Source organism: Conger conger, chromosome 8, assembly GCF_963514075.1.
Source record: "Conger conger chromosome 8, fConCon1.1, whole genome shotgun sequence".
Classification (NCBI taxonomy): Eukaryota; Metazoa; Chordata; class Actinopteri; order Anguilliformes; family Congridae; genus Conger; species Conger conger.
Window position 1 is genome coordinate 55,462,313 of NC_083767.1, and position 144,179 is coordinate 55,606,491.

The 144,179-nt window shown below is 44.7% G+C and overlaps 1 protein-coding gene across 6 annotated transcripts; it reads right to left on the reverse strand.

The window, feature by feature from the left end:
- Nucleotides 1-45,870: 45,870 nt before the first annotated feature.
- Nucleotides 45,871-109,518, reverse strand: ppargc1a (peroxisome proliferator-activated receptor gamma, coactivator 1 alpha). 6 transcript variants are annotated; one of them, XM_061251483.1, is made up of 14 exons: nucleotides 109,394-109,518; nucleotides 105,513-105,692; nucleotides 91,697-91,891; nucleotides 90,265-90,387; nucleotides 87,453-88,767; nucleotides 86,543-86,588; nucleotides 86,275-86,348; nucleotides 81,438-82,482; nucleotides 78,816-78,920; nucleotides 77,932-78,052; nucleotides 75,881-76,002; nucleotides 75,399-75,550; nucleotides 72,764-72,863; nucleotides 45,871-46,343 (listed from the first exon to the last, which is right to left on the reverse strand). In XM_061251483.1, exons 1-14 carry the CDS (start codon nucleotides 109,439-109,441, stop codon nucleotides 46,340-46,342), a joined length of 3,630 nt encoding a protein of 1,209 aa, XP_061107467.1. In that variant the 5' UTR covers nucleotides 109,442-109,518; the 3' UTR covers nucleotides 45,871-46,339. The 6 variants fall into 6 exon arrangements, with proteins under 6 accessions (XP_061107467.1, XP_061107470.1, XP_061107468.1 ...); XM_061251486.1 differs by lacking the exon at nucleotides 45,871-46,343 and having other exon boundaries at nucleotides 70,069-72,863; nucleotides 88,389-88,767; nucleotides 91,697-91,888; XM_061251484.1 differs by lacking the exon at nucleotides 45,871-46,343 and having other exon boundaries at nucleotides 70,069-72,863; nucleotides 91,697-91,888.
- Between the last annotated feature and the right edge of the window lie 34,661 nt (nucleotides 109,519-144,179).

Below are 144,179 nucleotides of genomic sequence, written 5' to 3' on the forward strand. Positions count from 1 at the left end.
GCGTTTCCACTCTTAAAGACATTTGCATGAACCTGTTGACCTTTGTGTGATTATTTGCCACAACTGAACATTGAGAATGGGGAAAAGAACCTTACCCAGAGACTGAAGGTGAGCGCTCCAATCAGACTCTGGACGGGACATTGGGAGGGGCCTTGCCCCGCACCTGTGTGCTAATGTCTCTCGCTCGATAGACGAAGAAATCACTGTCACTAAACTTCTCAAAGCTACTGAAGGGACGTGTGAGACGCCCATCCCCCGCACGTCCTAACGTTACGGTTTAGCGGGAAGAGCACCGAGGTATCTGGCCACGAGCGTGCGGCCCCATTAAAAGTGACTGGAAAGCGCTAATCCCAGAGACGCCACAGAGAATCCTGACCTTTGATTTGGCTTTTTATAGCATTGATCCGCAGTCACTTAGAGGCGCTGGGGCCGGGTCACCGTTCACGCCGAGCGCTGTAAACCCGGCTGCCCCTCGCTCGAGGCATGCCCTCCCGGACAATTAACAGATTTCCACAACCGAGGAGGCGTCAGCGTATCTGATTTTTCTTCCTGTTATTTCATATCGCGGTAATGGAAGCGCGGACAGAGGCGGTTGCACGCCGACCCTGTGATTTTTCTCCCCTTCTGGACGAAAGCGCATCGAAGCTCTGCCCGCTCTCCCGTCAGCTGTGCCGTCCTGACAACTTCTTGGCACCGTCTGGCCCCCCCGTCGGGAGAGCTGACGGTTGGCATTAAAGATTGACACAGCCTGGCACGTTCCAGGGCGCCTCTCGCACACCCCGAGCACAAAGCATGCTGGGCCATCTCATTACTGAGAGGGGAGGATTGAGTCCCGGAAAAATGCGGGGAAACTAGGCTACTTACCGGTTAAGGTTGTTGTCGTTGGCCGGTTGTTTTATTGCTTATTATTGGTGATGTACACCTTGTAGTGGTAATGGCATTATATTCTTAATGGTTTTAATTGCAAACGGCAGACGGCCTATTCACCAGAAAACTGGTACTCTGGATTAAAAACTAAAAAAACAACAACATTGTTTATTCAAATGAAACATGATATAGCCGTTACAGTAAATCTAAGGAAGTGGTCCTAATAATGTTAAACAAATTCATGAAAGGACTAAAGACAACTGTGGCTGAGATGGTGAGGAGAGCTGGAAAGTGGTCTGCATTTTTGACATATACAGTAGGTCTATGTGAAGGAAAACACTAACAGAGAGAATTAAGAACAAATGTCAACTCGGCCTTCTCCATCAGGGAGCTGTTTTAATATTCAGTACTTGTTATTTCACATAAATAAATAAATGAATAAATTCAAATCAGATTTTCCGAAAAATGAATTATTTCCTTTTTTTTTGCTGTAGTGAACCTTGGTGCCACTGAAATAATCACCTTATATTGCTTTGCCATAGCAGCTAACATGCTAGCTAGGTACCCTGAGAGATAAGCCATTCACTGTGTCGATGAATCATTCACAAGGACAGAAATGGATTCCATATGCATTTTCATTTGAAATGTGGTTCATTTCTGTGCAACAGTAAAGTTTGGCATGAATGCAAACATGAGGTTAAAGATAAAATGGATCTCTCAGTGCATCCAGACGAGGCTAGGAAAATAATTTTTTAAAATTTCATAATACAAAGTGTGCTCATTTCAGAGAGTCCTTGGCCACGAACCGTGCTTTAAAAAAGTGCATCAGTGACGACCCCGCTGTGCTGCCTATGCAAGAATCTGCGTTCTGTGAATCCTTCAAACAATGAAGGAAAACAAATCTATACCAAATAACATACTCTATATCTATAGTATATCAGCCCACCTTTTACTAGAATAGGAAACAACCTTGAAGGTTGCTATAGGACCATGTTTTGAACCAAGTAGTACAAACATAGATACAACAGATATATGATTTATAACTCTAAAGGTAGGATCGCAAAAATGCCTTAAAGATGCAACAAGGTCTCTGAGCTGAGAGAGCACTGCAGTGTATAATTCATTCTGTGTTTCTGTTAGACAACAGACACTGATATCGGGTAACCGATTCTACTTTCTTATTGTTTTTCTTTTCCAATAACTTTAAATGTAACTATTTAATGAGTTGGCCAGTTGCACTGTGCATTACATGTGCAGCTTCTTTTCCAGTTGATGAGATAAAATATACTCTTGAGCTTTACAATGCCTACAGTATGAAAAATAACTGAAGCCTGCAGATAGAACCTAAATGACAGCAATCCATCAAGCAATTACACCAATTAGATAACCGGATTTGGATGAACAAAGTCTTAAACAACCGCTTTTTGTATGTTTTATTTCTCATTTGATGGAGTACATCCTCTATCTTTAGGGTCAGAGTTGACACGCAGAATACATTGTCTGCTTTGAATCATAACTTGACTGAGCTGGCAGGTATGTGTGATGTGACAGTAAGCCTTTTTTATTATGCTACTGATTTTAAACACTTATAATGCCCTATAAATATTTAGTAGATATTTAATATGGTTTGTGACAGAGCGTCAGTGAAGCAATTTGGGTGTAATTTAATCATGTGGCATAAATATCAAGTCATTGTTTTTTAGTATGATGGAAATGTATCGTCATTGCAAATTGCATTCAATCTCTTCAAGATATGTCTTTAAACAACCCAGTGCCTAACCATCTCCCACACAGTCGTCTGACGTTTCCAGAGTTTATATGCAGAATGGCAATCCAAGTTTGACAAAGCATGTATACCCGCCATGCATTTATTTCTCCGTTTGGAATGTTTTGTACTGAAGGTTAGAGTTTTATGGACTAATGCGATGTTGAAATGGGGCGGGTACCCTTGAGAATCTCCATTTGATGGGGAATTAGACCTTGGTTGAAGCACCGTTTTTATTTCCCGGCTTCTTACGCTTGGCGAGGCACGGGATGAACGCCGGCGTGCGTCCCCTCCGCGATCCCAGGGCCTGGGCGCACGTGGCCACGCAGGGGCGGGTGCCCGCTTTTTATTCAATTAAAAAAGTCGTTTGATCCAAGTCATTAAATCTAAAAAAAAAAACACAACCGCACTGTGTCTCAGGTGACCAGAGCGCGGGGAAGTTACTCCTGAGTCATGTGCACAGACCTATTACTGAGTACACAAAGGGGAAACCCTTGGCACGAGAGAACCCTTCAACAACTTTGGACGGAGAGAGAAAAATGCTAAACGAAAACAAGCTGCTGTGAATATCCTCCCCCCTCTCTGCATTACAGTAGCCCTGTCTGTTTTATGTGTGTGCAGTGGTGGCGTGCTAGACGGGTGTTGGGAGCCCAATATAAAAACAGGCGGCGTCTTCCCTGCACCTCCTCTCACTTTTGTTCAGTATAATGTGAGGAGACAGAGTGGGGATGGATTGGTAGCCTTAGGTGTACATTTCTACTATGAATGACCTGACTATTCCCCAAGAGATGGATTAAGAGAAGAAGAGAAAATGAATGATCAGGGCTTTAATGGCTTTTTGGCTTCCTTTGCCTTTCTCATTCTTGGGAGCGAATTTAGTGGGAAGACATCTGGCATTATACTGCCTCTCCTTTCCGCCAGGCTCTGTGCCGCGCTGTCCGCCCGGCCACTCTCCTTAGCGGCCCGGCCCGGTGGAGCTGGTCACCGTCACATCTGGGTACGGTCCGCAGGTTCTGCCACGGCCCCCCTTAACCTACTGTTTGTGTACCCCGCCCGCCCCTGTTTTTTTTTTTCCGGAAAGAATTTCAGCACGGGTGTACTTTCTATGGCGGAGGAAAAAAGAAAGGGGGTGGAGGGGTGGTGGTGGTGGTTTGATGGGAACCGTAAATATCATACGACTCCATGTTATCTCAAAATATGACGCGCTATAAATCTTTCAACCTTTTATACGGAAGAGAAATGGACGCCGGTAATCGCTGAATAATGCACCGTTCCATTACCATATATGGGAATTGAAGTGTTCGCCTCAGGTCTGGGTAAAATAATAAATGCGGCCATTTTAATTTATGTTATGATAAGTTTCATTATAATCACTTATACGGGGTGATAGATATATCTTCATAAGAAAAATAATGACTACTATAATCCCCGGTAATCCATTTGTTTGATATATTTCTATCAGAATTCATGGGCTGCATTTTAATATTTAAGACAAAGAAATGTGAGAAATCTACAATGTGAGCAGTGCAGGAAGCAGCCTGTATGAGTCAGTCAGAAGCTTTTCCACCCAGGCAAACACTACAGAACTGAGCGTGGCTCTGGCAGACAAGGTCTGCGGGGCAAACGGCGCGTTTACCAGCCCTGTGAATTGCGCAGCTGCATCCAAAACTGGAGTTAAGTCCCTGCTCTCCAGTGCTGCAAGAGCGAGCAGTCCATCTGAGGCTCCTTCAAATGACGTTCACATTACATCAAATGAAACTCTCCCCATTGGAACTAATCTAATCACACTAACATTACAGTCCGGGTCTGATCATGTTAATTGAAAAGTCAATTCTGTCTCTCCGCAGGGTGTTGAGTGCGTGCTCCTGTCTCCAAAGGGCTCCCACTCCACCACACATCCGGGCTCTCCCACTCTCCCTCTCTCCCTCTCTCTCTCTCTCCCCCTCTCCTTCTCTCACTCATTCTCCCTCTCTCCCTCCCCCTCTCTCTCCTTCTCTCACTCATTCTCCCTCTCTCTCTTTCTCTCCCTCACTCTCTCTCCCCCTCTCTCCCTCTCTATCTCATCCTCTCACTCTCTCTCCCTCTCTCACTCTCTCCCCCTCTCTCTCCCACTCTCTCTCTCCCACTCTCTCTCCCCCTCTCCTTCCCTCTCTCACTCTCTCCCCCTCTCTCTCCCACTCTCTCTCTCCCACTCTCTCTCCCCCTCCCTCTCTCTCCCTCTCTCACTCATTCTCCCTCTCTCCCTCTCTCTCCCTCTCTATCTCTCTCCCTCTCTATCTCACCCTCTCACTCTCTCCCTCTCTTTCTCTCTCCCTCTCTCCCTCTCCCTCTCTCCCCCTCTCTTTCTCTCTCCCTCTCTCTCCCTCTCTCTCCCTCTCAGTGGGGGAGGGGGTCGGGGGGGGGAGGGGGGTGGGCATGGTCACCGTGGCAGCCGGCAGGCGGGGAGAGTTAATTCATCAAGCCTTTCACACCTTTAACTGGTGCAGGCCTGGGATTAACACCCAGTTTAGGCCACCAATGAAATGAGTTTGGGGGGCTCCGGCCTGGGCCACCGCCGGCATCCGTCACCGTCACCTCAACAGCACACAATTTGGCACCTGGGAGCCGGCGATGGGGGGAGAAGATAAAGACTGATGGGCACGGGGACCCGGCCGCTCTATAATCATTTCAGGGGCCATCCCTTCAGAGTGGCCCTCTCGCACATTAGGAGGAGGAGGAGGAGGAGGAGGAGGTGGGGAAGGAGCCAGAGATAAAAGATCGCAGGGTCTTGCTCCCCATTGCTGCCTCTCCCCCCTCCCCCCCCCCCCCTCGTGAGACAACCTCTTTATTCGCCGTTCCTCTGGCGGCGGGCGTCTGCGCCTCCGGTCCGGAGCGGGGGGCCGCAGACAGCCGGGGGGTCTCTGCGGGCCCCCGGCGCGGGACCCCGCCGGCTGGCTGCTCTCCCCTTATTTATGAAGGCCTGTCACATCACCGGTCCCCCCTCAGCCGGCTACATCTTCACTGCGCGCATAGGGGGCTTGGGGGGGGGGGGGGGGCTGTGGGCATTGGCAGTGGCCAGGCCTGTTTTGGCCAGCGTATTTAGGCAGCAGTATGTGGCATCTCTACATGGCAGGGTATAACAGGAGCTCTGCGTTTCATAAGGAACCCAGCCCACAGCACTGGTCCGCTGCTTCCTCAGCTCCAAAAAACAGGATCTACCGCTCACACAGGCCACTTCAATTCTTCTTATTAAAGCCACAATATTTATTTAAATACGCTAGCTGTTTTTTTTTTTTTTTTTTTACTTTGGCTAGATTTATATATGCTGCCATTTTATGATGAATAAACGCGTACATAGAGGAACAGCGACCGAACATGAAGAAAACAAATGTAATGGAGTAGCATTGTGTTGTTCTTTCCCTGTCCTCTGCTGGCTGACCCCCATCCACAGCTGAGTGGCGGGAAAAATCGCTTTAGAGAGCGCGGGACCGCGGGACCGCGGTACCGGTTCCTCCGCGCCGAGCCTGTCGATAACTAATCCTGACCTTTCACCGTCCACAAATTGAAAATAAGAATAAAATAAAATAGATGGCGGATGCTATCGAGGACGGCTGGCGTTATGGTGAGGAAAATGTTAGCGCTAATGGATTCAGCGGCGGAAAATATGATAGCTATTCTTGCCTGCCCCTATCACCTTCCGGGAGCTCCCTCCACAAAGGAAGAGGATTAATTCCTGCCTTGGTGGGACTTTGGACCCGGTCCCAGCCCAGGGAGGGGGGCTTCTGGGTGATCAGTGGGAACGGCGCGGCGGGTTACAGGGGCAGCGGTTGGGGAATGAGCGCCGGGCGACCCCCCCGGGGGGGCGGGGCGAGGCGTTAGCGCTGCCGGCGGCGGACGGGCGATCGCTATCCGGCCCGTGGGCTCGGGTGACCCGCGCGGAAACGATGTTTACGAAAGCGTCCCCCCCGTCCCCGTCCCCGTCCCCCGCCTCCCTCGCTCACGCGTTACCGGGGGCCCCCCGAATCGCACGACGAGCCCCGCCTCACCTGTGGCCTTTCCCCGCCGCGCGCATCTCTGTCACACCTGTTAGAGCTCAAAATTACCTGCGCAGCGTTCCCGCGAGCCGCCCGGTGCATTTCATGGGCACGCATACATTTGGTTACATTACCGAGGAGCCAGCTGTGGTGCAATATTACACTGGACCTAAGTGAGGCGAGCTGGAAATGAGTCACCGTTCAACCGCTTGTACCTTTGGACTACTTGTACGCGTGAACCCGGTTAACGGGAAGATTGCAGTTGTTTCGAAGGCGTTCTCTGGTGCACGCGTAAACCTTTTTTTTTTTTCTCCATCGCACCTCGAAGATCATTTATTGGACCATGTGAAATTAGATTTACCCTAATCGTATTCGCTCAATTCAAGAAATATTAAAATGCGAAATGATTTCAGGCGCGCGGAAACGTCCGACGTTTCATTAATCCGTCGATGTGGCCCGGTGCGTTTTTCTCGACGGTGCGATCGACGAGGATTGCAAACTGTCCGCATCATTAACTGCAGTGTTAGCTATCTTTGCTTTGTTGCGTAAGATCAGAAAATTCTGATTGCTTTCTAAACACTCCAAAATCCAACCGGAAAAACCTCATTTTAAACTACAAACAGCAATTATATCCACCACATCCATTTTTATCTTCCCGCTGCCTCTAGGGCACGCGTTCATTGAGAAAATCTTGGCAGAAAAAGACGGACTTGCTCACTTAAACCAAAGCCTGCACTAACTGAGGTATCACGGACGCTGAACTTCTGCCAGGAGCCACTAGAGGGTGTCTTTGCACACGGGCGATAAGGCAACGGCCAACGCTGTCCTAATCTCTCTGCCAGGCTGCTGTGCAGTGGCTCATATCCCCAGGTCACTGGAGGGATTTCAGGTCAGTAGTTTCCAGCTCTAATTCCCTGCTGTTGGAGGGTTTTGATAATAAGGTGTGAGTATCGCAGCCAGGTTATTAGTCAACCCTAATCCGCGCTGAACAACAGAGATGGATGGAGGAAAAAAAAAGAGTTTTGCAGGGCGTTGGACATGAAGCAGCAGAACCCGGGGAATCTCAATCTTCTCTCCGCTGATAAGTCGGCAGCCGTGGCCGCACCTGGAACAGCTCACTCGGAGGCTGCCTGTCCTGCTCTTGAAATATGCCTTGCCTTTTGATGCAAACAACACACATTCGCACGACTCATTAGTTGCTTTGGCGGATAATGGTGGCAGAGTTTCACACGAAACCAGGGGCCTTCTGGGATAGAATTTTCTGCACACAACCCCTCCCACTCACCCACCCACACACACACGCGCACACACACACACACACACACACACACACGCACACACACACACTCGTGTATCCAGAGAGGACCACTGCGGTCCGTGCGGTTATTCCCATCAGGGATGATTATTCGGCTCGCATAGGAAGGTCATCTGAAAGATGCCCTCTAGTGGGGAGGTGTCCTTGTTGCAGTGTTTTAATGGAGCTTGTGCCTCCAGTCACCCACAGCTTGCTTAATTAATTGAAGTAATTATTTGCTTAGCCAGACAAATTGAACATTTTATCCGCATTCTGCAGTTTAAAGATACAGTCGGAACAAGGTGCAGCGGATAGGAAGAGATAGAGGGAGAGAGGTGTGATTCGGTCATCGCTTGCTAAACGCCAGGGCTCATGTATCCATAGTGGTCAGTGGTTTACAAATCATTTAAGGGCTTCTGGGTATCGATTAATGAATGACCCTTTTAAGGCTTCGATGAATCCAACGGCTATAGCGCATTATTGGATCGGATCCCCTTCTTCTTCCTCTTATTCATAGTGCTAGGTTCTACATTAAACAGCAGTATGCCCTTGTGTAAAATCAGCTATCACCAGTTTGAAATACCAGCTACCAAAAATACAAGCTGTTTCAAAACATAGCTTGAGCTGCTTAAACCATGCTGAGTATGGAACTGGTCTGAACTGGTCGACCGGCTGCCAGCTGTTTCAAAACATAGCTTGAGCTGCTCAAACCATATTGAGTATGGAGTTGGTTTGAACTGGTTGACCCGGCTACCAGCCGTTTCAAAACCAAGCTTGAGCAGTTTCTTTCGCCAGTGCATATGGACGGAGATCAGCAGACGTGTCCCAAGGTACACAATGTGAAACTCTTTACCCTTTCAGTGTGCTGGGTGGACGTTTATCACCCGCCTCTCCCCACTATTCTTAGAGGCATTATAAAAGGCCCGTGCACTTAAACGCTCTTAAAGGGTTGGCATCCGAGATCACAAATGTCTCTAGCGCGGGATGGGTGGGGGTGGGGGGTTGGCTGGGAGCGTTGGGGGGGGGGGGGGGAGCGTTCGGGAATGCTGCGACCGGGACTGCCAGCGATCGCCCCAGGTCCTCTCTGATTGGCCAGCCGCTCATTCAAAATTCACCAGGAACACAGAGTGCACTTCCGCAGCATACGGAGCGCGCATATGTCGTCGGTACTCTCGGCGTGCGGAAAAAACGTCTGTCTTTAAAGCGCGGAATCTCTTCATCCCCCTCTCCCCAGCCGAGAGCGAGAGCGATGCAGGGGAAAGTGAATCGAGGCGCGGAGAAGACGTTCAAAGGCTCCGCCGCTCTGTCTGGGCTGGGGCTCTGCGCTCAAACGGCCGGCGTTAGCGTTCCCGGCGGGGTGCGGATCGCCCCCCCCGATACGCAGTGACGGTGTCGGGCGGGACCAGTGCGTGAGTGGCACCTGAACGTCACGCTCTGGTTAATTGATCGACGCGGCGCTCAACCTCCACACTGGACTCGCGTGCGATCGGTTTTAGACTGACAGGCATGTCCCTGTCCCCGCCTTTCATTATGAGCGCACGTGTGTGTGTGTGTGGGGCACACGCTGATATACCCGTCGCACTGCAGCCGGAGGTTATCAACTCTATTTGCTGTTTCGCGAAGGCTAAATTTTAGTCTTCTGTATTGATCCAGTGTAATCATGTGGTGAACCTATTTTACACAATACTGTTGGGCCGGAGCCACACTCATTATGTATGGTCATACTACAGTGGTCATGCATACAACGCTTTCTGCGTTGCACCAAAATATCTGTCCCTTGTGTTGCCCCCCTGGGGCTAACACTGGCTCAGGAGGTAAGAGCAGTCGTCTGGCAGTCGGAGGGTTGCCGGTTTGATTCCCCCGCCCAGGGTGTGTCGAAGTGTCCCTGAGCAAGACACCTTACCCCCTAAATGCTCCTGACGAGCTGGTTGGTGCCTTGCATGGCGTGAGTGTGTGTACGAATGGGTGATTGAGAAGCATCAATTGTACAGCGTTTTGGGTAAAGACGCTATATAAAAGCCAACCAGTTACCATTTGTTGTTGAACCAAATCTTTAGCAATTCAAGGACACTACCCAGTGTGTCACACTATGCAAACTGCTATGTCATCATGAGACGTGGGCATTCTCTTCATCGTGACCAAGAAGGCCTCTGATACAGAGGCTGTGGGAGCATATGGAAAAGAGAGCATCCTGCCTACCGCTGCTCCCCCACTGCAGAGCCCCGTGGGCGCACAGAGGGCGGTCGGAGTGACGCCTCGCTCTGCGGTTCAGTGTTGGGACGAGGCCCGGGCGGTTCTGGGGAGAGGATCGGCAGGAGGGCAGGGCTGCTCTTCACAGGCGAGCGGCCGATTAGCATGCGGCGGTCAGCCCCGCTCTCATTTCGGCACATCGCCTCTCCAGACTTTACAAGTTCTCCAACTTTCCTAAAAGTACTCTCTCTCCCCCCACACATCTGATAATGACACTCTGGGACAGAGCTGCCACTTATACTTACAGTGATTCTTCAGCGAGTCACTCCGATTTAGCGGAGTACTGTGGTTGTATCGTAATTATCTATTGGGAAATAACCCAATTTTACCCTTTTGAGCTGTGTGAATGGGAAAATGTCTTCAGTAGTTTGCCTAAGAGCCTCAATGATACTTAAAGGTCTTTTCCTGGTGGTTGCGTACAAGCTCTTGTTTCAAAGCTTGCCGGTTTCGTCTCCACTAGTTACCACTGTGTTAAGACCCAGCTGAATTCCTTTCATTCCGCAGCTCATTTGTTAAAGGATATAAATCAAACAATGTTTCTTGTCTCAGCCCGGCACTGAGTCCCCGATCCTCAGAAGCAACCAGATTACTCCTCTAGTCTCTACTATAATAATGAAGCCTTCCTACCCGCCACGCCACCCCACCCCACCCCACCCCAAAAAAACCCCCACACAATATCCATCGGTTTTTTAAGAGAAATACATTGTGACGTTTAAAAAGTATTCCAAATGTATTCAATATGTATTGATTCGTAAATCAAGAAGCTAGACAAACTATTTGATATTCCGGCGTGGTAATGCTAGAGTGCACAATGCAATTGACATAAAATAGCCTGAAATGAATTGACATATTAGAAGTCCCCCTCCCTGAAGCAAGTGAATCGGTAGCAGGCTGTGCCCAGGCCGTAGCTGGCATCTCCAGGTAATACAAATATAAATACATTGCAGGCATTAGCAGAAGGAAGAATCTTCTGCCCTCCTTTGTGTGGGTTACAGAGGCTGCATTGATATTTTGGTTTCTTAAACCACCCATCAGTAGACCTTTAACACAGGGAATGTCACACAGTAGCTCCATAAAATAATAATAATAAAAGAATGTGAATCTTAAACAGTGACCTTGAGGCAAAGTGCTTGATCATAGCAGTTCACTCGACTAAGCGCTTGGCTTTGGAAGACAAGACAGTGGCCGCGTTTCACGATATCGCTAAATCACGAAGCAACAGCGTTTTATTCTTTCATACATCAAAATAAGAGAGGAGTATGTCTTTCGTCTGTAAGTATATATTTACAAATGAGCATTTTTAATTTAAAAGAATGACCCAATTCTTCTCAAGTGTCAAAGACATGATGACTAATGCTTTGCCTGGAGTGGAGCTGCAGGTGATTGGTTTTCTATTGCATCAAAATCAGGGATTCATAGATCATGATAAAGAAACATGGCCCCAGCATTGCTTCATTAATGACTCCTATCTTTGGCTGCAATTGCTCTGAAAGCTGATATTTTTCTAATACAAGGGGCTTGGCATTTATGGAGATTTTAAGGGGATTTCTTTCAATAGCTGAAACCAAACACAAAGAAAAATATCAGCGCTGATTTGAGGCGGGGGAAGTGCATTGAACGGCGTTAGAGTCTGAGATTTTTGAAGAGGAGTTTGGTTCTGACAGGGATGTGATATGCGAGGTATGTGAAGGGTAAACACAGATGAAAGTAAGACGTTATTTATCTTCTCCGGCACGTGCGGGTAATCATTGACAGCCCAGCGAGCGGATGACACGTCTCGGCGCGTCGGCACCCTGAGCGCGTCTCCGGGACGCCGCGGCGTCGGCCGGCAGACGTTCACGGGGACGGCGGCACGTCGCTCGCCCGCTTCCCTGGGATTTTTATTTATTATTTTAACCAGATTTCATCCACGTGGCGAGCAGCACGTCTGACATCAATCAACACCGGGGAGGAGAGAGAGAGTGCGCTGCCTCCGCTCCTGCTGCTGTGAATTTGCACACGCCCCCTTACCGCTAACCAGCTCTGCCTTTTAACATATTGCCAGCTAAGTGATCAAACAGAGGTGAAATCCACACAGAGCGAGTGGAGCAGGGGGGGGGGGGGGGGGTCATGTGAAGGACTCGCAGTTGTTACCACATTCGCGTTAACTGGGGACTTGGGGACCCGGCTGGCACTGCAGGACTCCCACTGTCCAACAGATACAGGTGCCTCGCATTGTGTCCCCCCCCACCCCCCCTCGCAATCTACTCTGTGTGCTTTATTAGCCAGCCAGCGCTCAGGGCTCTGCATTATATTTACAGTTCCTGAATGACTCCTCCAGCACCAAGCGGCTCAAATTGGGTTGTTAAGGCCTGAAAAGAGGAGGTCGCGCTTCCACCGCGAGATATGCTGAGAAATCAATGCGGCCCTCAAATGAGGCTTTTTATGGACAGGGAGGGAGATGCCGAGGGTGGCGTGAGGTGCTCTTCATTTGTATTTCCCCTAATGGAGGACGCATTACCACGGTAACAGCCCCCCCCCACCCTCCCCGTCTAACAGGTCTCAGTCAGGGGTGCGTCCGACCTGCCGGTCGAACGTACGGATAAAAAAAAAAAAAAAGAGCGGATGACAGCTACACAGCGTCAGACTTTCATGCGGAAAAGCGAGTGGCCACTGGAGGGGGAAAAAAACAACCTGAAGCAGCAGTTAAAGGCCCTATTATAATCATAATACGCTTCATCTGAATGAAAAGTGGGTAATTAAAACTACTTGTTGTGCGGCGCGGCGGCGGTCCTCGCACGCGGTCTATGTTTAGACGGCCGCGGTCTGATTTACGTTCAAGGTCATTACATCATCGGCGGTCTCCGGGTCGGGAGCGCTTCAGCTGCTAGGAATAATGCGGAGCGAGTGCCAGCCGACCGCAGTAAAAATAGCGGCTCGGGGAGTCAATCAGCCGGTATTTACAGACAACGCCGGGAATTAAAGTGGGCAAAGTGGGGTCCAGATTGGCGCTCCATAAAAAAACAGCGCCGGCGTTCCGGTGCAGGCCCGCGTCCCGCCGAGCCCCCGTCGGCCCCACACGCGTTTCTGAGGAGGGTCGGGCGGAGGCGGAATGGGCTTAATAACCGTGGCCTGCTGCCTAATGAGTTATTTAACTAAACGCTTTTTCAAGGTTCATTTTCATTGATTAAATCCCGTTTCACATTGGAATGTGGACGCCGTTTTAATGAGCGGGTGAAAAAGTCAACCCTATATATAGAGAATGGGCTCTGGCACTTGTTTAATGCACTCTGAGCAGTTTAGCATGATGTCAGGCCTCCCCCCCCCCCCCCCACCGCCCCCACTATTTTTGGGAATTCTCGATTATTGAGCCCGGTGGAGACAGAGCAGGGTCGGCCCGGTCCAGAACATTTTAGCTGCTCCTGGCCTGTTGCACTTATCGGCCGGCGGCCTGTCAGTTCTCTACATGACACTCGAGCTCTGCCGTTTGCATTCGGGAGCGCTGAAGAGTACCGAAGAGCCCAAAGTGGACTTGGATCCCTGACAGCATTTCTGGGAGGGCACGGGCGCACGTGTGGGGCCCGCCGCCGAGGCGTCCGTCCCAGCGAGAGCCAAGTGCGGGGCAAAGGTCGGCCGGCGACTTCGCGTCCGGGGAAAGGAGAGCACGAACGGCAGGTCACGCCGTTAATGGCCGAACGCGGAGGGCGGAGGCGTCTGGTTTGTGGTAACATTAACAAGCCTGGTTAGTCTTTGGCCCAGAAAACGAGGGGAGCTCTGTAAACCATTCAGCCCCGTTTCAAGCGCCCGGTCCACGTTCCTCAAATATTTTCCAGGAACGCTGTTACCTTACACCTCGCCGCAACCTGAGTAATGTTCAAACGTTCAGCCCTGCCCTCTTCCTTCCACACGGCGGATCCTCCTCAGGGCTGCCCACGGCTTCGGCAACACTGTCTGTAAACGTCAGCCACAGGTTTCGGTCCTTCACATGGATGTACCCTGAGTACCGACAAGTGGAACACAGAGGCCGCGGCGCTCTCCCGGGACCCCGATGAGGGGGGGCGGGCGCTCAGATTGCTTGTTTTACGAGGGAGGGCCAGCCCCCCCATCGCCCTGTAGCCCAATCGATACGCCAGCACTGCAGAGGTCAGGGGTCAGCGGTGCTCTCATCACACGGGGGGGGGCACGCAAACAAACACGCTGCCGGAGTCACCGCGGTTACCGGGGTCACCCCCCCGGCTGAGCGCTCCCCTTTAACGCACGATTTATGTGTAACAACTGATAGCCCTGGGCAGGTGGGGCGGCCGCACTGCTAGCACGCTAGCGTGTCAAAGGCTGAGGCCAGAGCGTCAAATATTGCAAAGTCATTAGTCATACAATGCGTGCTATTGATCAAGTGTCAACATCGACATAACTTCAGCTGCCACCCTAAACAAGCTAAAATTAGGTATTCGTATGGTAATAGGATACCGAGGGTCATGTCTTAACCCTTCTATTATGTTCGGGGTCAATTTGACCCCATTCTGTGTTTGACATCTCTTAGAAAGCAGTTAACCTTCTTCTCATCTTGATACTGTATGCATTTTTAAATGTTCTATTTTGGTGGGATTAAATAGTAAACATGCAATGAACATAATGCTATGTTTTCAGAAGTCCTGTACCAACTTTGCATGCGTTGTATGGGCTTATTTTGACCCTCTGTAAGTGAATAAAATGGAAATATATAACGTTTTTTTAATTTTATCTCAGATTTCTTTGTGGATGATTCTGGCAGCACTTTCCCATACAGGGAAACTTTCACTTCCTGTACAGCAGGCCCTAAAATTAGATGTTTCTCACAGATTTTTCATATTTATGGATGAAAGTTAGTAATTTGGAAGACAATAAGAAGGCAACACACAAAGTGCCAAAATGTTTCTTTTGCAATAACTTTGCGTTTATTTAAACTGCTGGGGTCAAACTGTCAATTTGGCCCCAAACATAAAAGCCGTCATAAACTCTTAACATAACAGGAGGGTTAAGGTTTAGATACATTTTGGCTGACAAAAATACATCGTAAACAAGATATAGCCCATTAAATGTGAAAGTATAGAGAAAAGTATTAGAGCTCTATATTCATTTTGACATATTTTTTTGACAAATTCACTTGACAAAATAAGCATTGCATTTGTAATTTACTCTGAGCTGTGGTTTCCATTGGAGTGGCAGACCAGTCAGATCCTCCATGTAAAACTTGCTTATAAAGTGCGCTGTACTGCGCAGAGACTTCACGTATGTGAAGGGCCTCTTTAAAGCAATTATTGCGATGTGACCTTACTGTGTTCAGTACACATGTTCACATGCGCCGCGCTCTGTACACAACGGCCGTCTGTCGGCTCCGAACAGCGCTGACATATATAGGAGCAACGCAAGTGGCGATTAGTTTGCCACGAGTGGTGCCAGCCCTCTGAATAGCAATGGGGTCAGAATGCTTAAAGAGCCGGAAGAGTACTAAGTACGAAGCACATGAAATTGGACGGAATAATTTGTGGATTTTTCATTAGGCAATGTGATATTTACAGTGTGATGTATAACGCGACGGTGGAAAACAATGCGCGTTTCGCATTGCCGTCGCCAGGCGGGCGAAATGAATGATTCGACGCAGATGAGGAACAGTGCAATCTACTGTACGTGGGGAGACTCATGCCTAATTCAGCAGGCTGCTTTAAAAGCATTGCGTTTAAGCGCGTGGGGAGTGGCATTAGAAGACAAGATGAAATCAAACGTTCAGTCCAACCTGGAACGTCCTATTGTGTATCAAATTTCAATCATATTATACAGTATATGTCTTATAATGTCACAACCCATGACAAAAAAAAAAAATTTGCAGAAGGCAAGTCTACCGCAATACTCAATAACGACACTGAAGTGATCTGTTAAAGCTTGCCATTCCTGTTATGAATTGGGAATATTCCATATTTGTCACAACAGTTTTATGAGGCAGAGTTTTTACACCATACAAATGAGCATGGCTATAAAAACAAACAGCTTAATATATCATAATATTTACCTAGTATATTACTGTCAAACATTTGCCCACAATAAAATCCTAGTCTATATGATATTACCTTGATATGCCTGACTACTATTTGAAGTGATTGATTTTATACGGTTCATTTTTATGTTACAGGTGGTTAAGTGCCTCAGCCCGTACGTACATTTATTAACGTGAATTGAACACACCTTCAGCTGTGTGACTTCCCAGTAAATGTACTTGCTTATTTGAGTTATTTCCGTGCATATATCTCCCTGGAACATTCGCAAGCATTCAGACACACGGTCATCAGCAAGAGAAAGCTTCTGCCATTTGATACGCATAATCTTCTGAAATTTAATGTGGCATTAAAACAGTGATTAGCTGCATTACCGAAAGCGCAGTGTAAGACCAACATTCACCGCAGAGCTCAAACACATTTTTCCTCCATGTTATGATTTTTTTATGTTGAAAATTACGAGAACAATATAATAAATTTGTCATAAAAAATAATAGTATTGTTGTGAGTCACACTCCAAGCAGGGCCATAGCTGTCCTCGATTAGCAGTCCTCTGCAGTAGAACACAGAGCTGCACAGAGCTGTTGTTTGGCTTATTATTGCTCAATGAGAGAGCACTTTAGCACAGCTGCTGTCCATCTCTGCTCAAATCGGCCTGCTTCACAGGGATCTGTCTGCTGCCATTTCCAGGTTCAGATTGAAGTTTATCTGTTCCTTTCATCCAATTAGGCTATAAGTTCACTTTGGAAAAGAAACAATATTGACCTGTAAGATTTGACCCAACACGAGCCCTGTCTCCAATTTTAGATTACTGCACGGATAACCGGTCTGAACGCACACACACACACACACGCACACACACAAACACACATGCACACACAGACACATGCATGCACACGGACACATACAGATGTGTCCACGCACATGCACAAACACTCGTACACACATACACACACACAATTGTTCATGCACAAGTACAAACACTCGTACACGAATACACACACACACACACACACACACACACACACACACACACCCACACTCAGATCTGTCCATGCACATGCACAAACACTTGAATACAAATACACACATACACACACACGCAAACAGACGACATACGCACATGCACACACACACACACAAACACTTGTGCACAAACACACAACACACACACAAACACACACACTCACAGAGGGACACTCACACACACTCACACACACACACACACACTCACACACAAGCACACACACACTCACTCACAAACACACGCACACACACACACTTGCACTCACACACACACACTCACACACACACACACATGCACACACTCACACACTCACACACACACACACACACACACACACTCACACTCACAGAGGGACACACCCAACCCTGGGTGGCTTGTTATGGGAGTGGACAGACCTCTGTGTGATAGCCAGCAAACGCAGGGTGACAGGCCTGGCTGATCCATTATTGAATTGCAGTGAAGACTATATTACTTTGGAGGGAGATAAAAGACTACATACAAGACGAATGGGAGGGGGACATCAAACAAGACTGCGTCCGTATTGTGCCAAAAGTAATCCTGTTGAAGAGAGTGTTGATTTCCCCCAGGCCAGGGGCATTTCTCCTTGAATAATTCTTATGAAGAATTGGACAGGTCTGCTTTTGGCCTTTATTCCTGTTGCTTTTTTTTTTTTTTTTTTTTTTTTTTTTGAGCTATCTCATTCTTCGAATTGCAATCACACAAAAGTGGGTCTCTGATGTTATGATTGGAATTCCTCAAAATAATTTAATTTCACAATGTGTTCTCCGGCCTGTGGAGGCTGGGGGTATAAAAGAAGGAGTGGCCCGTGGGAAATCCATAATGCTGTCCGCACCCAATAGCCTTAAACTACGCCGGCGGTTACGAACGCACTTTAACGCTTAAAATTCATTACATCAACGCTCTCCGCCTTTTCCAGTTCCACCCTGTGCGGTAAAAAAAATAAAATAAAAAAATCTGTCTCAATCACACAGGACGTTGGCGAGAATGTACGTGACCGTTATATTATTGAACTGAAACGGGGTCACAGTCATGAGAGGAAAATCTCAGTCACCGCGCGCTCGCTGTCTGTTTCGCCGATGCCCTAAGAGCGGCTGGCGCAGGAGAGTTTGTTTGTAACAGAAAGTACGGAGCGGGGCGGGGGGTGTGGGGGTGTGGGGGTGTGGTGGGGGTGTGGAGGGGGGGGGGGGGGAGCCGACGGTGGGGGCATTGGACCTCAAGTGAAAGGACACCGTATCATTAATCAAACGCAAAGACCAATAACCTCATTGGGGAAATAGAGTCTATTTTTAAACCCTGCCACAGCCCTGCGCGAGCCAAAAACCCCTCAGCGTGAGCGGCGCGGAGTGAAGGGTATTACGGCGCGGGCCCCCGCCGTAGGAGACGCCCGTTCGCCGGGATTTCTGTCCAAATTAAAACGGGACGGCGGGAGCAGAGTGGCACACGCCGGCGCGCCGTACGCCGCGGAGGCCCGACGTTCTGCGGGGAGAGAGCAGAGGTTTTCTGGCCGCGAGCGGAGTTATTGTGGCGCGGCCGCGTGGAGGGGAGGGGAGAGGAGAGGAGAGGAGCCCGGGGAGGGGGTTGAATTCCCCCCTGTGCGTCGCTCTCTGGGCCCCTGGTGCCGACTCCGCTCCTCGGGCGAAGTTTGGCCCAGAACCGGGAGAACAGGACCCCCAGTCCCGGCCCCCTGTCTGACAGCTCCGGAACACCCTCTAACTCGGGATAGGATGGAGAGTTTGAAATTGTGAAATGTAGAAACTCTTAAATGGGATATAGTCCAGCAGCACCATCCAGGGTTACACGGCTGCTCCCCTCACCTTGTTTTGATGTGGAACGCATCCTTGGGGAACGCAGCTATGGATTACACTCATGGCTCATTTTTTAATCATTAAAAAAGCTGGCGTCATTGATCAAGAAATCTATTTATTAGGGTGGAGGTATTTTTCAAACAAATAAATATTGCTCTATGCTTTTTTAATGGCGTGGGTGAAGTGTGAAATTAAATTGAATATATATTTTAATCACCATCAACAATTGCCGAGATCCACTTAATCATCTTATTTATTCCACAATGCGATTCACAACACGATAATAATAATAATCCAGTTACATTATTAATTTTTAATGAGAACTTAAATGGTGTCCCCATAGGCCTTTAACCTCCTTATTTTAATTAATATGCAGTTGGTGCACATTAAGGCTTTCAATTAGAATGGGAGGAATGGTCTGGCAATCACCAAGTGCTTTTAATCCACATGCTCATCAATGGATGGAGCTATGGCTCTTTAATCAACCATTTGAAACCCAGGAGTTAAGGAACAGAATTCAGGGAGTAGTCATCTATCAGTAATTTGGTTAAGACTATGAAGTGTGATGGAAATGTAGGATTTACACTTCAAATGTGCAATTTAATGAGGTTGGATTAAGGCTGTAATGTGGATTTAAAGGAAAGGCGAATTAAAACAAAGGTGGAATCTCTCAAGAGCAGGGGGTGAAAAATGAATACAATGCCATTAGACTACAATTGCTGAAATGCTGACAGCCTAAAAACATTGCTTTGACAAAAACACTGGCACCTTGATGGGACAGAAAATGGCTTCCATAAATGGCTATTTGTAAACAAATATCCATACCCTGCTACCAGAGGTGGAAAGGGGTCACAAAGTAAAAGTCCTGCCATGTGTTTTGTCCACCCACGGTTTTAGCCAACGGATTTCTCTAATTAGTTCCACATCACGGCTGAAGACTTGTGATTGGAACAAAATACTGGGGAGGATTTGACTTTGTGAACCTGGATCCCCCCCCCTTCTCTGCCTCCTACATATGAATGCCCAGGATGAGATGCCTTCCCACCAGCGGCGAGGGACCTTCTGGAGAGCAAACATTTGAGGGGCTCAGATCACAAAGCTCCAAAGCGCTCCTTCCTGTGTCTCCCAGCTGTGAGCCTCTGCATCAGGTGACCTCAGAGCGTAATCGATTCCCAGGATTCAGAGAACATTCCTCCCTCTCCGGGGGAGCCAGCCAATGGTCTGGGCCTTGGAACATCATGGCGTTCAAAGCCTTCAACGGGATAAAGAGGCTCCTTTGACTTCCGTGCGGCCATCTTTCCGGCAGGGGGAGACATTCAGCGACAGCGCCAAGGCCTCTGTAATCTCCCGCCTTCGCCCCTACCCCCCCCCCCCCAACCCCACGCCTCCTAAGACCCTTGGTGGACATTTTGGCAAGAAGTAAGCAGGGCCTGTTGGAAGCGATTGGGTTTAGATCTGCGTGACGCAAGCTGCTCTGTGCGCTGGTCTATCTCCACAGCCGCTGCTGCAGGGAAGCGTAATTCACTCCGAGTGTCGGGTCATCGAGAAGACTGTGATTCAGGAGCTGGTTAATTACCGATGTTTATACCGGCTTCCTTCGAGACGTTTACACAGCGAATCCCCCCCTTTTTTAACTGTTCTTCGCGTCTTTCAAGTTCTGGATTTACGCGACGCCGTGCTCCATAGATCTGGGCGCGCCCGTCAAAGTACTGGCAGTTTTTTGGAGGCGAGCTTTCCTTTGTAGCTCCTGGCCTACTTTCCGCCTGTTTGCTGAAGGTAACGACAGCGGAGGAGACAAGAGAAGTGAAATCGCGCAGTCCATCTGCGTGTCAGAATTGCTGCTTCGGAGCATGCTTAGGTAGAGGGAATACAGAGAAAATATTTAAACAGCTTCAAATACATTCTGCTCTGCTTTTGTCAGAGAGCTCCTCGTAGAACGTCTTGCTGGTGTAACATGCCCGGTTTTGGCAGGCTGATTAAGCGTACGAGGGGTAGCCCTTCTGCAATATATGCAGCTCGTAGATGACTGCGATTTGATAGATGATGAACAGAGGTTTGTGTTTGTGAAGAAAAGGCAAACAAACAAAACAAGATGTTCTGGAAAACTCCATCGGGCTTCACAATATCAATCACTGCTTTGTCACGCAAAATGTATTATTCTCAGTTAAGTAATGGAGTCTCTTGGTCTGCAGCCTTATGGGAAAGAACCTTTTGGTTCTCCATTTCTCGATTTTGCCAGCCACTCAAGAGGGCAAGGTAAGCTTAGATTCCAGACGGTGTGATCAGGAAAACGATTGGCTCTTTACATTATACTGCACACATTGGAAAAGAGGGCAGTATAAGGTTTCATTGTGATATGGACCACAAGATATAGAACGGGCAGTGATATGGTCGACACCATCTGGAATGTGCAGTGAACAGCGTAATTCGAAAACAGCAGTCCTTTCTTTTATAACACAACCCAGTATTAGTAGCTGGTAAGTCTTACTCCAGTTACTGGGAAATAGAAACAATCTGCTTCGCCTATTTTCACTTGGGCATGCGAGACAGTAGTGACTAATGCACACCTGTAATTACACACAATCATAATCACAGCGTCCATTGACAAGATAATCGTAGCGCAATCAGGTTATGATTCAGTGGCAATTTCCAAAGTGCCCTTGCATTTTTGAAGCTAAGCCAAAACATTGTATTGCATAAGAGGAGCTTCAGAGAACTAATTGATCTAATTAGAGGGTTTTAGTGAGGTGCATCGAGATCCCTGTCGAGTTGTGCTGACCTGAAACTTAGAACGTTCATTTGAGCTCACACAAAATCCTCAATGTAAGTTCTCTACATAGTCAAGAAATTGTATTGTGAATAACATTAGTCCGAATGACGTAAATCACATGACTATGTTTTATTAAAAAAGAAATGTAGTAAGGGCAAAGAATACAGTAGGTATTTAATCTGTTGCACGGCAAATATCCTTTGGTATGTTTGTTTTTTTAAACACACACAAAAATAATATCCTTTTCATGGGTGTTGATTAGACAAACAAAAGTGAAAAGCAAATTGGCTGCTTTCCATGATACCCAGACATTGATAAGCAGGGTTTCTGAGTTTCATCACTTATCCTTGAGCTGTATTTTATTTACAGATCAAGCTTTAAGAATTTCAGAGATAAAAATGTAACTGCTACTGGAATTATTAACAATTCTTACTTGTCAACATTTTCATTCTCCAAATTAAAAGATTCATAGAATCGAAGTTATAAATGTAAAACAAGTAAGGAAATCAAATAATAAAATAAATCGGAAGGAAATACTTCTAGTTCAATAAACTGAAATTGAGTATATAATATATGTTTATATGTTTTGTATATCTAATATAAATTAAAATATTTAATTGTTTTCCTTAGTTGCTGAAATATACAGATAACGACAAACAGTTGCACATTCACATTCTGTGTAACAAAATAATTTCATAGAAATTCACCATCTTAGAGAAAAGCATTGTAATTCTGTGAGTCTGTAATTTGAATTTCTTACTTTACTGGAATTTAGCAGACCATCCAGAGTGACTTACAATACGAGCTGAAGTGCAAAGATCAGGGATCAAAGTGCGGAGGGAAAGTACAGTCTCGGGAGAGACAGAAAGTGCAAGAAGTGCTGACTCGATTGACAACTTGTCAACTACCCTATTGAACATTAGACTAAGTTACACAAACAAGAACAAAGCTGCCCTAATGAACATTCACTCCACTAAACAAGCTACAGCAGAGAAGCACAGCCTCTGAAAAAAACAACAGCAAAAAAAAAGTTAGGTTAGGCCGCTTGAGCTTTTCAATAGAAACAATAACAAAATAATTACGAATTATTAGGGAAAACATGCATTTCAAATGGCACCCTAGCAAGCCTGTGATTTTTTAACATGGAACAGGGTAACGCTATGATAATTTGTCTTGCGTATCACGCTGTTTAAAAAAATGACTAATGCCCCCTCGGGACTGCACTGAACTGAAACCTACTTTTTATATGGTGTTTTGACTAATTAGGATACTGGAATTGTAAATATGGGCATGACAGAAGACCTGGAACAAGTATGATAACACGGCCAAAAAAAGAGAAAAGATCCAGAAGACGAGATCTACTGAGCGATGAGTCCCTGTGGCCCTTATTAAATAGCTGACTATCGTCAACATTGTGTGAATGTTCTTCTCTGTCTGAGATTTCCTGTTTTGGATTGTCGGTTAGTCAGTTAGTTGCTGGCCATGTTCTCCTTCCTTCTCTGCCTGAGATTTCCTGTTTTGGACTGTCAGTTAGTCAGTTAGTTGCTGGCCATGTTCTCCTTCCTTCTCTGCCTGAGATTTCCTGTTTTGGATTGTCGGTTAGTCAGTTAGTTGCTGGTCGTGTTCCCATTCCTTCTCTGCCTGAGATTCCCTGTTTTGGATTGTCGGTTAGTCAGTTAGTTGCTGGTCGTGTTCCCATTCCTTCTCTGCCTGAGATTCCCTGTTTTGGATTGTCGGTTGGTCAGTTAGTTGCTGGTCGTGTTCCCATACCTTCTCTGCCTGAGATTTCCTGTTTTGGATTGTCGGTTAGTCAGTTAGTTGCTGGTCATGTTCTCCTTCCTTCTCTGCCTGAGATTTCCTGTTTTGGATTGTCGGTTAGTCAGTTAGTTGCTGGTCGTGTTCCCATTCCTTCTCTGCCTGAGATTTCCTGTTTTGGATTGTCGGTTAGTCAGTTAGTTGCTGGTCGTGTTCCCATTCCTTCTCTGCCTGAGATTTCCTGTTTTGGATTGTCGGTTAGTCAATTAGTTGCTGGCCGTGTTCTCATTCCTTCTCCGCCTGAGATTTCCTGTTTTGGATTGTCGGTTAGTCAGTTAGTTGCTGGTCGTGTTCCCATTCCTTCTCTGTCTGAGATTTCCTGTTTTGGATTGTCGGTTAGTCAGTTAGTTGCTGGCCGTGTTCTCCTTCCTTCTCTGCCTGAGATTTCCTGTTTTGGATTGTCGGTTAGTCAGTTAGTTGCTGGTCGTGTTCCCATTTCTTCCCTGCCTGGTTAATGGTACAGAGGGCCCGCTACCTTGAACAAAGGACACACTGGAGTAGTGCAGGATTTTTAAACGGTTACCTATCACTGGAAATCATACATGTGTGATAAGAGGCGCTCTGCGCTGGCAGAATAATTCAGGCATATACAGTAAGCTCTTTGTGTAGTAATGTAAGCAAACAGAAGCTAAGTTTCCAGCAAGGTGGACTTGTCTGACAGGGCCCACGATGAGTATCTGAAGCACACGCTTTCATTCTGTTCACCTGCTCGCTTTTGTATGCTTGTATTTTTCTGTCCAAGCATGGCACCCGAAAACACAACCACAGGCAAAGGCCCAGTTCTTACCCAGTGGTAGTAAAAGCAACAGCTCAAAGAGCCAGACTACATACTAGCTCAAAGAGCATCGTCATGCTCTCTCTGTCTCTCTCTCTCTCTCCCTCTCTCTCTCTCCCTCTCCCTCTCCCTGTCTCTCTGTGTCTCTCTCTCTCACATGCACTCTGAAGTGTCTGTTCAGAAGTGCCTGGAAAGGGGCTCCAGCAGGATGGAGGGTGCACAGTGGAGTGAACACCAGGAAAGAATCCCCACGATCTCACAGCACATTAGCGCAGGACTCCCCGGGACCGGGGCAGGGCGGAGGGGACCCTTCAGTTCCACCGCGCTCTGCGGCCTAACGACAGCGCCGCGAAACCCAGTTTACTCCGCGCCGCACCCCCAGAACCCGGGCGCTTCTGTGTCTGTATCGCCGCAGACTGATGTGTGTTAAAATCACACCAGAGAACGAATCTGGCAGATCTATTATGCCCTTCATCAATCTTGGGTTCTGGCATTTCGCTCGCCGAACAAATTGTCAGTTATCAAAACTCAATTTTAGAAATGACATATCAGACTTCTCTGCATAGCGCCGCGCTCGTGAAAACCGGCGTGGGTCAGAATAATGAAACTCTCCTCGAGGACAAATGAAGTTCAGCCCTCGCGCTATCGCCAAACAGCTTAACAGGAGGAGCTTTTGCGAACGCAAAGAGTTAATCGCTTTGCAGCAGCCCCGTCCCCCAGTTGATAAGACTGTTTATAAATTGATTCGGCTATGCTTCATTGATAATAAAAGGAGCCAGACTTTATTTACGTAACACACAAAGCCAATCCATTACTGACTGGAAGTCACGTGGCTTTCACTGTTTAGGCCCTCCAGGGTCAACCTTGGAGAGAAAAAAAAAATCATTAAAGGAAAGTACAGACAAGACTATGAGAAGCCAACACCTAATCCTTTTTTCCTTTCCCATAAATCAAAGTCATCAGTCACATTTATGTGCTCACCAAACAGACTCTTTCTACTAATTCCAAAGCTAACAGTTTCATTTTGGCCTGCGTCATTTACATGCCGTAGTTGTTTTTCCACTTTCCACAGACTTGTGTCCTAGGTGGCAGAAATGCAAAAAGCCATTTTATTTGGTTCCATCAACGATGGCAATGAAGGTGTGCCCACTCTTCTGACCTGAAGATGGTGAATTGCAAAAGAAGATTTGATTTTAGAATTGCCACAATATCTAGGTATTACAGAGCAGGGACCTGTGAGAGCTCTTATAAAGTGTTTACTGTAACATTTGACCAGTTTACCATCGGGTTCTGTATCAGCTTGGTCCTGAAAAGGCCTAGAAAATTGCTAAAAAAACCCCAACAACAACAAAAACATCTTCCTTCATGTAGGTAACAGATAATACTGCTTGAACACATACAGGTAGGGCAAACCTCAAACTCAACACGATTCCTGTGATAATAGCAGTACAAAATTGAATTTACATCACCATATAACCTTGACAACACGACTTGAATGATTAGATTATTCTTCCCCTAAAACTGATCTATCGGTTTGATAGGATTACGATCCATTTTTGATTTTGCCCTGTAAGCAGCCCCTGGGTTACATGTGCAGAGTCACCGGGGATGGGGGGGGGGGGGGGGGGGGGGCTGGACGGAATCTCCTAGACTAACTGCTGCTTGGCCTTTGCGCTCCGAGTACTTGGTCTCCAGGATTCTTCCCCATGAGCCACTGGGAAAAACAGTGAGGCGTGGGATGTGTCTTTGACCGGAGGGGGATTTACTCCGAGGGCAGGTGTGAGGGAAGCCCACTGACCCAAGCCCGTCAAAAACCTTCAATAACAGCAAAAGACCGTCCCCGCCGGCCAGCGGTAAATTTTGCTGAGCTCATTCACATCAGAGCGCCGGATTATTAAGTGGCTCTCGGTAATTAGCGATAAAAATAAAGACAGTAATGCGGTAACAAAACGTAAAAACTAATCCGCGAAGACGCAAATAAGGACGTGGCTGTTAAGGCTGTAAATTTTAGACGGCGGAGAGTGCCTGAAATGAGCCGTCCATTCGCTGTTTTATTCCCCCCCGTCGCTTTTCGTGTTTTGGACAGTGAATCAATCCGCGTTTACGGTAATGACACCTCCCTGCTCGGCATCATTGCATTTAAAACTGATTGCGTTTGTTTTTCAAATATTTCAAATGCGTCAACGTTCTCTTCGGAAACGGCCGAGCCAGCGGCTAGCTCTGGTGAGCTGGGCGTGAGAAGAGGGTCTCATTAACACACTTCTTTGGCTTTCGCCCGTGTTTTTGATGTATGGGCTCTCTCACTCGGCAGCCCGGAACAACTAAAATAATATGGAAGATCGCTAGTATTCTCACCACGTAACTGACATGCACCATAGCCTACTAAGGTCCATGTAGAAATCAAGCTACCTCTTTAAATCCGGCATTTTCAACAGGGGGTCTGCAGAGCCCTGAGGGTCCATGAAGGTACTGTAGGGGGTCCCTGGCCAGCCAATGCTATACAGATTTGGGAAATATTTAAAAATATGAAACCTTTTTTTAATAAAAATAAATAAATAAATAAATAAAATTCAACATGATGGGGGCCCCTGGATGCTTTTGAGTCTGGATGGGGGTCTCTGGATCAGAGGAGGCTGAAATCCCTGCTTTAAACGAACACCACAGGACTGGTGTGCTTTGCCGCATGGCTTTGCTCACTGGCCGGGTGCTGGAACCATCAACGCGACCGTGTTCGACTACTAAGCTGGCTCACAGGTGGAGAATTGTGCGGTCAGGGACCAAGCCCTTGTGCTGCATCTCTGTCTCTGCTTGACAAAACCGTTTTATTTATATAAAAATATATTCCATTTGACAAACTTACGTTTGAATACACATTTTCCAGAGTGAATAAACAAGAACATACACAGAAAACCTATTGGTGCTGATATGTGGAAATTGTAATTGAATGCTATGCCTGTGTAATGTCCCATAGCTATCTATTTCTTCAATGGAGGCATTTGTTCCTCATGATAAATAATAATTGTTACAATTAATACAATAGTTACAATAATATGACAGTATATATTTTAAAGTTGTTTAAAATATAGCTAATTTTGGTGTGCAAGCAGTGCAATTTATGTAGTCAAAGTATGGTTCAAATGTGTTAATAACGGTTATTAGACTAAACTGACTAAACTGTTTTGTATTCTCTGATAGAAAAGAGTACTTCTCAAGAGGGACAAAACACAAGCAATTGCATGGCTGTGCAAACATGAGTCCAAGTGGCCTCTGAAACAGATCCCAGTTGTTTTTCATTTCCTCGTTTAATGACACTGCTGAACATTTTTTTCTGCAGTTTTCATCAGTTCTTAAAGAGTCTGATTTCACTTTCCTGTTCATTCCCCCGCCGGCCAAAGTATAACAATTACCTTATTTCAAACTCTACAAGGTTATGTGTATTGAACAGGCAGCAAAATATACCAGCCGCTTGTGTTGTGGGTTTTTTTAAATACTGCCCATCCTTGAAAAGTGCTGAGATTTATAGCCAAATAACCGAAATAGCTCAGAGAACTCCTTTTGTATGTTACTGTCTGACGACAGTGTGGCTGAAAGAAAATTAATAGCTTGCTTCTTGAAGTTTGTGAGCTACGGTTAGTTGTGCGTACTGTAGTTAGCGTTGCTGGGTGCGTAATTCGAGACAGCAGGCAAGAATGCTATTTACTGTTTAAACCCGCTGCTCATACAGAGTGTAAATTATGAAAATTAGTTCCATCATTTTCATATAGCGCTGTTCACATCATGGTGTCGCAGCTGAACAATGAGAACAATGAAAACAATGAGTGAAAAATACAAAGCAAGGCACAGTTCAATCAGTTAGCAGAGCGTAGGAAACAGTTAGCAGTATTATTGGTTAAACCGTAGGTGTTATTGCCACAGCTGGCCATTTTACACTTCAATATGACACATAAGGTTTGAAAGACCACATTCACTTGGTGTGAGAAGAAAACAGAATGTTTAATTGCTTGAATGGTGTGTGTGAAATGCGATGGATTGGCAGGATGTCTGGGCTGTATTCCTGTCTCTCGCCAAAAGCATGCTGGGATAGGCTCCAATACCCCTGACCCAGAGCAGGAATATTGATGGGTGGAAAATGCAAGATAGGAAACATTGGATAACACTTTGTTTTGTGTGAGAAACTGTGGGCAAAAAATGTTTATAACCTTAATTTTTATAACGATAACTGAAGGTGCCTTTTCTATGTTTTATGCTCAATGAGCTACAAAGAGCATTTTGTACACATGGCACTTGTTCCTTATGCAACTAAGATAAAGTTGTTGAAATGTAATTCTAGTTACACTGTCTACCCGTTTTATAAACCAATAAATATCAATTCACAATATTTTTATGGATACTTTTTCCAATTCAGCACAGATAAAAGGTATGGCTGGAGACAAAGAGCTAAAATAATCAATAATCATGTCGGCACCGACCTAAACAATACAATTTCTGTATCAACAGATTGCTACTCCCCCTGACGTGGCTTGTAATAATTTCTTGGCCCTGCGTTTGCTGAGAGGGGGAAGGGGCTTACAGTAAGTGAAGCACATGCAAAATTTCATAATTCCTTTTAAGTTATATTGCCGTTATTGCCTCTATATATCCATTACCACTTCTTTGCTGGTTACACATCAATACAGCAAACTAAAATGGGGAGAGAGCAATCCTGGGTACCCAGCCCATTGACACAATAACAAACAATGTCTCCGGGAATCAATAGCTTATTAATATAAGACAATCCTCCTTCCCTCTCATGCTGTGGTTCGCTGGCCAGAGCACACCCCGTAGCTGTGTGAATGGGTTCGGCCGCTTCCTTTGGAAAGGGATGTTTTTCTCGATGGCTCCCGTGTCCCAGAGGTCCAGAGTCCGACCGCCGAATGAAAGAGCAGCGGACGCCCGCCGTCTCCGGCTCAACCCCGGCGGTCCTGTTTAAGAGAACGTAAAAAGCAACGCTGTCCACGCTCAATCTCTCATTCACCTGTAGCGTGTGTGTCTCAAGATAATCGTATTGTTTTGATGCAGATGCGCACGTGCCTATTTATAAGTGGCGGTGCTAAACAAGCAAAAATCTGATAAATTCACCTACTGTGAAATTGCAACAGAAACAACAAGCTATATTGCGAGATTGGTTGGTAATTCTGACTTTGTTCAAAAATATGGTGGGCTCATTGCGACATTGATATCTCCAAGCTCTGTCCTTATGAAAGATACTCAGGCAAATCGGCTAAATGACTTAGGTGTATTGATAGTACCAGCCTCTTTATTGCCATAACGGTATTAACAAAACATAGTCACCCTGGACGGAAGCAACAAAATAAATGACTCAAGCACTTCCTGCTCTGACAAAGGGTCCATTTTTAATAATAAGTCATGCAGTACATTCAATTAAAATAACATTTGAAAAAGAGTCACATTTTGTTTATCTCAGCAAACTGTTGGGCATGGCATGTATATATTCCTCCCTTCATAGCATCGCAAATGATCATATTACTATATTAATTCATCAAAGGACGTCTTTTCTTTTAAATGGGCGTAGTCACCACAATTTATTTTGCCTGTGCACGATGCCATGCGTGCACTATATCAAGGTACACCCTTATGTCACTTCCCCCTCTGGCTAATTTTGTTAAAAGGAGGGAGTAAATCAATTTTAAAGAAAGCTCAGAAAATATCCTGTAAACACAGAGGATATGTACACAAAGAGATGTAGGGCACACGTCCCATCTCGCAAAAGGAAGACAGCAATTTTCATACACAAAAGGACGCACATAGAAACCCGTTCCAAAAGCCCTTCGGACTCATTCTTTCAGCAAGGACCTTTACCTTTTAGTTGTTCCCCTGCGGGGCCAAGACCTGTGAAGAGAACAAGCTGGATAAATAAATCACCCCCCCCCCCTCTTCTGTGTAAGAGCAGGGACTGTGGACACCTCACCTGCTTTCTGCTGAGCTCCATTTGTTCTTCAACTGCCTCCTATTGCTGAGAACCACACTGTCCAAGGCCTTCTAGATAAGGCTGTGTTTATTTACTAAACACTCAGGGTTGCAAGTGACGTTTTCGGTGCAGCACAAGATTGACCGTCTGTTCCATTAGCCACGTTTTGCGCTCAGATGCGTTGTTAAGCTTCTCTGCAGTCACATTTTATTTTGATGCTACCTGAGCTACGCGTACGCCGCTGACATTTATTGACATAAATCAAACGGCTCCACAGATCGCTGAAAATATTTCCTTCACTTACTGTAGAAAAGACAGATGGGTGCATGAAGTGAATGATATGCATGAACATGGGGGAATACTTTTTTTTTTTTTTTTTTACGACACCAATGTTGCTACCTGTATTATAACCACAGTAATACCTTTACCGGTGCGCGTACAGTTCTAAATTCCGCAGTTTGTTTCGATAGCAGTTACATAAATGGTCTCTGAATCATTCTATGTCACGTGGCATGGTAGAATTGATTTAGGAGCCTGGGGACTCTGTCAGTTTCTTATCAAAGTTCATGCATTGTGTTTATCACACAGTGATTATCTTCCCAAAGAACATATATCCCATAATGAATACCATTGATTACCATCAAAAATCCATAGTCCAGTAACATGTTTCCTTGGTCTATTCATTATATTCTCCAGATACAACTCCTCCAATTAGGTCAAAGATCCTGAAAACAAACATGCTGTTTACTAACTCCCTTACTCTTGCCACGGCTGTTGTCTACCATAGCACACTGAAGGCTAATAGCCTGACATAGTATATAGAGTATTCTCATGAAAGAGAGGTTGAGAGAGAGCTTCACCACTTTACACATTTTCAGGTTTTTTTAAAAACATTTCAGCAGGGCTGAAATTTATATTTTAAAAACAGAAATATCAATCACAGATGGTGCCAATCCATCCATCTATCTGTCTATCTGTCTATCTGTCTATCTGTCTATCTGTCTATCTGTCTATCTGTCTATCTGTCTATCTGTCTGTCTGTCTGTCTGTCTGTCTGTATTTGTACCCCAACGGAATGAGAAGGCGATGATGGCTCGCAGTGTTTAAAACTTTTTTTTTTTTAATGAAATGTTTTCTTTGATAGCATAGGAGATAATGTTTAGGTATAAACTATTTGGTTAAGGGAATAAAAGTTAAATGCTAAAATAGAAAAGAACGATAACTGCATTGTTTACATTCAGTAAATGTTCCAATAATATTACTCACAAATTTATGTGCCCATTCAAAGTGGCAATACGTACTGACAGAGATATTCTATGTGGAAAAACAAATGTGCCCATTCAGTTGGTGTTAGGAAACTTGTGCCAGCACAATTGCTCTCTGAAGTGCTAAAATGACAGAGAGTGACACGGAATCTTTCCGCGTGCTTAGTTTCCCGCTGCGCCAAACGGCCGGTAATGTATTTTAAATGTGAAAAACACAAACATGATTTCACCGCTTTGCTTGATGATTTTTTTTCTCCTTCGGGAAACAGGAATTTAAAAAAATAAATAAATCAAATTTTAAAAGGAGAATTCCCACGATCGCTGTTCCTAGTCTTAAAATCCACAAAGCACTAAAAATGCTATTATTTTAGTCTAATGGCAAGTACCAGCTACCAGCTAAGCAGAAGCCAATTTGAACGATAATGAAACTTTTACAACTCCGTGTACACAGGACCTGCTTGGCACAGTGAAACACAGCAAATGTTCCATTAAGGTTCACTTACAAATGATTTACATCCTACATGAGTTACCTTCTATAGTTTACTCATATACTTTGCTTTGTTTCCAACCAGGAAAAAAATTTGTAGTTGAATTAATTCGCTAACAAATTGTGAGCCCACTTACTGAAGTGCTATTCAGGGGGCAAGTGAGTGTACATCCAGAGTTTGCGGCCCCCATCCCAGTACTTTGTTTCAAATTGAACGTGAACGCCTTTGCTTTCCTACTGCATGCTGCGGCAACGTTTAGTGTATCAAAATTGCGAACACACACTGATTCCGGCTCCAAATGGTCCGAGACCGCTTCTCTCTCTAGGCTAATTGTTTTAATTTGCATCCTGGTGTGATTATGTCACTGCTAAAGGTTTCACATAAAGCTCCAAACAGGGCCGACCACTTCCATTAAAATCAAACCATCAAGCAAACTAGGTGTGAAAGTGGCTTAAAATGGTTATTTGTGTTTATTAATAACACATTTTATACACCAAGGAGACCTGACACAGAACTAGCCTTACAGTCATAGAGGTACAGAGTAGCCGGGAAACATGTAACCAGGGAAAATGATGAAAGCTACAAATTCTCCTGCACTTGGCTTAACAAAACCCACGCTGGGGTCTAAAGTGTTTCTTTCTGTCTTTTTTCAATAATTTGAATAGTTTTAACGTTGAACTGTAACTGAATGTATAAAGCATTTACTGTCACCATCCATTTGCCTTACATTAAGTAATGTGTGTCACAATTCAGTGTTCAATTTCTTATCATTCTGTATTGTTTGTCATATTGTAGTTTAACTGTTCTAGGTTTTGGTGCACATTAGCTACGGTAGATCCATTCTGTATTCACAATATCTACAGATATTTACAGATAGACAAACAATTCACCTATTTTGATTATTTAAAAAAATAAAAAATAAAATCTTTCCAATTTATTTTCTGGCTTCATGTTGTCATGTTTGCGAATGCAAAATTACAAAGACGTTTTTATTGCATTTCCCATGACTCCTTCTCTAGGCACTATCGTTTCGACAGCGCGCTGTTTTTCCAATCTGTGCCCAGAGGGGCAATGTGAAGAAAGAGGAGCTCGTCGATAGGTTATGACCAGGAGCGGAGACACGAGGAGGAGCAGAGGAGGGGATAAAAAAAGGATTTCATTTTCCATGATGCAGCTTGTGCGGCTAATGCTAACGCTAACCTCTTTCCTGATGCTTCCTTTCGACTCTCCCTCCCTCTTTGCCTTTCAAAGCCAGACGTGCCATTTTCTTTTCCTTCCCCTCCTCATAAAAAAGGGAGTCACAAGTCTATTTTTTGACGCGCAAAGATTTCAAGTGATGTGTTACAGGCAGGGCCGGGGCGTAGAACATTGCTTTTTTCTCTGTCTTGGCCTGAAAGGCGTAAGTAAGTGTTCTCATATTCATTAGGATCCTGTGTTTGATGCGGACGCCGCTCTCTCCCGGGCTGATGGTGATGGATGGGCCCCACGGTCGACTGAGCGCTGAGCAGCCGCCACGAACGGTGGCCTTGAGACAGAGCTGTAAAGCAGAGAGGCCTGAATAATGTAACCTCTTGCGTTGGGGTTTGCCTTGACATGCCCTGGATCCAGTGGCTACTGGCTCGTCAAAAACGCTTCAATTCAAACTGAAGGCCCAGGGTGGGGGAGCGGTGGAGAACACCCCCCCCCCCCCCCCCCCCCACCCCCTACCCCTCTGGCCGAGTCTAATCCGGGCTTTCTCCACTCAGCCACTGCACTGTTTTGGGCCGTCTCTGCTCCCGTTGCTGGAGGTTGGATTCCTCTGTTGTTGGTACCCCTCCTCTCATTATAAATTTATGATCAAATGCATTTAAAAAAATCATGATGCAATTACAGATAAAAACCAACTTGTTAATCAGTTAGTCCCTTGGCTGTGAAAGACACGGTGTGTTGGGGCTCACTGCGTTGGAAAACAAATCTTGCATAAAATTAGGATCGTTGCTCCTGGACATCTTAGTCTTTAAAGGTGCTTGCCGCAAAATGCAAGCTAGCACAAAAACAGCTCAAGCTGGCTTTTGAAACAGCTGGTAGCTGGTTGACCAGTTAGACCTGCTCTGTACTGAACATGGTTTGACCAGCTCATTACTATTTTACACCAGGGTGGTCCTTCAGCCGGGACGAGAACATTGCAGGACAGATTACAGGCTATATCAGTAGCTGGCTATGATTGTGAGTCTGCGGTATTGAGATACATTTGGGTTCATACTGCCAGAGTTGTTGTGGGTATAAGTTAGCTTCCCACAGCCCCTACAGGCTACAAGGCGCCCACAGGCTACGAGGCACATTCCAAAGAAACTGTATGCTACTTTGTGGTATTATACTGCCATGTGTGTATTAACATAATTACAGCTTGGGGAAACTGAACTGAATTGAGTTTTCTCTCAGTTCACATCAACTTCTACATACAGATTTGTAGAGGAAAGAACAGTGTTCTGCATATCATTGTCATGAAAAAAAACAAAAAAACAACCCAGAAACTGAATAAATCCTTAAATGGTGAATTTGTTTCGAAGACATGTATTTATTTAAGAGTCATTTGCATGACATCATCAGTTTATCACTGTGCTTGGAGGATGGAGTGATGCCCAGTAAATTTCACCCAGTTGGCTCTCTGCCATTTTTATCAGAGGGATGATGTAGGTTTGCTCAAACTTCAGCTTTGATACCGTGACTTATTGCACCAAACTTTGGCTTAAGTAGGCATCTGAATGACGCTGTTGATATTTGGGGAAACTATGTTTCATCCAATAATGTATTAAGCTATTATAATAGTTCTATTCATATTTGTTTATATTACATTTATGTTTGTATATTTGGTATGGTAAATTCAGTTTGTCCTCAGTATTAGCTGAAACATTTGCTAAATGTGGGAATACAGTAATGGAAGTCTTTACAATTTGTTGCTATAATATATAGTTTTCATAACATCTATTTGGCTTAATTTCATTATTAAGTCTCACGAACATGACGAAAGACAGTCAACATTTGACTTGGAAAAGTAACGCTCTCCGTTTTCACCCAGCCTTGCGCTGCGGTCCTGTTTCCTGTTGGGCTGCCGCAGCGCAGGGTCTGTGCAGTTAAGTGGAAACGGACCTCCATGCAGAGGAAAGGTTGCCATGAAGTCACGCGCCCGTCACTTCAGCACGCGGACTGTGGGATTGGCAGGGGGCCAGTGGCCTGTGCGAGAGAACTGTGGAGGGGCTGGTATTGAGGTGGGTGGTGGAGAGGGGGGGTCGGGGGCCATGGCGTGGGGGCAGGGCCGGGGTTGGAGGTAGCGGCGTGGGCGTTGACTGACGGCTCCCTTACTGAGTGGGCACCTCCGTCGCCTTGCTGGAGCCTTCAGAGACATCTATCACGGGAGACAGCTCTTCCGGTGGCCATCTCCCGGGAGCAGGGAGGTGAAACGCGGGCCGTATCTCTGCCGTCCGGGGTCCCACTCAAAGTTTACCCTCTACGCCCGGTGCATCTCCGTCTCATGTGTCCACATCAATCAGCCCACTACCTTTTACTCTCGTCCATTTGCACTGGAGTGGAAAAGGTGGCTGTGGGTATGCCTCTCCTATGCTGGGTAAACCGTTCTTCCATCTTGGATCATTTGGCTGGGTATAATTTTCTTTATACAGTACGTAATTGAAAGGAAATTACTTTCAACACTTTTGCCAAGTACCATCATGTATTTCATGATATGTTAAAGGGACAATAGGTAAGATTTCTGTGTTAAAACATTGTTTCCAGACCATTGTAAATCTGTTCCTATCGTTGAAAATGGCTCACTGACATGTTGACTCACCCAACATGTCCAGTGACTCACCCAACATGTCAGTAATAGTGTAGTTGCCCAAATTCCACTCCAGGCAAGCTATCACTGAAACTCTGTATACTACTGCTTATTATCCAAGCAAAAAATACATATCTAGTCATAAAACAATACCAGTTCGCTATCGGTAGCAACAAGAAAAGGAACTATAATTTGGAAAGCGTAGCTATAATTATAATTAACTTTATTTTTGTATTATTAAATAGTTATTACATTTTATTATTGTAATATGAAATTAATGCACAATTATGGATTCACACATTTTTCAGTGTTTAAATGGGGTAAAGAGAGGTCGAAGTGGGATGTTTATAAAAACTCTTGACGTAAGTTAAAACTATTATGATCCACCACAACAGAAATTCCCTGAACAGCCAGTGAAATAAAAACGAATCTCACGTTTAAAAGGATACCATCCTGGGGATACAATTGAAAAAAAGGAGACATCACTTTCGACAGTGAAAACTTTGCAAGGGTGCCAGCCATGAATCAAAGGACAGGTAGAGTATCAAAATAAAAGCGCCAAAGTGGAAGCTTAAAATGGCTGAAACTACAGTGCAATCAATATGCTGAAACAGAGCAGTGAGCAAACAATCCATCAACGGCCAGTCATATAAGTCTCCCGTTAAAACGCCTTGATTTCGTGACCATTAAATGTTTCATTAGATGAGATTGCGGCCATTTAGAGGCACTTGGCCTGTGGCAATCATTTTGGAAATGCCGCGCCTTGAAAAGGTGTGCACTTGCTGTCTAAGTAAGGGCTAAATAAAATGGTTTTGACACGGTAATTATTTTAAACTTGCGCAGAAAAGGCTTTGAAATGCCATTGCCCCTCTGTTTTCCGCTTTCGCATGGAGATGTACCCAGCCCCATGGTTCCCTGGCGCTCCGCTCCGCTAACTGAGACTGAGTACCGGTGGCAGCACGGTGACTATCTGTCCATTGACTCCGAGAGCTCGACGTTCTCGATGAGCCTGGCCTTTCCAAGTCCTAACATCCGCCTGTTCCCACATGATATAGAACAGGTGAAGCCATCAGAATTTAAAAAGGTCATTTTTGAAAATGTAAAGGCAAATATGTGACTTGAAGGCCATTAGGCCCAATAGGCTATAAGTATTCATCTGCAGGAAATAAATGCAGGAAGTGAATCGCAAAAAAAAAAAAAAAGGTACAATATTAAACACGATGAAGTGATCTCTCTTGTCCTGGTGCTTCATTTTCGACATCCCTCTCTCTTTCTTCCTTCATTTATATTAATGGTCACGTTATGTATTTGGCTTCAAAAACAGCGGCTGTCAGAATGAAGTCATGGCGCTGCCATTACTGTCAGCCGCTTCACAAACGAATGGCTGCAGACATAAAGGAAAGTAAAGCTCAGTGTGTATAGGCCGCCTTTGTGCGAGACTTAAAAAAGCACACCTGTGCGCTTCTTTGGAGAGCGTAACGCGTTGTGAAGACGGTGGCAGGTCTCGGCGTTGTGGGACCGCGGGCGGAGGGCGGAGGGCGACGAGGGGGACTGGCTCTGGATAGACGCGCGCGGCTGACTCATTGAGCACTAACTGAACTGCAGCCACCTTTCGGGGGCCACGCCAGCAGCCGCTTCTGGCAGCCTCGTCCCACCCGTCCCCCCGTCCCGGCCATCTGTCGGCCAATAACCCGCTGGATCCCGCCATACCGCTAACGCACCTGTGCCTGCCACCTCAAATAGAGCTGTCCTGCGCGCACGCACACACACAAAAAAAAGCAAAAAAAAGCACTATGCCGAGACGTGCGATTACAGGGTGCGTCTCGCCGTCTCCGCGGCGACACTCGCGGTGGCAGGTTGAAGGATCCGCAGCGAGCGTGCTGATTTGTTGTGATGGCGAGCCTGAGACGCGATCGTTCGTGGGCTCTGCCGCCCCTGTACTTCGGCAGCAGTTGGCGTTCGGCGATGCGGGCGGGACGGCCCAGCATGCCGTTCTCCTCCGAGCTTCACTTCCTCCTCCGCGCTGTCGAGCTAAAAACGGGCCTCGGGCCGCGGCCTCGGCTCCGTCACCTGAGCTGGAACATTTTTGGCTCGCGGGCCGAAGCCGCATAATTAAAAGGTTAACCAAAGGGCACTTGAACCAGATCGCTTCCCAGACCTCCCCAGCATTGCTGGACTCCACATTGGCCTTCCTCTCTCTTTTATATAGAGTCCTGCAGACTCCCCCACCACCCCACTGCACTTCTGACAGCATGTCATTCCAGTGCACCCTGAGCCACCTGTTTATCAATAGGCCCTGCGACATTGGCTTCCTGTTCCCGCTCGCCTCCTACCCTTTCTTCCCTCCGTACAGTTTAAGCCACGGCGTGGACAGCAGCTTCATATCAGCATGAGAAGGGTGACAGTGTTATTAATGGGAATAATGAGGTTGGCATGATTAGCTTTGTGAGGTGAGGCTCTCTCAGCCAATCAGCACGCACGGTAATGTACTGCTCAGTGACCTGGGAGTTTGCAGAGAGAAATGGCTTTTTTTTCCCCCAGAAGCTTGAAAGAGAGGCATATTGATCAACCATTTATCATCTGCCCTGTATATTACAGGTTCCACCTCTCTCTGTGGGAAATAAAATGTGCTCTGTACTTTCGCTTCTTGTGTGCTTGTGAAAACACATCCGGGGAATTAAAATGATTGTTTGACACTGCAGGTACGTTTATAGTAAAATAGATACTGTATACGAACTTAGTCTCAGCAGGAAATTGCAACTGCCATTGCATTTGCATATACAAGAGATGCTCCTCATTTGTAATTAGGAATTTTAAGTAATCACATACAGCAGTACTCCCCATACCACATCAGTTTATAAAGACATATATTAGTATACAAAAGTATACATTACCAATCCTTCTATTTCTTTGCCACCTGAATGTAATAAGCACCTCATACAGTATTTATAGTATTTTAATACTTAAAATGAGGATGCTTTCTGTCAGGACAAAAATTTTACCATTACAGATTTCATAACCATTCCATTATTGTGCTAACAATGCTAGAACAGTCTTTAGATTTTTTTTCAAGGGGAGACACTACTTAAGTATAATTTATTTCTACGTCCATAATTTTGCATCTCCGTATTGTTACTGTAAGCAAAATGTACCACAACTGAATGACATTACAGTCCCTTCGAAACATAATGATTTAACTGCGGAGTAATAATCAGTTATGAAGCACGTGCGTTTCCTGTTAATCTGAAACTGTGACAATGTACATTATGTGGTGTAGCAGCTAACGATTTCTGACTTTAACAAACCCGCAATGAAGCAAGCTGACAGAGAAATAGTATGTGTTCCCTGGAAGTCACAAAGAACACCCCTGTACTTTAGAAAAGAGAAAAAATATTTTCATATCCTGTCTTCTTCAAACTCTGAGAAAGAGGCGCAATTAGTTAGCATTAGTCGTGAATGAATAATTGATTCCTATTTGAAATTTAGATGAGGCTATTCTCAATTCCCCCAACGCACCATAAAGGCCTCAACACAACAAAAAGCCTGTCGGTTGGAAGATATGTGTTAAAGTAATGATACTTGAAGCAGAACACAGCAGCGTCGAGTGATAATACAAGTTCTTGTAACCGTTTAATACACACTGCGCCAAATGCTGCATTCATTTTTAAGCTATCAAAGGGAGATGGTCTGTCCCATCTGGTGGCCTTTGTTTATCGAATCCCTTAAAATAATACCCAGCGCAGTAATACATAAGGAACGCAGGAAGCACTCCCCTAATTGGAGGTTTTACAACATGGCGGGTAGTCTGACAGAAACACCAGCTGAGGGGAAGTTCCAGTGTCCTTGGTGAGAGGAGATGGCTACCAGGGCAATTCGTGTCCTGAAGCCGTTTTATATAGAAAACAGTCTGTCTCAAGGCAGATCTCTTCAATCTGAATGAATGGGAGGCTTTAATGGCTGACAATTTAAAGTATAAATGTAGAACCACAGAGACCTGACTCTGCCCCTCAAAAGCCTAGCAATTACGTCGACCGGCATTCATAAGGTGGGGTTTGGGGCAACCAAGCTCACTCAGCACAAGGTTATATGAAATCTTCTAACACCTTACACGGCTGGATCACATTTCCCCGGGTTATGCTGATGAGGTATTTTGTTACTTTCCTAAAAAGTTAAAAAAAATAAATAAATAAATAAACAAGACCACTGCCTGTGTCTCGTGTGTCCTTTCAGAAGGCGAGCTTTTTCCAGTGCATTGCGTTTTGCGATTTAATAACTGCCTCCATTTCATATCCAGAAGGGATTTTTGGTGCTTGTCAGATAAAGGCCGGGGTTGTCACTGAACTTCTCTCGCTGCTGCAGACAAAGTCTATTTACTCTCACAGTCAAATGCAGTCATCTCTCTGCTCAATCTGTCAGTGGCAGGGGAAGAGTTTCTAAATAATTCTCCACGGGTTGTTTGCCCCCTCCTCGTCCGCATAGCGTAGTTTAGGCGCTGATTGATATTCTTCGGTTCAGTGTTATGGGCAATTGACCTTTTCCAATAAAGAAAGCACAAGCAAGTGGCAACTCTTGCATTATTTCAGAGTTTGCCTGACAATAATTCAGCAAACCGTGGCCCGGTCGTCAAACGTTGAGCTCAGGATCAATTCCTCTCATCGTGTTCTTTTTTAGCCTCTAATTATTTTTGACACTTGAACTGTTTAGCATGTGCAAATCATAGCCTTCGCGAGAATCCCTTTAAGTCAGAAGCTGAGCCGCTGAGGAAACCTACAATTTGATTGACGCGCATGACACAAACATGTCTAAATACAGCTACATCCGACGACAAAACGGTCACGCTTTAGCGATTTTCATTTCCTCATTTCATTAGTTTTTTTTTTTTGCTTTAAATTTAAACCCCTACGGGGGACACATTTGATTCAGGACTAAAGCAGTTTTCATGGGGTTTTAACACCCCACCCACTGGATTATGAAGCAACTTTGGTCACATAAACTTTCAAATTTCCTGAAATGTTGGGGTAATGCAGCCAGTAAAACTGTGTTCACACACTTAGAAAAAAGCGTTCTAAGGGTTCTTTGGCTTGATTCCATAGAGGAACCATTTTTTGTTGTTTATGGAACCCTCTGTCATAGGTGTGAAGCGTGTGCTTCAAAGAACCCTTTTATTAGATGGGGCTCCTCCATGGCATCACAGGGTTCCTACTTGGAACCTTTTTTTGGCGTAGAGGCTTGTCTGCCCACATTTCGAGTTGGGTATTTGTGTTGACAGACAGTGCTACTGGGGGTGCTTAGAACCAGTCTTGGTTGGTGTAATATTCCTTCACCTCTGTCAATCAATACCCTTTTTCCTGCGAGATGTTGAGCTGCTATTAATAACCTCTGACATGTCCTCTCTGGTGATAAGACAGGGGCCTCATGCAGGGACTTTGCTGCAGTGACACTATTGCCGTATATTGCAAAGAGGACAGCTCTTGATGAATAAGGGGGGTTAAATGGATTTGGCCCCCATACAGTAACCGTGTAGCCGTGGATTTGGATAGGCTTCTTTGAGGTACGGGATGAACATGGAAACAGCACGGTGGATTCGTGAAAACAGCCGGACACAGCTGTTATACACCGTATTGATGTGTGAACACAAAGCAGGTAAGACCTGCATCGGATGCGGCAGCGGAGTCAAAGGGCCATAAAGTGGACATTCAGCTCGACTAAACATTTATTTGGTACGGTATTTGGCATAGTGCTCTTGGCAATCAAATTAGCTTTTTTTTCCAGCGGGAAACTAAAAACCCCATTACAGTCTAAATGGGAAACACTGACAGCATATTCCCCTGACCCAAGGCAAAGGATGATCAATATAAACTGCTAGAAATATGTGGGAGAAGGTATATAGTTATGACTCACTATGTCATATGACAGTGGCTGTCACTGCTCAGTGGTGGAGCGAGAGGCAGTTCCTGGTGCATTTCTCAGCTTCATGACCATAGAAATCAGCAGAGAGCACCAGCCTCTCATGAGCCCTATATAATATATGCATAGGCCTGGAGAGGCTTCCTGCATACGTGGGTGGTGTACTGCAAGCGTCTATGGTGTCCTTCAGGGTAATTTGTAAGTATAATAGGCAATTAGTTTGCCTCAGTTAAAACGCCTATCCCTGCCAAAAAAGCCAAGTAAAAATGTTCGTATGGAAAGTATTCTCAAAATAAAAAGTGGTATATCCTTATAGCATACAAAATAAAAGTACACAACTGATTCCTAAAAACGATAAGCTGTCATTTCAGACTTAGAAAAGGGCTGGCTAAGCGCAGAGATTTTTTTTACCCCATCTGACAAGCCTGAAATATAGTCTATATTGGTTAACCAAAAGGAACACATACATTTTCTACATTAGAAAAATTCCCATTATTTTTCTCTCAGCCATGAAAATCAATTCTGAAATGATTGCATTCAAGGAAAAAAGTTGATGCGCCTTTGGCTGGTCAAATGGATAGAAATAGAAGTTCTTTTTTTTTTTTTTTCTCTTTTCAAATCCTCAGAGAAGAGGCTGTAATGGGAAGGCATAACTTCTCCTTTTCCGTCTCCTTCCAACACATGCTTACACTGTGCCTTTTCAAACCCCGCCACTGTTCCCCTACTGCACACACGTCCCTTCCTTCCTGTAAACCGGCAGAGTGAGGCGGCTGCAGGAGTCTGCACGCCTTTTAATTTGCATTTTAAGAGCTCAGATAATGATGCTAGCGAGTGGAATATTTAATTGTGCTGCCAGGATTAAGTTAAGCTCTCATGTCTTCTCTTACAACCGGTCTGGGCCAATGAGACGTTTCATTATTGCACAGTCTCTGCCCGCCAGTGCTGAATCAGGATATATGTGCAGATTTGAAAATGGATTCGCCAGAGACCGGATTCGGGGGCCCCGCCTGCGTTTTAACCCGGGGTTCCCGAGCTGCCGTGGCAACCCCCCCTGTGGCACAAGCCTCCGGGAGCTCTGCCCCGCTCCGAGGGCCTGTCGGTCGGTCTGCCTTTCAGGAAGGGCCCGGAGACGGCCGATTTCGTGCACTTAACCCCATTCTTTTTTTATGAGTGGCGGCTCCGGTTTCACGGATGCGCCGGTAACTTGACCCCCGCGCGAACGCGGCGTTCTAAAATAAGACGACGCGCACTCCGCTCTGAGAGCGAGCGGAGCACTCTGCCCTTTCGGCCGCTCTGCTCTCGAGGAAAAACGCTCATCGCTCGCCATCCGCGGACCGCCTTTCGACCGCTAAGCGGAGAGCACACGAGGAGTAGCGCGGTGTTATGAACACCGCACGGACGCCACCGGGGCTTGTGTGGAGTGGGAGGAAACTGAGAATTCCTGTAGGCATGTATTTGGAGTGCTACAGGGTACAGCTCATCCAAGACTTGCATATCCGCTCATATAGCTTAATGGACTGACATCCTCAATGACAATTTCCCTCTCTCAAAAAGTCATGCGTATATATGGAAAAAGACAAAAAGGGATTCTCCATTTATGAAAGATTTACAAAAATCGTATGTATTTATTATATTTGCACACTGATGCGCTTTCAAATGATACAAATGTAAGCATCTCCTGTCCATCTACAGAGAATTCTATAATATTGTCAAAGAGGAAAGAACTCTTATGATAAATGTAGTCAAGAAATAATGAAATAAAGCAAGTCAGGCCTGTCTACAATTTCATGCACCCTGCCAAGCTCTGTGACCTGTCTAAATTGACCCTGAATTTCTGATGTTCCCTCTTCTTTATGTTTATTAAAGATGTATGAGATGAACTCAATATTGTTCATTGCTACTGTGACATACAGCATGTTTGCCATATAGACACCAAGCCACATTTCTAGCCTGCTTTTTTCATTTTCAGATTATTCATGGTTATTACCCCTTCCAAAGGCCACTTCGGATGCACATGGCCAATATGCCGACAATCTGCAATTCTGAAGCGTCCGTATGCTGAAAATATATTTCTAATCCACCACCGGGATGGCTCGGTAACATATGAAAGTGAACTGTGGCTCTTAGTAAGCCCTGGGGAACCGTGTCTATAAAAGTGCATTCCAAACAATTTGAACCACTGTGCAATGAACAAACATTTTTTTCTCCCAAGAAGAACCGGAATTATTTGATAATTTCTTTGCATTCGTGTTCTGGTGTGTTTGAAAAGGGCAGGCAAACAAGGCCAACAACAGTAAGCGATGAGCAGTGAATACACGGTAGGAGGCACTTGGCAGGACTCTAATACAGGACCCCTGAGGACGAACATTACAGGGGTGGCCATTTTGTTTCAAACATACTTTGGCAAATGCACCCTGATCCAACAGAAGACCAGCCAGATTTTTTTTCCAGTTCCATTGTCAGTCTAATTCTCAAAGTTTCACAGCTTGGCGGGATTAAGGGAGGGAGGTAGGTCATAAAAGCGTGAAAGACAGCTTCTCCATCTTTGCTTGTCCAGCAGGTTATTGATTTATGTACATCATCAAATCAGTTTTTGAGGGAATATTAAAATCAATCTTCAGAAGTCTGCCATGTTCTTTCAAATACCTGGATATCAAAAAAGTTTAATCATCATCTTGCCGTCTCATGATTCCTAATAAATATATATTTGAATTTCTTGATTGATTTCTTGATTGATTTCTTGAATGGAGAATAGTAGTTTGTGGCAGGGGTAGCCCTGAAGGCTGCAAATAATGATGATTCATCCCTGTTAGAAAATCCAGTAATAATAATCGAACATATATTTGAAAGAAAAGCACACTCATCATCACACTCAAGTGTAGGGCAGGAGAAGTGCTGGAGGCACTGGGGAACAGGGCAACACGCATGTGTGGTATGAACAGCTCACGTAAGAAGTCTTACCTGACACAATAATAATTTAATAGCAATCATTTAACTAACTTCATTTAATTAATGTTTTGTTGTTGTTTTACCTTGGGAGAAAAATTTACAAATGACCTGTCATAGTCTTTTGCTATGACTGATTTTTTTTATTATATAAGTATAATGCTATATACCTTTTTTATTATGGTCCCACTGTTTAATATATAGGAAATAAAATCGAGATATATTAAAATGTGGCTCTATTGGGGAGCACAGCATGTACTGATGGAATGATATAGTATATAGAAGCAAATTAATCATGCCTGACTGTCTTCTCATTATTGGGAGGTTCTTTAATCAAATGACCTTGTAAAGCAGGTAACTGTCATTTGGGACTCAAAACTCCCATCTAATGACTAATTAGCCCTCATCACCCGCTCCTCAAAATTTTCATTATGCCTGTAACTATCTTTAAAGTAAAAGAATGAACAAACACCAGAAAAAAAAAATACAATAAATAAATAAATAAATAAATAAATAAATAAATAAAACGGTGACATCACTTACAACAGAGTCGTCCGTAATGGGTTTAAAAAAAAAAAAAGAAAAGATAAAAAAAAGTCTGTTCTACCTGAAAAGCTGTCCCTCTGGCCCTGGTGGATGAGGAGAGGCAGCAGGAGAGACAGACTCTGGGGCTGATGCGCTTCCTGGGGAGATCGATCCTTTGGCGGGCACTCTCTAAGCCGCGCTTCGCTCTCTGGCTCTTACCCTCTCCGCTTTCTACCTGTCTGAATAAAGCCAGCGCACAAAAGGAGGGTAGACTGGCCCTCTCTCCTTTATTAAAAAAAAGAACATTCAAGGATAACAATGAAGCTCTGATTGAGCTCCACTCACCCAACATCGGAAATGACCGGCGTACTGAAAGAGTACTGGAGGGAGAAAATCCTATTCTGTACATTGTATTTTAATGATATTTCATATTGTATTTAATGATATTTTAATGATATTTGAGCACCAAGTTTGTTATCCATAGTACATTTCAATACCTGAATTGTGGAGTGGAACATTAGTTGCCTGATGTTTCTCAAAGGGGGAATTGGGTTTTTATCCCTATCATTTGTATACAATTCTTAGTGAGATCATCTGGCCTACTATAAGCTGGACTTGAAAATACCAGTCGGTGCGACACGTACACATCAGAATAGCTTGGCGTGGTGAAATTGAACATGCGCTGGCTGTGGTTTTGCGCATTAATCTGCTGGGCCGTCATCTTCCTTTTTCTCCTTGAGGCATGGTTTAAGTTACACTGCACACTGTGCACTTACACTGCACACTGTGCACTTACTCCGACTAATGGACCATAAATGGGACATGCAATTCATTAAGCTCTTCTAAGGGAGAGGACCCTGTTCTTAGTCCCGTGACATCTCCTTCCTGGCTACTCTCAATCCCCTTCACCTTTCGGTCGCCCGGCAGTTCAGGGACAGACGCTGCTGACAGCAAGCGTGAAGTCACGTGACCCGCTCGACCAATCGCCAGCTTGCTGCCAAATGGCCGTCCCTCTGCTACCTGCAGGGGAAGAACACACACAATGGCTAAGTGATGTTCTTTATGCTGTCGTGCAAAAGCCCTACCCCCGCTGGATAGGCTGCAGCGAGAAATGTTGAAGGTTAAAAATATACCACTCAAATGAAGATACTGCGGCAACTTCTGACAACTGAATTCTGTAATTTCAAGTCTGATAAGTTATTGTGCCATTTATGGCACTGCTCTTTTCCAACTTCAAGTCTGGTCTAATAGAAATGTTAATGAAACAATTAAAATGCATATATTTGAAAAGGAAGACCTTTACTTAGTCCTCTCATTTATTCCCTAATCTACAAACTAACATGGCGTGCTAGTTTCTGCAATGCATGAGTATGCATAGACAAAATGCAAAGAACAGCAGATATTCAAACAAGACATATTATGCACATCTATTTATGCAGAAAAATCCTCTTAAGAGCTAGTTTAGTACCAAATTGTGCGAGGAAGGAGATGTGCAGTGACATTAAATACAAATCTAAATGTAAACAAACCGCAAGTTCTTGTACAGTCTTTGCCATGGTTTTATTCCCGTTCTTTTTCTGTGATGAATGAGGTTTACAGCAGCCGCAAATGAAGACATCCAGCCCACTGACACAGTAATCAAGCACTAAAATGGCCACCCCAAAGCATGTTGCATTAAATTTGATCTCATTCAATTTCTTTAAACTATCTGCCAACCATGCAAGGACAATCGCTGTCTTTTATAAATTGCACACTTAAAGGGCACCTGGGGGTTGTCCCTGGGAAGAAAAAAACAACAACAACATAACCTTACCATGATCTTTAAACATATCCAATTTATTTAAAGATAATTTTTAATCCTGGTGCAAAAGGTTGTAGAAAATTGAATTTGAGCAGATATGGTATATGAGCAACAGTAAGTCTGCGTTATGGTACGGATGGCACAGTGGCGTATGGAGGATTGAGAATAATAGAGTCGCTGATCCCTGGTGCGGACCAGAATTCAGGTTTGAAAGGAGGAATGCAGACCGCTATGGAATCTGAATGGGCTATCAGATGAATTATTGCAGCGATCACTTTGAATTAACTTTCATAATTAACCTTTATTTGTCATGGCCGGCCCACTCCTGGCCAGGCCGTGAAACACATTTCCATGGTATTTCACACAAAGCACATTAGAATACAAAATGCCAGGCTGAGAGGCGTACTCATTCCGGCCAGAAATGCTATTCTCTGCTCAAATACAGCGGTCACGGGGACCACAAGCTCTGATTAGGTACCAAAAAACATTCGATGTAGTCCAGATTCAGCAAAAGTAAAGAAATAAAAAAAGACTTGTTATAGAGCAAGCAAAATCATTACACATTTTAGACCAATTTCTGAGTCCTGCGGTGGTAATCATTTTGTCGATAGCCTTCCAGTGTGCAGCTGTGGTGATACAGATGGTTTTATAAAGATCCATTAAAAATAATTTGGCTCATTGGGGGCTCGGGGGGGAGGCTCATCAGGTAGAAGGCAGCACTTGGAGAGCAGCTTGGAGCCGGGGATAGACAGGAGGCGACGGGCTCTCCTTCCCCCCCGAGTGCCAGGTATCTCCATGGGAACACAAGCCCGGCGCTGGCGTCGGCGGAGCTGAAAGGGCTATGGCTGCTAGCCTCGGCTAAGAGGATACGGGAAGCTCTGGGAAGGTGGTCGCTGCGTCGCCTCGCAGGTGACGTGCGACCTTTACGCTCTCGGGGAATTCGCCGTTGATAAGCTGTACAGTTGGGAAACCCTGGTGTGAGCAAATATATCTGTGGAGCTCTGAGAGCAAAGTACTAGCTAGTTATGCAAGGCAAGCAATATTACATTTCCTCTAGCACTGGGGTGTCCAATCTGATCTGAAAAGGGTCGGTGTAGGTGCAGGTTCTGACCCCAGCACTAAGACACCTCGTTCTACTAATACAGACCTTGACTGAAGACTAGTTAAAACAGGTCTCGGAGTGCTGGGATGAAGAACAAACCTGCTCACGCACCGGCCTTTTTGGATACGTTTGGACAATCCTGCTCTAACATAACGCAACCTGTAGAGCACTGACCACATGCTCATTGCGAGACGCGACGTCGGTGGTTCGAATCCGACCGTCTGACATTTGTCGCATGTCTTCCCCTCTCTCTCGCTCCCATTCTTCCTGTCTCTCTATACTGTATACTGTCCAATAAAGCTGAAAAAGGCCTAAAAAATATATGAAAAAATATATATATATATATTTGTATGTTCTCACTTCATTATCAGGGCAGCCTTCACATTTATTCCTTATAACTATTGAATTCAATTAATTATAAGTGTAAAAAATTAACACCACAATATTCTTGGACGGATTTCAAGAATAGTACTAAGGTTTACTACTCTGGGTAAGGAATTAAGGAGATCTCAACATGAAAAAAGTGAGTATGATAAGAAATTTGGGAAGAATGTGCCAAATTTGCTGATATATTTCACTGTTCCACAGACAAAGATACATATCAAGAGCTAAACTCTTTAAACACTTTGGTAAAAACTTTCATCCTAAAATCACGCGGAAAGGAAACGTCACCCAGTGGCACTGTCTGGCATCTTATCTCACACCGCTCCGATCCATAGCGGCAAGTATTCTAACTGTAAACACTGCCGATCAGATTCCTCCTGCCTTCCTGTCAGCTTTTTTCCCAGCCAAAGTCATATTTCCCGTATAGTGTGGCTGAGATTATATGAAAGGCAATGACATTTAGCATGCTGAAAACTATTACTTTGTTGCGCGACGTATATTGCATGATTCATGTACTCCCTCCGTACACGTTGTACACTCGAGGCAAACATATACCGGTATACAAGCCTGCATCTAAATCATGTTGGGTGCAGATGAGACATACCGCCATTAATTTTCAGTTGGATCACAAATCACAACCGCAGCATCCCTCTAAATGTAATTTTGCATTCCAGGCTGGCTGTGCTATCGCTGGACACTGAGAAACTAAGCTAATGATGAGCACTGACCAAAAAAGCTCCCACTGAAGCTCCCACTGCATTAAAAAGAAAGCGCTGGTCACATTGTCATTGCAATTAATAGTAATTGTGTAAACATACTTGAAATAGTCATTGCCTGGAGGCTGATTATGTTTAGGATGTGGGATCATTCCAGAGGGACTGAAACTGGTGTGTCAGCACAGTGGTACAACTACACAAGCTATACGTCCCTCTCATTACATTACATTACATTATTGGCAGACGCTCTTATCCAGAGCGACGTACAGTTGATTAGACTGCGCAGGAGACAATCCTCCCCTGGAGCAATGCAGGGTTAAGGGCCTTGCTCAAGGGCCCAACGGCTGTGCGGATCTTATTGTGGCTACACCGGGATTAGAACCACCGACCCCAGTCATTTACCTTAACCACTACGCTACAGGCCGCCCTCAAACAACAACCATCATAACACCACCTCCAAACTGTCCCTCCTCTCATCAATCTGAGCATAACTAGGGGCACGATGGAGATCTTCGTCTTTAGCAACATGTGCTGTTGTTGGGAATATGTATTTGATGTAAATATATATTTAGTTTTTTGAGATATCAGCATTGTATTTCACTGTATTTACCTTAATTTCCTTTAGGGAATAAAGTTTCACATTTTTTATGGTTTACCAATCTCACAACTCTTCATTTGTGATCACTTATCTTTCCCATCATCATTTCTGTTATAGATGTTTCCATCATTTCTATTATTATAGGTTCCTGTTTAAACTTCCGAGAAAAGAGGAGGTGCTAAATTTAAAAGGCTCATTCTTGCGCAATTATTTTCCCATACCCTTATTCTTAGAAATATCTTAATATCTATAAATATCAATAGTATAGTAATACTATTAATACTGTAAGCACACTATACAAAGTATTTTAGGGGCCAATGAAAAAGCAAAGACATTTTAATTAACATAGTTATAGTATACTTGAATGTGTTTTAATAAACTAAATATAAAAACACAGCAAGCCTCAAAAGGGCACCTGAACTGCATGCCACTTACTTGATATAAAAATGATACAATATGTCATTTTTATGTTTGCTTTTCTTTCTGTGATGTATTAAACTGTAAACATTGTTTATTAAATTTACTTTAAATGTTATTTTCAAGAATGCTGATGCAATCAAATATCTCTAGGTGTCTTTCTGCTCAAGCCATTGATTAATATAAAAATATGCATGTTCCTCCTGCATTCGACTTCTATTTTGAATGCACTGCAGATAAAGGCAAGAGCCTCCATATTATTCCACAGAGGCAATTAAATCGGATAAGAAGTGTACCGTGTCGACAAGATGTATTATAAAATGTACAACCATAAGGAAAGAGGCATATTTCTAAAAACAAAAAAGTAATTGCACAAGAATGCTCCTAATTGCCAGTATTTCATGTAACCTTTGGAGCTCAGTTATTTTTATCTATCGCATCTAAATATAATAAACAAACTACATAATACATAAAAGCAGTTACAATTAAAATGCGAAATTCCTTTGATGTTCTGCGGTTTGTTTATTCGCAGGGAAACCGCAACACCCATAGCTCGCTGGGAGGGCACGGGGGTCTGTTTACTTCTGATTAGGCTCTGCTCATTTCTGACTGATTATTTTACACAACTCTGTAATGTATCGGATTTAGTCTGTGTTAGTTACTATGAAAGCCTGCAGGCCTGTGCAGCTAATTTGGACTGTTGCAGTATGTCACAACAGTTGAAGTTCAGCGGCTCTGTTGTCACTGAGTTCCATCACTTTCAGATGACGCCAGTAACTGGTCCTTGAAATAAGTTGATAATTTAGTCACAACAGCTGAATTTAAAGGATTATTAAGCCATAAACACTAGAACATGTAGAATTCGCATTCCGAAATGAATGAAATTATCATAGAGAACGGAGCAAGAGAATGCGAAATGGCACTCTGTTTACTTAAAAGTCTTTGAGAAACACACAATAACATGAAAGCCCATTTGAAACCGCAAATGATAATTGCAAGTCGAAAGTGAGCGTCTGAAAGAAAATATGCTGAATGGGTACTCCAGGACTTGATATGTTGGGCCGGTTAAAATAATCCTTTTTTTAACACTGCGAGAGGAGGGAAGCATGAATCAATTACGTTTCAAGCTCCAATTGAAGATTTAGTAATGGTACGAAATGAAAGGCTTCCCGCCGAGAGCTTAATATGATAATTGTCTTGCGTACTTTGTTCACACTCCACAAGGCCATTCTCCTTTGTTGATGATTTTGTTTACCGTAATTGGCTAAGAGTAAAGTTTGATTGAGTTGTGCGGACTGTGTAATTTCAGGGGTGCCAGGGGGCCCGTGCAGTAGACCTGTCATCCGCGCCTCTCGTGTTTGCACAGTTCTGAGGTGATTATCCATAAATGACTGAGCAAGGCGTCTCCACACCGGCTCCTTCTCCCTCCTCCTCCATTTTACCTGTCTTCCCATGTCCTCACGAGCAACGCGCTGATGATAAACACGCGCTAACTCACATCCCGTGATTGGAATTGCGGAGTGTGAAATGTGTTTCTCCTCGAGAGCGGCCTTGTTGCTGCCGTTCCTCAGAGCATCCATGATGGAGGCTTTGCTTGATATGGAAGGAGGGAGGGAGGGAGGGAGGGGTAACCCCAACCTGGGATATCTGCAGTTCGGTTTCGAGGGTTTTTTTGTCTGTTTTGTTTTTACTATGCTATAACATTTTCTCGGATGACTGACACCTCATACTTTATGTGAACATCAGTGGTGCAACAACAATGGCCGTTCTGGATAGCTGTCACCCTTCCAGGTTCAAGGCCCCTTCCTTTAACTCAATGCCATACTATCTTTGTTTCCACGATGGATTCATTTCAAAATACATGACACTGTGGGGGAAGGATATCCCGAGAAAGCCAATAGCTGACAAAACAGGAGCTTGACATGTGCTGTACGGTAACATTGTTTCACAAGGATTTGTTGTTGTTGTTGTTGTTGTTGTTGTTGTTTGGATTTAAGTCAGAAAAAGTAGCTGAATTTACGATACTGACATCTGCTCTTTGAGAGACGAATGCAGACCAACGTGCAACGGTAGAACCACCTCATATTTTAGGGTTGACTTATGTGTTGACTTGGGAATTTTATATCAAATATAAACCTTACAGCTCCCCCAATCATGACACTCTATAACAACTAGAGACACTAAATGTTATGGTCTCCTAGCAACAGCAGCACTCACCGTTAAAGACTACAAGGTCAGAGTAAAAAAAAATATATAGTTTTTTAGAGCGTAACATTCAGAGAACGTTCTGGAATAGGAAGTGTTAAACGATGGTACTATACAGGAGTATGAATCTTAATATGTCATCCAGCTATGGTGGAATAAGAATCTTTCAAATTTCTAGCTATCCCGGAGCACTGTATCAATCGTTAAATCATGAAGAGGGAAGGTTACTTGCACAAATGTTCTTGATATTATTAATCCTCAGCTTAATCCTCTCCCATCCCCTGTGAACTGTTAATCAGCTATTAAAAGGGCACTTTCGGTTAATGTTCCCGCACATGTGCACCGCTGCCCAGGGCGTGGGTCTGCATCCGTATCAGGGCTGGGCCGCGATTGGCCGCTGGACGCGGGTTATTGATGGCACCGCTAGTGAGGAAATCAAAAGGCACATCCGGGGCCTGCACCGTGTACATAACCGTACGGGGGCCCAGGCAGACAAACACCGGCCTCGCTGTTTGACCGTGTGCGCGTGAGCGACGGTGTAGTCCGTTCCTCCAGTCCGTCTTTACGTTTGCCCGCTATCACTCTCAAAACTAACCACAGCTCAATTCCCTCAAAACCGATTAGGATTCACAGACCATTTAAGCCAGTTCAGAGGACTGCACTAACCTTTCTTTTTTGTATTTTTTATTATTATTTTTTTTTTACACTGCCTCGCCTTGTCTTGTTTTTGTGTGTGTTTTTTTTTAAAGAAGATAAATCCGCGAAAACGCTGTTTTTGATGTCGCCGTCTGCCGCCAAACAGAGTTCCTTGCGTGCGGCCGGCGAGCGGGCCGGGCTCCGTTCCACCTCCCCGCGTAACCTGACTGTGAATAAGCCGCCTCGTTTGAAGGGATCCTAAATAATGGAGGGGGCCGGGGAGCGGCGGTGCGGTGACTGCAGATGGGCCTCGGGAGGGAGGCGGGAGATTAGTACGAGCGTCCTCCGGCACGCCGCTCCGAGCTCGGCTGGCCGCTCCCTGCCGCGTGGGGAGAGTTGACCGGCTAATTGTCTGTTTATCATTTCTGGAGGAACGGCGAGGCCAAGGTTTCCTGCTCCTTTATTTTGTTTTCCCCGAGCTGTTTCGTTTACTCACGCGGACGGCGGTGAGCCTTGGGCCAGCGTCGGCGAGGGGAGGCCGCGTGTGGGTCAGTGTGTCTGGGAGAGCCGTGTGGGTCAGTGTGTCTGGGAGAGCCGGCCCTCACCACGTGTGGGTCAGTGTGTCTGGGAGAGCCGTGTGGGTCAGTGTGTCTGGGAGAGCTGTGTGGGTCAGTGTGTCTGGGAGAGCCGTGTGGGTCAGTGTGTCTGGGAGAGCCGTGTGGGTCAGTGTGTCTGGGAGAGCCGTGTGGGTCAGTGTGTCTGGGAGAGCCGGCCCTCACCACGTGTGGGTCAGCGTGTCTGGGAGAGCCGTGTGTCTGGGAGAGCCGGTGGGTCAGTGTGTCTGGGAGAGCCGTGTGGGTCAGTGTGTCTGGGAGAGCCGTGTGGGTCAGTGTGTCTGGGAGAGCCGGCCCTCACCACGTGTGGGTCAGTGTGTCTGGGAGAGCCGTGTGGGTCAGTGTGTCTGGGAGAGCTGTGTGGGTCAGTGTGTCTGGGAGAGCCGTGTGGGTCAGTGTGTCTGGGAGAGCCGTGTGGGTCAGTGTGTCTGGGAGAGCTGTGTGGGTCAGTGTGTCTGGGAGAGCCGTGTGTCTGGGAGAGCCGTGTGGATCAGTGTGTCTGGGAGAGCCGTGTGGGTCAGTGTGTCTGGGAGAGCCGTGTGGGTCAGTGTGTCTGGGAGAGCTGTGTGGGTCAGTGTGTCTGGGAGAGCCGTGTGTCTGGGAGAGCCGTGTGGGTCAGTGTGTCTGGGAGAGCCGTGTGGGTCAGTGTGTCTGGGAGAGCCGTGTGGGTCAGTGTGTCTGGGAGAGCCGTGTGGGTCAGTGTGTCTGGGAGAGCCGTGTGGGTCAGTGTGTCTGGGAGAGCTGTGTGGGTCAGTGTGTCTGGGAGAGCCGTGTGTCTGGGAGAGCCGTGTGGATCAGTGTGTCTGGGAGAGCCGTGTGGATCAGTGTGTCTGGGAGAGCCGTGTGGGTCAGTGTGTCTGGGAGAGCCGTATGTCTGGGAGAGCCGTGTGGGTCAGTGTGTCGGGGAGAGCCGTGTGGGTCCGTGTGTCTGGGAGAGCCGGCCTCCGCCGCGCCATCTCTCTCCCTCAACGGCTCTGCTGTCTGTGAATCACCGCCCTCCGTGAGTCCCCCCCCCCCCGGGTCACGGCCCTTTGAAGCAGAATGGCTCGGTTTGCCGCTAATGGAGGGCGTGGGAGGTCTTCTTCACTGAAGTCCTGCTCGTCCCCGTGTGTCCTGAGGACCACCGCGCACCGCCGGCCCGACGCGCTGCCCCGGCCGTGTTCTGACGGTAACTTCAAAAGGCGCGTCGATCAATCACAGAAAAGGCGGGGAGGCACCTACTGATAGGCCCGATAACTCCGACTGGGCGACAACCGTCCACGCTGAGCACAGGGCGACAGCCTCACCCCAGGCACTGAAATGACTCATATCATATGAAGTCCAAGAATATGTATACGTATCAAAGCAGGATTCTTGAATAAATGCTCGTTTTCAAAGGAAACATGACTAACCCCTGCGGTACTATGTATTGTCGTAGTGGATGACAGTCATCAGAAAGAAAGAACCTTTTGGGATTTGCCACTGAGTTATAAATTATACAGTGTACAGCATATGAAAACAACAACATAATGTAACGTGATAAACAGTCTCCGTGTAGTACTAAATTTATGCACAACACAAACTTCTATGAGCAAGACGTAACATCGAACCTTGCCGTCATCCACAAGCGTATAGCCCTTTGATAAATTTTTAGGTCTGAAACATGACTGAAAATGTAGAATTGCTTTTGAGCTCGCTGGGAAGGATGGTCCTCACAACTTTGTGTCCCTGGCAGCCCCAACATAGACATGTCCTCAGACTCAACCGTAAACCGCACACTTCCGTGGGTCAGGCCGTGGAGCCAGCGACGTCATCGCAAAGTCCCCAACGGAGGCCATGTGATCACTTTACCCACAAGTCAACAGGTCTGAGAAGGTAAAGGAATCGATACAATCAAAGGGCTATTTGTGTATACATTCCACAAAAGCATGTAGATGATCTCTCACATTGATTTTGATGGTCCAAATATTTTTAGAGGCCATTGATTTCATCATTGAGTGTATTCCAGGAAGCAATAAAGAGGTGGAGGGGGGGGGGGTGGTGTGTGTGTGTGTGTGGGGGGGGGGGTTGTGGTGAAGGAGGTGGGGTGATGCATTTCCCATAGAACATGATATAGGGCTCTGATTTTAGATACACCGGCATTAAGACAGGACATCTGAGCTGCAGGAAACCGGGGATGTCTCTGTGAGAATGTGCTTGTGTGCAGCCCCCTCTGCCCTTAAGTGCTTCTCCAGGTGGGGGGGGGGGGGTCGGCGGTGGGCAGGTGGGGGGGTTGACGGGTGGGGGAGGGGGGTGGTGGTGGCGCAGAAACCAGAAGCACGTTGGACATCTCCCTTCTAAATTAAACATTCCTGTTCTGTAAGCCAGATCTGTATATAAAACTTTTATATTCCCATTTGACATTCGGTAGGTATGCCTGCGCTTTAAATCAGGCAGGTTGTCCCCCCATCCCCCCTCCGACGGTGAACCTGACTGCATTTTGAGAACACGCGCTACACAATGGCTCTCGCAGTGCTGTGAAACAGATCTGAACAAACAGCCTCCATCTTGTTATACGACCTCAGAATCCTCTAGCACCCTGCCTCTGCCCCCAGTGCACTGGTTATCTCCTTCACCCCCGCCCACAAGTTTTGTTAAATGGTGCAAATGGATGCTTTTAGAAATTGATTTTTTTTTCTTTAGCTTAGTTAATCTTTCTGTGTCTTTTAATGAAACTATGGGGAATTACCACTAACCAACTTTAAAATGCATAAATAATGGATTAACATCCAGAATTCATTAAGAAAGGAATGCATAAACCTAATAGAATCCATTTAAAGTATACCATGTGTTTAAATAATAATCTTTTTAAAGGAATTACTGATGCTGATTGTAGTGATAACATTTTGTAGATATGCATCAACACATATATTGATGTTGTGGACTGGAGATGTGCTTGAAATTAATTTGAAGTTCACATGAAAAATAATATTTCAATAAATATTTAAAATGTGTACTAATATACTTGGTACTAATATTTGAAAATATCTACAAGAAGCTGTTTAACAGATAAGCCTAGTGAATACCAGAGAAGTAGCTCTTACCTATAGCAATGATTTCTGTTGTATTACATTCTTTAATATAACTTGTGGAGACGATAAGAAAATCACTCAAGATTTATTTGCCTAATAATGCACAAATGGAACAACTGCACTTTGCACTGTGAGAATATCTAAATATAATTTGTCTATGACCAATGCAATTCATTAACTCATATTAAAGTTGTTGATATTTTGCATACATAATTAAAATTAAACAGCTGAAAAAAAGAGTGGTAATAGAAATCAATGACTCCAACAGCAGTGCTCATAAAGACAAAATCAACAAGAAAAGCAAAAAACTATTATATATATTACATTATTACATCAAACCCATTAAGTTGGCGGTAAGACTCTACTTAATTATGAGTGAAATGGCTGAATTCAAAGCTACCTCGAAAGTGTCAATGGAACTACACAAAAAAATAAGCAACGCTTATGTTTCACTGTGAAAGGTTCTAATACTGGAAACGATTTGAATAAATAGGTAAAACAAAGCTTCCCCTTTTCATCCATTACAGGCTTATTTGAGTTTTGCCCTGCAGGAGACAAAGTTTTGGGGCTTTAAAGGATAAAAAGCAGTGCAGATAAAAGCCGGATCGATGGACACAGTTCGCTCCCGAAGTCTGTTGAGCCATGACCTAATTGTGGCTGCGGAGCCATATCATAACGCAGCAACCGGCGCCGCGTGGCGAAGGAAATCGCCCGCAAAGAAAACCGTTCGGCTCATTCAAATATCAAAGTCGTTAAGGGATTCCATTAAGTTTTCAAAAACACTCCAAAGGGCGGGGATTCTATCACCTCTATCACGACCAAGGTAAGCTAATGACTTTTCCATTACGGGGAGTTATTTACAGCTCGGCTGCAGTGCCGCGCCTCGTCAGGACCGGTTCCAGGGTCCCCAGACTTCCTGTCCCTCATTTCCGCCTTGGCTAACTGCTCCTCCCCCGTGTGTGAGCCTCGCCTCCCCCCCCCGATGTGACAGGATTAAGAAGCAAGGGAAACGTGACGAATTCCTCATCCAGGAAAGCCTCTCATCAGCATGCCAGCCAGATAGTATTCTATTACCAGGAAGAATGCCCTCTATTTATCAACCACATTATCACGTGATACGTATCGGTAAGAAACAGTAAAAACCCAATCAGCATCTGATTCAAGGCCAAATATCAATATGGAATATTTAGTGCGCGGTATTATTCGAGTAATCCCCCAGAACCCACTGTGCATTCCTAATCAGGCCACCATCGCCTGTAAAGATGGTATTTATAATTCCCCCACGCCTTCGGGCTGTTTGAGAAACATAAAACTGCACACCGTCATTCATATTCTCTAATAAATATTTGCAGGGTTTTTGTCTTGTGATGAGGGAGAGGGTCTTAAATGGTATTTATGACTAGAGATTTGAAATGCGCTTTCATGAACTACATATGCAAATGAGTGTGGATTAGGTCATATGGACTTGCTAATAAGAAATGCAATGAAAATAACAGTAAAAAAAACAAAAAACAAAAAACGTGTGAGCTTATTCACAGAGCACTTTTTCTGTACCGAAATTCTGCTGACTGCATATTCTAAAAAGACGCCATTGATTACTGAAATAAAGATTTGTTGCGAGTCCAACAAAAATATAAATAAAATAACTGCTTGTCTTGAGTAGGTTTCAGAGTTCTTCATCACACTGTATATGCGTTACACTCTGAGCGGGGTGGCAGTCGAGGCAGTTAAAATGACTTTTTGCACTTTCACTTCTCGAGTTGAGAGGGATGTGCACTGGCTGTGATGGGTTGCATGATGCCACCCCTTCAGACACACAGTGCGCTGGAACCAAAACATAAGCCTCAGTTACTCTCTCACAGCCTTTCATTCAGTGGATCTAAATAGTTCAACTTAAACTAGGTCAGTCACATTGGGAAGGGGTAAAGTCTTAAGAGAATCAAGGGGCCTACCTTGACAGGCTTCACAAAATACAATTTATGTCTAAATATGGCTATATACCATGAGCCCCATAATGTTTGGGACAAATGCATATTTTTCGCGTACTCCACGATTCAAGATTTGCATTTGCTAATTTGATTTGCAATTCACATGTGGTTAAAGAGCACATTCTCAGCTGTTATTTAAGGCTATTTTTTTTATTCACTTTGGTTTCACCGAGAGGAAAATGATAGAACTTTTTTAGATGGCCCCCCATTTCAGGGCAACATAATGTCTGGGACATGTTAATGTTATGTAAATAAAAGTAGTCATGCTCAGTATGTTGACCATATCCTTTGCATGCAATGGCTGCCTGAAGTCTGTGACCCATTGACATCACCAGGTGCCCCAGAGTATCTTACAGTATCTGGTGTTGCTCTGCCGGGCCTGTACTGCAGCTCATGTTTCTATTGGGGTTGCCTTTCTCCTCTCTCATCTTCAGTTTTCTCTTCAGTTTTTGAAACATATGTTCAATCGGATTCAGGTCTGGTGAGTAACTTAGCCAGTCAAGAAATTTCCTGTTTTTAGCTTTGAGAACCTCCTTTGTTGCTTCAGTAGTATGTTTGGGATCATTGTCTTGCTGTAGGATGAAGCGCCATCCAATGGGTTTTGAGCAGATGTGCTTCTGTACACTACATAATTAATTCTGCTGCTGCTATCAGTAGTAACATAATCAAGACAATGAGCCTGTACCTGTGGCAGTCATACATGCCCATAACATCCCCACCACCGTGTTTCACAGGTGTTTCTTTTGGCCTCCACACTTTGCTCTTGCTATATCTGATACAGGTCAATCTTGGTCTAATTTCTCCACAGAACCATTCAGTTGTTGTTCAGACCAAACATCAGAATAGGGAAGAAATTTGAAGTGTGACCACGGAATGATTGTTTGTGCCAGATGGGGTGGTTTGAGTATTTCAGAAACAACTGATCTCCTGGGATTTTCACACACAACAGTGTCTGGATTTTACAGAGAATGGTGCGAAAAACTAAAAACATCCAGTGAGTGGCAGTTCTGTGGGTGAAAATGCCTTGTTAATGAGAGAGGTCAGAGGAGAATGGCCAGACTAGTTCAAGCTGACAGGAAGGCGACAGTAACTCAAATAACCACACAGTGGTATGTGGAACAGCATCTCTGAACACGCAACACATCAAACCTTGAAGTGGATGGGCTACAGCAGCAGAATAATTCAAAGACCATTAATTCCAAGAAAATACTAGATGCTTTTTATTTTATATACATCTAATTTATAAAGTGTACCCCACAGATGATTTATATACAGACAAAGTTTTTATCATTCAGCATGTCATGGTAAAACTGCAATATATTTTTAAAGATGGCATCATACAAACACGCATGAATGGCTCGACGATATTATTCGTTTTATCATGTTTTTATTTTGAAGAGACATTTTAAACATTAAGAGAAGCGACATCTCTGTTTAAATTTAGACAGACCTGCACCTCTATATGCTCAAACAGGAGGACTGCAGCTTCACGGTCCACAAAGCCATCCTGCAGATTCACAACAGTTTATCATCATCAGACCACAGCTCCATATTGGCAACTTGGGATTTTGCAATCCATGGAAGTCAACAAAAGCCAAACAAATCCAATGCCTGGGACTGCATCTTTCCTTGTTCTTTTTGCTTAGCAAGTAGGTCAGTGTAAAACTGTGCTACTGAAAATAATAGTGTAAGGTATGCCCTCACTGACTTGAAGGGAAGATGGAGCTTTTCTGAAACTTATGAGTAAAAATACATTGTCCCCACCCTGTTTATGAGTGTGTGTGTGTGTCTGTGTTTGCATGCGTGCGTGTGCGTGTGTGTGCATGCGTGTTTGTGTGCGCATGTGTGTATGTATGTGCGTGTGTGTGTGTGTGTGCACTCGTGTGTGTGTGTGCGCATGCGTGTCTGTGTATTCATACACTTGAGCAAAGACAATAATAAAAGCATTGCTCCTGGCATCGTTAAGTTTTTACTTAATCCAGCACACAGTCTATAAATATTCAGATATTTGTTGAAAGCATTTCAGTAAAGCTAATGATGTTATTTTGTGATAGACTGCTCAAAGGCTAACTGCATTGCCACAGTATGTTTCTCATCCCCATGCTCAATAAATATTTTCATGAACCGAGATGCATACATTTGCAGTTGTGCCTAATGCAAGTAACTTCATATTGAGTAAGTTGCTCTGTGAATTTTGCTTTAACCACACAACCCTGTAGGAGAGTACATGTAATGCCCTGAGACAGGACCTCATGCACAGTTAATGTCTCTCCTGTCCAGATGATTAACGTTACCTGATCCAAACTCCAAAACGGGTCCCAAATTTCTGTCCCTTCCTGTGCCACCTTTTCAATGCAACACTCCCGTTGGGCACCAGTAAAAATAGCCATTTCACCTCTGTGTTTTGAGCTGGCTTTGATTTGTCTTTCCTTGTGAACACAGTCCTCTGTCCTGTTGTCATACTGTACATCTGTGAGACGCTGATTAACAAAACACAAAACAAAACACTCTCCATTTTGTGACTCAATAGGAAATGCTTATTTAGGTTAATGGTTGTTTTACACTTTTAGGGCTTGTACTGAAAGTAGTCGTTTTCACTTTTCTGTATGAGGAATGAGGAATGTAAGAAAATGAGAGCTAAATATTATAAGTAACTGATCCTGGTGATTTCATAATGTACCACATGAAATGTCAACTGGAACAGTTACTATAAAAATGAAATTCTAATGGCAATGCAAGACAATTTTCCAAATATCATCAATATTAACAGCAAAAATAATCACTATGGCCACAGGACTACACTGACCTCTCTTTGTGTAACTACTGTAGCGGACATTTATTCAGAATGTATCTTTATTTTCAACATGAGTGCCTATGGCCCAATAATGATCCCCTCTTACCACAATCTCTTACCCACAATCACAGCGTTCCTTTCTAACAGGAGGCTCGGTCTCTGTTCAGTTTCTCCCCTGTCACATGCAACTACTGGAGTGTTAAAATCTGAAACAGATCCACCTGTACCTCAGGGCTTGACCTCTCACCCCGCGGTGTCACAGCAGTGTCCACCGCACAATGAACACAACATGGCTCTGCTTGGTCTGGTAACTCATGTCCCACACATCTTAGGGGATTGCTGCACAACTGCACCGTGTACTGCATACGATCATTTACTGTTTATCTTTATGGGGCTTGAAAATAAATCAAATGTCCAAATATCAATTCCGTTTACAAATTTGAAAAATTAACCATGAGGATATTCAAACTGGAGGTGTATCGTATCTGATTTACCTAAATCACTACAACAGCATATATACAAGCCAGTCCATCAATTTGTATGTTTTTAAATGGGTAAAAACTATGAACTAATTAAAGTCCAGTTTAAATGTTCTTGTCGCTGTTATTCTACAGTTTACAAGCAATTCAAGTGATTTGGCCTTGAGCTAATAATTAATCTGATGCCAAAGTTTCCTGTTGAGGAAACTCTCCGGAAAATAACTTTCTGTCTGCAGTGGGCATTACAATGCACACACTTTCTATGAGCCTCAATCAAAGGGCAGATTTAACATATCAATGTCTGTAGAAGTGACTGATGTTCCCTCTGCTCAATCAGTAGTTCACTGGAATATGTCCAATTTTATGCTGTGAATGAAAAAGGACAGCATTCACCATACTGCCCATGTGTTATCCCAGTCATGATAAATACATTATTACAGGTTCGCTGAAATACTCAAAGTATGCAAATTATTTGTCTAACCATGGAAAATATGCATATATCAACCACAGCATAATGCCAGAAGGATTTCTCACCGGCCCATGTGTTTTTGTCAAGTAATTTACGGTATGTCAGTGCATATCAGATTGCACTGGTTCTGTGTCGTTATTCCTTTCCATGGCATTCCCGGGAAGCGAGGAGCACCGTGATCAGATGTGGTGTAATTGTCCTCCTCTGAGTTGCTCGGGAACAGCGCTCACGACTAAAGCTCATTTGAATGATGCGAGTGGAAATCTGGGCCAAATTTCTGAGGCCAGATTTGGGCTGGGACTGGCCTTCCCCGGCCAGCGTGATGTGCTAGCTGGCTTAAACTGCCAGCGCTGTGATGATGTGTCAGAAACATCACTGCAATATGGGCAGCCACTGTCCAAAAGTGTGGCTGGCACCGAAAGCATTATCAGACACATTTTCACAAAGATGCGCAGCTGAAGTTGCAGTCAGCAGTTAATTCCAGAGACAGTGGCCTACAAAGGAACAAGATTGAAGCAGAAAGCCTATAGTGTTTCTCTCAGGCATATGGGTGTTATTACTGTATATTTGGGCTTTCCCCTTCTCCATAGATTCTATAAAGTAAAGTTTGTTTCAAATCAATGGTCGGCGGAGATAAACAATGGCTGGTTATTTACAGGAAGCAAATTATTTCAGGATATAATTACTTTGAGTGAAGTTTTAAGCAAATTGGCCTTCAAATGCGAGTTAAAACAAAGTGTTAAAATAGGGTTAATTGAATTTTAAGCCTTGTCACAGCAGATTATGAAGCTCATGAAACAGCACTTTAATTATGTTATTACCATGTGGATTAATGCATAAAGCATTCTAAATAGTAATTATAGTTTAACTGCTAGTGAATTTTAATGCAACCATTATAATTTTGGCACACTGGTTTCAGGTCTCATTTTCAAAATTCCAAATGATGAGCAGTGATATTCCGTTCTTCAATAAAGCAGAACATGTACGTCTAGAAACAGATGGAAACGGGTTCCTTTCAGCGCACACTTTGACGGTAGTATGGGACAAAATCCAAAGACGAAAAAGAACATTTTGGATCAAGCACATGAACAGTGTACAGTGTGGCTCTTTGATCTTTATTTAAACGGCTGCTTTATTTGTTCTGTACTGCGGTTATCGTCACGTTAAAGTCCTGAATGGGCATGTGTATAAAAGCACACATTTCTGCCATTACAATGTCTATGGAGATTAGATAACTCCACTCATAATGTCCACTCGACTCGTATTAACGTTGATTAGTGTTCCCTTCTCCTCCCATGGTCACTCAGGACTGGGCCACGGACGTTTGCCCACGTAATTCTTTTCAGAAAGCAGCTTGCTATGTAACACGTTTAAACTCAGATCAAACAGAGGTGGCAAATCCAACTTTTTCCTGATGAAATGTGATGCCCCTCTGCCAACCTCACTTCTGAATGTTTTGAATGTTCACCCCGAGGTGGCATTGTCTGGTGCTGGGGAGATGAGTGTTAAAGGCACAATCTGTAAGATTTTTGTGTTAAAATATTGTTACAAGACCTTCCTATCATTGAAAAAGGCTCACTGACATGTTGACTCACCCTCTGCCTGTGTTTAAAAATATGCAGTTGACGGGCCGGCACTCTGTACCAAAACATCTATAACTATACAATAATTCAAGCTCATTGGTTGAAAATTGGTTCTAATTGCCACAGCCAATGGCGTTTCAACTTCGGTGCGTTCACAGAGAAGGGGTGGGATAAACAGTGTTGTGGTTTGAGCGTATTTGTTGCTGCGATTCCTCTCTTTACCGTTAGAAGTCCGAAATGACCTATTGTACCTTTAATGCAATGATTTCCCACATTTTACTGGAACCTAACATGGAGTCTCGCAACATCTGGGTGAAATGGTCAGGGGACAATATGCTTTCCCCACATCAGATTCACCAGTGGAAAACACTTACTGAGGCCTGTGAAAAAAACTCAATACTGTAAGTGCTCAGGCGGCCTCAGGAACACAGGTTCCCGGTGAGATTGCATTCAAAAGCTATTTTATAGTTATATTCACCGGAATCTTCTCATCAAAATTTCTCAGATGACATTTTCTGTAGTGCGGTGTGAAAATGAACACAAATAAAAAGCATCATAAAGCAACCCACAGGCTCTTTACCCTGAAATCGTACAGTATTAAATAATTAAAAGGACACTGCATCAGGGATGATAAATATACCTGTTCCACGTGAACACCCAGTTATCCTCCTCGGGCAATCTACAACCATCGATGACCTCCAGACCAGTGCCTGAGCAACGTGCTAATAGAAACCACAAGAGGATGAAAGACTCCCTTTATTAACACCTGAAAATGTAAAAGATAAAAATATATATGCGCTATAAAGCAGAATATGCTGAATTATAAAAGTTCTGAATTATATAAACGCAAACCTCAAAACTTTCTCATCTCTTTTTTTTTTTTTTTTTTTTTTTGTTGGTCTCAGTATTTACAAAAATGATGTATCAATACAATTAATTTTGCCCTATGTCGGCATGATGGAGCACTCCCCATGGATTCATGGATTGGGGGTGAAAAATCTGATTATTACGAAAAAAAAACATCCCTACATTTCTATACTGTTTGCAAACACACTATGTGTCTGTTTTTATAAGGGAGAGTTCAAAGACAAATTTCATGTCTGCTGGCAACTTTTTCTACAGCCTTGGCCGCTGTTAAGATGGAGAATCAGTCAGAAGCTAAATGAATACCCTCACTGACCACGTCTGAAAGAAAATGCATTCACGCTCTATTCAATCGCTCATCTGCGTATATATTACAGCATTAGTACAACTTTAATAGATTAAAAGTGTTAACTCTTGAACCAGAAAATGTGGACAAGAACACATTTTTTATGACAGACTTCAGCAATTACAGTTGGCGAATTACTTTTGACTTATCTGCATTATTTTCAATGAGGATGTGAATGAATTCATTACCTAATCACCCATACTGTTCTTGTGCAATCATTCCTGCAAGGCTCCGATTAGTGCTTTCACAGGCTACAATCTTGTGCCAGTTTGCAGCATGAAAATATTGCAACTACACAATTTTAAAGAATAAATTTGACATGTCCGATCTCACCCGAATTTGGAATGTCTACATTACATTATTGGCATTTGGCAGACGCTCTTATCCAGAGCGACATACAGTTAGACTAAACAGGAGACAGTCCTCCCCTGGAGCAATGCAGGGTTAAGGGCCTTGCTCAAGGGCCGAATGTCTGTGCCGATCTTCTTGTGGCTACACAGGGATTTGATCCACCAACCTTGCCTTTCCCAGTCATTTACCTAAACCCCTACGTGACAGGTCACCCACGTCTAATTCACGATCTACCATGTACACGCATGCTCATACTGTATGGTTCTCCTCCAAACGATACACCCGCCAGCCTGCTGCTTATTTCCACACTGTAGCCACGAGCTGCAGAGGAGACCCAATCATACGCACGCACGAGTCACTGGGGCTCGGACAGCCAACAGGGGCTGACGGCAGTGAGCATATCTCGGGTGAGAAGCAAAGCCGATGGTGTACTGGTCCTGTGGGAATGCGGGCCACGGTCAGCACCGGCAGGGTTCTGATTTCTGATCTCATCCCGGACTGCCGCGCTCGCCCGTGCACCGCAAGCAGCGTGTTAATCGAGCGAGCTACCTAGCAGCCCCGCGACGACACTTTATTTATATTTGTCCAAATCCGACGAGCAGATGCATCCTTCCAGCTCCTACATATGCCTGTCATCTCGAGTGAAGCCATTTAAAGTAAATTACAGTCCTGCTCCTGTCCCGTCCCTGCCGATGTGCAGCACTCTCATGCAAAGTCTGAAGTCTTAACAGCCTGTGTCAGCCCACTGTCCCCACGGCCACTGCAGCATCTCTCTCTCTGTCTCTCTCTCCCTCTCTCACTCAGACTCTCTCCCTCTCTCTGTCTCCCTCTCTCTCTCTCTCTGCTTTTTGCTGATGGCCCAGCATGTTTAAGACTTGCCAGCCCAAGCATTCTAAAGGCCTGCTCTTGCTGGAAGGCATTTCTTGATGCTGCTCCCCTGCCAGTAACCAGCGATTCACCTTCACTGACAACATCAACTGGGGAAGTCATGTCTTGGGTGAGATTAATTGATTTACTTTGTCTTCCCCCACTCCACTCTATGTATATCTAATTCATTTGATCTCAACTTTCCTTTTGTTTTTTTTAATTAATATGAATGTCTTTAGCGCTTTCGAAGTAATTAGCACGAAGCGTTCACTGACGACATACCAGATGGTGATTGAGAATAGAGGGATGACTTGCTCAATCAACCACCATTTGTCTATAGCCATTAATTATCTCAAGAAGTATACATTTAGTCACAAAGTTTATGTTTTTTGGGGGATAAAAGAATAACGTCCTTATGTTCCTCATCAGTCTTCAGAAGTATTAAGCACTGAAATCAAAATGTCAACAAAGAATGTGTGATTTTAATGGCTTGATCGTTAACGACCAGCGTAACTGTGAGAGGTACAATGAGAAGACAACTCCAGCCCTTTGTCAACACTCATTCAGCCCGTTTGGAGTGCCTGAGCGGAGAACTAGAAGGTTCCATCTGCGTTCTGAGGAGTTTTTAGATATTGGGCTTCAATGATTCCAAAGTGAATGGGCTCCAAGCAGACGCAACCTTTTAAATTCAAGACTAAACAGTATTTTGTATAAAATCTCACACATTTAGTGCCCTATAGCCAACATATTTATAGCCCCAACCGATATTTGTCAAAAATGTCAGTTAGAACCCTTATCACTCTCAGCTCATGTATGTACAAAAATCTTCACTGCATTTCAAGTTCAAGGTTTGAAGATTTGTTTTCCCTCTGGGCACGGTTCAGTGTTCGCGTGAATTAAATTATTTATATTGGTCCTGGTCCACTGCAGAGCTACCATCTGTTTGGTCCTGGGTCGGAGGCGTGTTATTAACTGATCTTCAGACGACTACTGTACTTGAAAGACAGAGGCCTTTCCCCTCGGCTTCAAGCCGGCTGAACGGCGGACTGCTACAAAACATTTTTGACTGCGAAAACCGGACACCGTCTCGATAACCGTCGAGTAAGACGATGCACCCTCAGCTCCCAAAAAAGCAGCGCTGCGTGATGGTCAACCTCGCCGAGCAGACTGTCCGGTGACAAAGAGGAACCGCAGTGGCTATAAGATCCACTCGGACGTAATGGAGTGGGGAGGGGAGGGGAGGGGAGGGTGTCATGTTTTTGATGATGCATGGAGCTCAGAAATAGGAGACAGTAAAAACTCAATAATGAAGGGACCCCTGATCCAAATATACATTCCTCAAATCTCTTTGCATCTCTAGCAGCTCCTTAATCCTGGTTACTGGCATGTGGTAATCCCCCCCCCCCCCCCCCCCACCCCCACCCCCACCTATAATAGTATCATTTCACTTTAATTATTCTGATAGAATTATACAGAGCAATGACTTTACTAGAAAGCCAGTTTCACACTGTCAGTTAAAAAAAAAGCCCAACAAAATTCAGGGATGGATATTTTCCAATGAATATTTTGCTTTCCCAAGACGAAAATGTTTCAGATACTAAATTACTGGTAGCATTGCACATGTTCCGCCTCAGAACTTTCAATTAATTAGTCTAGTGTAGCCTAATCTTATTATCATGATTTCTTCTTACATTTTTTTCCTTTTTTTTTTTTTTTTTTTTTTTTTTTTTTTTTTTTACAATAGCTACCGTGATCAGCATATCCCAGAGAGAATACATGTTGTGTGCACAAGTTACTGTATAATATGGGAAAATAGGAAATGCCAAAAGGTTTGGTGGAGAAAATTATGGCCAAAATGGCCATTTCTCAATTTTCACTTGTCCAGTTCACTTTTCCAATTAACATTACATTACTTTACATTAATGGCATTTGGCAGACGCTCTTATCCAGAGCGACGTACAACAAACATAGGCTAATAAACGCAAAAAATATTTTTTACTAAACCAGAAGTTTGTTTATATTCACAAATATTGAAAACATCAGAAATTGGTAAGAAATTCCTTGTTAATGAATGGGGTCTGAAATATTCCTATATTATTATGGACAAAATTGATCCCAGCAGTATGCTACAGTAGACTTTGGTTAGCTCTACAACTAAAAATTAAGAAAAAAAGACATTAAAACATACACGGTATGGCAAATAATGGTCAAAGAATATATACTGTCATTCCTGCCTGTGCTTGATAGGTCAGAGATAGAACAGACAGCATACCACGCAAAAAAGAAAGAAAGAAAGAAAATAAAACAGCCCGAAAGAAGAAATTTCCAGAGATATCAGCTCCATCTGTTTCATTCTGTAGAAAGGGCACATTTGAGCAGACCCCCTGCTATAGCACCGTACAGCTGAAATGAAAGCAGTGGTCCATTCTCCCAGGCTAAATAGCGCCCTTAATAAAAAACCACAATCACGCTCGCTTCCAACCTTAAACTTTAATGCGCACTCCATCCATATTTCTTTCATACTGCCAAAGGTCTGCCTCTCACAACCAGGCCAACGAGAGGAATATTATGATGAATGATTACGAACACAACCCGAAAAACCAGCCTTCACACACACAACACAGTGGCAGCTCAATACATGGAATTGGTTTTAATGAATTCAGTCACCCCCCCCCTTTTATATCTTGCAGAATAATTTTGCAGATCTCAACTTGCTGTGACACTGTGGAGCAGTGTCGTGTTTTCGGTTTGTGCAGAGTTTGCAATAACATCCTTGTTTGCCAAAAATAACTGCTTCCGCAAATGGGTCATCGAAGGAAATCTGCATATTAACTGTACATGCTTACCTGGAGAATGGGCCATATTTTTGGTTTGAAGCATGGGTTTTAATTTTCTTTTTTGAAATAAAAATAAATGGCAAGCTGACATATTTTAGTCAAGGAGTCAAGTGCTGTATTTAAATAATAAATCAAATAAAAACTAAAACAAGGAACGGTACAATCTGGAGCAATTATTCACATTTATAAAATATGATGGATAATTATTGAATGTAAAACATCAAATCAAATCAAGTGCTTGTTTTATTTACCTTGCCAATACACCCTCTTTATATTTAATGAAAACTGAATGAAAAAAAGTTTGCAATAAATAATTCCGCAAAGGCCAGGCAGCTTTATATGTGTTATGTCAAATCTAAAAAGGGAATGCAGTGAAGGAAAACATACCATTATTTCAAACAAACAATAATGTTAAATCACCCACTGATAATAAGACAGAGGAGACAATGTCATATCATATTAATTACTGTACACTGTAGAATTCAGGCACTCCATCACAGTAAAACTTCATTTTAATTGACTGATTTCCAAAGGACTGGTAACTAGCTTTATTCTGCTGTGTTATAGGACAATAAGTAATGATTAAAGAAAGCAAGGACACATAAATCAATAAGGATCACATAATGACATCTGCTGTGTTTCTTTGAAACGTTTCCCTTTATTGGCTTGGTGACGCTGATGAGAATTGCACATAAAAAATAAAATTCACAAGAAATTCATACAATAGGTAGAACCACAAAGGCATTGGTAAGGAGTTGGCAGAAGGCAACGTGGATAGGACACAGACAGACAACACAAATCCCCATGTATTGTCCTTCCAAAAGAAACATGATCACCCACAACGTTAAAGCAGTGCCATATTCCTCTGTATTTCACATTATTAAAAGGTCTGCCACGCAGTTCAAATTTAGAATCATCAGGAGTTATATTATATTGCTACTCTAGGCAATTTACAAAGCAGATTTTATATTACAATGATTAAAGCCACATCTACCAAATGGGACATGACCCCATTACCCACGCTCTAGACACAGGAAAGATATAAATATAGGTAAAGTTTTTCCGTCTTTTAATTTAACTGACTTTGTCTGTTGAAAATAAAAGGTTTCATCTATGCAATCATACTTCTTGACAGCTGGTCTGTGAACAACAAGCTTTAATATGAAAGCCTTCACCTCCTCTGATATAAGCTGGTATTGTCATTACCTGGTTCTCAGTATAAATTGGACATTAATTGAACCAGAAATCACAAGGTTACCTTTTATGTCACTCTGATGGTGCCATGGTATCTGCACTTCACAGTGCAGCAAATGGAGAAGAGCCAAAAATATGCCATACCTTATTTTCTCAGTACAGCAGATAAGCATATAGGTATAGTTAGATATGAATTTGGTTTGCTTTTGGAGTTATGCTGACTTTGCTTACAAAGGCAAAGTACTGTAGAGTATAAGTAGAAAATGTAACTTATGGCATCTCTCTCTCTCTCTCTCTCTCTCTCTGACACACACACCCACAAAAATACAGAGTTTAAATATGTATTATTATTATTAATATTATTATTATTATTATTATCACATAGCCAAAGTCAGGAAAAGATACACTGTGCTAAGACCCAGGAGTGGACATTTTGTGAGCAGCTGGGTAATGAGTCTGGTCCAAAACCACACAACATTATGAGCTAAAATACAATTTTTGAAAAATAATTTATTGCTTCTTTTTAATGTTGTTTTTTTTTTTCCATTATTCTTATTTATGTTTCTCAAACAATTCTTATTATGAAGAGTCAATAGTATATTATTATTATTATTATTTTTTAAATTATTATTATTTTTTTTACAACAAATACAAGATTTAAAAATTCAAGAAAAAAATGTAAACCTTTGTTTGGCATTCACATAATCAAGCATGTGTGGAATAGTTACAGATTAGAATAGGTCAGTAAAGTACCTGTGAAATAATTTTATTGCTTTATGATGATTTAATTATAAAAATGAGACATGACTTGGGATTTCATTTTTTATAGTTGGGGACAGCAGGTTTTATTGAACGAAATCACAAACTAGGAGCAGCATGTTTTATAAAGTTGAATAATTATTTAAATCATTTGATTATTTCTGAAAGGCTTAGAAAATCTTTTTCATGATAACATTAGTTCACTGTTTACCCACCTTCCCCGCTGATTTAACAAAATTAAATAATTGAATAAATAGTGTGCTACATGCTCCACATGTGCTGGAGACTGTATAAATATTTGAATTCAAATAAATAGATAAATAGTGTTCAGAAAAAAATAGGGAAAGTTAATGTTCTGTTTAACAGAAGAGTCTGTTTTCCATAGAAGTGGTCTGAGAGAAACAAATCATTGGTGTACCGTGAAAATGGGTAATCTGACTCAAAAAAGTGATGGCTATAGATCATTTTAGAATTAAGAAAAAAATGCAAAAGGAAGTTCTTATATACAATCATGAAAAAAGACGTTAAAAATGTATTTTACATTGGTTGTATAAGGAAAACACTGATTGAGAAACTTTAAAAACAGATTAAACTATACATGGGTAACAACATTTGTTTCACCAAAATAAACTTTAAAAAAGAAATCTGTTCAGGTGCTCCCCAAAAGAACAACCCATCTTCATATGCATTTTTACAATCATATCACGTCATCTAAATGTAGGTGTACAGTATTTTCTTTACGTAATTTTAACTACAACATTCTTAATTAAGAAAATTTCAGCATCATTTAAAAAGAAGGCTGCATTTTACAGTGCATAGCTGTAACAAATAAAGAACTTTGTCAGATATGTACACAAAATAAAAATACTCCATTTAATAATATCTGTAAATACGTGACTACAGTTTTGCCAAAAAAGTAGACAACAATCAATCTTGGACACCCATATATAGCCTTTCCCCCAATGCTTATTATTAATGTAACACCACATCCAAACATCAGATTAAAAAAATACAACAAACAAACAAACAAACAAACAAACAAACAAAAATAACTGAACAAGCTGCACGTTATCACCAGTAAAAGATCTGCTAGTGTATTCAAACGAGGAAGATTATCCATTAGACAGTACAGGGTAAAGCACACAGAGTGAATGTGCACTGTTGGGAAGAAAATCCCCATTCATAATGTCTGCTTCCTTCAGCTTCTCAGCAGCTATGTTCATGTAAACTTTGCTTTTATATATATTTTTTTATATATATATAGATATATATTATCTTTTTTCATACATAGAGTGTAAAACTTCTGGTAGTTAGTCTCGTAGTCAAAGGAACATCTGTGAGGTATAGCGAATCCCCTCTGTCAATGGCAGGTGTGACGCTGGTTACCTTTTCAGGCTACGCTGGGCCTCCTGGAGCAAGCTGTCGAAATCCATGGAGTCGTACTTGCTCTTAGTGGAGGCCGGATCAAAGTCGTCAGAATGGGAGTCTGGAATCACACCAAGCGCAGACATGAACAAAAGGCGCCCGGACTCGCCATCTTTTCCGTCATTTTGCACTCCGGATTAGGGGGAGAAACGGGAATGCAACGTTTATTTTGGGCAATAGTTAAGGCACATTCACTCCCGGTGCTTGCAAGCTTTTGCCCTGGACAGACGCAAGCTCTGTTATCCATTTGGACAGTTAGGATTATACTTGGACAGCTAAACAACACTGTGGATTTAGACCCATATAACTTTGTGTTTATTATTGTGGATTTCACTGATCTGATATGAACCATGGAAAACTGTCATTGACTCACGGCTGAAGTTAAATGTATGATAAAATGGCTACAGGTATTATTTTAATGACATGACAGCCAATACTTGCTAATCCCTGATTGGATTACATTTCCACAGTACTTGAATGAACTTAAGGTTCCTCCATTTATCTTCTTTCAGTACAATAGGAAAGCTTCCCGCTGTTTTCCATTCAAGGTGAATGAAATGTTTACAATGCGACCATAAAGTAAAGAATGAGACGATGAAAATTTAAGATGAAAACTACTTCTACTCCAACAAATGCATTATTTATTTTTTATTTTCCTTCTATTCTAGTGCTGGAAGCAGCGCATTTTACACATTTTACATAATTCAAAGGCGGGGTAGGAAATAAAGCTCTCGATAACGGACAAATGACAAAGTCGCAAACGTGAAGCATATATTTTGATTTGCAAGGCGATAATAAATAACAGTGTCTTATCTCCGCTGGAGGACAGCTGCACAAATGGGCCCCACACAGACAACAGCACACTCAGAGAGCTTGAGAAATGGGAATGACCATGGCAGGCGGTGGATGCCAGGTGTGATCTAATACAATGGCCAAGGGGTGGATTGTGTCACACTGCGCACCTTGAGGGATGAAATATGCCCCAACACACCGCCAAGAACTAATGGACAGTGTCTTAGAAAACAAAAAAAAAGTGAGGCGGCGAGATTGAGAGGAGGAACTGAAGCCACCCTGCCGTGACATTATTCAACCGGCTGCCTCCAACGTGGCTACCGCCCCCCCAATCCTTTTCTTCCCTCTAAAACAGACGCTTCTGTTAAGGACAAGCACACTTTTAACACCAGTACTATAATTCAGCTCTCTCTCTCTCCACACTTTGGATGAAAAGGCAAAAAAACCCCCCAAAAAACGGAATATGTTTTCAGTCAACCTGCTTTAGAAAGCCTTAAGGTTAATAGATGTGCCCTCGAAACACACATTTCAATTATCAATACATTACGTCTACAATTTCCACCTTTTGTTTCATTTTAACCTGATCCTGTGCGCTGCTCTAGATTGCCCTCATTATTGCAAGAAAGGGTCCCCGTTTCCCTAGAGCGACCGGCTCTTCCGTCATTGAAATTGTCTTCCAAAATCCTGGCGCCATCCATTAACAACCTCACATTTTCCAGACATAAATGTCAATTGGAAAACGGCCATTGGAAGTTTTCCCCCTTTTAAATGTGTCAAATTATCTACCCAACTAACATGCACAGCAATGGCGTCTTCACAGACCTGATACTAGCACACTAAACACTGGTGCCATTCTCTTTTTTAAAATGATCTTGCCGCATGGTTTATATCACTTTCACTACAAATTATTCAAACTACTCCATGCATTTAATTATTTAGCCTACAGTGCAGCGCCTTCTGAAATACTGCTTGTTATGATCCCTCTGTCACAATTTAGGGGAACAGCCCTGTAAAATATCATCATTTTCTCTCTAATTAGCCCAGGTCTAAACGGTTTTATGTTATAGGTGCTCTTTACTCTGCGTAGCGGTGGTTCTCGAGCGCACCGTTCCGACGGGTTCCCTTAAAAATAAAAAAAGAGGGCTGATTATAAGTCAATCAGACCTTAGCTGTCAGAGGTAGTTCTCCCCTCGCTGACAGTAACGCACTGCTAGGTGTCACAGCGAGATCTTGCTTCTATTCAACATCACAACAGCTGGCAACAGATGGAGACACACTTGGGAGGAGAGGACTGATGGGACTTGACCTTGGCCTCCATCCTAACATTCTTCATCTTTAACCATTTGGGAGCCTGTGCATGAAATATGCATGCGCACGCAGTAACCCATACCGAATCGTCCACAGCGTAGGGAACGCGCTTCTGGAAGTGGCACCCACTCTTCCCTTATGGAATATTTATTGGGAGTACAAAAATACAGAGGCATGAAATGGATGACTTCCAAACAATACTCCTACACGGAGTAAATAATGTATCTATTACTGGGATTAGCACGACGGTGACCCCCCGGAACTCCATCGGATTCTGCTATTCAGCTCTTACAGACACTGCAATTGTGAATACCATCAACTGTGAAGCATCACACTTGTAGCAATTTTATGTATGTATTTATTTATTTATTTTTTAAAAATATTAAATATTATTTCCAGTTGCTTGTTTTCCCCCCCCCATCTGCTGAGTTTCCTTATATATAATCCACAGTATGCCATGTTAAGTACCGGGCAAAACGTGCAAACGGGCTCTTACCCAAGTCTGTGTAATTTGACTTGCAAAACTGCTTTCTTCCACCAAAGCACAGCTCAAACTGAGGCTCGTTAGACCTGCGCAAGGTGTGTCCGTTCTCAAGAGCAGCGAAGGCGTCACAAGTGTATCGGTAGGTGATGAAGCCAAAATTGTCCCTAGTTAAACATAGATAGAAAATAAAGGCATGAGACCATGTTCGTGGGGCAACACATCAGCATTCCATCAAGGGCCATGCTTTCACTCAGGACGAGAGAGAGTACGGCATAAAGCAGACACCGACACTACACTAATACGAAACTTTAAAGTGTGGCAAAGCCGTTAAACTCGTCCTTTAGACTGAAATCCCCGGGTGGGCGGCGCCTTCACATGCAGACGGCTACGGCGGTCCCAATGGAAGATTCCACCTCGTGCCGTGGAGCGCTGTGACGCCCCCCCCCCCCCCCACGGCACCCCCAAATTCCAGCGCCTCGCCCCCCGAGCCTCACCCGTCGTCTCTCAGGTTCACCGCGCACTCCTCGATTTCGCCGAAGACTTCAAAGCGCCTCTTGAGCTCGGTTCGAGTGCTGTCGGAGCGCAGTCTCCCCACATACACCACCCGTCTCTCCTCCTGGTAATTAAGAGCAGGGAGAAATTACAAAAGGAAGCACTCTCCATCACATTCGGCACTTCACCGGCGACAGAAACACGCTCTCCTACCGGCGCATTGACACGGATGGGCTTGCAAAAAGAATATGGCCACGAGGTACTTTAAATCCTTCCTCTTTTTTTCCCTTAGATTTAATAGATTAAGAGATTTCGAGAGAGTGAGAGAGAGAGACAGAGTGCGAGAGAGAAATTCAATTCAATTTTATTTGTATAGCGCTTCTTACAGAAGACTGTCACAAAGACGCTTTAGAGAGAGAGAGAGAGAGAGAATAAGAGAGTGAAAGATGTGGGTGGGGGAGTTCATGTAATGTGTGTACTTTAATACGTGTGCGATACGAGTGCAAATAAAACATATTTGAATTTGAATCGACTCAGGAAAGGACGGCTTTCCTGCACTCTCACCAACTCCATTTATCCTGACCCCCGTGCCAGGAAGCCCACTGGCCGCCTTTGTCTGGCGGAATACAGAGAGCTATTCCTCACAGAGTTAATCTGGAGTTCACAGCGGAGGGATCTGAATGCCGCCCGCCCCCCCCCAGCCCACCTCCCTCACGCTGCACACGACTGTCTGCGCTTCACCTGACTGTCTGAACCCGAGAGGGGGAGAGCCGTGCCTGGCTTTGTGAGTCACAGGGCTGCCACAACAGCCTGGAGAAGACCGGGGGGGGGGGGGAATGCATAGAAACAAGGCTCTGTCAACCCCACCACCGCCACCAACCACAGGAAAAGCAGCCCGGGGGGGGGGGGGGGGTCCACTGTTTCTCTCACTGTATCGGGGGCAAAGGTCAGCGACAGCTAAAGCTTCACTGCAAAAACGTCACCGCTTTTCTAAGGCTGCAATTATATTGGAGAACAATTGAATTTCGCCTGCTAATTATTTAACACAAAAAGCGCCTCTGGGTATTTTGTATTATGTATCACCAACATTATTTATTAATACTTTCATTTATTGACGTAAGTTTACCGGGTTACTGTCATATTCTAATGGGTACCCTAAGGATGCAAATAACCATTACACAGAGGTTCAGTGAGAAGAAAAATAGAAAAAAGATATAAATACCACACACAGAACAGCATTCAACAACTGTTTCCCCCCCCCCTCACGTACAGAAAGTCGGTTTGGTTGCGGATAAATGATAGATTGGACAGCGTAAAGATATGAAAATGTAGATGCGTTTGAGGCTTTCACATTCCGTTCTCAATAAACCTTTGCCGACAGTCTCGCTTTTCTGCCTGTAATTGTCTAGTCTGAAATTTATGCTTGCCAAGTCATGTGTATATTATTTGACGTGTGCATTTGTCAGTGAAGATATTGTGTTAGAAATGTCTAATCTTTTTGTCAGGGACAGGTAGGAGGGGTACTGGGAGCTGATATTAATCCCAGTTCATTGTGTTTTTCACAATAAATTGATTCTGAGACAGATAACCACATCGCTCGCCATAAATATTTTCTTTACACCTCTCCTTTTTCTATCCAACCTTAACGCTCTTTCTCCTGGTGAGACTAATATCATCCGACACTATTTTTTTTTTTCCCGAGGCAGCCCCCGCCCCGCAAAAAATCCAGCGACCTGTAGATAGGGAGGGGGAAGCGGCTGAGCTCCAGTGATTACGCACCTCGCTTTGCATGTGTTGCGGTCGCCGAAAAGGCAGGCGCACTCTCGGCAGAGATAACCGCTCGCACGCGAGAGAGAGAGAAAGAGAGAGAGAGAGAGAGAGGGAGAGAGGGAGAGAGGGAGAGAGGGGGAGAGAGAGAGAGAGAGAGAGAGAGAGAGAGAGAGAGAGAGAGAGAGAGAGAGAGAGAGAGAGAGAGAGAGAGCGAGCCGGCGGCCGTGTTAACGCAGGGGCCGCGGAAAAGTTTGGGGGAAAAAAAGCGCTATCGCGCACTCACTATTGCTTTTTGCCTCTGCCTCTCCCTCTGCTCGGCCCTCTCCAACTCCCGCTTCTCGTGGTCGCGGCGGTGCTCCTCCCTCTTCAGGCGCTCGTGCTGGTATTCCTCGTAGCTGTCGTACCTGCGGGGGGACAGGGGCGCGTTACGCCACGTAACCCCAACCTTCCCCCCCCCCCGTCCCGTCCCGTGGCCCTGTCCCGGTCCTTCCCCCGCGCCCGCACACCCACCCCATGCATCAGCCCACACCAAAGTCAACACGTTTTCACAATTGAACTGAAACAAATAAACACATTAATAAGGTCTTTTTTTTCTTCTTTCTCCACCCTCATCACAGAGGTTATGGCTCCCCCAGGACGGAGCGGGAGAGAGCAGTTGGACTCAGGCAGCTGCCGCTGTCAGCAGAACTTCACATGTCATTACTTTCTGCTTAGTGTGGAATTTACCGGGGAAAAAAAAAAAGTGCAACTTTCCTCAGAAAAGCTCCAGTCATTAAGCTCTGTGATTTTGCTTCTCTGAAATGATGTGACTCATCATTTCACCATCTCCTTAATTATTTGTTTTCGTCGGAAAAGGGGGGGGGGGACCGGCAGGCTCACACGCGGGGGGGAGCTGGGGAGCCGCCTGATAGTGCTCGACATACCTTTAAAAAGCCAGCTGTACGAAGCGGGCTAGCAGAAATAACACAGCCTTCAGAACGCAGGCGTGTGGGCGGGCGGGAACACTGAGGAGCTGAGCAGCTCCGGGGCTCTGACACTAGAAATCCTGTGTTCTGGTGACTCACGGGGTACACAAGCTGCCGTAGTGGCCGGGCGGGGAGGTGTGGAGAGCGTGATGCAACAGGAGTGCCTACACGGCGTAGGGCGCGCAGGTATGACGGCGCTCACCTTGGCCTGCGACTGAAAGGGGATCTAGAGTGGGATCCGGATTGTGTGTGTGGACTCTTGGGAGCTCTGGACTTGCACGTGCTGGAGTCCACATACTGAGGAGACCTGTCCAAAACACGAGCGCGAACAGGGAGATGTATTATACATGTATTGGTCATATTCATTAGCTAAACAAAAACACATTCATATTCACCATCTGATCAGGTTAAACGGATACAATCTGAAACAATGCCAAGGTCCTGGAGAACCACAAGGTTTTTTTTTTTTTTGCCTTAAAATCAGCACCCAATTCAGAGACAAGTAACAAGGTAAAGTGAGCTCACTGCAATCAACTGTACAATCTAAATGATGAAGTGCAGAGTAACAAGGAAAGGAAAACCAGCAGAGCCTGTGGCTCTCCAGGACCAGGCTGCAGACCCCTGATCTAACAGCACGTTATTGTGACATTTGGTTAATGCAGCAAAGCATTACTCAACATACTGCAGGGTATTTATAGCAAATAGTAAATCATTTTATCCGTCCGATTCTAGCCAAGGATACATTGTACTGAATATTTTGAAAAGCCTTTTCTGGGAACATTTCTTTCCTGGTTGCTATAACAGATTTCACATTTAGTCAACCACAAAAAAAGGTTCTTGGACTCATAATATAAGCATTAGCATGGTGCATTTAGGCTGAGGGGCACTACATTTTACTCGATTACCCCCAGTTCTTTAAGTCCGGTTGGGTAATTACTGAATTGCCGGTGAAACTGAAGGGGAAGAGAATGAAGCGGTGAGCCAGAACAGAAGATTTGTGGTGGACAAGATTCCTCTGACACCCCGTTCACCAGGGGTTCAGAGATAGAACCAGTTTACTGAAAATGTTTCCTTTCCCACTCTTGTCTTATTTCAAACCCAATTCTGTAAAGGTTTAGAGTCTCTCCACAGAAACACAATTTCTCCACAGATGATTGGTTTCTGGAGCTGATTTTAGGTAGTGTGTGTGGGCGGACAGTAACTGAACGGTGGACGGTGCGTGATGTCTTTCTGCTTGATTGACCCGCACTCCAAAAAAAAAAAAGAAAAGAAAAGAAGAAAAGAGAAGAAAACCCAAACCCCTTGGACTGCTGAACCCCTGCGTCCGCAAACACAGCCCTAATTAACCTCTTCCTGCTAAGTAAACACACACGGAAACACGGCTCTGACTTAACGAACGACGACCGAAATCTGCATAGAAATTAGAAGGCGACCGAGGTCCGGGAGCCGCCCAAATCTCGTCGCTCCGCGTTCGTGTCAAACATGCCGTTCTGGAGGGGGGGGGGGGGGGGGGGACTCCCACGTTAAACACACAGCCCAAAACTGATGGAATTAATGGCAGAATTGTCCCAGAATTGATGTACTGCGCGTTTGTTAGAGAGCGGCTACAAAGAGGTAGTGCCGAAACGATGGCCTCCCTTTGTCACGCCGGCTTACGATCCCTCGGTAACCGGCTCAGCCGCGCCAACCCCCCCTCTTGGCAGAGAACCGGTTAATAAACCTTTTCCAAACAGTTCCCCTCTCGCTATTATTTTTTAACATCCTTTTTTCCCCTCCCAAGCCTATTTTCCTCTGTTTTCCAATCAAAGGCAACAGTGTAAATATTGCCTTCCAACAGGCTGTGAATGCGTAACCGTCTTCAAAGGGGAGCGTGGCCAGGACTCCACGCTCCCTGGCCTGGCTTTCATCTTCCCAGACAGACGGGATCGCTGATAAGCAAAACAACAGCTGCAGCTAGAAAAACGGCACCATCAAATATAGGTGCACAGACATGGATGGAGAAAGGGTGTTTGGGGGGGGGGGGGCGGGGGAGACACATCTCCAATTTCAATGCGAGGTAGTAAAAGCTCTGGAGGCGCGGCCGTGCCCAGCTCTGGGCGCCGTTCGCCGAGGTCTCTGACTCATTAGGAAACATGCGGGGAAACGCCACGTAAATAGGAGGCGTCGATTAAATTCCTAATTTCCAGGAGGAGATGAAGTCATGTCGGGGGGGACGGCCGGGGGGCCCTGCTCTGCTCTCCCCACCTGGGCTGTGATGAGTCTAATCACGCTCATTACACTTCATTACGCCGCCTTAACCTTCTCACCGTTTTAAGAGGAAATGGGACATTTTGGGGGCACGCCGGCCTGTTACTCTGTAAAGTGCATACCCGTGAGAGGTCGGACTCAAATAATAGGGTGATGGAGGATGAGGCTCCCATTGCTAAAACCCAAAGTCCCCCCCCATCCCTGCCCCCCACCGCCTGCATGAGTCTCAGCCTGGTTCATAACCACAGCTTTTAGCCCTGTTCTCTTCCCCTCCCTACAGACTTTCTCCAAAAAAAAAAGAATCAATTCACCACTTTCCATTCCGCACACGCAACAGACACAAGGCCTATTCGGAGCTGTGTGGAGAGACTCGAGTGTCGCATCCCTTTAATTCTGCGGCTCACGCTGACACCAGTCATGACGGCTAAGGAAGATGTTTACTTGCGAGATTCGACTCCCGCTGCGGGCGGGCTAAGCCAGCTGCCTTTCATCCAACATTTAACCGCACTCCGCTCCAGCCCGCCCTGACGGGGGGTCCCCCCCGAAATCCCGGCGCAAAAGACGGCGGGGGCCTTACCGTGAAGCGGAGCGGCTGGCGGGAGACCGGGACCGGGAGCGGGAGAAGGGGGACCGGGAGTGGGAACGCCGCCGGCGGAAGGATGCGGACCGGGACCGGGAGCGGGAGCGGGAGCGGGAGCGGGGCCAGAGGAAGCGCTGAGCGGAGCAGAAGAGCGAGGAGGGAGGGGAGACGGAGCTCCGCGACGGCGAGCAGCTGGACGGCGAGCAGGACGGGGAGCCCTGGAGGAGCAGGTCCAGGTGGGAGCCCTCCCAGGGGTAGGGGAAGCGCTCGCGTTCGTCCTCGCCGTCCTCCAGGGGCAGGCCCGGGCGCACGTATCCCGGCAGCTTGCAGTGGCACTCGTCCCCGGATGCCCTCTCCTCGGGCCGAGGGACGGCCCCCCCCGCCGGCTTCTCCTCGCCGTACACGGCCCGCTTGGGGTGCCCGAAGTGCTTGTTGAGCTCCGCCCTGATCTCCTGGTCACGGAGCAGCTTCCTCCTGCCGGGCTCGCCGGCGTTAGCGTTAGCGTTAGCGTCGGGCGGAGGCCCGGCCTGTGGAGCGTGACCCTGGTTCTGCCCGGCCCCGGTCAGGGCGGGCTCGGGCTCCACAGGGGAAACGCCCTGCGACTGTCCCGCCAACGAGGGGCAGCAGGAGGAAGAGGGAGGGGCGGAAGACCAGCAGGAGGAGGAGGAGGAAGAAGGCGCGGTCGCGTCCCAGCATTCCAGGGGCCTGCCTTCCAGACAGCCGAGCGAGAGACCCAGGGAGGAGAGGTGGCGTTTTGTGCTCATGAACTGGCAATAGTCGTGGTCGCCGAAAGCGCGTGGGGCGCCCCGCTTGCCCGGGCACCCCTCGGGCCCCCCGGGGGGCAGGGCCGACACCTTGCTCAGCTGGGCGTACAGCTCAGTCTGCTCGGGGCCCCTCTTCAGCGCGCAGGAGGGGGGCTCGTCCAGACGCGCTTTTTTCGCCAGGGTCGACGAGGTGCATGAGGACAGCTTGGTTTTGATCGATGTTTTGAAAGGGTTCTCTTGACTGGCTTTGTGAGGAGGCGTGGTCGGTGGTGTCAAACCTGAGGGGCAATAAAACGGAATGGAATTATAATAATTTGCCCGCAGCCTGTTTACGGACAGTAGACACACAGGGCTGATTAAAATATTCACTTTCATTCCGCCTAATCCTGATCCGTATTTTATTGCAATCTTGACAGATTAATGTAATGCCCTGTGTAACTTAATACAGCGTGGTAGTACATGGCTGGGCTGCTACGCCCCTTCCTAACCTTGGCAAATCCCCGCGCATGAAAAATCATGCATTAACCGCAGACACAAAGACTGAGGTCTGTGGTCATACTGGCATCGCACTAACTGCCAGATCCTTCAGAGGGATAATATTCACAGAAGCCTGGCCAAAACGCTCACATAGAAACAATAATTTACTCAGATACAAAATCCTGAAGATATAATGTATATATATAGTTTTTTTTTTCGCGTTTTTTTTTTTTGCATGTAGTTCTATTCACCGAGTCCAAGTTACATTATTATAGCCAAAATAATCTTTAATACTGTTACATTAAATCTAATGTGATATTAAGCCCGTAATGAAAACATACTGACTACTGGGCAACCCTCCTGCTGTTGCTTCCTGGATTCTCTACATATCTCCCTCATCCAGGGCCTTGCCCATCCTGACAGATTTATTTGCTGGCAGATGGCAATTATATGTGAAGGCCTGAGAGCTGCTTCTTTATGGCATTGTTAATGCACTCACACAAACAACACACAAATCCTCTCTGGAATTTAATTCAGACCTCTTCTCAAAAGTTTTGCCTTTTTCCCTTTTTTTTTGGTGCTTCTTTTATCTCCCTCCCTCCCTCCCCCCCGTCTGTTTGAGTGCTGGCCTTTCGGTCAGCGGGCTACAAACAGCAGCCATTAGCGAGAACGGCCTGTCACATCGGGTGTAGGGAGTCCGCTTTCCGGACACTTTCTGAGGCACTTACAAGGGGGAGGGAGGGGCGGGCCACGACAGCGATGGGCCTGTGTGCCGTTCTCCCGGGCCGGTCGCACCGGACTGTGTGACTGTGCCTTATAACGCAGGTGTGGCTGCTTCTCCGGATTTCTACAGAGCGTGACACCTCCCCTCCCCCCCCCCAGGTAGACAAACAAACAATGTGGGGCACGGCTCACGCGATATTTCAGCCGTGCCCTGGCACCATTTTTTTTAAAAATTTACGATTACATTGATGAAATGGGCTGCAAAGGACGGGTGGAAGGCGGTGTTCTGCCAAGGAACTTCTGTCTCGCAACCGAAACGCCATCTGTGCACACCGCGTACGCGGGGCCATGAAGTACGGGCTATTAATGTTTCTGAAACACGTCAGAATTATATAAATGTACACACGTTTTTTTGGTGAAAAATGATACACAAGCACAAACACGGAATATCAAAATAGCTTCGGCTTCAGGTATTTGCTACCCAGTGGTAAACGGCAACAGGGAAAACTGATAACTAGCTAAAAGCTTACGGAGAGATTTCCGTAACAACAATTGCTCAAGCTATACAAGAAAGCATATTTAGGCATACCAGCCCAGGTCTCATGAAAGTGCCATTGAAGACACTACAGCATACAGGCAATCTATTAACACACCGAGACAGCCAGAATGGATCTGCGTTTGGAACGGCCAGAATTAGGCTCCACCAATTACGGCTTGACGGCTGGTATTTTAAGCGTGGCAATTCCTCAGCCCGAATCGCACACTCGGTTAATGCGATCCCCTGCCACGACACACAGCCTAAGCATGTCAGAGCGGGCTGGGGAGTGACCGGTTTACTCTTTGATGATCTGTAAAATCTACAGAGATGGGCCTATCTTTAGAAAAACAGCCTTCCCTGGCCTACTTGTACGATAAAAAGCCTGTTAAATTAATATCCTTAAGTTTAGATACACATTCCTTTCCCTCGTCTCTCAACCTTTGAAGTAGTCATCGCGGGTCTTCCTTTGTGACGGACAAAATATTGAACATGCAGTGAAAATATAGTCCAGAAAAAGCCGGTAGAAATTATCTCTCAGAAATGACTTTCTCGTTTGCAGAGAAAGAACGGCACCTCAGCTGTTGATTAAAAAGCGATCTGCTTAACCAGTAAAATATCTGACAGAAAAGAAAAAAAACTCCTTCTGGAAAATTCCATGTACTGTGGGTTCAGTTGTCTCTAGTTTCCACCCACATGGTAAAACATTAAAATAATTTTCTTCACAAATGACACACAAATCCCTGTATAAAAATAAAAATAGCATAAAACCCCTCATAGGTCCCCCTCAGGAAACAGCAACTCACACAATGTTGACTTAGCGTTTGGTAATTTTTAGACAGGGTAGTTACGGCACTGGATAAACTAATCCGTAAGTTGAAAGAGTCAATCTCCCAAGTGTTTTCCCCGCTAATGGCTTTTACCAGTGTATAATCCTATAACACTTAGATAAGGGTGAGTGTCAGGGTATATCCTTATTAACTAAGGATAGATCAGGGATTAAAAACAATAGGGATTTAGTCTGATTCCTGCGAGTGGAACATTACCTATTTACGTATTGGATTTTATTCCGGCTAGGAGCCGAATCTACTGGTAGAAGTAAAGAAATATTAACAGATTCTGACTTCACTTAAACCCTGACAAAGCCATCGCCTAGTTGCCCCCACTGCCCCCTTGCCTCCCCCATCTGCACAAACACACGCTAGAGCAAAGCACACTCGCAGAGACACTGAACGCCGGGTTGTGGGTAGGAACCTGCGTCAGATAGGATAAGGAACATCAAACACCTTCTGATTTCTGCATCAAAACCGCTCACAAAAGCCCATGACCATCACCATTCGGCTAAACTATCAATACTACCTAACAAATAGTGCCTTAAAATGTATGGCAGGCAAGCTGGTTTGGAAAAGAATGCCAGAAAATAGTCAAATATATTTAGGGCTCTTTCCTGGAGGCGCATGAACAATATGAAAATGCCCATTCACCAGGAGCCATTATGAGTAAAAGGGCAGACATTTTGTTTTTATTGACCCGGAATGATTAATCACAGCTTGTGGGATACTGATATAATTGCCAGCATAATTCATGCAGAGAGAGAACTGCTGAAGCTCTCTGTTTTATAGCATCAACTGCCACTCATTTCATTTAGGTTTAATTACCTTTGCCTATAGCCTTCCCCCTTATGAATAAATATATACGTACGTACATTAATAATATTAATAATAATAATAAAAATAATACACTTTGGCACTGACCTCATTCATAAAATGGCACTATTCACATAAATATCAGCCTTTACATTGGAAATTACCTTCATGTCTCTAATGAAATTAGCAGATTGTCTGAAAAGACGCAGATAATATCAGCAAACTGAATTACGTGGCAAAGCCAATTAAAACAATACTAATGCCACATCCATTTGCCGGTGATGTATCGGATAAGTGAACATCGCAGTCAAAGAGCATTAGCATCGAGACGGGACAATGGAAGAGGGCGATTAACTCTTTGATGGAGTGACAAAGTTTCCAGTGAACCGGGAGAGGAAAAGGGAGAGTGTTCAGTATTAAGGTACATAAAAATGAGCACAACGTTCCTTCACCTTGAACCCTGAACTTTAATGGAAGTATCAGGCTGAAGGAAGGGAAACCCCGAAGCAGCACAGCCAATTAACCCTCAGAAGGTTATTTCACTGAGCTCCGGTTTTCCATTACAGTAAAAAAAAAAACTGGTCCAGCTCCAGCGTCCACCATTTTGAATATTTCTCCCTCGCGAAGAACCACAAAATGGCAGTTCTGTAACAAAATATTGTATTTATCCAAAACCAACATCTCCTTACCTGGGGTTCCAGACAGCTCCACACTCAATGTGCGTTCAATGGATTTGTTCTCAAATGGTGATCCCTTGTGGTCACTGAAACACAAAAACAAAACATATTTGAGTACTGAGGGGGAAAGATGGTCTTTTTTTCTTTTTTTTTTTTTTGAGTGATTTTACAAATGGAATGAAATTACAAAATGCCTCTCAGTTTTTTTTTTTTGTTTCTTTGTCTGGTTTGTTTCCTTTTTCGATTTGTTGTCTAAAAATGTGGGAAAACTCACACTTACTTTGGAGACTCTGGGGTCAAAGGAAGTGGCAAGGTGGTTGGTTTGGCTGTAGAACACAAAGGAGCGTAATTATTTAACTAGATGACACTGAGCCACATCAGTTCCATCTACCGTACATATCAGTCTCAGATTTGATCATTGACAGCAGCGTTGTCTCAAACCCAACCCCCGTATGACTAGAATATTTTCCATAGTTGTTTGGGAGTAAATGGCTTCAAACCAGACTAGACCCCATTTTTGGATTGCAAATCACTGTTTGAGGCAGGATGAAGTAATGGCATATGCATTCTGATTCAGAACTGTCCACAACTAACCGGCTCACCCAAACGGAGAAAAAAAGAAGGAGAAAAAAAAAAAAAAAAAAGCACAGACATTGCACATTATGCCGCATGAAACCCGACTATAACACTTTAAAAGCAATTTTAACATGCAGAGAATGACAGCAGAGGAAGAAAGAACAGTCAAGGAAGCTTGTGCAGTTGCCTGAGGCTCTGATTATCTCCAACTGCAGCTAAGGAATGCCTTTCAGTTAAACAACTATGTCATTATAGCAGTGCTCAGCAGCAACTCCATATACAAACATCCAGCTTGATCTCGCCAGAAATTGGCTGACTTAAAAATGCCTTAATGTATCGAGACATAACATCCTCCTCCCTCCCCGCTATATTTAATCTCCAGCTAGCGCTCTGCGAGAATTGAAAGTGTATCACCTCCCTGCAGCCTGTTTTTGAAAGTTGCTGTCTCCTGGAATAGAGGGAGCAGTTGGCTGACTGTTTTCAAAGTGACTGTTAGGTTCAAATTAGCATGGGGGGGGGGTTAGTGCGGAGTCAGGCTCAGGAAGCGGTTAAAGCGAGAGAGAGAGGCGGGGGGGGGGGGGGGGAGAGAGGGCGGGGATGCAGCAGAAGATTACCTAACAGTGGAAGGACCCAGCCGTCAGGGGGCTCGCAGAGTGCCTGTCTGTGTAGGTGCTGCTCTTGTGTGACGGAGAGGTTGAGGCCTCCTACTGGAATAACAGGGTCTGGGAAGAGGGGGCTCTGGGGTGCCTGGGGCCACGGTATGGGGCTGCCCAACACGTCTTCAGCGACATCGTCCCCAACACAACCAGCCTGCTCCACGGGGGCCTCCAGCCAGCCCGCCTGCAGCCCCGCCCCGGGCTCACTGCCGCAGTGCCCCGCGGTCACTATAGGAGCGGGGAGTTCTTGAGCGGGCCACCTGACCGGTCTTTCGCCCCGGCGACCTGCCGCCCACGTCTCTTTGAGACCTCTCTCGGCGGCCCGCACCGAAGGCCTACTGCCTCTGGGGGCCGAGGGGGCGGTTGCCGTACAGGTGCCCCCGCCGGTGCGGGAGAGAACAGCTGGGTGCCGGTTACCGTGGCGATGGGCGGGCTTACGCTTGGACAACAGCAGCCGGCTGAGAATAGGGTGCCCTGCCTCCCCCTTTGTCGGGACGGCGGCCGCGGTTTGCGAATGCGTGTGCCTGGCCCCGCCCGGGCGTCCGCTAGCCGAAACGCCTCCCTCCTCACGGCAACGGCCACAGCTGCCTGACTGACCCATCTCTCTAGGAGGGAGAGAGTAAGAATGCATGTACCTAACGAACCTAGCGGCTGCCAGGCGCCCGGCGTCCAGGCCCGGCTGCGGACCTGGCGGCCCTCCTTCTCCACTGGACGGCCTGCGCTCCAGTGTGGGGGGGGCATTGGCGCGGCCGTTCCTACGGGCCGGGGGGACGGGAGGAGCAGGTGCCGTGGGTTCGGACCCGGGTCCCTCGGCGCCGGCCCCGCGAACGCACCCTCTCCACTCCCCGGCACCCACAGCGGCCACACAACACCCGGCCCCAGCCTGGCGCTCACCTCGCTGGGTCTGCTGCTGCGGAGGCTGGGGCTGGAGGGGCTGGCACAGCGCCGGCGGCTGCCCCGCAGGAGCCGGCTTCTTCTTGGAGGAGGAGGAGGAGGAGGTGGAGGAGGAGGTGGAGGACAGAGAGGAGAAGGAGGAGGTGGAGGAGGATGACGGCGAGGCGGAGGACGAGGAAGAGGACGGGCAGACACCTCCGCTCTTGTCCCTGCCGGTGCTGCCCCCTCCCCGGGCGCTCTTGGGCTCGCAGGCTTTGGTGTGCGGGACGTCGTCCTCGCCGCACGTGAGGTACTTGAGCAGCTCGGTGCAGGGGCGTCTCACTGGCCGGCTCTGCTGCGAACAGCCGCCCCTCGGCTTGCAGGTCCAGGGGTTCTCCGTCTGAGAGAGAGGACGGAGAAACACTCAAACTCACTCTAAAATCAGGGGTTCAACGTCAGAGAGAGGATGGAGAAACGCTCAACCTCACTTTTAAAATCAGAGGTTCAACGTCAGAGAGAGGACGGAGAAACACTCAACCTCACTCTAAAATCAGGGGTTCTCTGTGACACATCAGGAACTGAACCTCATTTTTAAAATCAGGGGTTCTCTCTGACACATGAGAAACAATCAAGCTCACTTTTAAAATCAGGGGTTCTCTGTCTGAGAGAGAGGACATGAGAAACACTCAAGCTTTTAACTCAGGAGTTCCCAAATAGGACAAATCTCAGAAAATGCAATCCCAGCAGAAGAGCGAAACTCATTTCGGTGTCCTTAAAATGCTCCAATCTATTAGTTTTTATTCATATTCACAGATTTTGTGGGCTGCAATTTAATCCATTTGGTTTTAAAAATATATAATTTTGTACTGCCTAGCAAATTTGCATTAGAATAATATAATCAACCCCTAGTTCTGTGGGTACAAGCAGCATTAACTTACAAGAAAAAAAAAATACAGATGATTTCAAGCTAATCAGCTAATTACCAGCTAATTCTTCATTTATTTAATTGTTCATTCTTTTTCGCTTTTGACATGTCCTGAAAAATGTGTGCAGGAAACCGGTTCTGTTCATTCTGCATCGTATCACCTCAGCTACATGCATGCAAACCACAAGTGCACAAACGACAAAAGTAATTGCTGTTTCGTGATGAGGTAGAGAATACCCTGTGGACTAAACTCTTCCTCCCCGGGCAATAGCCAATTATACAGCACCCCACGGGACCAAAAGCTACAGTCAGCAGAGTCTGCACAGCTCCACTGCACTAACAATAAGTTCCTACATGTTACTATAGATCTTCAGTGCAATCTGACTATACAGTATTATAGTCACTCTAGTAGTTGAACAGTACAATACAATCAGGAATGTTCCAATTACAGCTTTTCTGTAATGCTGAAGAAGAAGAAAAAGCAACAACAACCACTTAACAATCAGCCGCTTTATACAGTATCCAAATGGCTCCATAGAAGGATAAACGTTAAAGACACGATGATAAAATGTCTCTATTCCGCATTTCCCCTTTTATATTCAACAAATATTCCATCTCTTGAAACCAAACATCTGTGCAATTCGGGGACAGCAGTTAAGTTAATTTAACGGTTTTGGTTCAAACCATCAGTCACAATATGCATGGCGGGGGGAGGGGGGGGGGGGGGGGGGGCGCCGTGTCCCTTTAGATGAACAGCGAATACAGCAGCAGCTAATGAGACGCCAACCCCGGTGCAGCACTTCCAACCCCGGCAGCAATCACCTTGTTTTCTCCATAAGATGGCACGAGGGAGAGGCAGAGGGACCAACACGTTTAATGCGCTCCAAGCATGCGACAGAAATTAAAGATACAAGCAAAACACGGAGGCCCACGGAAGCCGCTTTTCATGTAAACACTACAACGGGGAGTTACCTTGACGACAGCAGGTGTTGGTCTGTTCCTGTGGTTGCTGGCTGCATGGTTTTGTGTCTTGCCACCTGTGTATTGATTATAGCTGAGCTGCGAGTTAGCAGGTGCCAGCAGGAGTTTCTTCAGCTGCGGAGACGAGACAGGAGGAAGAGAGGGTTTACGCGCGGGGACGGGCATGCTCGTCCTATTAAGCGTCCTCAACCACACTTAATTAAACCATCACGGAGAAGGGCTGATGGGCTTTTGTCTTTGTGCCGCCGAGGGTGTTGGGTAATTAGGTTTGTCTTCAAGAAGAAGAAAAAAAAAAAAAAAAAACCCCACCATCGCAAACCCGTACTGTCTCAGATCTGCAATGTGCTCGCCTTCTCGGCAGAGGAGGACCTGACAGGGAACCCGGGTCTCCACAACAGGTGCGATGGTTTTGCACACAGGTGACTCTGCACCGCGGGCAATAACGATAACGTGGGTGAACGTGCGGTTCGGCTGCTATTATATGGGGTCAGCAGAGAGTAAACACAACAAGAGTGAAAACAGAACACTCGAAGCCACAGCTCAAAAGGCAAACGAGCAGCTTTCAGGGCCTTGCATGCAATGCTGCATACAGAAAGAGATGATACCCTTTGAGCATCTTCGCCCTGTAATGTTTCATTTTTATTTTTTTTTTACTTTATTTTTTGTAAAAAGAACAATGGTTTGTGTCTGGGCTGCACAATAATGCAATAATGTGCAATAAGGCAACAATAACATTCCAGCTTATACATCCTTTTGTTCAGAAGTCCAGGGTTTTTTTAGATGTCTCTTTCCTGGCTTAAATAAGACTTCGATTTTTGGCAATACCTCAGCTCTTTTCACCCTGCCCTCTTCTGATCAAAGCACCCGCCCATGGAAAAAGAGATCCCTCCTAACCATTACACTGAATCTTGATTTCTGGGAATTCATCCGAGTTTCACGTGTCTTTATCCCAAAACCGTCGCAGCACGTGCATCCTGTGTGGTGAAACTAATACCTCGGTAATGCCAATTCACCTCCACTTTCTCCTTTCATCTTTGCGGCTTCGATCTGCTCACAGAGACACGGAGACTGCCGGGGAAGAGTAACAGCAGACCCTTCTCCACAGCCCATTTGTGCACTAAGCGTCAGACCTGGGTCAAATACGTAATGGTTTTGAATTCAAATTGTTTTCTACACTTCCGATACACAAGACAAGCTATGAAATACTCTGGGGGGGGGGAAAAGCCCCACCTCCTGGCCCTCTTGGTTTGCTAAATTGCACCACACAAGATCAAACAGAGCACAGAAAAGTACTGGAATATAAAACAATTGCAGTATGTATTTGACCCAGGTCTGCTCACATTAAAAAACGTGTGCACCTGGTGGGCATTGGGGGCGGCCGCTCATGTATTTTTCGGGGGCGGGGGGGAGGAGAAGAACTTACTAGAGATGGCTCCTCGGTTTCCGGGGTAGGGGGCGAGCCGTCAGGCGTGGAGGGACAGCTCTGGTCGCTGGCATTGGTCACGTCCCCATCTGCCAGGGCCTCGAAGGAAGGCAATCCGTCCTCATCCACCGGGATGCTGTCCAGGGTCTCTGTGAGCACTGCCAGCAAGTTGGCCTCATTTTCATCATCTATCTTCTTAGGAGGGGGAAACCAAAAACAACGGAAAAATAGGACAGTTTAGAGGGGCTGGGGCTTTTTCGTTTTTCTGCGCTTTTGCTCGCTAGCTCGCTGGGAAACATGCCTCATTGTTAATACCAAATTCTTCTCTTTTTTCTCCTCAGCAAATATCTGCAGTGCTGTTTTTTTATTATTTTCTCTCCCTGCATGAGTCAGATCTGCCACTCATATATTAAGCATGCAGCTTACTGGACCAAAATAATATCTCCCCCTAGAAATCCATTAACAAGGCTGACATACAGCAAGTTTGGGGGATGGGGGGATGGGGGTGGTGAGGGAAGAAAAACAATACAGTAAAAACTTGCTTCAGTCCCAAATTCTCCCTTCAGAACAGAGTGATCAGCTTGACAACAAGATGTTTGCGAGAAATCCTCAGATAAGGAGAATTATAGCCGCGCTAATTCCGGGGAGCTGAGGTTTTTTAAGTATCGGAAGGCACCGAAGATATCGACGTGGGAAGACATTACCATTCCGGATAAGGCCTGGCGCGTATTAACCACGGTGTCCCCTCATGCGCGAGGCGGGACAATGGGAAAGTGTGGTTTAAGCAAAAGCTCGTGGAGCAAAAGGGGATGGCAAACAGCACTTGGAAGTTCCCACACAAAACACTCGGGACCGAAGGCAGAAGAGATAAACACTTCATGACTCTGGGACGCTTCCAAGCACTCCCAAAAAAGAGCGAACCCTTTCAAGCACAGTATGGGATTTACATGGGCTGGTGAGAGCATACGGATGACCGAGTTAAAAGTGAACCGTCTCCAACAGCGCGGTCCTCAAAATAAGTCTCACGTGCACGTGGTCTTCGCTTTCCTTTCCACCCAATTTATCATTCTGAAATACTACAGACCACCACAGATAGATACCTCTTCATGAAAGCAGCTTTTTCAAATATGAAGATAGCGGTTGTTTCTTTTGGGGGGGGGGGGGGGGGGATCCCATTACAGATATAGTAATAAGCATTTGATTTGCCACTGACAATGTGGAAAATGCGAATTAGAGGTCTGCCAGGATGACATTTCTCATTTGGCTGCACGCTTCCGCACTAATGACTCAAAATGATAGAGAGAAACTTATTTCGGAGCAATACAAAAATGCCAAGTAGGGCAGCGTGGCACTGATGTTCGACAGTCTGCAGGATACGCTTTCCTACAAATTAGCACGCCGTTTAAACGCTAACAAAGAGTCTCAGATTGCCGGCGCACAGCCCTGGAGGCAGCGCCATCGACGGATTCCCTGCACCTCACTCTATTAGACCCTACTGCCGGGCAGGTAGATAACAGCGGAAATACCAGGAGCCTCTTCTAAAAACACAACAAAGTGTTTCCCAGCTTGGATATTATAACAGCAATGATTTAGGCCCTTCCCTTTAATGGCTAACCATCTGTTTGGTTTACACTTAAAAAAAAAAAAAAAGATAAAAAAAAGAAAAGAAAAAAATACTTTCAAAGCAAAGACTTTGGACTGTGTTTTCGTTCTTCGTCATTTAAAACCCCAAAACAAACCCGCTCATGTTGACATCCCCCATCCCGCTACCGTAAACGAAGAGCAGTTTTGATAGCAAACTCCGGCGGCCTTGAGGCAAAACCAGCGGCGAAAGGTCAAACAGGAAAGGTGCACCTTCCCCGTCCCCCTCCCCCGCCCAACCGCCCCCCTCCCTCGCTGCCCGACCTTCAGACGGCACAGCTCCAGGAAGTTTGTGGCGGGGCCCTCGACGCGGCGCTACGGTTTCATTAGCCTAATGTGCAGCCGCCAGGATCGCACTTAATATCCTGCTCCCGCTCCCGGGGATCCGCTCTCCGGCTGTGCCCAAACAGCAGTGCGCTTAAAGCCACAGAGGAGCGCAGGGGAGAGAGACGGTTCAACCCCATCACCCTCTCCCGTCCTCCCCCCATTCACACCCCCACAACGCTACGTCCAGGGGAGTCCGCCTCCACCCGGATCTAATGACTCCGCCATCTGAAGACCTGCTCACGCCACTCAATTAGCTCCATCTCCCACAGCCCAAAGCCCTGAACCCTCCCCTCCCCTCCAGCAAACCCCAGCGATATCCGCCGCCCAAACAAGCCGGTAAGATATGTGTCCGAAGGGGCCAGGATCAACATCCCATCCCAACACTGAAGTGCGCTTTATTGATTCAGGTAACAGCTGCTGAGAGGGAAAAAAGGAAAGAAGGATGGTCTCTGTGAGCCCCCCAGCCCCCCGCTCTGCCCCCCTCCCCCTCCCTCGCAGAATAGTTAATGGACCTCGCAGAATTAAAGAGATCTTAACAATCCAGGGCTAATTGTAAGATCACAATATATTAACCTAATTCAATTCTAAAGGGTGCCATTCATGCTGTTTTACTCAAAATGGTTCAATTAGCCATAAAACATACTGGCAAGTGAGAGCAGCTCATTCCTTCTCCCTTTCCCTGCCTCACTCTCTGGAGAAAGAAAGTGCAGGCTAGTCATTCATTATCAGGTGGGGCCTTTTGTTAGCAGACAGGTTGTCTTTGAAATTGTCCTTGCTTTAACTCTTTTATGGAGTTCCACGGTACCTTTGTGTTCCTTTAGATATTAGTCACGGCACCGATAACAGGGCTGTTTTTTATTTTTTTATATGTACACTTTTGAACTCCCAGGCAAATTGCAAATTTAATTGTAGTATTAATTGCTTTTTGTGGAAAACTCTCAAGTGCCGGGGATCAGATTTCATGTACGGTATACAAACAACCTTTAGAGAGAAGGGATGAAAATCATTGTACATTACGTCACAGTAATAAAGCCAGACTCTGAAACACACAGAATGAACCGGACAGCCAAAGTGGTCTGTGGGCACCATTAAAAAACACATTAAATCTAAATGAATTGTTTAAATGCTTTATAAAAAAAAAAAAAAAAAAAAAAAAAAAAAGATATTACAAAATCTAATCTCAACTGGCAAGCACGAAATTAAGTGAGGTACTGTATACACTGCTGTTTATGTCCTGTTAAAGACTGCTAAATGAACACCTGCACACGCCCAGCCAGAAGGAAAATACTTTGAGCAGAGCATTTCTTGGGTTAAATTCCTATCGCGACTATTTAATTGCAGCGTTTTCATGTTCAGATTTCAAAGCCGTCCCCGGGATGAGGTTAACTGAGTGGGCAGATTTCCTAATCACAGTGGCCCCAGAATTAGAGGCACGGCTTGCCGCAGCTGAACTCTACGGAGGGAACACATTAGATTTGATAAACAAATAATGTCATTCTGCGTTATTACCCTGGCCCCAGATTTCAGAGGAAATAAATCAAAGTCACTCGCAACAAAATGTTAGCTTTGCTGACACACTGAACGGTGGCACAGACACGGCATATGGCAGGGGGGAGACAGGGAGTGAACGGGGAGGTGGGGGTGGAGGGGGAGACAGGGAGTGAACGGGGAGGGGGGGAGACTGATCGCACCGTGAGCAGGACGGACGGTTGTCCGGTGCTAAACGCAGGAAAGCGAGGAATCACCACATTCAGAACCGTAACGCCAGCGATCAATAATTATGTTAAGCTTCTTAGAGAGCCGTGCGTGCCGCCCGCGCTGTCAGTCGCACCATACATTATAAAGAGAAATACAAAACTGTCAAGTCTGCCAGCGCTCAACCGGACTAATAATGGACTCGCCTCCGGAGCAAGAGGGCAATCTCATTTTCTGTCCAGATAGGAGGCTCGGGAGCGTCTCAAATTATTCAAATGCCAATGCCCAAACCCCCCCCCCCCCCCTCCACACTACCCACAATCCCCCCTCCCCCTCCCACTGCCAGCTCCCCTTCCTCTGAGCCGAGCACGCTGACACTTCAGAGAGCACAGTCGCTCAAGTTCATGCCAAGGCATTCCTTACTTTGCGGATTAACTTTTCCTGACCCCACCGAAAAAACAACAGCTCCCCCGCGGCAACAGCAGCAAGAATGACAGCAGCAGCATTAGCCATTAGCAGAGCCGGAGATGACGGCAGCAGAATTAGCATTGGCAGAACTAAGGGGTGGCAGCGGCAGCAGCATTAGCGTTAGCATTAGCAAAACCACTGGGAGCAGCTGCAGCATTAGCGTTAGCAAAAACCACTGGGAGCAGCTGCAGCATTAGCATTAGCAAAAACCACTGGGAGCAGCATTAGCATTAGCAAAACCACTGGGAGCAGCTGCAGCATTAGCGTTAGCAAAACCCACTGGGAGCAGCAGCAGCATTAGCGTTAGCGGAATCAGCGTTAGCGACAGTGGCAGCCATTCCCCACACCCGTGGCGTCAGTGTGCCGCGCCCGTTCCCCGAGTGGGTGCCCGGGCCGAGTCTCCGCCTCCCGTCCTGCTCTGAATTTCTGAGCGCGCTGACATTCCGCATCTCTTCAGCCCGGGCTTGCCGGCCCCAGATAAAGAGAGACAGAAGCAGACCTCCGCAGACGACTTAAATGCCAGCGCCCGTGGTGAACCGAGCTGCTGATTTCAGGCAATTTCAAATCCGGCTGACTAATGCCACAACACGACTCGTCGACGGCGCGCCTCTTCCTGTCGGGAGTGAGAGGGCCACATCACAACGCGTCCGCGAGCGGCCAGGGAGAGCCGGCCGAGAAAAGAGCAAGCGAGCGCCCGTAACCTGGACCCCCGCACCTGAACTGAGGGACACCGGCCCTTCCCACGTGGGGCCGGCCCCCATTAAAATCGACCAACAACTAGATTCTGCATTATGTCTCAATTTGGCAGTTTGAATGATAGCGTGGAGCACAGATAAAACTGCGACTGGCAGGGTTTAATTAACAGTCCGCTGATCCGCTGATCCGCTGGGGGATAAACCGAATCGGAGGGCCGTCGGACGCATCAGGGCTCGGAGGGAAAAGCTTCCTCCGGCCTACGCACGCTGCTCCTGTTTTACACGCGGTTCGCAAAGGGCCCGTTCCACTGCAGACCTCGAAGGTCGGCGTATAAATATGTTGTGATGTCCCCACCGCAGGCCCGTGTCCCAGCTGCCACAATTAGGTCCCCACCTGACCTAACCAGCCAGGGAAAGAGCCAGGCTGGCTCAAAACTGCTGATGCCGACACCTGTAGGTGTGTGCGCGAGTGTTAAATAAGTTCCGAGTAGAACTTTCTAGCACAAATTTAGGAGCCAGCAGGCAGAGATATGCCTTGACAGCAGTACAGAATTATGTAAAGATCCAGTTCAGGAGCCTGCAGCTGTGGCACGGGAGGGGGAAAGGAAACACAAAAAAGTGCTGTGGAAGTGTTTGATTTGTAGACTCGAGGTCTTGTTGGGAAAACTTGAAATGGCCAGCCTGGTGCAACCCGGAGAAGCGAGACTGTTTAAAAGGCAATTTTGAGAGACGGTGTTTTCCCAGCCTCCTCCGGCGGGTTAGGAGAGGGAGAGGAACAGAAGGCCAAGCCGCCCCCCCCGGGGCCCGAAATTGTCCACCCACCTTAGCTGACGACAACCGCAGATCTCAAGCGACTAGAATTTGTCGAGAGGATTAGTCACAAGCGACTACAAAAGTGCCAAACCCAGGGGACACTTCAGACTGCAGAAATAATGAGCGGAATGAAAATAGTGCATGGAGGACTGGTATCTAAGGCTGTTGCACACTGGCTTTGTTTAGGGTTTTTTTTTTCCATGTGGCAGAAGCCTGGGGCTTCTTTTAAAAAGTCATTATGAAACATTACCTTGTTTGAGATTCCTTGGTGTTGTTCTTTTTTTTCTATTTTTTTTTTTTTTTTTCTGTTGCATGAGCAAAGCCAGGCGAAGGGACAAAACGCAACGGTTTATATTAATAGTTTTGAGATTCACCCTTTATATATCAACAAGTCTAACGGATAAATATGGAAAAACACGGCCCTCGAAGTGCATGATTTGAAATGCTATGCAAATAACTGCTTGCGTAAGTAGCCATCAAATAAGTACTAGTAAGCACCCCTTAAAATTCTGAGAAGGTACACTCTAAATGGAGAGAAATTTTCAATTTGTTTACTAGATAATGTCATGTTGCATCTTAGTGCATGATTATCAAAGTATTGCCATCTTTGATCTCATCTTGTCGATGGTATAAACAAATTAAAATTAGCTGGGAATAGAAAATGTTTTTTTTTTTTTTTTTGTGGAGGTTTGCAAGCATCTGACAAGAGCAGATTTGCTAAATTCCTTCCTAACCGGGCACTCAGTTAACCTCATGCAGAGTGACCTTTCAGACACTACTAGGCTCATCAGACCTCAAAAGCTTTCCATCTGTCACGTCGAGTTCAGAAGGGGAGGATGCTGGCGTGAGTAAGGCAAAAGAAGATATCACTTAACGGGACAAAATGATAAGACATTGTTATGCAGGAACTGGTCTATGGGGTTATGGACCCAATATCAAAAATTTATGGTAATTGAAACCACAGAATCTTTGGAAATGCAGTAAATTTGATTCAGTATCAAAAGGTCACGCTATTCAATTTACACTCAATGCGGAGTATAATATGGAGAATACACCTGAAAGCAAATGATCTTATCAGCATCCAGACCTCAGCACTTACAGACTACATAAAAGCTATTTGCTGATTACTAAATAAACGCATTACCTTTTACCTTGACATTTTTTGTTCTGGGTAGGATGCTACTGGAGGCAAGCACACGGAGGCCTTGACTTTGTAAAAGGGATTACTCGACTAGATTTCATAGACCTTCTAATTGCATTTTTTCAGACCGCGGTGCTCATTCCGTGCAGTAAATATGGCGGACTTTTTTTTTTTTTTTGAAAAACGCTGGCCCATTTGTATAGGACCACAGATATTTATATTTGTTCAGAAGCTGGGAATGGAAAGATGAATGGAGCTGTGCAGTGGAGTGGTCCTCTTTAGCATCAAACAAAGAACGCAGGATTGCATATGAAGGGGAGAAATCGGTTTTGGAAAAATCAAACGCACGCGTACACGAATAACGATACACGCTGATGGTATATTCCAACAGAGGCCACAGGGTTTGGATTTATCTCCCTGCTCGCCTTAAGGTTGCGATATTGTCCTTCTGTCTCCATCAAGATGTCAATAAAGCTTTTTGTAAGCAACACAATGGATAATCATTAAACAAACATAGCATTGCCTTGCTCTCTCCATTTCAATTACTCTACTCGCTCTGAAAAGGAAGATTGCTAGTGTGATAATATAATGACAAATTTCAGAGGTGGGATGCACTGAATTTTTTTATACGAGTAATTATTATACTTTGTGCATTTAACATTCCATTGGCATGTACTTTTGAATTCAATTTGTGTCCTCTAGGAATAAAATATGTTACTGCCCACATAACTTCCAAAAAAAGCTGCGTTAATAAATTCTATTAACATTCCTGAAACTCTTTTTAAATATCAGAATGCTGTAGGAAGGTGTTATAAAACTGATACGCTGTATGCTTCAGGTGACAATAATCCCGTGTATTAGATGACAGTATGTTACATCTCTGACAGTACACAAAATGCAGACTGTAAAATCCTGTAGGCATTTCGGCAAAGGTTTGATCAATTTATTTTCAGGCAATTTATTTTAACGTACTGTAAGAATATATGCAATTAGTTCAAGGAATATACCAGAGTAAAATGCAGGCAGAAGTTTTTCTATCTTTGTTTGAAACAGGCTCCAACTGGGCCATTGGGATGTGTGATTGTGAACTGCAAAGCTAAGTCATACAAGTAATAGAAAATTCATCATCACAATTGAACTTGAATTCTATGGCAAAAGAAATCCTGTTTGACAAAGCAGCTATTAGAGCAGTATTCTCTCACTAAAAAAGCCCAGGAAATAGAGAAGGAAAATGCAAAATAGGACCAGCCAAATAAAAATAAGTCCTGAGTATGCTGAAGAAGAAGTACTAAAAATATGAAGCATTCTGGGTAATACTTTGAAGACTGAACAGCTCATGAGGCTGGGAATAGTCATCATTAGATTTATTTTTACCCCCACCAAGATACTGTAGTGACCCAGTGTCCACACCCCTGATCAATATCCTTTACTGTTGAGGGAAGAGGGGGATCACACGAGCCTGATCCCACATCTCGCCATAGATTTCCATCTGTTTTGCATGCAGGCAGGATGCAGCCGTGGTTTTACACTGGTTGCATAAGGACAAAGCGTTCCTGGGATCCTCCATTTTAATTCCCGCCCGTAACAAACTAATAGCAGCGATGCTCGGTCCACTTTTGCCTTCTCATAGGAAGGAAACAATCAGATGGCAGAGCTTATTGGCTTAGCTTGTCCAGCCAGGTTAAAGAGAAGTAGCCCTGAAAAGCTTTTAAAGCAGATTAGTCCCGGACTAAAAATAGCCAGCGCTGGAGAAAAGGCAGTACTATGGCTGGCCATTCAGCGCATGTAAACACCACAATCTGATCTTTTCAGAAAGCGTGACAGCTCGGAGCTCGGCTCCGGGCTGTGCTAGTGTCGGAGCTCGGGGGGAAATTTCCGGAAGTGGTGCCTTTCCCAGCAAGCCAAAAGCACACCCCTGCACCCCACCCCTCGCCAGCCAGCACCGTAGAAGGGAGGGGAAATCCTCACCAGTGAAAGGTTTAACACGCACCCAGCCCCAGCCTAATAAAGGAGGAAGCATGCTGATAATAAGGGACATGCCCAGCATGCACGGTCCCTGACTGCACCGAAATGGATGCTGGATCACGGGTCATATATTCCATCATAAGCGTGGAGGGCAGCCTCAAACAGAGGAACATTAGCCGACTCCCCTGTTTCAGAATTCTGCTCCCATTTCAGCAGAAAGAACAGTCTGCCCCTGTGATAGAACTGAAAGATTTTATATAATTAGCCAAGGCACTCACTCATTATTCACACACAGAGAAATGCTTGCACACAGACAGACAGACAGACAGACAGACACACACTTCACATACACACTGACCTATGCAGATCCAAACACACACACGCATGTGTGCACGTGCATATAAAAAAAAGCACACAGGAACACACGCACACACACACACACACTGGCAGGCAGACAGACAGAGAGACAAACACATACACACACACACACACACACATATATAAAATTAAAAAAAAAACACACACGGACACGGACACAGACACACACAAACACAGAGAAAGCACAAACACCCCACCAAAAGCACATCCCCGGCTCTCACTGGGAGTCCTGGCGCGGGCAGAGAGGAGAGGCTGCGGGCTTGGCACACAGGCCGTGTCTCCAATATGATGTGGATAATGCAGCACATGCCTCAGCTCAGGTGGGCGTGATTACAAAGTACTGCGCCTCTAATCCTTGGCTCATTGAGAATCAGCAGCTTTCTACTTCAGGGACAGGCTGGAGAAAGCTAGCCAAGCAACAACCAGAAGATGTTAACTTGCTCTTTTCCAAACATGCCCTAGGGGGACCGTTTGCCGGCTGCAAGTGCTCTTTTTTTTTCCTCTCTTCCTTAAACCGCCTTCCCCCCCGCCCCGCCCTGCTCTGCTCTTTTTCTTTTTTTTCTTTTTTAAACCGTGTCTGCTAGTGAATACATTTGTTTATGCCTCCTGGATTTTAAACTTTATAAAGCGCTGTTTAAACAGGACAGGCTGCCCTCGGAGCCAGAGAACATGCAGGAGAGCGCTGGAGTGTTTCAGAGAGACGGAGTGAAGGCCCGAGCCACCAAACCAAATTGACAGCCACTTGACGACGCGGGGGCCTCTCTGAGGCACGCGTTACTGCTGAAGCTGAATATTAACGCACTTTTGTGTTTTGTTAGAGAGATTACTTATAAATAATATAATCTGATGAAACTGTGCAAATATATGCACGCACAAAGGCATGGCAATGAACAGCAATGTTTTTTAATGGTTCGAGAAAAAAAAGAAACTAGATCTACAGCGCGGCCCGGTATGATAATTCAGCCATCCTTGCTGAACTGGTACATCTACTGGTGCCGCGCTTTGAAATGTCAGCATAAATTTGCAAAATAAACACCAGCAGCAGTCAGCGTTGGTAGATGTTATCGGGGGAACACAAAACACATTTGATCACATGTTCGGGGTAAAAAGCAAAGACTGATCGATCTGTAGTTCCATTACATTATGCTGAATGAGTAAGCATCACATCTGCGAGCTAAATTATAAAATACGCTGCTGCGGAATGCTTTCCCGAACAGAGAACCCCCCCATAAGCCTCAGCCCCTTCAATAACTAATCATCCGGAAAAACATCATCACAGTCCTGCTCACATAAAAAGCTATTTCATATACATTACGTTGTAAATGCCATAAACCCAAGCATCTGTCTTTCACTGATGTCTTAGCCTCTCCTTAATCTATACAATGGCGTCGGTCGCCTTCCTCTCCTGGTTCCTATGCTTAAAATGTTTTCATGAAACAAGCAGGCATGGCTTTTATTACCAAGTTGTTAACGCGCGCGTGTGTGCTTGCGCACGCGCGCCTGCGTGTGCGTGTGCATTTCCAACTGTGTACCATTTTGTTTATCTCATTATGAGGCCATTTTGTAGATTACTTTTCATTGAGCAAACAATTGTATGAGCAGATTAATGAGGCAGCTGTATTCTTTGAATTCCATTTCTTCTGTCCTCGGTAAAACCGTTTCACGAAATGGTTGCATTTTCAAAAAAAAAAAAAAAAAAGTCTAGATAGAATCCTTGAATACACGAGGAACTCAGTTATATGAAGCTAAGTCCCCCCTAATGGTATGCTAATGAGGGACAATTTCATTGCAACGCGAGCCACAAACCATGAATGTCTGTCAGAAAAATGTGAGATGTGGATTGATTGCTTAAGGGGGTAGGGGTACAGGCAGTGAACTGTTTTAAAGAAAGAGGAGAAGAGAGGGGTGGCACTCAGACACAGTCCACGAGCCCGCCAAAGTCCAGCATATCTTCTGACACGTTCCACAGCGCTGTTCCTTCCCCGTACAGCGCCCCTTGCGAGCGTCTCAGATGTACCAGTGCTTTTAATCACTTTCCTCTTAATGGCAAAACAACCTGTTCTCCCTTTCTTCTTATTTAGCCAGCGAATCAGCCGCCTTACGCCTGACCTGCCGGCAAAGAGCCGTCCTTTCACGCAGACCTTCCCCTTCTCATTTGCAGCACTACGGCACACAAAGCCGGCGCGGCTTCAGCCTCTTTCTTCTTCTTTTTTTTCATCCTTTCGCGAAGAAAGGATTTCACGTGTCGCTAGCCGCATCAAAATAACAAACAAACCCACAAAAGAAGGACAAGAGGCTTTATTTACCCTTCCAGGGGGGGGAAGGGAGGGAGGGAGGGAGGGAGGGGTGGGGTTCTATGATTCGGACCAGAAAGCATCTCGTCTTAGCGGGAAGCGTCGCGGGTGTCTCCTCCCGGCCTCCGGTGAGCAGGCCCCTGGCGTGACAGCTGGATCCAGGCTCCGAGGCACCCCCTCCAGCGCTCAACCCCACACGCTACCACCCGCCACCACCTCTAGACTCCATTTTAGCGAATAGATAGGACTGATAAATCATGCTGAACTGGCACTGAAGGGCATCAGCCATCTAGTCACACAATCCCAGGCCTTTCTGCCTCCCCCTGATCATATCTGCCTCATCAGCTTGCCCGGGGCCACTTGTATTTTTGGCTAGGGGAGAGAAAGGGTGGGGTGTGTGTGTGCGCGTGTGTGTGTGTGTGTGTGTGTGTGTGTATATGTGTGTGGGGTAGATTTTGATGAGAAAGTTAAATAACTGGGAGCACAGTACAGACCTAAACCGTGAAAAACACCAATCCCCCCCCCCCCCCCCCCCCCCCCCCATTAGCCACAGCCCTGCAGTAACCTGGCAAAACAGTGTTGATAGTCTCCACTGGGAGACAGCACAAAGTTATGCCAACTTGTTTTAAAGCAGAGGTGATCACTCATTAGTGCCCACGCTCTGTGACTAGGGTGTTTTAGCAACCCCTAGAGGCCAATGCTGGAAATGCACAGAACAGCACCTGCTCTTAGGTTCGCCCTCAAAGTGCACTGAAAATGTCATCTTTTGGAGCCATGATTATTGTATACGGTCGTTACTATGTGCCACCCTAACAACATATGCAATGCCTTCACACAATCTCCAATTATATATACATTTTGTTTGGTTATTAAAATGGAATAAGTAGCCAAGTAAAAATGAATTAAAACCACAGCTTATACTACGGGCATTCCATAGAATCAGAAACAGGGTATCCATAAAAAGAGCCGGCATACCATCTCACCAGCAAAGGCAAACTACTTCAAGATGAAAATATTCCAGGTACATGAGAAGGTTTTGAAGATCAGCGAGTGGAAGCACTGGCACGACAGTAACAATCGAACTCAAATTAATGATGCGCATTCTAAGTAATTAGCAATAAAAAGTGTGCATTTCTGTTTTGGACTATACATACATTGAGCCCCTGTAAGCTTCGACTTAAAAAGGGGATGGCTTTGCACTTAGATTTTTCTATTTTTTATTTTTTTTTACAAACAATGCACTCACCTCAAGAAACCTTACATCATCACTAAATGCCCCATAAAAATTGATGAATGTTCGCAAGATTACCTTGCTTGGCATTGCTACTAACTGCAGGCTGAATTCTCTTACAATGCTAATAGTGCAGCCCTAATGGTGATTATAGGTTTTTAAGTCTGTTTCGGTCCAGGCCTCAAGCCACTCATTGACTGCAGCCTGCATCACATTCAGACAGCAGTGACAGTCAACTGCACACTGCTCACACAAAGCCTGGGCTTTCAACTGCTGGTCAGCCCCTACTCTCTCTCACAAAATGGCCACAGTACACGGGGGAGGAAAAGAATATCTTAATTACAATCAGAAACACTTATACAGCAAACAACGCGTGTAAATGCTGATGAAGTTGATTAGACGTGTTTATTTTTAAACCCCAGGACCCAACCGTCATAGGGAAATAAACAATTTTAACACTCTTTGGGTGGTTGAAACCCCAAGCCTATTTTAGACAAGGAACAGCAAGGAACAACCTTCTGAAATACAGGGCTTAATTGCTGATATGCTTGGTTTAATGGACTTTGTTTCTGAAATGCGACAGAATCGCAGGTGCCACAAGTTTAAAGTTTTACTCGCACACTTTGAAGATATTTCACAACATGACCTATAATCAAGGATACGTTAATGGCGCTGCAATCGTACAGTCCCCTCGGTGTGTATACTGATAGCCGCACTTGATTCAGGTGAATGGCTTTAGATTTTGGAAGCTGCTGTCAGAGAAGGGGACTATGGGCAGAAGTCAAAGGTTGGCCTCGTATCGTTCCGCTTTATCTCTGGCAGAAATACGTTTCCCTTTGTACTTTCGGAGATGAAAAGAACCTGTTTGTAAACCCGAGCAATATGGATGTTCTATCAGGCCGTTTTTTTATCGACCACCTGGAAATAATTTATAAACACAGCACATAGTGATACGCTAATATTTATTACCCATTGACAGCAGATAGATTATGAGTCGGGAGCAAATGTTAGTGATTGAAGTGAAGTGGTCTAGCTGGTATTAGTTCCCAAAGCTTGAGGAAAACTGAAATAACTGCAAAAATACTCTTGAGAAATAAATACACAAATAAATTCAAATAAAACATGAAAACACATGATAAAGCAGAGTTAGAAATAAAGGTTATCTTACCTCAAACAGGTTTGATGCTTCATTGCCATACTGACTGGAAATGATTTCTGATTGGTCACTGTACCATTTGAGTCCACCCAGAAAACTATCTGCATCCAGGTCACTGACATCTAATTCTGATAGGTCAAGTTCTGGGAGGTCAGGGCAGAGAGGCTGGTCTTCACCAACCAAGGCAGCACACTAGGGACAGAAAGAAACTGAAGCGTTAAAAAAAACCCCACCACTAAACCATTACAATATGAGAGATACGAATAGGTTTGGGAGGCATTTAATGCATTTTCTCCATAGGGAAAAGAAAATTGATCACCGTCTGGATATTTTTTGCCTTAGCGCACACTCACACACATCACATGCTAAAGCACACACATAAACAACTTTAATCTTTGTTTATTTCCATTAATGCTTATTTCACCTACAGCCTCTCTGGTTCTCCTTTGCCACCTAGTTGACGGTTGTGGCTTTTCCACCCAAGATTTATTCCAGGAGTACCTTTAAACAGTAATGATCTATTGCACATTCAGATACACCACTAATTCCTTATGCAAATTTCTGCAGCAGCCCCATTCTTCAGCGATATTGCAACTTGGGGACCTGTCTGACATGCTGATTGGCTGCTAGCTCTCAGTCTCATTCTTCGACAGAGTGGCAAGGCTCACCCCCTGACCAGGCGGAGAGGCTGAGCAACTGTTGCTATTGCAAATTCCCTTGTGCTCTCCACTTGTTTTCCGTTATTCTCTACTTTCCTTATGGTGCCGGACTCCATATTGGCAAATGCTGCCTGTTGACATTTCAGTCCTCTCTGTCTGCGTTTGTGTATGTCTGTCCAACAGCTGTTCAACCGCTCTCAAGATGCAAATCGCCGGCTTCGTCGAACTGCATTTGAGGGATCTGCGATTTTCAAAGCTGTCAGCCTGCCTGGGATGTAAACTTTATGACACAACGCTGACAGAAACACTCTCAATGCAAACAAGTTCCTGGAACGGCTCTGAAAACCCACATTACTTATTCAGCTGCCAAGATGTTACAAATGCTAATTGCTTTAGCAGCGTAGCTTGCAGCAAGGTTACTTTGTTACTTTTAACATTTTTATCTGAAACATATATTCTAAATTTCCAGACAGAATGGCAGTTTAAAGGTAAACAGTGGTATTTAGCTAAAACGAGCAGAATAGATGTAAATTAAATAGCAGGAGCTTGTTAATGGCTCAGTTAGTAAAACTTGACAGAGTGTCTCTAGCTCTACTGGAACACATACTTAGTGAATGATGACTTCACACATCACATGTGATGAATTATTTTGGGTACCACAATTCCAGGCACAAAGCCAGCTGTGCACAATTCAAGAGGCACACTTAGGCCAGGGGTGACCAATCTTATCCGAATACGGCTGGCGTGGGTGTAGGTTTCAGCCCAGCACCAAGACGCCTGATTCTACTTATCAAGGTCTTGATTGAAGACCACGATTCGTTAATTAGTTGAAAACAAAAACCTGCACCCACACAAAAGTGCAAAAACCTGCACCCACACTTTATGGATAGGAGAGGACTCCCCGATTTAATCTCAGCGGACTCAGTGCACAGCATACAGGGCTTTTGCTGGGGCAGGAAAAAAATCGGCACAGTATGTGATGATGTTACAGTGCTTAAGCAACAAAGTAAACAGGAAATTAAGAATAAGGAGGAGCACCGCTACAAGCAATTGAGGAAAAGTGAAATTCAGCAGTGAACACACCCCTGTAATGGTCTCCCGCGGCATGTTTCGGTGACAGTATTGGGAACGGCTAACATTCTGAGATTTCCATTTGGGTAATTTGATCGTTTGATTTTCCAATGGGAGGTAGACGCTCCCGATTCGCAAAAAGATGAACTGCAGGTTCAACTCAGGGCAACAAGGAGAGATACGCCACGCCAAGTGGGTGGGGGAAAAAAGGTCCAGCTCACACGTCACGGTTGATCTGCACTCTGATTGCACTCTGGCAATGACAGCCAGTATTTACTACCAAATAAATAAATAAATAAATATATAAATAAATAAATAAATCCCGCCACAGGCTGTGACAACGTGCATAATAGCCTTGCTTATGCTCATCTGCATGGAGATGTCTTCTTCATTGTGATCGATCTACATAAGGATGATTTGATCAAATTCTCACAAAAGGCACATTCCCATTCAATCTTCTAATCCCTTTTCTATGATGCTAATGAAAGAGTGTGGCCAGACAGGCAAAAATAGTGGGCACTGCATTTGAGCTCCAAACTGATTTATACCTAGACAACACATACAACCACCTGCTACTACAGCTATGTTGAGATGATTAAAATTATGAAGCAAGTCGTGCATTGTTTGGGGCTTTGGTAATCCCTGTGATTTTGTATTTATTTTTCTTCATTGTGGTGGTATTTAAAAAATGGACATTTCAACAAAACACTGACAGACTTCTGGAAAGTGGATATCCCGTTATTCTATAATAACGGAATATTTCTGATGGTTTGTTAAGTGTCTTACTAATGTGAATGCATCAAAGCAATATTGTATGCAAACATGATATAGTCAAAAATGGTTTTCCCGTGAACGTGATTTAAGACGTCTCAGACCTCAAATTCTAGTAATACTTTCAGATTAACCATGGAAACCCGAGCGTTAGTAGTCCATAAAGCATCGTCCGAGCCCGTTAAAGCCCGCTAAAATACAACAATCTATCATGCATCAACATCATGACAGCTAGGACTATAAATATCATAGTCTCAGAAATTGAATTTGGATTACATTTGCAGGCAAAGCAATACCGACAGAAATATGAAAGCACAAGCCGTTATCTCCCCATCGACCACCTACTTCGTTTAAAAAGCGCTGATCTTAAGGAAGCTGGCTATTTACATGGAACGAATCGTCCCAGGGAAGTGTTATAGAGATGATGCATTGCAATCTATTTTTAAACTGACAGGACTTCGTATACCAGAGCATTTAGCCTCGGCTTTGTACCTTTCTATTATTCCAAAATTCCGCACTAACTCGTTTAATTTAGCGTGCAGTTATAATCGCGGATTCTGTATGGATTAAAAACTGAACAATAAACTTCAACGAGGCAAACATCAAACACAGCTCTACAGTTTACCCTGTCAGCAGAAATTCAGACTGCGTACACAGTGGAAATTTTAATTTAGTCATAACAGGCTTAATGACTGAATTTCAACGTTTTATTATTACCCACAACGTTTCACCATTGCACAGCCGTTCTGAGTGGCTGACGGGTACCATAAAGATGCGCTTCTAATAGTGTATTTCACTGTTTGAGGAGACCTGCATTTCTCCGTGCGCCGTCTGTTTAATGGTCTTATTAGACCTGAATAAGAAATTGACCGTACGACATATCGTCGCAGGCTGAGACAAAAGTTGCACTGTACAGGAATAGACTCCATAAATAATTCCATCATTCTGCCACCGCTAGTGTCAAATGAATTATACTTTGCGATCACCTACAAGTCACGTCAGTTTACAGCGAATAAGGACTCGGAACGATTTCCAAATGCAAGTAAACACACTTTTTCAATTGCAAGACATCGTATAATCACAGCCGAAAACTCGCATGCTATAGCCTACTAGACACAGCATCCGTGTAATGCCTAAAACAGGGATTTTACCATGCCAGAACAAAGTAAATACTAGTAATAATAGCTACAATAAAGGGAATCTACTTTTCCCACTTCAAATTCCTTGTCTTCTTTTGCTTTATTTTCCCCCCGGTACGTTCTGTGCACAAACAGCACCAACAACGAAAACCCGGTTTCGCCTTATACTATTAGATGTTCAGGATGGCCCAGGTTCCCCGAATTGTTCCGACGCCCAACGACAGTTGATGATGAGTTCATTTTTATATCTTACCTCGAATTCTCGCCACACAGAATCCTGATTACACCTGTCCCACGCCATTCAGCCACTGAATGACGCACAAAAATAAAAATCAAGCAAAAGAAATCCACTGGCTCTTCAGCTGTTTTCACTCAGGGAACTGCCCCCTTACTGAGAATGAACTGAGGGCACCTGTCTTACAACTGCTTGCCATCACATGACAAAGCTATTAAAAGTAGGCAGGGGAGTGACTCCCTCCAGTCCCCCTCCCCACAACTCGCCAATGACGTACTGTCAAGCAGGCGGGGTTTGGCAAACGCATAGTAAATCTTTTCAACTATTAAATCTCTCAATCCTTGGAAACGTAGCGAAATTAAAGACATATCAGACGCTATACGTATAGGACGGTTATGAGAAAGTTAACAAAAATAAATAACCGTTAACTGGTTATATTTTAACAGCGATAAAGTGTAGCCTACAGCAAAAAGAGATACCGAATCGCAGCGAGCGGAATTATATTCGAAGCGAAACGTTTCTGAAGCTAGTTTATTCTCGCGTGCATGCTCGCTTGAGAACGTCTGTTCAGAGCAGCACTGCAGAACACAATATCGGTGGCTACATTTGGCTAAATTAAACCTAGATCACTTCCCATGTGAATAATCTGCTTTCGGTGTGCGCTAACAACATGCAAACGACATCTCTCTTTTGGGAGGCGAGTAGCCTATTTGTGGGAAATGTGTATTTCGGCTACCTTACGAGACCGAATCGTTGCGATAAAGCCGATTTAACGCATACAGAAATATGTCTGGAAGCGAACGGTATCTTACTCGTGCATCTTTATGCACGCGCGTTTGGAAACACCGCCTGCTCTCTCACAGCGTCGCTGGTGCGTACAGTTTACGCACGAAATGTCATCACTGCTGTGATGTGTCACAGACGATTTAAGGAAGTCTTTGATTATTTACATTGTCCTGTACTACGATTACCCTAGTTTACAATGGGGGAGACATTGATATTGAATACAAAGACTTTGCTTTGCGTAGACTATTAAATATTACACGGCCGATCTGCTATGGTGGTCGTCCAAATTTTTAGAGTAAGCGGGTTAGATTTGCGGTTAAGTTTCAAAGATAAAATCTACAGTACATACATGTTGGAATGAACGCTTGGCCACTACGTGTTTTGAAACAAACTGCAGTAATTTGGTTTGATTTATTTCGGACCAGTACTTAAAGACATCAGACAGCATATGTCAAGGTGTATAGTGTCAACAAAACGTGTATACACAATACAGCCACAGCAAACAAAAACAAAAGGTTCGTGTGGACACTGAAAACTTCGGGTCAGCTGCCTAGCCACCAGACGCTCAGCAGTTCTTTATGCGAGGATCCCATTAATACCGACACAATTACGCTTACCAGCAATATAAAGGGCTAAACTGTAGAATGCTACTGAACGAATTAAAATATGAATTAATTTGCTACTACAAACTTAAGTCAAGTCATTAATGCAAACAGAGTGCGACAATAACCTCACTTTTTGATTTATCACTTTTCAGAAAAACTGTGAAATTAAAGGATGGATAACAAATGTTTAACATTAGCAATGAATGACAGTAATCGTTGAACCGGGCTACATTAGTTTGTGCCCAGTAATCTTGTAACCTAATTATTTTCACCGCATTGAGTTACTGGGACTATAGTAGCTAATTTCAGTAAACGTTGTACATCTTATAATAATTTTGTTAGACTGGGCTGTAGCTATTCCGCTTTAAGCGCCGTCTATTAAATTCATGTGAGCATGTGTTCAGCAGTAGTCTCCTAAAATTAGCAAGCCACATACCTATAATTAAATGTTTAATTGTACAGAAACTCGTAAAGGATAAAAGATCCTCGGAATGGGATTCTACAGTACACATTAAAGGGATGTCTGGTTATTACCTTTGCGCCAAGCATCTATCTATCGGCACATCTATGTTTCTGTCTCTCTACATGCGAGCAAAGACGCTAACATTATGCCTAGAAGCCAGACCTTATCTCAACGTCTGGAGGAAGGCAGGTGGTATGAAATGCCCTGGTGCTGTTTTCACGAGGCGGATGGACCACTGGCTCAGTTGTTGTAGGAGGAGTTGTAAAATGACATCAAATCTGATCTGCTGTACCTCTCAAAGCACGGTATAACCAAACGGGTAGCACACTTATACAACGGGGATCTGCGACACAAGCTGGCATACTGCAATTGCTTTGTCAAACAATCCACACCAAAACCCAGTTACCCTAAAACCCAATACTGATTACTAGAAACGAAATTAGAGAAAAAGTGTTTATTCAGTGCATTCAACAATGGACGACATACTATCCATTAATGGAAAAGTATTTATTAGCATAAAATATCTATTTGAAACTAGTATTAAGGAGGTCAACAAAAAGCATACCCTGGAATGTGATAGCATCTGTTTCCACATTCATAAGCGCAGTTGACCTCCGGCCAGTGTTTCAAACTCTCCCGATAAAGCAACCCCGACATCAAATAATGTACACAGACTCTGGATCAGAGAGTTATGAAGGAGTGCTTTCCCCTATCTGCTTGGCCAGACTTGCTTAGTGTGATAGCTTCCATTAATGTATAGCTACAACTTTGAACATGCCAGATATGTGGGAATCAGAAGATTGCATCTCTGTTCTGAGCTCCCAACATGATCCCAAAGCCTGAATTCCCCAGACTGCTTAGGGAATAGCTACAGGTGAAATCTAATGTCAGTCTTAACAATGATTATGAATGCACATAGTATGTTTCAAACCAATCTATTTTCAACCACAATGAACATAAATACTAGGCTTTTGCCGAGAAATGTTCTCTTGTTGTTTCCAATCCATTTCTTTACACTCCCCGCGTTATATTAGTTATTCCTGTTGGCTGTAACACAGGTATACTGTAGAGTGTTATTGGCACAACCGAAGGTGTGGCATCCCCTTGATGAAGAAAGTTTACAACTATTACAGGTGATATTCACTAAGAGCTTCATGTATTTATTGGAGAATTAATAAACACAAATTTGGTAAGTGCAGGAAGTGGAACGTGGCACCATGACACTTCCATAAATAGACACAAGATGAAGACTACCTTCTGTGGTGTGGCTATTTACAGATCTTTCCAAGTACCCACTCCAGGATTTACCCTGCTCTGGGTCATTCCTTTAGTATTGCCCATCTGACACTCGACCGATAACATTAGAAGCCAAGCCGGCTTCCCTTTGGTTTTGGGCTATGACCACTAATAATGAAGTTATACATACTATTGTCCTGTACGGAAGCATGAGCATAGTCCTGGACAAAATTGAGTTTTCAAATATAATTTGAAACAGAATTTGGTCTAGGACTAGGCTTAATCTGTGTCTGCAATACTGGCCCCTTATGTCAATATTAAGTCCATCTTTGATACAGACATCAAGAGCAGACACTCGTTAACTGAAAAAAGAAACAGCTGTGAATATATAGTTATGTAATTTGAATTAACACACAGTGGCTTCCTTTCTAAAGTGTAAACTTTCTGGCTGAAGATAGCCGTTCCTCCTCGCATGTGGATTGCATAAATAAGACAGGCTGGCAGATGTATTTCCACCAGTGAAGCATGTTGCACAGAGGCCGCATCGGGCGAATGTCTTGCGCGCGGGCGCGAAATCTTTGTTATCCGTGTACCGGCTGGTGACGTTTCGCGTGTCCAAAGAAAAGAGAATCTCGTAGCCAAGAGTCCAGCGCCCATATTAGCGCAAGTGACACAATGAGGTTCGTGAGTGTGTGAGGACTGAGCCTTGAAATTGAAAACAACATCAGCCCCCGCGCTCAGCCATGTAGCCCAGGAGGGGTCCCGCACAGCGGTGCCTGCTCTCTCATTTTCGTATGGAGCCTTGCAGCGGGCACGGGGCCCCTACAGACAGTAATACCACGGCCGTACGACGAAACGAGCTCCCTCCGCTCCCTCCGCTACCGAAGGCAGTGTTTTCCGACTGGTATTAAGGCTCTTTAAAAACACCAGACTCTCATAAAAGATTTATCAGAGAGGAGTGGTTTGGGGAGAACAAAACCACGGTGATTGAATGGCGGCGGGGGCAGCGGGCGGTGCAGTCTCGCAGCAGTAAGGAGCGATGATAAACTGCCACCGGAGACAGTGTTTTCCTTTGTGTGTCTTATGTAGACTATTGGAGAGGCCGGGAGGCGCTGTTTGAGACCCAGAGGCGCATCGCTGAAGAGCTCGGTGACTAAAACATCATGCCTTCTCCGGTCCACCATCTCCACAACTGCTGGGCTTCGTCTGTGATCCTCCCCCACTAAACTTGGACAGGAAATGGAATAATTGTCTTCCCGGGCGGTTGCAGTTACTGCATTCAGGGAATAAACACGCCGAACCTGACACTGTGAGAGTGCGGTTGCTTGTCATAAACCTCAAAGTGTTAATGTTGCCTGCTTCCCCACGAATGCGGACCGGTTTGGAAAAGCTGAGAAAAAGAACTAGAGGGAAGTAGCAAGGGTACTTTGAAGCAGACAGTTGATGAAGATACACAGCTCTGTACTACACAATATCTCAGTATTAGTTAACATGCCTGAAAGACATTTTTCATGCTTCAATGAAAATATTAGAGGAGAACGTGCCTGAATAGAATGTTGTATTAAAAAAGATAAATAAGAGATGCATCATCCACAACCCAAAGTGTATATGCCAAGCCAAATAAATAAACACAAGCTCTCTGCATTAAAAAAACAAAAACTGTTTTTGAATAAGCTCTCTACTTATGTAGCCTCAGCAGTATCAGACAAAAATGAGGTCAGCGACTGTGCTGTGTGTCTGCTGTTTTTTCGAAGCTAAACCATAAAACCATGTTCTGCAACATATAGGTATAGTACTCGCTGAGAATCTCGCTTGGCTGCTTCTAAGTTGAGAAATTGTATAGCTGCATTGTCCCCAAAAAATTCCAGACAGCCATCTAATTATTCTGAGGAAAAAGTGCTTTATTTCCCTGGTCTGTGTAAGGTGTTACCACAATGAAAATCCTTACGCTGTCATAAAAATCATTGTATCATCACCTTTTTTTTTTCCCTTACAGAAAGCATTTCTTTTCATTACCCTAAAACAAGGGTGGACCGCTGGGGCAGGCTGGAGAAAGAGCGGGGGACTACCGGGGAAGAGATGACGCAGTCCAACGCCATCTTTCACACAGGTGCCCCACTGTCAGCCAGCTAAATTCACCTCAGCTGCAGGGGGGCAGCAGGATGAAGAAATTGAGGGAACGGGGAAAGATGGAGAGGGAGGCGGAGAGAGAGAGAGAGAGAGAGAGGGCGCAAAAGAGACAGAGAGGGAAAGAGCAGGATCACCACTCCTCTCAGCTCGCCTCCTGAATAAAGTGGAGATGACAGACTGCTTCACCACCCCCATCTCTCATCTTCAGATAACTCAGGGCGCACACCGACTGTAAGGGCAGCCCTCGGAGGGCCTGAGTCAGCCTTCCGCCGGCCCGAAAACCCGCCCGCAAGGCTCTGCCCCGCTATCAGGAAGCTAATCTGAATACATGGAACAGCAACTATTATTGCACCCTGCAGAGTTTCCCCCGCCATTGTCTTCCCTCTTACAGCCAGGCCCCCGCTCACACGTGCCGTATATAAATTACACATTCACAGGAAAGCCTCTTTCTCCTCCGCGCCGTTATTCACCATCAAGACGACCGTTATATTTCAGGGAACCCCTTTCCGCGGCCGATCGGCCCGTGATGAATCGAGCAAATGTTTGCGCCGTCGTCGCGGTATTTTAGGGGGGGGGGGCTGGGGCGCTGAGGCCAAATAAAGCCGGCCGTTACGAAACAACACGGGGGAAGAATCGCACGCTGTGTGTCACTGTTTCCACCGTCGCCTCCCTGTCCAGACGGCGTGCCCTTTTATTACGTCTGTTTACCGCAGAGTCGTTTGCATGATAATTTCGCGGTTCTCTCCCGTCTGCTTCCCAGAGCGGTGGTTAGCATGTTTCCCATGGCTTATCTCAGAGAAGCCCGCCCCAGTGGTAATTACCCCCGGCGTTCCCACACCGAACATCGCCAACGTCGGCGGAAGGAGACGCGCGGCCGTCTCATTGATTACGATATCAGAGCCGCCTCTCGCCTCGCCCCCCCCCCCCCCCCCCGGCTATGGCTCCGCAATCAGCGCCGGGCGTCGCCCGCCCCCCCTCCCCGCCCGCCCCCTCTCCCCGCTCGCCGTGACCATCGGAATCCTTGTCAGCGCGGTAAACAGGATTAATCAGCGGCGGCTACGAGCACTCTCATCCCGATGATGAGCGTAATTAAGGAGTAATTGGCAAATCATCTGTACATGAGGAAAAATGACAAGGTTGGCGGAGACCTGTGTGCGGGGGCCTCCCGCCTGTCCCCCCGCCACATCGCTCACGGGGAGAGAGGGGCCCCGGGCCGGAGGCGGGCGGACGGGCCCCTCCGAGCTCCCGCGGACGAGAAGGGAGGAGGGCCGTAATGATTTTTGTTTGGGAGATGGAGTGCCGAAACAATGGATGCTGACTACGCCGAGGCAGATCGGAGTACCCGTGGAGGACTCTGAGGGAGAGGGTCGCGGGAACACAGGAGTAGCAGAATGTTTGATGAGGGCTACGGGCGCGTCGAAGCTCTCTCCCCTTCCCTTCCTGTTACCGGAGCAAGCACTCATCGCCGAATATAAGCGGATGAACGGAGACTTCGGGCGTGTCGCCGCCGACAACTTCGACGCTCCGGCGCTACCGGGAAGATTACTCAGTATTCCGGGCGATTCCGAAATCGAATCTGACTTTTATTTCGTTGCGTACATATAAAAAAAAAAAAAAAAAAAGCACAGCTCCTTTTTTTCCCCCCGAAGTTATAATGGACTGGTGCTTGTTGCAAATGGAGAAAACTTTCCAGGGAGGGGGTCCACTGCGCTGCGGCTGATAACCTGCGATAGCGGCCGGGTAATTTGCTGTGTTCCCTATCACAGTGGAGCCCAAACTGCACGCTGAGGAAGAAAGGTGCACCATAATAGCAAAGCAAATGGTTCATAGAGATATCCCAGTTGTTTTTCATCACATCAATTTCACGGTCGCACTACCGTTTTCTGTACGCCATACAGGAGGGGTGGGGGCTAGGGGGGGTTTTGGTTTTGGTATCTGCCTCTCCTTCAACGAGGGAGGGGGCTCAGACAAACTGGGTCACTGATATTCGGTGTATGTGAGGAGAACTGCCACAAAAGCAGCCCAGAAACTATTCCCTAATTTCGCGTTTGGATTTAAGAAGCAAAGCTTTGATTGCCGACTCTATACAAGTGAGACATGAATAAATATCACAACAGAAGAGGGAGAAGGTCAGGGAAGACATTAACTAACCTGTAGGAGTTACAGCAAATAATGGTGCTGCATGGTAATGCAATATAAACTACATCTTTTTCATGCTCAAAATTCTCTTGTGACTTGCACTTCTTTTGTGTATGGAAACACTAACTTTATGCCTTAACACAATGGAAAAATATCTTGTGGGAAGGAATTTTTTTCCTCTAAGCTTCAGTTAATTTTAGAAGGCAGACATTTTATCTCCTGGCATATCTTTCAAGCCTAGGCTCTATTCTATGGAATCAGCTCTTCTCCAAACGGTTATGTTTGACTGGCAGACCTTATCGCGGCTCGCGCCCAAACTTTTCCTTCAGAGGATTCCAGAGTGCTGCAGTTATCTGCCAATCACATCTCCTCTAAAAACAAACCTGTTTATCCCAGCTTAATATTGCTATCTGGATTTCAGGTCTGCATTTAAGCATGTTTGCTAGATGGCAAATATTTAACCTGATCCGGTTTTATCTGCCTCTGAACCCCGTAGAAGCCCTTTCGATTTCTGAATCCCCCTCCCTACAAGGGGCCGTGAGCAGAGGCGGTGGCCCCAATACTGAAATGAGCCTGAATTACCCGCATGCGTTACTTCCACGCGGACCCTCCACATACATAATTATTGCGCTACGACTCTTTTGATTCAAGGCCCGCTCCTTTATAGCACCGTGAACTTTCCATCGACCTATGATAAATGACCATTGGGACAAATGACTACTGGTAATACAATTGCAATAGTAATTGCAGTATATAGTATTGCATTCAAAGACAAACCAATCATTCCACAGTCACAGGGAGAACTCTGCGGTGTGACAGAAGCGGAAACTTACCAAGTAAGGAGCCATAATTCAGCACTACACAACTAATTTTACAATCTCGGGCAATATAATAAATGACAGTGAATTTTAATTGCTATTTCATTGTGGTGGGTTCCACTGCTTTTGTTTATTAAGCCCCGTTGAACCCCATATTAACAGAGTTAGGTTAATGATAGAGGTATTTTACTTAATAGCATTTTTATTACTCCTGGTATGTGTGCAGCAATTAATTAGTGTTCTGCGAATTAAGTTCGTTTTTATTACTGCCTACCAACGTAAGACATCATTACCAATTTTCAAAATCATTTATAAACTAAGGAGTCAGGTGGCGTGATGTCGGAGGAAAAATGAATTTCCTCCTCGCTGTTCCCGGTTTTCGCATGCGCAAGCTTAGCTCCTAGCGGGCTGTGTGACCGCCACAACTGCTGAACACGTACGTCCGTTCGGTAGATTAATATTCTTCCTCTACCGACTTTTCTTTGCCATGCCTTGTTGAAAAGAGGTTCAAGCTGAGCAAATGTCATGACGGAAACCGTTGTACTGTAATTCCAAACACATTTACCTCATGAGAGTGAGGGAGATAGAGAGAGAAAGAGGAAGAGAGAGAGAGAGGGGGGGGGGGTATGTCCCAATACTCAAAAAATGCATCCTCCTTTCCTCCACACACCTCCTCCCCCATACTTCCAAAATAGGATATGTTTTTAGAATATTGGGGGAGAGAGAGGGGGAGAGAGAGAGAGTGAGAGAGAATGAGAGAGAGAGAGAAGGATAGAGAATAAACATAATATGACATACATGAAAGGATATAATCTTTTAATCATGAATCTAAAGCTATTCTTTAATTTTAAAAAATGCAACCCATTTCTCTGGAAAAAGGAAGTGCAAAGCCAGCATATTTGATAGGGACCATGGGCCTGATTCATCAAACGGTGGTCAGCTACTTTAGTGCATGGTAAAATGAGTAATCCCAGCCTGAGTGCTATTTTAAGCCGTATTCATTAAACCTGGTATTCCAATGGCGAAACACTGACATTTACCATGAACTGAGAGACACAGCATGCACTGAGGTGACCGTGGATTTCCATTCACTTCATACACACTCAGCTACACCTTTTTAGCTGGAAATATGGGGGCGCAGGCAAATGTTTACCAATACGCATTTCATCTTGATTACACTAGCAGAGCTATAATATCGTTGCATAAATATTTACATAAAGAGCCATAATGCTAGATGAAATAATGTCACATTTATTCAGTACAGCTGCATATTAATTGAGCCAGTTGTAGAAAGAAAACAACCTGCCTTAAATAACTCTGGCATCATTAATAGTTGCACTGTACTGTGCTTGCATGTACAGTATGAAGTTAACACATAATATTAATTCAGATGTACTGTAGCACAGCTACAGTGTAAAATAATATTGTAAAAGCCTTGGCTGGCCGGTGTACAGTCACCACATCTGATGTTGAGACCCTGTGACATCTTCATTGGAACTTTCTGCATCTAATTTATCCCCATCCAACGCTGCTGCCACATCCAGTAAACCCTATTTCAAAGACTTACAAAACCAGTGTCATTTTGTCAGTACCTACAGAACAATGAATGCCTGGTCGATACTTGAATAACTCTAAGGCGGCGCTCCATTTCATGGGAGGAATCGAAAGTTGCAGTGTCTGATAACGCATCTACTGCTGCTTAACTTGTGATTGACTACTCTCCATTACATTATAAAGTAAGTTGACACGAAATAAATCTTCAGTTGTCACGCTGTCTTCCTTGTTCTCTTATATTTGTCAGCCTCTACATGTGAGCTAGTGTGATTTCACACTCTCTGCTCTCACATACAAGTGGAACTGCCTCTCAGGTCTAATAAATGTATATTAAAAACCCCAAATTGGACTCAATTGACATACAATTAGTGCCGTGCACTTTTTAAACAGAATTAAAAAAGAACTATTTTAAATGAAGGAAATCGGTCTCAGTGAAGGAGATCTATTTCAGTGCTTCCCCGACACTGATTAGCAGTGGGGGAAACGTGCTCGTCAGACACTTTTGAAGAGGTATGGAAACATAAAAGTGGACCAAATGCAAACACGGCCCAGAGGAAATAACATAATAACACAGTGAATATTAAAACATCCTTCTGCCCGCTCATCTGTCACCAGCATCAACTCCTGCACTATCCATAGCCGACTTGTCTGGGAAAACGTGCATTAAGCAGAAAATTAGCCCCGTGTACAGCGTGCTGTATTCTCTGTTCCTGAACCAAAGGAAGCTCCCTACACATAAACTGGAGAATGCCACCATCGAATGACAAATGTGAAAACGACGTGCGTTTGACGGCAGATTCGGGCTGGCGTTACAGCCTGGGCATTGTAATGACATAATGACCCCATTATTCCAGCTGCTAAGTGGTCATGTGAAGGAGGCTTGCCTCATGATGCATTCCATGAATCGTATATTTAAATAGAAGCAATGCCAGCCCATTCCTTGGATCAGGTTTTCATGTCAACCCCAGAGGGGTGGGTGAGTTTTTGTGTGTACGTGTGTGCGCACTTGTCTACCTATCTAGCAGGGGACCATGAAGAGGGGACATAGAAACCAAGCGGGGACATGTGTGTGTGTGTGTGTGTGTGTGTATGTGTGTTTATTAATCTCACTGTGTGTGTGTGTGTGTGTGTTTATTAGTCTCACTGTGTGTGTGTGTGTGTGTGTGTTTATTAGTCTCACTGTGTGTGTGTGTGTGTGTTTATTAGTCTCACTGTGTGTGTGTGTGTGTGTGTGTGTGTTGATTAGTCTCACTGTGTGTGTGTGTGTGTGTATGTTTATGGGTCTGACTATGTTTGTGTATGTTTATGGGTCTGACTGTGTGTGTGTGGTGTGGTGTGTGTGTGTGTGTGTGTGTGTGTGTATGTTTATGGGTCTGTGTGTGTGTGTGTGTGTGTATGTTTATGGGTCTGACTATGTGTGTGTATGTTTATGGGTCTGTGTGTGCGTGTGTATATTTATGGGTCTGACTATGTTTGTGTATGTTTATGGGTCTGACTGTGTGTGTGTGGTGTGGTGTGTGTGTGTGTGTGTGTATGTTTATGGGTCTGTGTGTGTTTGTGTGTGTGTGTGTGTGTATGTTTATGGGTCTGACTGTGTGTGTGTGGTGTGGTGTGTGTGTGTGTGTGTGTGTGTGTGTATGTTTATGGGTCTGTGTGTGTGTGTGTGTGTGTGTGTGTGTGTGTGAGTTGATTAGTCTCACTGTGTGTGTGTGTGTGTGTATGTTTATGGGTCTGACTATGTTTGTGTATGTTTATGGGTCTGACTGTGTGTGTGGTGTGGTGTGTGTGTGTGTGCGTGTGTGTGTATGTTTATGGGTCTGACTATGTGTGTGTATGTTTATGGATCTGTGTGTGTGTGTGTGTGTGTATGTTTATGGGTCTGTGTGTGTGTGTGTGTGTGTGTGTGTGTGTGTGTGTGTGTGTGTCTGTATGTTTATGGGTCTGTGTGTGTGTGTGTGTGTGTATGTTTATGGGTCTGTGTGTGTGTGTGTGTGTGTGTATGTTTATGGGTCTGTGTGCGTGTGTATATTTATGGGTCTGTGTGTGTGGTGCGGTGTAGTTACCACAGTGAGGGGAGCTGTTTTGAGTAATAGAGAGCATTGGTTGGCATGTCTGTATCCCTTACATTACACGGCAGCCAGCTGGCTGGCATTTGGGGCATTTCAGCTCCTGCCAGTGTCAGAAAGGGAAGCAAACAGAGCTTCATCATATATAAATGGAGTTTGGCAAACTGCAATCATCATTAAAAATACACTAGCACTGAACTGCATTAATCTGCCGGCCGCATTCAGTGACTGTGGCCTTGTGTACCGTCTATAAAATGGTGCCATTAAAATAGGCTATGGCTGTTAATGAATTTTGGACAGTGATCATTTGTAATTACATTTGCCTACCTCAATGACTGTCAAAACCAGCAGCATAAAAGCAGATATACTATTAAGCAAACATGCTTTGAATGGGAAAAAGTGTAATAAACAGGGAAAATTATAAAAAAAAAAAAAATCTGAGATATTGAAATAATATTTTGACTTTATGTTTTAATAGTGTGATAGTGTATGTGTGTGTCTGTCTGTGCGTATGTGTAATATTCACTCAGAATTGCTCTGCATATGCCATGGTATGAAATCATTTATCCTGTCTCATTATGTCTGTAATGATTTTAGCACCTTTTTTGTTGCTGTTTTACAAACAATACCTGAATGTAAGGGTGTTACAAATTCCAGCGCTGAAAAATGAAGGAGGGAAGATAGATGGATAGATCTAGATAGATTGAGAGAGAGAGAGAGAAGTCTGTGGATGGAGATTGGAGACTGGGCTTCCGGTCCCTGTGATACAGCCTGACGTCTCTCTTTTCATAGCCCTTACAGAAGAAAAACGATCCGCAGAACCGGCCCGGGAAGTGCCTCCCATTGGACCTTCCACTCGCATTGACCTGATATTTTTGTGGATTTTCAATTTGATGTCTGTCACAAGCCAGCCAGGGCATTACCTCATTCTGAGACACGCCCTTTCACAAACCGAGCTACGCCATCTAAAAATAAATTAGATAGGTAAATAAGCCCTCAAAAACCTATGTGCCTCTTCAGTTCCCCAAACAGGAACCACTGTAGCCCACTTATGCAGTACCTGAAGCTACATTGCCCATCTAATACTAAAATACACAGTAGGTTCACTATTATTGTTATATGGTCCGAGTAAATCATATCGGATAATGGTATTAGCTGGATAAATATGTACTGTAATGATGAAAGGAATTACATATTGACTGACTGAAGGAAGGCAGCTCTGGGTTTTTTTTTTTTTTTGAGATTCTGCTTGGAGGGCAGTCTCCTTCTTAAATCCCAGAATCCCATCTAGGCCTTAATCCAAGACGCCGCCTGCTCCAGGTAAACCAGGGGAAGGGGCGTGACCACAACTGCATTTGTGTCTCCAGCTCAGCTTTCGCCCACAGTTTTTATCCCCGCAAATATAAGAGCTAAAAATCTGATCACGTGACACCAAATCTGGAGATGACCCACCGCCTTGAAAAGCAATGTAATCAACGCTAGGGGATACTGAGTGGTGAGAATCAGTGCCATGTCACTTCCTTTTGATGTAATAACTTATATAAATGTCACTTTGCTTCTTGCGGGGGAAAAAAAAAAATGTTCCAGGAAATATCCTTTCTTTCCCATTAAAGTGTCCGGGGCAGACACCTTATTGCGCTTCACAGCTCTTATCAGAGACAGAATTGGGAAACGTGGTTCTTTGGGCTCTTGTTTTTTTTGGTCATTGTTGACAAAAGGCTTTAGAAAACAGAGCAGGTTTGCCCACACACACTCAATTATCTGTCCAGTGTTTGACCAGCATGACTGCCGGAGATCCTCGTGACTCACAAGACTTTGAAAAGAGGCTGGGATTCGGCTCTGAACAAAACCCAATTCACCAGAAGTGAAGAAACAGCACTTTTAAATAAAACGAGGAGAGAAAGCAATGAGGAGCGAGGAGGTGTAGATAAAGTTGAATCTGGCCCTTTTTTTTTTGTCCTATCATATAGCCACTCCTTTAACCGAATACAGCTGGAATCGTGTCTGTGGTGTTCCAATACCTTTTTGTACTGAGGTTAATTACTGGCAAGGCATGAGGAAATTACATTCTCAAAATAAAGCATGATGATTGGCTCTCTATTGGCTATTTTAAGTCTGCATGGTTTTCATATTAGATTGCTAGGAAACCGGATTTGCAGACTTGTCCAATATCAAGTAACCTCATTTAAAGTCCCTATTAAACTCGAATTCTGACATGCAAATTACCTTTCTCCCAAACATGATTTCCCCTCATGAAGATTAAGTTATCCCCTACACTTGAGAGTGGTAGAATAACACAGCCTGCATTTCTTTAACGGTAAAGAGATGCACTGCTTTCTGCTATCGTTTCCCGGGATAACTTGTGCATTCTGGTGCGTGATGTGTCCCAGGAAAACCACACAGAAAATTTACATTTATAATCTGGGACGCAGCGAGGGGAAAGTGTCAGCAGATTCCTTTATTTCTGATTGAATTCAAAAAGTGAGACAGGCCATGAGCAAAAACCCAAGACTAAATGAATTGTTAATTAACCTCAGTAGCTTCTCCACAACAGCAGCAATTTCAGACTCCATTGATGTTCCAAATATCGTGGCGCAGCGTTTAAAGGCAATTATTTGGTGTTTTCACAGAATTCTATTTATTCCTGCGTTCCGCATGAGGTGGCAGACCGAGAGCTGGTGGTGCGTCTGCCGTGTTTACAGTCCGCTTGTTAAGCCGCATTCAATACCACACATGTCAACACAAATAAACGTGAAAAACAGCTCCCCGGGCAAAGCATCATGACCACGCACTTGAGGGACATTATTGTGTAGAACAGATCTCACTGAGCAGAGCTGTGCTAATGGGGCTCCATGCATCACGTGTAGGTTAGTGCCCCACCAGCTGGGCCCACAGCGAGGGCCAACCGCCCAGGACGCACGAGAACGTGTCTATCCTATGGGTAACCCCACTGAGAATATATCTGCACACAGACATCTATCCTATGGGTAACCCCACTGAGAACGTATCTGCACACACAGACATCTATCCTATGGATGACCCCACTGAGAATGTATCTGCACACAGACATCTATCCTATGGATGACCCCACTGAGAATGTATCTGCACACAGACATCTATCCTATGGATGACCCCACTGAGAATGTATATGCACACAGACATCTATCCTATGAAAAACCCCACTGAGAATGTATCTGCACACAGACATCTATCCTATGGATAACCCCACTGAGAACGTATCTGCATACAGACATCTATCCTATGGAAAACCCCATTGAGAACGTATCTGCACACATACATCTATCTCTATCCTATGGAAAACCCCACTGAGAATGTATCTGCACACAGACATCTATCCTATGGAAAACCCCACTGAGAATGTATATGCACACAGACATCTATCCTATGGAAAACCCCACTGAGAATGTATCTGCACACAGACATCTATCCTATGGATAACCCCACTGAGAATGTATCTGCACACAGACATCTATCCTATGGAAAACCCCACTGAGAATGTATATGCACACAGACATCTATCCTATGGAAAACCCCACTGAGAATGTATATGCACACAGACATCTATCCTATGGAAAACCCCACTGAGAATGTATCTGCACACAGACATCTATCCTATGGATAACCCCACTGAGAATGTATATGCACACAGACATCTATCCTATGGATGACCCCACTGAGAATGTATCTGCACACAGACATCTATCCTATGGAAAACCCCACTGAGAATGTATCTGCACACAGACATCTATCCTATGGATAACCCCACTGAGAACGTATCTGCATACAGACATCTATCCAATGGAAAACCCCACTGAGAATGTATCTGCACACAGACATCTATCCTACAAATACCTCCGACATGGGCGACTCGTATTGTCGCATTACGGTTGGATATATTTTTATTTATGTAAAAAAGAAAACAAACTCTCCATTGCAACTGTCCTTATTTGTTGACTCCAGTATGTCAGATATCATGCATTACAGCCCCTGGAAATGTGCCTGTGTTAATGTTGGTTTTATCTTCCAAAACCTTAACACTCAACCACTAAACTGAGCATAAGGGAGAGTTAACATCTCTCATCTTTTCTTGCAACATCCCCAGCCCTTGATTTCGGGAGCAGCAGAATCCGCAATCCGTTAACCCCTGCAGATCTGGAGCCGGGGGGGCTCTAAACAGATGGTTTATAATATATGATACATGCACTTCACTTTTCACAGTCTCCTCTTGCACTTGTGCACTGTGAAGGTGTCTGTGCTTAAGTGCATGTCCGGTAATAAGCGCAGGAGACCGAGTGGGGTCCTATGGGGTGGGGGTGGGGGGGGGCTCAGCACTAAGAGGGAGATGAAAGACCTATTTTCGCGTATGAAACGCTTTCGGGGGTCGGTGGTGCTGAGGGGGGGGGGGGAACCATCTCACACATCAGGTCCCACAAGCCTCTCCCATCAGGCTCAAAGCATCATTATTTGCACCTTAAATTGCTCATCTGGTCACACAGCTGGCACGCTTGCGTCTTTTACCCCAGCCCTCTCCTCTGCAGAAATGAATGATTTATACACGTGCCAATGGGCCCGGCGGCCCAAGAACACCTCAAGGTTTTTTTTTACTGTTAACTTTGAATTGCTCGCCTTGATCTGAATTGACTTGCTCTGTTCAACTGCTGACACTATTCAATAAACATGAAGATACTGCCAGGTTTCCTCGCGCTGCAGTGTTCTGTGGGGTGTGTCACTGTAGTACTGTATACAACTGCAGTGTTTGTGTCCGTATGCCTGAATGAGCGCATCAAGACATACGTGCATTAAACTTGATATGACGTGATATAATAATTAACCTGATATTAAGCAGGAGAATCTTTTATTTCGTTGTCTCATTGTTTTGTTCTACTCTGCTAAATAACCATTTCGCGAACTAAAATGCACATCAAGTGTCTTAATCTGTCTGTTTGAAGGGGGGAAGGGAGCACAGGACTCTTGAAAAACAACGAGGCATTATTTGTTAGGCCAAAATGGTTCAATCAGTCAGTTTTCACACCCACCATAGATGGTTCCACGAATAACTTTCCAAGAGCGTACTGTACCACTGGACCACCGATCAAGGCGTATACAGTAGGCAGTAAGAGAAACACACCTAGCATTAAAGGTCAATGGGGAGGTTCCTTATTTCAAGTGCTGCAGTGCCTGACTTCATGAGTCAGATGGGACTGACTCACTCTCTGGTTTTCCTCCACTGAAGCCACTGAGGCTCAGTAAATATGCCTTAGCTAAATTTCCCCCTACATTTGGGGTTCACAAACACAGCTCTGGGGGATCCGTGTCTATGCTCGTTTTTTGTTACAGGCAATCTCCTGCTCAGTTAAGGATGTTTTTCATATTCTCGACCGGAATTTTCAGCAAATTATGTGGTTTCAGTAACCAGGCATCCGCACCCCCGGCAATTAGGGCCCCACTGATTTCACACGTCGATCTATAATCAGTTAAAAAATGTAGCAATCTTTCTCAAGCAACCACTTTCCATATAAAACATTAGAGCAAATGAAAGCATTAGTTGATCTGACTGATTAAAGGTCCCGGGATGTGAAAGCGGGGCATTTCTTCTCCGTGGCAAGAGTAGATATAGACATAATGTGGCTTAAGAGGGTAAGTCGTCCCTCTGCAGACGTTAAGTGTCGAACCGAGAACAATTTACGGCTCGTTATGATTCAGAGGATACGGCTGCGGTGGGAATGGAAAGGCGAGAGTGTCGGCCCCCCGTTTAAAAACCCCGGTCCTGGAGCGGTGCCTGCGGACCGCAGGCAGGGGACTCGGGTGCCCTTTATTTAGTCTGGTTCCAGCCAATGATCTCTGTCGCGCTGCTATCGCCCGGCCGCACAAGGGGCAGTTAATTAGGCTTAATAGTCCAAAGGAAGAGTTTTCAAGGTGCACAAATGAAGATGTCTGGAGGAGGGGATTCTAGTGCAGGGTGCTGCCAGGGTTGTGTGGGGTGCCAGGCAAGGTGTGCAGAAGTCTTAGGAACCCTAGACTTATTATATATATATATATATATATGTTTATTTTTTTGTGTGTGTTAGTATAAAATAACACATTTGAGATTTCCAAAATATTTAACTTTATAGAAACATTTTTGTATTTCATTTTTAAAAGTAACATATTACTGTAAGCAATTTACTACTTTTTACATAAAAACTTGATCATGGCTATCTGAGATCAGAAGCAAGGAGCTGCCCAAAGTCTGCAGAAGATCTGTGGCAAGTTCTCCATCATGCTTGGAACACCACTCCGCTGCTTGTCTTAGCTGTCCTACAGTTCTATAGCTCAGAGAAGTGATGCAGTTTTAACGCCGAAGGGTGGTCACAAAAAATATTGATTTGATTCAGTTTTTAACTATTCTGCCAAATTACTAAAATGTCATGTAAAATGTATAGTATGTTTATTATTTAGGACCTTTCATTGAATTATTTTTGAAAGAATCTTACCTGTACAGGTGCCTAAGACTTATGCACAGTACTGTATACACAGTTCATGTTCAAAAGATATCGCTACACTTGAGAACTTTAATATCCCAGTAGTGTCTATGACAATAATAGTGATAACGGACAGGGAGGCTAATCACCGCTATGTCACAAACAGCACAAACCCACTGCACAACGTCTTCCATTAAAGACATCTGAGAAATGCACAAAAATGGTTTATATTCCCGGTTACCTTCAGCATTTTTGCTGAATGTCCCTGTACCTCAAAAACGAAGTGTTGTCTGGCCCAACAGACAAATCAACAAAACATTTGAAATGTATGATTACACATTTTAACATGTTGACATGTAACCATGCTACTGTATTGTGATACAAAACAAAGAGAGACCGGCAACACATAGAGCACTATGTCAATGCATGAGAGATCTGCAGCACACCTTCATATATGTCAATTAAAACCTGATTATTCTGAATGTATACAGACACATAAGGAACAAAACACATTATAGCTATTAAGCTTCAAACATCATTCACATTCAGAGCACACGCAGACATTTTCTAAATGCATCTAAGCCATACATATTATCACAAGTATCTAAGATTTAAATAAATATCAGCAAACTGCTGTCAAGGATTTGTTAATTGATGCAATCCTCCTCCCATTTTAATCGCCTAAGCTTATCTAAATCTGTGTTTAATTCACTGATAGCAGAACATTGATGTTTTTTCTTTTTTTTCCCAAGACACACACAAAAATCCCTGTTAAACCAAAACCTCCCTGCTTCAACATAGCAGTTTGTTTTAAAGCCTTCAGTGGAAATTATACATCCCCCTATAGACCATATATTCAGCTGTATCATTTTAACGCCATCAGGCAAATCAGTTCCCATGCTGCAGTGAGTACAACTATATCGTGTCTCTAACAATGCGCACAGCTTCTCCTTGCTGCGTCTTCAAACTGTCTTCAAAACTGCTGTTTTTGCTCACACCCCAAAAAACCCAAACAAAATAATACAGTGTCACAGCTAATTGTTCTGTCTTCTTATGTTTCTTACAGCTCTGTACCAACAACAAGCAAAGAGGCAACAAGTAAACCTTACAGTACCCACTTCACAATAATGACCTAATCAAAAGAGAACAGCGCTGAAACTCAGCCGATTAGATACAGTATAAAGCACTCGGTGCTGACACCTGAAGGGCAGTGATTGGGATTTGAAAGCATTGCCAGCCTGATACGGCCAGGTTTTATAACCCAGTCGCTGTGTCTCTCCAACAGCTATTATTCCTGAAGTTAAATGTACTTTTCCGGTCCTCAGACAGCTTTAACCAAGGTCTAGATTTGACAAAGGCTTATTAAATCCTGTCGAGAGAACACATTAGCCATCACTTTGGTTTACATTAATTACGACGCTGACAATTTAAGGTTCCGCCCCCGCAATTTTACTTTTGAAGAAAAGACTGTTTAACCCAATGGAAATCTCCCTTGCACCAGAACAGTTGGGGCAGGAGTTGTATTTATGAGGTGAGAGAAGATAACTGTCCCAGACTCCCCCTCACCCGACCCTCCCAAAATCATATTTGCCTCCTCCCCCTCCCACCCAACACTTACATACCATGTCATGTTGTATGTCCTATTGTATTTTAACACCACCTGGCCTATACTGTACGGTAAGTATAACTTCCTAACTCAACACTAATTATCACCAGCAGTGAGAACCACAACACAAATTATATTACACTTATCTTGTCATTTTAAAGTGAGAAATTAGAAAACATACGAGAATAGCATGGGCTCTTGGCTTACACTGGTCAAATACACAGAGCATCATCAGTGGATGCAACATGGGACACAATCACCAAAATAATTGCTTTACACTGATGCCGATAAAGCTTTCAGGAGTTCTTTGAGGTGGCAGACTGGGGCCATATCTGATATCTGGGCTCAGAGACATGCTCAGGAAACAGTAGCAAATTGCCATGGTTAAAGACGTGACTTTGGTGTCCTGCAATAAAGAAGAACGCGGACACGTGCATGTGACGGATAACTGCTAAATGAAGCGTCACAGTTTGGAGATTACCACCACAGAAGATGGCTTTTTCCCCCCTGCTCTCACGAACAGTAATCCCGCTGTGGGCAATCACAACATATCAAAATCTAAATATATTATATTGTATAATTATTTTGCACATAAACGTCCCCCTAGCGCCCGCGTGCACGTCTGGAGTAATGCGGACGTAAGCAGGGCCGGCGTCTGGGAGTGACGGAGACTCGGGAAAGGGGCTAAATCTGTGAAAATTCTAATCCCTGGTTTGCTGAAGCCCTGGAAACCCCCTGAAATAGATTAGGAACTCACCGGCCGCCGCGTCGCCCTCAAAGTCATGAAGCAGCACTCCCCTAATGTGTGAAGCTGGAGCTTCTTGTAATTATCGTTTCCCATTTGGAAAATGATTCAATAAACAGATCCACTGAGCCTCGTGCATACAGAGGCCAGAGTGCGAGAAAGCAAGGGGGCCGTTCCGTACAAACCTACGGCAATCAAACGGGCGCGTCGTTAAAAACTCGGTTTCGTGCTCCTCATATCCCACGACAACAGGTTTTTATTCGCAGATTTATGTAAACCGGGAAGGCCCTACATACCTTAATTTTGTTTGTATCTTGTGATATCTTTTGAAATGAGACCAAGTAATAAAAACAGGAAAATAAGCTATCTGCATTTGCATATGGTTCCCCCTGGAATGCAGAATCCTTCATGGTGGATGAGCACGCCGACATATTAAAACAAATCCTAAACAGTGTTTATATATGTAGCAAGGGGATATACGCGCTCTAAGTCAATAAAACAAAATGAAAGAGGTTAAATGAAACAAGAACAAACGTGTTCTGGTCTATGATGCTTCATTCAAATATAAAATAAGAAAAAATGCCAAAATGCATTAAAATAATATACAAACCAGTCAAACAAAACCTGAGGGAGAATATGAATTATAAGCAAGATAAACTACCAAGACTAGTGCATTCAGCAGACAACTAAATTACTGTATCCAAACTGTCACTAGACGGGGTGACAAACTGACTAAAGAAGTCGTTGGCTTGACAGTAGATGCAACGCATGCTTATACACGGTATATAAAGCAGCTCTCAGTTAAATGGTCGTGGGAGTTTCGGTGTGGAAACAACATCCTTTTACACGCACACATACGTTTTGTGATTCGAAGGTGAATGTCGATATAAGCTGCTGAGACACGTGGCTGAGGAGCGTTTTGTTCTAATCAATCCCAGATCATGCCAGGGCTAACTGCGGTCAGAAGCTGAGAAGGTGGCACTTCATTGCCCGTACTGTCAGTCAGGGAGGATAGGTTTTAATCAGCAGGGAACTCCATAATTCATCACGGAATAGCACCTCCTGCGGTCAATCGGGTCCATGCTGCTGGCCTATAATTGCTACAGGAAGAGAACGGGGGGAGAAAACGCCAAATAAAAAGAGTGCGAATTTCAATCAGGTATTTCCAATTCATGTGTAAAAGGCAACAGTGGGTTATGAATTATGCAGCCATCAAACATTTCATCACATTTATCACATCGCATTTATCTTCCTTTTATGTTTTGTAATATTCCAGAGACACTATGATTTCAAATGAATAATGTTGTTGCTTTGCCGGGTAATTACTTTTTTTATATATAGATCCACATACACAGACATAGAGCTGAGGCCGGAGTGTGCCTCATAGATACCCCTCGCAATCCAGTTATTTGAAATCTATTGACAAACCACTGACTCGAGCAGACAGCCCCTATCAGAGTAATTGGCGTGTCACTATGACAAATATTTGCCAAGCCATCCACTGATCAATTAAGAAAATGGGTCAATAGCTGTTATCAATGAGGCAGGGCCTAAAACTATTCGTAGGGCTTGGGTATCTCCACACCCAACAATGGGTTCTGTTTTCAAAGGAGGCTAATGCTCTTCCGTGAGAGGTATCAGTGGTTTCTCGCCTTGAACGCCTGCAGAGACAGTGGGTCAGCTGTACTTATCACAACCTCTGTTTACCTATAGCGGGAGAAAGCTATGGCCGAGATAGGCAAGCCACGCACTTTCCCACAGCTGGGCCGCATGGCCTTGTGGGTAGGGGGCTCTTGGGTTGGGTTTGTTTGTCCATGCACGTACTTAAGCCTCTCCTGAGGGGTCAAGACAAGCACAGGAGCAAAATGCCACAGAAACAGCTATATAAGCATCGTAGAGATAGCATTAAATCCAGCAATATCATGGGTCACAACACCTTAAACCCTTTCATGGTCTTTGAACATATAGTTTTTCATTTATCAAGCAGTTCTAAAAGTTTTTTTTTTTTTTTTTTTCGCAGGTGTAATTTCCTGGGCCTCCACCACTTCTGCTCCTGGTATCACCATGGAAACCAGAGTCCAAACAGTTTCGTATAAACTGCATTTACATCAGCAGCCTGTACAACACGAAAGGCGATGTTTGGGGTCAATTTTCAGTCTTCTGATTAAAATGATAAATTAACCAATTAATTTTTCCATAATATTCCCAGCGGTGAGGAGATTGTTGATATTTCCCTCAGTCTTGCAAGTCCTGATTTCTGAAATGTGAACAATATAAGCTAGTCATTAATGACCGTTCAGGAAGACCGTCAATGAAAACCAGTCACTACGTCCTGTTGTTTTACACCCAGTGCATCATGGGAAACAGTCATGCCAGCGACCATACAGTATGCGAGGCCCCGAGAGTGGGTGAAAGTTGTCCTGTAGGCTGCCGGTCCAGGTGGGGGCTCTGTATGGTATTCAGCAGAGTGTTCAGAAGAGGAAATCGTTGCAACGCTTGTGACGGACGCACACCCTGCTCTCCGCCTGTGAGAAGCAGGGAGGGGAAGAGCTCCGAGGAGCGGCTAACCGCTCCACCAACGGGCCGTGGAGAAGCCCAACGCCGTGCCGCATGTCAGCGATCACATCTGCCAATGGATGGACAAGACTGCCATAAAAAGCCCCCGGGGAATACAAGCTGTGGCCTGGCGGTTGCTTATCAGCTCTTTACGAAATTAAAAGTCATAAAAATCACTTTTCTCTCCCCGGAGAATCGGCCCATTCTGCTGTTAAATACTGAGGGTTTGCAGAAATATGTTAAACAATCATATATGCAGTTTGGCACCGGCTGTGCTTCCAGAAGCACACAATAAACAAGCCCTGGCAGAAACAGAAAAAAAAAACAACAACAAAAAAAAACAACAAAGACTTTTCAGAGTTCTTTACTTGCATTCAGAACTAAAAATGGAAATGGAATTCAAAAGATGAGAAAGTATCCGGCAGATTTCAGGAATGAACGCTACTCATGTTTCCCTCCCTCTCCCGCCAACCCCCCCACCCCCCACCCGAACCCCCCCACTCCCCCCTTCGTTAATCGCTGTGCAAGTTAATGAAAGCTGATGTTGGCATTTTGTGAGTTTTTAATTATGCTAACAGCAGTACCACGCAGTGCCTATGCATGTGTTCCATATAATGACTTTGTGTTGCCTCCACCTTCAGACAGGCAGCAATCACAAAGCTTGACGGAAAGGGGCTCCAGGAGAGAGGATCACTGTAATCCCAGTAATACAAAGTGCTAGCTCCACGGCTGGGTACTGTAGTGCCCGGTCATTTGGCTGCCCACTTACTGCTTTCCCTGCGCTGCATCAGAACAGGGAACTCCAGCCGCCGCCTGCCTCTTGTATCTCACTGATTGCCGGGGCTATTTTGATTTCAATGTACGGCACCAGAGCTTCCCGCTGCTTTGAACAATCACACACATACACTCGCCGTTGAAGCCATTCCACGCACACCTCAACGCTCAGGGAAGGATACTGAGGGAGGAGTCATCATCTTGTTTGAAAAATCTTCTGAAGCAGTTAAGAGGTACATGGAGAATTTTTGTTGTTGTTGTTTGCTTGGCTTTTTTTAAAACTGGCACTTGTTGTTTTAGGAACAACTCTGTAATGAAAGAAAACTTTGAACTGGCCACTTGATGTCTCAGCATACAGAGTCTCTGAACTCAATAACATTCTCTGCCCTGCTGTGTAAGGTCCAGAATCCTAACCAACAACTGCCAGACCACTTAAGTGGCTTTGCGATATAAGAATTGATAGCACTAAACCCTTAATAGCTATTTCTCTGTAATCTTTCCTATGAAAGGCTAAACTAGGGGTATTGATTTGTTTGAAAAAAAAGAAAGGGGAAAAAGTACTCCATCAGAATCAAACATCTTCAAGTGTGACAAAGCTCTTTATGGGCTGAAGAGATAAGCTAACACTGCACAGTTTTATCTGATAAATATCAAAATAACAGACATATAAACAATACAAAACAAAAAAGCCATAACGACGCAAAAAACAAAAAAAACAAACATGAAACAACGACAGTCTTGTCATGTATGATTGTCCAGGAGAAATCAACAATTATTCTACTGAAACGGTGCCATATAGTTTGCGGAGGTGGTGGGGGGGGGGGACTTTACCGTTTCAAAGCCAGGCTGTGCCACAGTCTGTTATCAGGAGTTTCTCTCTTAATGAAAGCGGCTAATCTCTGTGTGCAGCTCCACCAGCCCCCCGCCGCACCGCCAAAATACCTGCAACGGCGCGTGCCAGTCACTCATATCCAACAACACCAATCCTACTGGCACAGAACTGCATCTGCGGCTCCAGAAATAAGGAGATGGTGAAGACAATCGCTTCCAGAAAATTCTGCCCCTCTCTTCCTCCCCGCCCCCCCCCGTTTAGAATTCTAGAGAGGGAGTGGTCACCCGGATGTCTCCGTCCAGCTTCTTTTCTACCCCTTCTTTTTCTAGAAAAAGAAGATTTGGCTCACGTTTCCATTTTAGGAAACGACATTGTATCTGGGCAACCGGGGAAGGTGATGAGGCAACTGAAAAGTACTGCATTTTCCTCCATGTTTAGCAGTCCGCCGACATCTCTAATGCTTCCCCAAAGCCACTGCCTGCACCTACCTGCCAATATGTGCATTTACTCAGTCTACAGAAGCTGTAAAGAAGACAAAAAACAGAGAACAGCTCAAGCCCTAAAACACACACTCAGACAAAACATGCTCACACTCTAGAATTAAGACTAAATGTTCACAATGTTTACGATGGGTCCTTATGTTCTTACAAGACAAGAGTCCTTGAAGTCATGAAGGTGTGTGTGTGTGGGGTGGGGACTGGGGGGTAGAATCGGGGGGGGGGGTAGAGGCACTCAGTTAGGGAATGGGGTTTGTGGGGGGGCCTCTCCTCCTCAGCCTGTAGCCAGGGGAGGTGATTCCCAGCTGTTACACTGAGAATGACCTGAAGAGCAGGTCTTTCAAATGCTAAAATTAAACTTCAAAAAATGATGAATTACCAAGTGTCACACTGAGAACTGAAAAAAAAAACTTCAAATCATTGGACATTGGAAAAACACCCACTTGCCATGGCTGACTTCGGCTAGTGTGACACAACAGTGTTTGTCTGAGGCAGCCAATAAGCCCGGTCCCTGTGCGACACACCCCCTTATTTGTTTTAGGTGGGGGATCCATTGGGGCTATGGAGTGCAATAGCCTCCACGTTGACCTGTGGTCTAGGGTTCCTTTCACTTTATCACACACAAGCCACGGCTCCTGATCACACACAAATACCCATTCATTAATTCCATGAGCACGGGCAGGATGGAAGCCACACTGCCCCATAAACTCATAAATAATACACATTTATTCCCATCATGACTTACCTAATGTGTGTAAGTCCAGCTGTAATGCTTGAATCTACAACAGTTCAAGGGCAGTTGCTTATATATGTTAACAACCTGCCTCGTGATACCAGCATGATAATGCACTTTGTGTCCATGTTGAACAAACGTAGCGGCCTCCACTGATAAACTCCGAATGTAAAGTTTCCATTTGGATTGTTTGCTAAACGGTGCATGACTATGATTTAAACAGCCTCCCCAGACGTCATTGCTGATGTAAACGCCACTGAGCAGGAATCAATGCTGTTCTTTGCAATGCTGTTTTTGTCCAATCTTCTGGACTAGGGCTTGAGCAAGAGAGCTTTTGAATGACCAATGAACATGTCCTATGAGGTGATGGGATCTCTCTCTCTCTCTCTCTCTCTCTCTCTCTCTCTCTCTCTCTCTCTCTCTGACTGAATGTAGAACTGTAACTAATGCAGCTGTTATGAAGATGTTACTAAATATTAGTCAAACAGGCTATGAACCATATCTATCCAGAGTAACAGAGCTGACTGATTGATAACTAGTTTAATTAAAATTAGAGCATCCATGCACACAATGAAACCATTAAATGGTGCGCTGCCCCAAAAGTTCAATGTTGAATGACACGGTTTTGAATAACCGTCTCTGAACACACTTACTGCAGAGCAGATGTAAAGCACCTCAGTGCATGCTCTTGTCTCCTCCTCATTAAATAGAGTGTGTACCTACACATTTATGATCACTTTCAGTGACCGAAGTCACCTGAGTCTTGCGTGACGGACCCAGAACAAGCAGCATATGGCAATGTCTCAAAAAAGCCATCACATTATAATAGAGGGAATGAGATATCATACATGCAATATTACAAAGAAATAAATGTGCAAGTTTACTTTAATTAATCAGCCGATCGCATTAGAAACAATAAAGGAGATCATGGTTTACACTTTTAAAATAATGAACCATAATTAGATAAAAGAATATGATAGTACATCACATACTGCAGAAACACACAACATGAGCAGCTATGGGATTTATAGTTGGATATTGGCTAATAAGTAGCTATGTATGGCTCCAGTTGGATAGCCTTGTCCTTCCTAAAGACCCCGAGATGTAAAATGCATGAGCTATTAATCTGTGGGGGCAAATTATACATATAAATGTGTTATTGCCTTATTACCCAGCAGCATAGATGAATAGATTAAAGCAGGTGTCTACTTCATTCACTCAGCTATGATAAACCTAAATTAAAATAAACAACTTAAATAAAGCCTAAGAAATTCAAGTAAAGAAAAACGTCACAACTTTCCTTTAACATATCATTCAGCTTTAGTAGCTTTTCAGTGTCTTTAAATTAAGTAATGCCAATGTATCAATGCTTGCTGAAATATAACATAGTATCATATAGAGGAGACCGGAGGAGAAACTAAAGCGGGGCACGTTTAAACATGGGGGTTATATGTTGTTTCATTTACACTTATGTATTACAGCAACATGCTTCTCATATGTGATTTTAAAACTTCATTAAGAGTTATTAACAAATCTGTGTTTTAGCATCATGCAAGTCAAGGTTTTTTTTTTGATGAACTGAATATCTGTGAACAGCACAGACTCCAAATATATACATAATCTAAATCACTGTCTTGTGGGTTATAAGGCAGTAACATTTGTATACATGTCACGCGAGCAGAAACCGTGCCATGCAGGAGGACAACTAGCCCAGCCGGGGCATGTTGAAACGCTGTGTTCAAACATGCTCCCGCCTATTATAAATGCATGAACCACAATAACTCTTAATGTAACATTGTATATTCCATGCATACCAAGCACTTATTCAACCCTATTTAGCACTCACTCTTATCCATTTCTTCCCAGACATTCATTACATATTAATGTTGTCATATGCGGTTAGTATAGACAAAATATAGACCATTTCTATAGGACAGTTATCAGATGAAAAATGCAAATGGTGAGAAATGTTGGATTCACCAACCTTTGGCTTGGATTAAAACAAACCATTTTCCAGTCCGTTTTCCGATATTTTGGACACTGTTTCAACGTGGTCCAGAGCTGTTTCAACTTGCCCTAGTTGGGGCATGTTGGAACAGTTTCACTCAACAGTTACATCACTTTCGACTGAACTGTAATCGCCAGGAATATCCTAGAACTGCACCAATGGTCTATAGTCATAGCAAAGACATGCATCTTCTCCCTGGATGAAAAACACTTGCTCTAATATGTGTATATATTATTTAATGAAGCGAAAACCTAAAAAGGTTAGGTTGCTCCCCGGTCTTCTCAGCCAGGTATGCCTTCCTATTGTCGGTGTAGAGTCATTGTTGTAAATTGACAATGTGACGTTTTGAATAAACCCTTACAAGCGAATTGCTCCTGCTTAATTTTGTGGAATTGCTGGTACAGCTATACATTGACCCATAAACCTGTTTTCTGTGCCACGTTTTTCACGCGCAGAACATTGAAAACACCACTTCAGCACAACGTTAATGGCACCATACCTCAAAAAGCCGTCCGCCTCCCATCCCTACTGCCAAAGCGTTCAAAATGAACAGAAACAGGTTGCAATCCGCCGCAAACCGCAAACGAATGCGTTAAATCTGATGTTTATGTGGCGAAACAAACAAAAAATATGGCGGTCCCCAGATTCACACTGTATATTAACTCCCCACTGTACAGTCAATTATTGAACATCAAGCCTAATTATGCTCAAGTGTTACTTAAGGGCATTGCTTCTCGAAACCGTTCAGGGAGAGACTCTGCATGCGCAGCTCTTGTTCCGAACAAAAGTTCAAATACTTAAGTGTAATGAGCTGTTAATTGATCTGCAGTACAAATTAAAGATTTGAAATGATCTTCAAAGGCCACACTATGCTAACACAATATGTGTACCGTATTTATTCAAGACCTCGGTAACCCTTCCTACTCCTTGCTCTTTGACAGACGGAAGGCCGGACAGACAGTCGGCCAGTCAGTTTCTACAAATATCAAAACTGCTGAACAGTTTGTTATTCTATTCTGTATTGCATGCATTATGATATTATAGCAGCAGAAATATATCTATGAATGTTTATGAATGCTAAAAAGCAAAATAACCATTTAAACACAATTTGCAATGAGGAATAATTCAGTAATTTTCATCTTATCAAAAATACATTTTATTGTACAGTAATTTGGCATATGCAGTTATTTGGTACTAGGCAGGTTGTTGATGGTAATCTATACTGTAATTGCTTGGCCAATGCCTGTGTAATAACATTAGTGATACTGACAGTGAGAGTAATATATAAACAGATTTAAATTATATGTGTTCAGAAAATTGCTACACATTTCTAGAGAATTTCTTGTTCAAATGGTAATCTGTGCGTCTATAATTTATTTCCATTCCTGCAATGAATATAATTATGTAATCATCTGTAATGCTAATAATGGTTTAATGTATACCTATATATGAGTGGTTATTTCACCTGAATATTTAAAAGAACCAGTACTCTCTCTCTCGCTCTCATACACACACACACACACACACACACACACACACACACACACAACCACCTTGGTAGGGTTTATATGCTGATGGTGAAGGTGAGTGCCCCCCTACCCCCCCTAACTGTAAAATGCTTTGAGATCCTGAAACACAATCCATCATTTATTGCAATCCATTAGCTCCAGCACAATATGTAAAATTCATATGATTTTAATTTGGTAAGCAAAAGCCTATTAGCTAGCATTAGTCTCTAAATGCATACAGTGTGCACTGAGTAAATATGACATTCTAGCTGCATTGTTTTGCCTTTCATATCACAGTGGCATGCGCCCGGTTCCCATGATTTCATTTCAAGGCTTTTACCCCTTCCTGAAGTACTGCCACGGTAGAGAACGCGGTACTGGAACACAGTCCCAGGCATCTCCCTGTTACTGCGTGGGCTCTACCTGGCGCAGATCTGGCATACGTGCCAGCGAAGAGGCCATCAATCAGTGTGAATAATTGATATGTTGTCCGGTCAAGTACAACACAGCTTGCATAGAAGCCCTTTTTTTTCATAGAGTCATGTGAATAAGGATGCTCTTCACATAGCTCTTGGTCCCCGCCACTCCATGCAATTATATGAATTATGCATTTAACTACTATACCATTCAACAGAATGAAGAAAAAAAACCCAGCTCCATTCAATGCAATTAAGCAAATTCAGCAATTATTATCTGATATGCAAATAGGCGGAGATAACATCAACAGTGGAGTGTATAGAGGCAGCTGGAATGACCCCATGTCTTCTCAAAAAGCAGCTATGGGAAATGAGTATTTGACTTTTGTATTGAGGCTAATATTTCAACCTATTGTGGTAACAATCATTCATTTCCATTAGATATGTGAGAGGTGAAATGTACGTGAATAGTGAACTCAATATTTGACACATTTTTAAATTCACCAGGTGCTGCCAAATGGTTTAGACTAGACGTGATGTTTGGTACCTCCCACTGATCCTACCATAAAAGGTGATTTTGATCATTTTCATGTCTTATTACGAGACAAATTTCAGCATTTTCCCACAGAGAGATTTTGACAACACTAACCACTGGTTTACCTCTTTTTAATATATTAAAATGACCATTGCCATTATTATAAAAGGAGGTCTCACACGGCTTCTTATGTCAAATAAACGCAGAAAGCGCAGTGGCGTTTTGTAATTAGTTCTAGGTACAATACGAGCTGCAGTGTTATTGGCCCCTCACTCATCGTGACTCATAAAACACTGTCAGAAGCCCAGGCTCCCTATTGAGAGAACATAAGCTCCATTCCGGTGCTGCACATATTCCTCCCAGTTCTAATGTGAGATTAACAATGAATCCCATTGTCTGTTTAATCTGCCCGGGACAGAACCAGCACGAGCCCCGGCGTTTTGTTTTAAATAGCAGAGGAGCAGGCCATTTCAAGGCTCTCCGTCCCCCAGGAAGTCCGATTTTCAGGAGGCGTGTGCACGCACACGCGCGTGTGTGTGTGTGTGTGTGCACCTGCGAGGCGGTGTGCGCGCGCGTGTGTGTGCGTGTGCGTACATGGGTGTGTGTGTGTCCAGATTCCTGCGGCCCTTGCGCCTCTCTCGCTGTCTTCCTCTGATCTCGGGAGTTTCTTTGTCTCTCCTCGCTGTGTGCTGGCCTCCAGCTATTTGTTTTGATTGATTCCAGTTTTGTTTTACACGGAGGCCGGGGAGATACGGGAGGCCCATTCAGAGCTATGGCTGCCTTTATGTCACCCCGCACAGCAGAAACGGCGGAGAACGGTGGCTTTCCCTTAATGAAACACAGGATATTAAAAACGGGGGCGCGCTGTTCTCGGCCGCATGTCAGTGGCACAGGTAAATTAGCATGATTACCACAGGGCCGGGAGAAAGGCTGTGTTGTTCCCATAACCTGCCCCGTGCTGTCAACAGCAGCTTTGTTAGAATGGGATCAGATAAGAGGCGGCTGAGACCGGAGAGACACATGACTGCTACTGTAAGTCAAAGTTTGCCCTTCAGCTGAACTTCGGCTTACTTAGTGCGCGCGACGTACGGCTAGCCCTTTCCGCTGCCCACCCCGCCTGAAGGCGTCTAAGCCCCACAGTGCGCTGGCGTATGCATATGTGCGTGTGTCCGTAGGGGTGTGTGTGTGTGCGTGTGTCCGTAGGGGTGTGTGTGTGTGTGTGTGTCTGTGTGTGCACGTGTATGCTTCTGTTTTTGCACATGCGCTTGTGTACAGGAGTGATTTTGTGTATGTGTGTTTGTGTGTATATTCCTGTGTATATGTGTATGTTGGTGTGTATGCGTGTTTGCGTGTATATTCCTGTGTATATGTGTATGTTGGTGTGTATGTGTGTTTGCGTGTATATTCCTGTGTATATGTGTATGTTGGTGTGTATGTGTGTTTGTGTGTTTGTGTGTATATTCCTGTGTATATATGTATGTTGGTGTGTTTGTGTGTATATTCCTGTGTATATGTGTATGTTGGTGTGTATTTGTGTATGTGTGTGTGTGTGTTAACATATGAGGGTGTGTGTGTGTGTGTGTGTGTGTATGTGTGTGTGTGTTAACATATGAGGGTGTGTGTGTGTGTGTGTGTGTGTGTGTGTGTGTGTGAGCATGCGAGCGGATGTGTGTGTGGTGTGGGTTTAGGGTTGTGTGCAGGCTGTCCAGATCCTGTGGGGCAGGGCAGCAAACACTCACATTATTGCTGTCTTGCTACAGACTCCCTTATTCTGCAACAGCTTTGGCTCTGGAGCCCTGGAGCTGGCATGTGCCAGCAACACAGTCTCGCAGAGAGGCAAATGTGTCAGATAGTTCATGCTTCTCCTATTTTTTCTTCTGCTTTATTTCCATCTGTTTGTGTCTGCCTACTAGTGTGGGCGTGTTCATGGGCGTGCGTGTGTGAATACGCGCACGCACGAACGCCCACAAGAGACAGGCAGCTGGTACAGTACATGTGTACATAATATTTTAAAGCACGACCAAGCACAGCGCCTTGAGTCTCAGCTTCACGATATCCATAAATTTCCCTCGCCTGAGTTTATACTCATGAAAATATTCTGGCTAATAATAGAGAACAGAGAAAAAATATTGGTTGGATGATCAGAATTGAACGTGATTGGTTTGTCGACACCGCCTTCGCCCGTTATATAAACCCAGACAAAAGGAAGCATCCATAGGTGTGAAGCAGATGTGTTTTTTTGATTCTCCCCCTGCAAAGCTGCTGCTTCGGGAGGGCTGAGCAACCGGTGTTTACCGGCATTAGTTCCACACACAGCTCCTCAGAGTGATTCAGGGTGACAGTTGCAAGATGGATAGAACAGGAGTGTAGGGAGAAAAGCTATTCTTTTACAATAGGAGTGGGGGATTGCAGTAGCGAGGAAGATTGAATGCTCACAGACACTCTCTGCAAGCCCAGTGTTTAAAACAACCCTCTGATTTGCAAGAAAGTGCATGCAGACTAAAAATAAATGGATACATAAAAAACAACAGACACACGAACAATGTGCAGTGCCCAGACAGAGTCTTGAAAATAAGCTGTCTGTGTTTGTATCTGAATAATCTCTGAGTGGCTGTTCTTATACTGCATTGTAGGCTTCATGGAGATGAGACCTCCGCATAGTTAGATTCTCTCTGGCACTTTAAGTCTCTGCCAATATATAGGCAGTTGTTTAAGAGCGTAAGACTATAAGAATACACTGAGACAAAAAGAACAGGCCATTGCTCCCATCAAGGCCCACTGTTTCCTTAAAGCTAGACTGCCCTGCACCGTGCCAGCCTGGATTTCAATACCCCAAAGGCTCAGCCTCCTCTGGATGACATCCCTGCTGAAAAAAAACAGCTCAAGCTAGGTTTTGAAACAGCTGGCATCTGGATGACCCGTTAGACCAGCTCCATACTTAACATTGCATGACCAGCACAAGCTATGTTTTGAAACAGCTGGTAGCTGGTATTTCATTACATTACATTACATTACGTGGCATTTAGCAGACGCTCTTATCCAGAGCGACGTACAACAAAGTGCAAATCAATCACAAGAACAAGTGCAAAAGTAGACCTGAGAGGACATAGCTGGACATAGCTGGATTTTACACCAGGGATGCCGTGCTGTTCTATGGGTTAAGGGTGTTCTGAACAGGTCACTGGTGGAACCTGGAACACCTTTCTATGGATTCATTGTTAATGGAGCACAGAATCAATATGGTCACGATCCATCAGGCCACCATGGCCAGCCTCCCTCCGGCTTTCCGATGCTGTTTTCCCTCTCCTTCCTCCTCTCCTCCTGCTGGCATTCCCGTCCTTATTGGTGACTCAAGATTTACCCTGGGATTCCGTTTCCGCCTGTTTCCGCATGTTGCCTGGTCCCTTCTTTTCTCATTTTCCCTGAGATGATGGGATACGGAATTTCGTGGCACAAAAACAGCAACTATCGCTCCATTTCCTCAAACAGGTGCCCACAGTGCAACAGCAGTGGGCCCCCCAGGGCCCGCCGGTGAGCAGGTTTCACTCACACGACCATAAATCATTAACGACCAAGGACCCGGAGAGGAGCGGGTAACCAGTTCATCCGAGTCCAGCTGCAAATAGATCAATCATATATTGAAACAGGGAGGAAGGGGGAGGGAGGAATCGGACCGGCTATCAGCTTTGACGGCCTCAGGCAGGGAGCTCCCCAATGTGAAGATGTTCTCATATGAAAGAAGAGTGGAGGCCATGTTCCAGCTACCATCTCAAACACATTATACATAATGCATGGCCTCTGGCTCGCAATTAGCAATGCTTACATGCAAGAAGAAAAGCGTGTCAGTTCTGCCTTGCAGAAGCGCTAATTCATGAGAGAGAGCTAGCCCTTGGCCCATCAAAACACAAAACAATCATCAGATAAGATGAGATAAGGGCGATATCTGCCTCCAACTGGATAATTCCCATACCTGCCTGTCTTCTGTTCTTCCATCCCATGTGGAGAGAGGCAATTGCACGAATATAATGCCTAGTACTCACTTGTTTCAGGTATAAGACTGTTTCTTACCCACCGTATCTGTGCGAACACGGCTCTAGTACCACTAAACATTACCACTAGCTCAGCAGTCCAGTCAATTATGTATCAGTGGTCAGTGCTATCTTACATCAGTGCCGGGGGCAAACCGTGAATACATAAATCCAACGACTTTACATGGCAGCATAACCACCATCTCATCACGCATGCACCGTGATCACGCACGGGGAATTCGTAATGAGCTTCGACAAAAGCAGAGCCAGAAACAGGGCGCAACGCC

Excerpts from the sequence above, each read along its gene's own strand:
- ppargc1a (XM_061251483.1), bottom strand. The coding sequence starts at position 109,441 with ATGGCGTGGGACAGGTGTAATCAGGATTCTGTGTGGCGAGAATTCGAG. Across the intron at positions 91,892-105,512 it reads AAGCATCAAACCTGTTTGAG|AAGATAGATGATGAAAATGA; the intron begins GTAAGATAACCT and ends CCCCCTCCTAAG. Across the intron at positions 86,349-86,542 it reads TTGACCCCAGAGTCTCCAAA|TGACCACAAGGGATCACCAT; the intron begins GTAAGTGTGAGT and ends TTTGTGTTTCAG.